Raw genomic sequence first — 144179 nt, forward strand, 5'->3', positions numbered from 1 at the left:
AGTTATACTGAACTTTTCACAGGTTATATCAATACTAACTCTCTAATAATAGAGACCACTTGTATGCACAGCAGAACAATAGATAAAAACCAAGAACAGATCAACAGACAAATGCAGATAATTCAAAACGTACTAATGAAATAAGCTTTGTAAGCTATATTTTTCTATAATGTCATAGCCCAAAAAATAAAACCAACCTCAAGCTCCAAGTAAACATTAAAAGTAGAATAATGTTTCAGCAGGTGTGCTTATATTGCTATTCAAACTGAAAACCACTCGGCATGTCTCAAAGCTTAGCCCTTTGAACAATTCATGGAAATGTTTTCTTTTCCAGATTTCTGTTGAAGTCTATTTTTTGGGTGGAAGGAGTATGGGGGACAGGAATATTATTAACCCATTCTACTAATCTGCAAAGTGTAACCTTCAGAGACTTTTATTTACCTTTCATTCACATCAGTTGAATGAAACATTCAATTTTTCTTAAATATTTTTGTTTGTTCTACAGAGAAACATATTGTATATGTTGTCCCCTGTATGATCCAGTCTTAGCCATTCCTCCTTCAGCTCATGCTTTTCCTTCTAGCCTCGCAAGTGCTGTTATAGTGTTGGGGGGGGTTGGAGGCTTTCTGCAGAATGCTGTCAGTTATACCAGACTTGCTTACGTATCTAGATAATTGTCTAGGCATGACACCAGTAATAAAATATCCACTAAATGTACAGAATTTACTACTTAAGACAGCATATTTTTAAGGAAATAGTTCCCCTTGGGGGACTATATAGATGGGGTGGGGGTTTAAGGCTAAAAAATTAATTACTCTCAGTCTCAGTTTATATATTCTCTAGTGAGTTTGATTTTTACATTTTTATCTTTGTGGCCAACAAAAGAAAAACAAAAAAACTTTCCACTAACCTTGCCTATCTGGAGGCAGATACCATATTATTGTAACCAAAGAGGGTTTCTCCAGATGAGTAAGAGTTACGTGTATAGTTGGAATGTTAGTGTTTGAACTATTGAACTAGGACATTTTAGAGTGACAGTTGCTCTTCCATTGTTTATTCATAACATTGTGCCTTGAAAACCAGATCCAGGACCTGAAATCGCTAGCCACTGTGAAGGCTCAGCACCTCTTGGGTTCAAGTCTTAGTATGCAATTCTGATTGTGTTCCTAGAGGACCCATGAGAGAGATTCATGACAGTATGAATACCGGGTTATAACAGCTAAGTAGGAATTGGTAGTAACTGTATTTGTATAGAGCACCCTACCCCTGCCAAAGTGCTTAGGGCACTGTACAACAGAATAAACACACACACAGTATAATGAAAATACCAGACTCAGAAAACAAAGTGGTAACCTTGACTCCAAATTCCCTTGTTTTGTAGCTGGAAGTCAGAACAGAAAACTATTTTATTTTTCAACAGCTTTTCTTATTTAAATTCATTTGCTTAAAGGAAGCATGACCTATATGGGAGGCAGGAAGTTGTAAAGGCATAAAGAGACCAGGCAGTCTGTGCAACCAGTGCTTATGGAAACACTTGTGTTGGCAGGATTGTGTGGTGATCTGATACGGTGCACCGGTATCTGCATTATTGATACCATGCACTACGTTTTCTCTGTGTTGTTACTACTATGCTTGTGTCAGGACTTTGCATTGTGTAAATGATACAAATTCAGTCTGTTGCCCAAATGCTCACAGGATAATGTACTTGTCACTTCAGATGCACCAGCAGCCATTTGAGAAACACAATTTCTTTCTACGCAATATCACACAGTGTTACCGCATATTGTGTCTTACTGTGCAGAGTCTCATTAATGCTATTAATTTCAGTAAAAACAATGCAGTAATATTACATAAAAAGATACTGTCCCTGATTTAATATCCGTTCCTATTCTCTCAAGCTGTGGGCAAGTTGGGACTGGGAACGTTATGGTGGGAGCCTACTCATCCCTTGAGGGGAGTGCCTTGTATCACTCAACTGGCTCCCCCAGGCTGAATTAGAGGTGGTGGTGTCAATTTCCAAAGGGGGTTATACCCATATCCTTCTGTCTACAAGGAAGGTGGCTGCAATTTTGGGGGCGTCAAGAAAGGGAGCAAAAAATGAAATGGTGGGATCCTTTCGGGGTGTGATAAGTTTGGGGGACAGGGAGTTCCTGAAGGAAAAACAAATGAGAAATGTTCCAGTGCAATTTGGAAGCCTTGCTTAGAAGGAATATTTAATTCCTTTAGTGTTAAGGACCAGCTCGCTCAGCTGAAAAATATTTAAAACTGAAAAAGTAAAGGGTGCTGTTGACATCTCCCAGGGCAGAGCCCATGACCAGGGGCACTGTCTAGAGGAAAACCTTCCTGCAGTCAACTTGCCCTACCTGCTCAATTCAATTGCACATCCCCTACTCTCCATGCTCCTTCCTTTGTCTTTCTGCTTAGCTAACCCCTCCCAACAAAACCCTATCCAAAACATGAAAACGACCAACCAAACAAGGTGGAACTAACACAATGCTTGTAGACAATTGTGTTTTTCACTCTACTTGTGTAAGGCCCTTCCTTCCCTCCAGTTGTCTTTCCTATCTATTTAGCTTCTGTCTTGAAGATCTTCCAGTCTATCTCTACACAGTACAGCATCTGGCATAACGGGGTCTCATCCTGATGTCAGCTGAGGCCTCTGGGTGCTACCATAATATAAATAATTTTAATAAAATGAAGAGGGGAACCACCAGGAAGTGAATGCTGCCACAATCTGCATTGACTTTTATACAGATTCCCCTCTGGGCTTTTGAAGGGATGAGACATGTCCCATCAACCAATCCGACTGCCCCCCTGCAGGCTCATCATAACCCTTTCTTCAGCTGTGAATTCTCAACCACACAGACGATTCTCCAGGGAGGGTTGGGAAGTGCTGAGGGTGGATGAAGCTTTCTCACCACTTCTGTGAGCAAGGGATAATATTCATTCACAGAGTCTCCCCTCTGGATCTTCGGAGGACAGTTAGGCCCTAAACCTTGTGCAGTCTGATGAGAGAAGCATCTGAAATCCTGAGAAATTTACATTTTTGTGGCTTTATAAATCCACAGCACTTAACAGATTCAAACCATGGGAGGGGAGGAGAGATGAGAAGACTGGAATTGGTAACCCATTCACCAGTTTGGAGCCTGGTATGATTAAAGGCCCGAGTACTGCAAAAAACATTGAAATTAGGGGGGCTCCTAGTGGGAGTTGAGGGAGCTCAACACATCTCAGAAGGCACAGTGCAGGATCATGCTTTTGGAGAGCCCTGTATTAAACCCTTCAAATTGGGGTTACCAATGCCCAGTGAAACACATGATGCAGTGAAACTGCATCGTATGTTTTATACATACACTCACACTAGCCATTTGCAAATGTCAGTGTAGCAGGATCATTTTAACTAATTTTCAGAACTTCAAAGGCACTATGTTCTACTTGTTGCAGGGCCGTTTGTGAAATAACATCCCAATCTTTTTCCTCCCATGGTGGCCTGTTCTGATGGCTTGGGGCCCATCTCCACCAATTCTACATCAGTAGTAATCCAAAGCTACTCACCATCAGGAGTCCCTGGGGTTTCAAGGTTTCAGGATGTCTTGTAGACAGTGGGGAGCTCTGAGGCTGAAGGGAATTGCTATACAGAAGCAGGTATGTGCTGACTACAGGGCCCCCAAAAGCTTATGATACTGGGATCGGGAGTCGTTATTACTTTTGCCCCTTCCTAGAGATGGCTTTGAAAGGTATCTGTCAACATAGAATCAGCACTATGTATATTGATGTTCATTTTTAAATATTGAGCCTCATTGTCTTCTCGCTTGCCCCAATGTAGATGAGGAGTGAAGAAAAGACAAAGCTAACACCAGTGCAAAACCAATTAGGAGAATCAAGCCCATTATTTATTTGGTAGCTAGACCTTGAGAATATTTTTTTTTACCTTAACAATTTGTTGAACACGGCTCCACGCTCACCTGCACAAGCTGCCACAGGTGGTGGCTCCAGCTTCTGTCTTTTCCAGGTCTTGTGAACCGTGCAGGGTTTGGTTATGAACTGATCCCTGCAGTTCACTTCAGGAAGCCAACCTCTGCATCTCCATCTGGAGATTTGCGTGTTCTTAACCCAAACCTCCCAAGGAAACACCCCTCATCCCTCACTGTCCAAACGTAGATGCTACCCTTCTATGAACTGCCAGCTATTGCCCCTCCAAGCCCCAGGACCCCTACTTTTATACCTTGGCAGCTGGATTTTCAAGGAATCAGTACCCAACAACTTCCATTTAGGTACTTTAAAAAGTGACCAGATCTAGCTATCAATGGCTTCAGTGCTGATTCACAGGACTTACTGGGGAAAGGTGCAACTGCTGGGTCACGGTAGAACAAGGATCCCCCACTGAGAGAAAGAGAAGCATCAGACGCAAGGCTCAGTGCAGCTGAGTCTGAGGTACAAAGTGAATGAATGCTTCACATTATCCCACTCCCTGTCTTGTCTCCAAATTTGGTTTGAAGTTTTGTTTTGCTTTATTTTTAAATCTCATGTTTAAACATATTCTTTTAAAAGGAAAATGCACTCTAACGACCTGAGAATGCCTTGCAGCATTCAGGGTTTATATTGTAATGTTTCAACAGTTTTCTTTTTTCACCAAATACTTTAAGGGACAGACCATTCTCAATTACGTTTCATGCTGTATCTTACTAGTACGTATTCTGTCTCTACTTTTATTAATATACCCATTAAAATATTTGAACACACCATTTTTTCTCCTTCTGAAAATAACAGATAGTTTGGCTGATTTATACCATATTGGAGGAGGGGATGAGACATAATTCTTATCTAGCTGACAATGTTATTCCAAGGTTCAGGCTAATATGTTTCTACATATAGTTTGTCCCTGCCCGTTCTAAAAATTATTTCTAGTGCTAACACTGAAAATCTTCCCATGTTTGAAGCGCTAGAAAACTAAGAACCGTTATAACTTGATGAATGTTTTGCAACAGATGCTGATTCCTTCGGTAAGCAAATCTATAGTTAGTGAGACACAATCTCTTGTTGTAATTTAAGATTGCTAAAATCAGATTGAGACTTTCCAGACTCAAGAGTGGTCACATTTTTCTTAGCTTAACTGTAAATCATCTTTCACTTAGAAGATTTAGAGACAGACTGAGGAGCTAAATCTTTTAGTTTGCCTTCCTAACTAGCTGAAGCCACTAGATGAGCCTCATTATGGTGTTTCCTAAAGGATTAGACAAAACAGTTTGGTAATGTTCAAAGTAGGACAAATACCATTACAAGTATAACAGCTTTATCCTTCTAATGATTTAAATGCAAAATTAGGTGTGATTACAAAACACTGGGAGGTTGTTTGGTTTGAAGTTTAGAATTGACAAAATGCTTTAGCTATGAAATGCATGAGAATGATTTCTTTGTGCTTGATGCCTATTCTGAAAGAAACCAAGTTTATTTAAGAAAACAGGAATCTTTGTATGTTTCCTTTTTTCTCCAGATATTGTATCGGTCAGGATATAGATTAAGCCTTTCTGATAGAAAATCCTGTTACCAATTTAGAATTCCATATGATCCCATTTTGCAATGCTTCCTTCTGGCAATTTTGCTGATCAAATGTTTTGGACTTTCTGTGAATTGAAATACTTGAGTTGTGACTCCAGTCCATGGCCATTAAGTGCTGCTTTCCAGCCTTAGGATTAGATCTTGCAAACCTTACTCATGTTAGTAGTGCTGCTCATGTCCATGAGACTGCTTGTGTGAGTAAAGTCTACTCACGTGGTTAAGGGTTTGCAGGAAAGGGCCCATATTTTGAACATTAGTTTTATCCCTGTGTTATGTTGACTGTCTACTTAAGTGGTTTGACATGTGTAATGTACAAGTGAAGACTGGGACTTCACATTGTGAAAAACACATTTGCCAAGTTAAGACTCAACAGCAATAACTAATTTTTGGGAGTTTTGCATGTGTATAAAGTAGAGGGTCCGACTCTAGATTTTCTCTGGATATGATGAAGTGAGCTGTAGCTCACGAAAGCTTATGGTCAAACAAATTGGTTAGTCTCTAAGGTGCCACAAGTACTCCTTTTCTTTTTGCGAATACAGACTAACACGGCTGTTACTCTGAAATGTCTCTGGATATGATGCATTTTGCTTAACTAATTTTTTTTTCTCATTCTTTTTGAAGCCCCACTATTAGAGCAGTATCACTCGGGTACTTTTATTACTGTCTTTCAGTGTTTCTTTACAGTGGTGGTACAAGGGGGATTCACCCAACTACATCAAAGTATTAGAATGGCTTTTGAATCTTAAGATTCAGTTATAATCCCAGCCTGTTGTTTTTCAAATGCCAGGGAAAGAAGGTGTTTGTTTTTTTGATTTAAAGAGAGGACCCTCTGAAAATGTTTATTTTCATTATTATGTCAGCTATTGATGCTCAATTTATGTTTACGATGGGATTAAATCAGTTTAACAAACTCTGATCTCAAGAAACACAAACATCACAGAATATTTAGAAAATAGATAGTATATCATCTACCTTCATGTTACAAACTCCAAAGAAGGATCCAAGGAAAAAAACAGGTTTTCTTGATTTAAACTTGTTTCCCTCTTCCCTCTTTTGGAACTAAAGATAACTTTGTGAAAATAAATAATTCTTACCTTCTTTTGTATTCCGCAATGAATAAAACTGAACGGAATATGGAATGGGACATTGCTCAGAGACTTTGTTTAAAAATAATGCTTCATAAATTAAATTCATAAGGTGGGAAATAAACTTGATCATATTGCATTAGAATCACATTATGCACCCTCTGTACCGAAACAAAGAGAAAGTAACTAACATATACCCTTGGTATTATCTTAATGTAGTTCGGGGGCATTGGTGATGTGGCTTTGACAGGCTTGTATCTTCCCAAAGAGGCATTATATTTGTTTCTATGCTATGTAATAATTTGCACTAAAAGGACTGGCCTTCTATCTATTGACTTTCTATCTGACTACACATTGTTTATAATAAGACTGCCACTTTATGTGCATTATACAGTGAACTCTAGCTGTAATAAACTCCAAATTCAACCACTCCAAGGAAATGAGCCTTTGTGAGTTTGATTTAGTGTTCAGACTGTAATTACTTTTTCAGGAAAATAGCAACCAAAGGATGCATGCTCATAGATTTTTTTCCCCCCTGTAAAATGGTAGTGTAATTTGTTTGAAAGCTGCTTTTGTTTTATTTTTGATAGGACAGAGAAGCTCTTAGTATTATGAGCTTTGTCTGATTAAGTGAGCAAAATGACAAACAAGGTTGTCCTGTGCTCATCTTCTTCCTTCTTTAGGCAGATAATCACCTTTAGAAGCCTGGATCCTATTCAGCTACTCTGTCAGTCAGCAATACCAAGAGCCTAGTAAGCCGCATTTATCAAATTAAACACTTGATCCATATCGGCACATCAGCTGGTGGCAAGGTCTAAGACGCAAGATGAAAGTTGCAATTAGGATTTAGGAGGACATTTTATTATCTGAGATTTGAATTGGTTTTCTTAGCTAATCCAAACATCTTTCCACTCAGATATGTTGACAGAGCCCTTCTGCAGATGTACTTACTTCAGTTTAAGTGGGAACTACAATGGATGTTGCCAAGATTTAATACCTCCAAAAGGAGCATACTGGTCAAGGGCAGGATATCTAGGCTGTGGCTAGGACAATGAATTTAATTTGTGATTGAACAGATATTAAAAAAACCTCAAAAGGAAAGTAACACTCCTATGGCAAAATTGTACCATTCACCTCTCTCCTGGCAAAATAACGGAACCATTTGGGAGCGAAGAGCAATTACTAGTCTAATGAAGATCATGATATCGCCTGGCAGCAGCTGTACATATGTAACACACACACCAGTGGGTTAGACAAGCACCCTCTGTATACAGTACACAGGTATTACAGTGATGGGGACTTTCAGAAAACCTAAGACAGAGAGTGCTTATACTACTCACGCTTCACCCAACTGCTTCCCTGCTTTTATACCATTACACATTTATTCCCTGTAACTATGTCTTGATTTGTATCATCCTTAGTGTATCCCACCTATGCGTGGAGGTGAGTGTTCCAGACTATGCACGGATACTGATAAGTATTCTCTGCTGTATCCACTCTTTCTCCTGGACATGCATGTGTGAGTCCCTGAGAGCTGACTAGCACTTTTGTAACTTTCTGGAAAGCTTCACACCAGGCAGGTGTTGCTTGTCTCAGGGGTGTTGTATGTGCTGCTAAAACATGCCTTTTTCCACAAAAGTGGGCACAGAACCTGTATTTGCTGCTCTATGCCTTGAAGACAGCCTTTTCTAAGAGCGGCCTTTTTTCTTTTCTTTTGCAGCATTTAGCCTTTGCATTGTATTAAACTACATAAGGAGTTAGCCAAGCTTTTCTTAATGCTTAGTCTGCATATAGTGTTGGATTAATTTAGATTTCCTGCAGGAGTAATAGTCTGGTGGTTAAGGCTCTGGACTTGGACTTAGATGTTTGGGTTCAGTTCTCAGCTCTGCCACAAAGAGTACTCTCTGACCTTTGGCAAATAACTTTGTTTGTCTGAGAACTGTGGCACTGTTTCCCAACCTCACAGGATGTGGAGAGGATAACTTCATGAATGTTTGTGATGCTCAAATATTATTGTATTGGAGGCCAGAAGTACCTAGATAGACAGATTATTAATTCCAGGCTATGACTAGCCTTCACATTTTGACATCTTTACTGTGACAGAGACAGTCCATTTGTAAATGCATTGCTATTCCAGCAGGCAGATGCTTTTAGCAACTGATGCTCATGACCAATGGACTGTCTACTTCAGAGATGATTATTTTAGCTTTTGTAATAAGGAGTGCTCAAGGATGTGGCTGTCAGCTATTGCGCTCCATATACATTTTAATTCCAGGGAAATGGAAATCCTGTAAGGCATCTAAGGGCCTGCTTTGGGTGGCATTTTGTTAATGCATTGGAGGTGAGGGACAGGAAGGTCATTTCTATCTTGGAATTAGTCTTTACTGCAAAATCATACCTAATAAGGTTGGAAATATAAAACCAGCAAATATAGAATTGCATAATAGAAGAAGAAAATGTATTTATATCTATCCGTATGGAATTACTAAACATTTTTTCTCAAAGCTCTAAATGGTACATAAAAGCAGATCAGATGTATATAAATGACTCCATTGTAAAGAGAAAATGTGCACAATAAATTGGTAGCTCAAGATCATGTTAAAAGGTTTGAGGTTCTCAGTATTATTTGCAGTACCAAGGACTCAATGGGGCAGCCTCCAAAGAAAATGATACAGATTTGTCTAACTGATCACCATATTTGGGGTCAGGAAGGAATTTTCCTCTGGGTCAGATTGGCAGAGGCCCTTGCCCTTCCTCTGCAGCATAGGGCACAGGTCAATTGCAGATTTAAACTAGTGTAAATGGTGGATGAATTCTCTGTAACTTGAAGCCTTTAAATCATGATTTGAGGACTTCTGTAACTCAGCCAGAGGTTAGGGCTCTATTATAGGAGTGGGTGGGTGAGGTTCTGTGGTCTGCAATGTGCAGGAGGTCAGACCAGATGATCATGATGGTCCCTTCTGACCTTAAAGTCTATGAACCAATCTTTGTCTTCAAGACACTTTGATTTACTGGGCAATGATCAGTCTGGCTAAATCATGAGTTAACAAATTTCTTAAATTGTTACAAGAGTGAATATGCCCAAACTTTCTTTGAGGGTTTCTACCAGCAGCATTAGCTACACACAATCGTTTTGAAGATGAGAACACTTGTGATTAGTGTTTTTACACTTTTAACAAAATTATTAAATGTGATTATTGAGTCTACTCAGATACTGCAGACATGTAACCAATGATGATTTGCACCATGAAATGTTTAGGAATGTCTTCTGCCCCAGTTTTGAGTTGGTCTCAATGTTTTCAATTAGATATTCCCCAGTTAGGTCTTTTGGGTTACACACAGAGTTAGCAGAGAAGAAAAATAGCGAGAGTGAGCCAGGCAAGAACTAAGTAGTAACTGAAAGTGTCAGCCAGGATTTACATCAGTTAGAGAAATCAGCCAATTCTTCGGCCCAGTCTTCGATTTTAATGACAGCAGGTTCACTTGTTTGCCACAAACGTGAGTAAGAAGGTACCAATTTACCAAGCAGACTTTCTCTTCAGGATGTGTCATTTATGTATGTCTGATTTGTTCCTAAACACCTTTTAGAGTTTTGAGAGAGAATCTTGTCAATTCATAAATTAATCTATTTTCAGTTTGGGTTTACCAATATATAGTGCATCAGACTGCAGAGCACGCCGTATCTGATCTCTCAGAAACTGGGCACCTCGACCCATCCTAGCATGTTCATCTGTTTTTCTTTCTTTTCCCTATCCCATTCCCTGAACAGGTAGAAAGTAAACAATTTGTTGCATTAGATGCAAAGCCAAAAATTTCATTGTAGGGAATAAATAAGTATGTGATCTACTTTAAAGTTGAATTGAAATATTGACCTTCGAATGAAGATTCTTAATTTATGATTCTGAAGTTTGCATGGCATTGTTTCCAAATTCATTGTTTCCAAAAAAAAACCTCTGCTAATAATTACAAATGAAATAACCACCTCCTCCTCTACACACACACACACACACACACACAAGAGGTGGTTATGCTGCTTTTCTCACAGGGGCCAGAATTTCACTCAGTGTTATTTCATTTGTAATTATTAGCAGAGGTTTTTTTTGAAACAATGAATCTGGAAACAATGCCATGCAAACTTCAGAATCATAAATTAAGAATCTCCATATATATATATATATACACACACAAAAAGCTGGCATCACTGGCAGAGATGAGAGTATAGGGGGTAGAGGTTAGATATGTAGGCAGGGACAAAGTGATGTAGGGTCTTGAAGGAAAAAGAATTTGGCATGATAGAATAACATCAGGCTCAGAAGACACATTTATTTGAGAAGTTATGGGAGTGTTTTCCTTTGGGTTTAGTCCATTCCCCATGAAAGAGTAAGGGAACAGAGTAACTGATATTACTGACACCAGGCAGCTAAATATTTAACCAGCTTCTATGCAGTGATTTTTATTCGCCTTTTCATTAACTAACAATTTGTGGGTTTGGAAAGTTTAAAATCATTTGGTAAAATAAATGTATTGTTGGAAAAAATCTGTTGGGAAAAGAGAACATTCTAAACATGTCATCACTACAGTACATTGTGTGAACAGTAGAGGTCCTCAAGCCCTAGCTTTTTAGCAAGGATGCTGAGCATGTCTTTAGTCTCAAACTTAATTTTTTAGAGTGGTTATGTTCACATACATCATTTTATAGAACAATTGCTCAGAGATTTTGCCATGTAATTAAACACGAAATCATCTGATTTTTTCTTTAAATGTTTCACAATAGTTAGAACATACCATATTTTTATTTTCTTTTTTAACAGATGAAATAATGCTATAGAAAAGACATAACCATGGAAGATCCGATAGGATTTAAAAGCTATTCTTTGAAACCTTTTGAAGAAAAATTATAAGCATTTTAGGAGAGCAATGTTCCATTGTTGTCTCTTGATATTAGGTAGAAATGCTGCTGTCTTAGGACAAAATTCTGCCCTCGCTTGCATCTGTGCAGCCTCATATGAGGGCAAAATTTAACTCAACTATTTAGAAACTATCAGTTTGTGTTCTATTCAGTGTGTAACTAATCTTTTACTTTCTCTCTTATGCCTCTCTGTTCCCTGAGGAACATAAGGCCTTCACCACTGTCTGCCATCTTTGCTGGTCGCCTGCTGATGTCTTAGCTTCTTCCCATGTCATTTATTTTGATAGCTTTCAATTCTGCTTCTATTGTGCATTTCCATGTAATTCTTGGTCTACCTTGTCACCTCTGATCTTTTATTTTAATGTACACATTGCTTGAATGTGTACAGCAAGTACAGAACTGGTATAATTTATTGAATTCATGGATTTGTCTGAATTTACGGAGCAGTACATGAATTTCATATCTATGCAATAATCTAAGTGTAACTCTTCTAACTATATTGCCAACTGCTCATGCATAGATTCACAGAAATTTGTTAACCAGTACAAAGACATGCACATGATAAGGATTTTTTTTTCCTATTCTAGGTCATATGAAAGGGTGCTGGGCTTCATAAGTAACTGGACTCTGCACTGGAGAGGTTAATGGGAACAAAGGCGGAAGGAATTTTCCTACTTCATCCATGACCACTTCTGCAGTTGTAAGAGCTTCCACAGCCTTCAGACCCCCTCCCCTGTCCAGAAGTGGAGAAATGATGGGTGGATTTCTAGTAATCATGGATTCATCGGCCTGGCCCCTGCTCCTTAATTGGTCTGCCCTGACCTAAGCATCCCTGCACCCACAGGGATGATTGTGTTTGTGTATATGATTTGCCCCTAAGCTTGAAACAAGATTGCCTTGCCATTGCTTAAACTTCCAAATAACTCAAACAGTTGGACTTTGACTAGAGAACAAAAATGTTAGCCATAACATTACTCATTAGAGCTGCAATTTATTAAAATTTTCCAAAATTAACCCTGATTTATTTGTATTGCACAGGAAACCCACAAATTCTGGCTTCATTCTTTAAATCTCCGAGCTGTGTTCATATGATAATGGTAGCTAACTTTGCATTTCAACTCAGTAGCATTTTTTAAACTGCTGCACTACCTAACCATGCTACCAATATCATTTTGATTTGTGATTCACAAAGGGCACAAAGTAACACTTCATTTCAAATTAATTAGTTGATGGTTTTAACCTGTAGTGTTTTCTGGACAATCTCATGACAGTCCCTTTTGCAGAAAGCTCTCTGAAGGATGGATTAAGAGCTGTCTTGCATTTTATGTGGATTAGGTTTTAAATTAACATAAAAGAATAACAATGTGAATCAATTTGATCAAAGAAAAAGTGTCACTAATTATTTAAACAGGACACTTACTACAGGGATTTAAAGGTAAAGAAGCGGATTTCCCTTGCATGTGGATCAAATCAGAAGTATCCCATAATTGACTCTTTACAAGACCTTGTTGCAGCGTAATGGACTAGATATTAAAGCCTTAAGTATTTAAAGCTAGTTTCTGTCTTTTTCTAAATGGAGGTCTACCACTAAGAGCTATTTTACAAGTCTGACACATTAGCTGCATCACTGTGAAATACACTGGCTCTGGCTTCTATGATCCGGAATTTCAAGAGCTTTCAATAGTTAAATGATGTGAAATGGGTAACATTGAAACTGTGAGAAGCAGTGAGCATCCTAAAAAAATAAATTCCAGATGGGGGTGTCTGTTGGGAAGTTATAGAGATAGTGCATGTTAGTTTTTATAAGCATTTAATTAATTTTGTTATCTTTGCCATCTATTGTCTTTCTATTTTGTTGGTGTGTTGGGAAAAAATATGTGTTTCAGTTCATAATAATTCCTTCTCATGGCACGTAAGTGACTTTTTTTCTTCATTCTGTGTTTTGTGGATTAGATTACTTCGATGTTTATTTCTGATTTGTAGGGGAAAATTGGATCAGGCAAGATAAACGCTATTGCAAAAAAAGATTGGTTGAATCAGGAAAAACGTCCCATTTTGTTACCTAGGGACTACACACTTTCTTGTGGAATGTGTGCATAAAAGTGTACTCCAAAAACAATGCTCTTGACTTTTGGTGCAAGTGAAATAGAATGGGCAAAGACAACATCATAAGACTGAGGCTGTAGAAGTATTATAGTCACTTTTGGCATTCAACTGAATGTTATTCAGTGTGCCCAATCTTGAACCCCTTAGTCCATGTCAGTAGTCCTTATTCATTGCCTTCAATGGGACTAACCACATGAGTAAGTGCTCGCAGAATCAAACCCATGATTTGTATTATTTCTAAATAACACACCATGGGCTGCTCCAGTTAAGGTTTCTGTCCATATAAACATTTGTTTTCATGGATTTATAGCTTGACTGCTGTAAACCGCAAGAATCAATGGACACCCCGTGTGTACTTAGTATTCAAGCTGTCTATTCAGATGAATTTTTAAAATTGGGCTCATGCTGTGTTCAGATTGAAGCTTCCTTAAAACAAAGCATTTGGGGTGGAGTTTTCTGAACTGCCTAAGAGACTTAGAAGCACAAGTGCCAGTGAGACTTATGCTCCTTAGTCACTTAAATACTTTTGAAAATCCCACCTTGGGACTTCATAGTGAAGAATTTAATTGTGAGCTTTATTGATCATGGTTAAGATTTTCAAACTTGACTAAGGGATTTCGACCCCGTTAGTTTTAATGAAAATTGTGCATTTAAGTCCCCCAGTTGGCTTTGAAAATCTCAACCTATATCTGCACTTCATTAGTGTCCACCCAGCATCTATTAAGCCCTGCGCCAGGAAATACTCGACTAGTGCCTTGGAGGCAATCTCCTTGGCTATTCAAATATCCTGATCAGAATCTGGAGGAGATGTCCCCAGAAGTGCTCAGATGCCATGATGATCCGATAAATAGTTAAGGCATTTCAGAGATCTTTTTTTTCCTTTAGGAAGCAGATATCATTTGAAGAGCAGATCAGAAAATTTGGGGGTTTTGTTTGTTTCATAGAACTCTCTTTAGCAGTGTTTTAAACAATTAATATATTGTAATTTTGCAAGCAGGTAGACAATCTTATGGACTGGTACCTTTTGATATTTTGGGTAAAATGAGGTTTAAAAAGTCTGGGATTTGGATTTGAAGAATCACTACTTGCAAAGGGGACTTTTATTCAGTTCTTGCACCATAGGAATTCTCCCCCAGCTAGATCCAGGCTGCAGCATAAAGGGAGGGAAAATCCCAGATAAGGCCCCTGCATCAAAGAGTTTACCATCTGATGTCAAGTGCTATACAGCGGTGGGAGGGGAGAGGGAGAGATGCCATCAAATATCTCAGATTTGGCCTTCATGTTACTTTTGCTGACTTACATTTTTAAGTATAGTTCTACTCTGCAAAGAGACTATGTAAAATTGTTAGCGTCTCGCTTAACATTTCTGCTCCTAGCATGTATTCAGCCATATCAGCTGACTCAGTGACAAAATTAAGGATTTTTTTTATTCACTTCTGCTAGCAGTGTGAGCATAGTGAGCAGAATATTTTTCTGGCTTGTGCCTAACCAACAGAACTGTTAACTAAGATCCAGTTGCATAACTAAATTCTGCCCTCTGCCACACCCGTGCAGCCCCATAGAACTCAATGGACTTGTACAGGGGTAGCTGACAGTAGAATTTGAGCCACAGAATCTTTCAGATGGGAGGATGTACTACTAAGAAGGAACCCAGCTTGACTCTCTGATCCCAGGTGAGATTTGTAGTGCTGGCAGTTTATACTAGTAAATTGGTCTGTAAATCATTTAGACATAATAAAAATGTAACCACATGATGGCATTTTTATAGAGCAGCTTTCCATGGTAGAAACACACTTGAAAGGCTGTATTTTCAGAACTTTAAGGGTGTAAGACATGTTGCCTAGACATTGAGCCAAATTGGGGTTTATGTGTAACAATACTTTATACGTATATAGCATAGGGTGTACGCTCCAAAGAGAAGTAACAATGATTGATGTTTTACAGGTGGGGAAACTGAGAGAGACTGTGACTTATCCTAAGACATACAGTAGGTCAGTGGCAAACTTGGGAACAGAAGTCAGTTCTCCTGACTTCCTTCTTGCTGTAACCCACTAACCCAGACTGGCTTCCAAGTATATCTTTTCCTCATAAAGGTTGTAATATTCCTGCTGTAGGTTTTGATGATACAACTATATGTCCCCACAAATTCTAAATATATGCTACATTAACTTTACATTGACTGTTAGAGGAAATTGGTGTGCAATGTTTAGTTCTGCTCTTGACTTTTAGTCAGATTTCTTTATATGGAAATCATTAGTATGTTAATACTTCCTTATTGTAGTGGTTTGCAATGTGTATTAATTGGATTGAGTTACTTTGCAAGTAAAATAATCCTGATTAGGAACCCAATTCAATGTTAGCCAGGTTCTGTCTTCAAATTTGTGGGACCTTCTGAGGGCTACATTAGCTTCTACAACCACTGTATTTCAACTTACTCAAGGTGTTTGGATGTTGTATTCATATGGGCCATTGGCCATGACCCCAAATTCTCCCTCTGCAGTAGCAAAATGGAGTCTCCTTGCCACATATCCTTTGCACTGAACGTTTAACTTGCCACATCTTGCATCCCACGCTGTAATGGAAATGCACCAACATTTTTGCCTTTCATGCTGTATGAGGCAATGGGGTTGCAAGACGGTATGGCAGGATTTTACCTTATAAGCCACTTATAAGCATGGTTAATTTAGCTTAGAGAATTTAAGTCCTCCTTCTCAATGGTAAAAGTTTCACATCTTTCTTTAAACCTAGTATTATTCTTAAATTAACAAGCCTGTACTTTGTAGAAACACCTGTAGACTTAAACCATGAGAGAGGGGGAAAATTAGGACACTCAAGATACCTGAACATCACCATTTCAAAGAGAGAGCTTGTTTGTTCTTCCAAGAGAATTTAAAAAGACCAGAATCCTCTTTATCTGTTAGTTTTGAATAAAAATCAGACCTGTCTAATTAGTCAACCATAAGATTACTACCTAAAATGCTTCTTCCGAGGAGATCTGTACTTTACCCCAAAATAGATACTTCATTTTTTAAAAAGTGAATCCAATTTCTGATTATTTTAACCCAGGAAAACAGCTAGGGTCTAATACAAGGTGAAAGGCTGGTCCAAGGAAAGCATTGTGACTGCTGTAGATTTGGAGGTTTGGTCTGGGGGAGAAATAGGAGCTGCCATCAGTCTCTGAAGTGAATTTGCCATTCTTCCCTTTGCTCAGATTGCAGGGCATGCAGCTGTCTTAAAAAAAAAAAAAAAAAAAAAAAAAAAAAAAAGCTGGGGACCTACCCAGATTGGGGAGCCTGTTCCAACCATAATCCAAATGGTCATTAAAATAGAAATGTTAATTTCTGTTTTAAAAAGTTACCCTTAGTAAACAAAAAGAAACATGCAAAACTAATCACCTCCATTTCTGCTCTCCACTGATATAGCCACCCGGCATAAGGTGCTCCCCCATAGACACTGATGTATTTCCCTCCAACCCATCATTGACCTTTCCCATCAGAACCTCTTTTTGCATGGACCTGATCATGCATCCCTTGAACACCCAGAACTCCCATTGAAATGACTCGACATAGCAGGGACCCACACTATGGATAAAGGGTCCGCAGTGAGGTTGCGAGAGGAGAATTTTTGCCTTGTGGATCTCTGAAATCTGGAATAATTTAGGTGGCAAAGGGCTACTTAAACTCAGTCTCTTTTTAACAGGGGGAAGGGCAAATTCCAAAATACTAAGAACACAGGATCCTCCACTTCCCATCTCTTTTCTTCAACAGACATTGCAGGGACTTTGGGCATTGGTGCACGTTGGTCCCTCTTATTCTTTGCCTGTGGCACATCATAGGCTAGTCTCCTATGAGTCACAATACTTTGGTCCAGTTTTGCTTGTTGGGTTTAGTGTGCGGGTGCTGGATGGGGTGGGTGGCCTGTGAGATACAGGAGGTCTGACTAGATGATCTGTCGGTCCCATATGGCCTTAAAATCTATATGAAAATAATGATTAACATGTATGATGTCAGTCTCTCAGCACTGTTTGAGAACTGATGATAGCATATCTTGAGGCCACATCTAAACACATTCTGGAGCAATTTTGCCAGTATTCATCATCATTTGCTGTGCACTGCCCTATACTGAACTATCTTGTTATCTCAAGGATTGGTAACATAAAAGTTCTTCATTAACAGTCAAGCTTGACCTCATTTCATTCACTTGTTTTTCACAGGCTGGTTTTTTCAGACAGGCTCCAAATTCCACTTTTTGCAGCAGATTTCTTGCTGTTCCCTCATTTCCTGAAATGACACGTGAGGCTTCAGTAGGGAACAAATGGCAACTTCATTGCTCCTCTCTATTTAAATTCTGTATTTCCAGTGATTTCTTGACAGCTGCTTTCCGTGAATGGGATGATGTCAGGGAACTGGAAGTATCCTGTTCACCATTTTACAGATTTCTTGTTTCTCTGACAGTCTCAAAAAACTCCCTCCCTCATCTGACGGTATTGCTCTAAAGGTCCTTTTGTCCTAGAGAGTTTGGGTAAACCCAGTACTAGTCTGAGCACCTGAAATGCTTGTAAAACTCTTACATACCAAGGGTCTGATCCTGAAAATGTGCTGAGCACCTACAATTTGCCCCTCGTATGCAAACCAAGAGGGGGAAATAAACAAATGTATTTACCTCACTAGGGCCATGATTGAAATCACAGCTGGGCACAAGGCAAAGAACCATCTCTAGGACTTTGGAGACCTGTAGGGGAAACATTAGTAAAATAACCAGAAGGAGGAACATTAGTAACAGCAAATTATATGTTGAAGCAATGATCAAGCTACCATTACTATTTATTTATTTCTGTTACAATAGCATCTAGATGCCCCATCCAGAGATCAGGACCCCACAGTGCTAGCTGTTATACAAGAGTAAACCAAAGGTAATCCCTAACCCAGAGAGCTCACAATCTAGGTTTATGACCATATGAAACAGGTGGTTTCGAATGCAGACGGGATAGACTGAGGATGGGTTACAGTAGCAAAGGGTATGTTTGCAGTATTCTCAATGTTCAGAGAAATCACAGGTGGCCTAGCAAGTGACACATTATCATGATTTTTTAGGCATCTTAAATGTGGAATTTACCATCTAATGGCTCATCTTATAAATGAGCCCTGGGTTCCTTAGCAATTATCATACAAAGTATGTAAATTTATCATTAATATCCTCATGATACAAGTAAAATTACATGTATCTTTAAAATGTTCGGTGCTCTTAAAGTGCAGCCAATTAGTGTGCTCCAGGATCTGCCTTCTCTCCATCATCACAGCCTTCCAAACACTAATTTAATCGTGCTAAATGAGAGGTGTCAATGGAAGAAGGTCTTGGAAGTCAAGGTATGGATCTTAATTAATAGACATGGTTATTTGACTTCCTCTCCAGACATACAGTTTAAAGTCTTCTACAATTTTATTGCCTTTGTTCCTGTCTTTATTCAGTGCACATTTTGCATAAAATAAGCCTGCTGCACTGTAATCTGCTGTTGTAGCTAATCTAATTGTGCCTCTAATTCTTCTGCACATTAAGAAGAGAGAGAGCTTAACTTTGCAACAGAGTAGATTAACATGCCACTTGGAAAGAACAATCCACAATCTTTTATCTATTTCTCATCTGTTCAGATTTTAAACGCTTTGGGACAAGAACCACGTTCTTTCATTTGTCTGCAAAGTGCCTAGCATGTTTTCAGTGCCATATAAATAATACTTGAAACCCTGGTGGTCATCCTCTACACTCATATTATTCACTCGTGTTACTAATGACCATTTGCCTTCCTGCTCCACTACTTTTCTTCCGCAACATTGACTACAAATCAAGGCTGTTATCTTTCACAGGGGCCGTTAGATCAGTGAAAGTCAATGGGAGTTGCGTGCCTAACTCCCCTATTTACCCCTTTGGAGACACCAGTCCTAATGTGTGCAAATGCAGACAGATAAGGCATAGAAGTGATCCCTATGGATTAGCTAGCCTGTCACTGTTGTAAACCCTCCCTCTTTCCCATATCTTTGATATGTTAACAAAAAATTGTCTTCTGCCTTTTTAACTCCAGACATGGACAGCTATGTGGCAGATTCTCTGGTGATGGCACGTTAAATCTGCCCATCAGACTCTTCGCACAATTATAAGTACACAATACTGGATGTATCTGTAGAAATGTCTTTGCTCAATTCTTTGCTCAATTATTTTCACCCACTTGCCTAGGGACAATTAATTTGCTTTCAAAGGTAAGTACACCACCATTTATTTTTTCAGCATTAAAAACAATAGTGGCAGGCAGGTAACGTTTGTGCCTTTGCTGGTAAATGTTCTTTTCTAGGCTGTTCTGTTTTTCCAGACGGTCTTCCTAATGCATCTTTCTTAAATCTTCTGTAGAACTAAACCACTTTGTGCTGACATCCCATCAGACTTCATAAGCTGATGAAGTTTGGCTTGATAATTTTTTGGAGGGGAAATCTTCAACACTCTGATATGAGATATGGTATTGTTGGTTCAATAGGTGGCATTCTTCCCTCTGAGTCGTCATTGAACCTATGGTCTACCATTGCTGTAGGGGGCAATGTGCTGCCAAAGGTTTTGGGTGAGATGGAAAATGGACATCCTGCCTACTTGTGGTCATTAGAGATCACGTGGCACTTAACATCCCTAATTTTATTTTATTAATTATTTTGTCTTGGCTAATTCATGTAATTCTCATTGTCAACGATCCATATACAGGTACAAGTTGATACAGCGTTCTTCTGCCCTTCCGAAGCAAACTGTTGTGATGCCCTGGTAAATAGCTGCTGTGTTCCACCCCAGAGATGGTTCTATTTCATTGATGGGTGAAATGAACCGTGTGTGAGAGAGACTTCAAAGTTGTAAAACCCTTTTAGATTAATGCAAGTTGTTCTTGTTTTTATTATTAATAAAATCTCTCTCTATGTAGTGAGTGCATTCTTGCCTGAAGCATGTCATGTCCACTGTGATAGCAGCCTATTGTGTTCAGCTTTATAAGGGTCCTCAGATTGATATGGTTAAGATTAATGAGATATTCACTTAATCATGAACTTATTTAAGGATCTACAAGTAAATCCAGTGAATTATGCAGATGAATAGTTACCACTTACCATTTAACCTCTAAAGGGATTTTGTAGATTTATGCTCTTTTATTCTTGAGTAAGATTTCTATATGGATATAAGAAATGACAGTGATGCTATGCCTCTAAATTAATATTAGTAGATAACAAGGATGGTTCCTTATATGCATTTGTTTCTGATATGTTTCTTTGAGAAAGCCGTATCTGAGCTGGCCCACAGGTTTAGTGTCAAGATGATTTCAAGGAAGGTTTCCAAGTTTGAGTTCAAGGTTGTGAGCACTTTGGACACGCTCAGCTACTGAAGAAAGTGCTCTTAACCTCTGGCTCTCCTCAGCCCCACTGCCTGATCACCACGTGAGAAGGGCGAGCACTACAAGGATGGAATAGGAAAGAAATGCTGAAGAAACACCCCATCTTCTGACCTGTGAGTGAAGGGAAAAAATTGTCCCATAGGCTGAGCTGCCCATTGGGATGACATGAGTCTGTGCTCTGGGTTGGGAGTATTGCAAAAGACACCGTATGGTGAACCCTGATTGGTACCTTGTGTCGCTTTCAAGCCATTGATGCTGGATAACCAGGAGTTAGTATTAGCAAGCTCCAAAAGAAACTCAAGTGGATGGCTGCATCAAACTGCTGCAGGACCAGTGAGCTGGAGCAGTGTGGGATAAGAGGGGGACCCCACCATCAGAAGACATTTGTCCATGTAATCCAGCTGACACAAGTGAGTGCCACAACTGTCAAAAACTCATTTGCCTCTGAGTAGTACTGATGCTTAAAATAGTGTCAAAATTTCCATTATAAACCACTAATTTCATGGGGTTACAGCTGAAGCCATAAAAATAGACCTCAGACTGAATTTTGGCATACAGCCTGTTAGCTGTTTCTAACACAATATTAACTCAGAACATCTTGGTGCTTTTGTAACAGCAATGTCTAAAAAATGTTGCTGCTTTTTCCTTCTTCTTTAAAGACAGGCTTTTTTAAGACCCTTCGTCTATTGGAGGCCAAGGATCCATGTGAAGTGTGGTGTGGAATATTTCAGATGTGCACATTATTTCATTTAGAAAAACAGGCCGTGTGTGCATACGAGAACTTCCGGTAGCTCAAACTGACCAGGATGTTTGGCCCACACAATTGTAGTTGTCTTGGTGAAGAATTAATTCAATACCAAGAGGCTGAAATGTGTAGAGGAAAGAGGCCGTTTGGCATTGCACCCATGAGCTAAGGGCCTGGCTGACTAACCACTTGCTGGAGAGCGCAAGCAACTGAAGCTTAGCAGATATTTTAAATTTCTTTTAATTGATTTTGATACTGTACTACAATAGCTAGAGAAAATGCTGTGAAAATCACAGATTTTGCTTGATGCCTATTGCAGGCAAGGAGCCGGCTTTTAAAGATATCAAATTTAAAACATAAATCCGTGTTTTCCAAAATGTTTCTTGCATCTTCCTACTTGACCAGCCAGTAGAATCATCATGCTAAATTTCCAATGTCACATTAACATCTACGGCAAAACCATGAGATCATAGATACAAGAGAAAGGACTATCTGGGTTGTAGTGACAAGCACTCTTATTTCCAGAGCCAGTATCTGAAGTATCCAGCAGCATTTATTTGTGTCAGCTTAGACTCAATATTTCATACATAAAATATAAAACAGGTTTTGCAGGATATAAACTGTTGACGTAATTATTGTATTGACCATAACAGTGCTGTAAACAGAGAAACAGTTCTTTTAAAAACAACTGCCACGATGCAATACTGCCTTTGAACCTGAAAGACCATTCCACCACAGGCTTGTGCATTGCCGATAATTCATCGATTCCGGTGAAAAGTAATTGTGCCTGACATTTGGTGTCTTTAATGCCATCATCCCAAGGTGCATTTGCCTGTAAATTAATGGATTCAACATTGTTTTAAACTGAAAAAGGGAAAATTAGTAAAAGACAATGAGATGGGAGAATAAAATACGTAAGGTAGCTAGGAAGGACAGTCATATCATTAAGAGACTGGACTGGGACTCAGGAAATCTGGATTCAGTCCCGATTACTTGCAGAGACTTGCCCTGTGACTTTGGTCAAGTGAATCTCATTCTGCATCAGTTCTCCATCTGTAAACTGAAGATAATACTTCCCTACCCTCATGAAGGTGTTTAGGATATTATTAGTATTGTCCTCAATAGGAACCATACAGACACCTAGAGAGAATTCAAAATGGTGAGCGGTACAGAATCGGTACCTGTGGATTCTGAGACTTTGGACAAGAAACTGTATCTCCTATTGATTGGTTTGGGTTCCTTTGATAGGTATCAGAGTCACAGGCGCGTTAGTCTGTATTCGCAAAAAGAAAAGGAGGACGTGTGGCACCTTAGAGACTAACCCATTTATTTGAGCATGAGCTGTCATCATCTCTAAGGTGCCACACGTCCTCCTTTTCTTTTTGCTAGGCATGAACTCACAATTATTCCCTACCCTCTCTTTCACCTTCAGTGTGCCTGCCCAGACAGTCAGTAGGGCAACTGCTCCTGGAGGGCTACACTGGGCTTCTCAAGTGTTAAATTCAATAGGACTTGTGCGAGCATGTGAGCCTGCCAAATACCTTACGGGAATTATTGGTAAAATTCTACGGCCAACATTATGCAGAAGGGCCAAACTCAGGGTATGTCTACACTTAAAACACTGCAGCTGCACAGCTGCAGGGCTGCACTGTAGACTCTCACTACAGCGACGGGGTTGTAGTTAATCCAATTCTCTGAGCGGGGGAATTCTTCCATCGACCTAGTGCTGTCTATACCCGGGGTTAGGTTGGGATAGCTACATCTCTCAGAGGTGTGGATGCCCCAGAGAGATGTAGCTATGCCAGTGTAAGTTCCCAGTGTAGACCAGACCTTAGCTGATCTCTTCTGGACCCCTTAAAATCTAGGAATGTATTAATCTTTGCAGGACTAAGGACTTACTGCCTATGGGTCCAAAATGCTGAGCACCCTGAACTCCTATTTACTTCAATAGGAGTGGAGGGTACACAGCACCTTGCAGGATGAGGTCTATGACTGAGAGTTAGGAGGAGGAGTATGGAGAGCTTTACTGCATGACACATTTAACCCACAGGAAAACCCACCCATTTTACTCATTTTAAGTGTATTTCACACTTTTTTGACTATTTGAAATTACCACACTTGTAAAAACGTCTTTTGATGAATAGAGCCATTTATGTACAAAGGCAAGTTTTTTTTCCCCCTAAGTGCAGTAATTTTACTATACTTTCTTTTGTAAGTCTGGCTCCTTCCATCATCTGTTCGTTATTGCTTACTGCTACAGATCCATCAAGAACTGAAAACAGGCTATTTGGAGAATAAGCTATCTTGAAAAATGTTGCTGACATATGCCACACAGTTACCAGGACTAATAAGACAGATAAGTAAAGGGTTTTATTCTTTTATGTCAACTCAGAGCTATTTTTCAGTGCAGTTGCAGAAGCAGTACTATCTTTGTACACATGTACAATGATTGGAAAGAATTATCGGGTTAAAAATCATGGGTGAGTCCTGGCCCTATTGAAATCAATGGAAGTTACACCCTGGATATCAACATAGCCAGGATTCCACCCCATATTTAAAAAGAAATCTTTAACTGGTATTAGCTGGAGGTGTTAGAAAAGCAGGTAAAAATTTTTTAAAAAAATCTGATTTCATTTTCATTTTCTGGCTGAGTATAAGATGTAAAGCAGCCTCCTCAATTTCAGTTTTCTAGTCAGTGTCAAGTTGGCTTCACTTTTTCTGGTTTTCATGAATTTGCAGCCCCCGCACTGCAGTATTTGGACTCCAAAGATTTTAAGGGAATATTTAAATCCTCACAATGCAAAATGTTTGAATTATTTTTTTAAAACAAAAATTATGAAAACATTAACATCTGTTTATGTAACTTTGATGTTTTTTTAAAAAATCCTATATTTGGCCCAAACTACCTGAGAATGTCCCTTTAATGAAAGCAAACCTCCAGTCCTTTTTGCAAACATACCGTAAATGGATATAGTAGAAATGACAGACACATATCAATTTCATTTTAGAGTATGTTTTTTTTAAAAAAACCCAAGCTATTTGTCTTAGGAAATATCAAACTTTTATTGGGAATTTGGAAAATATTTTTGGCTACCATGAAAAGTAAAATCTTGCACCACAATGTACAGGCGTGGGTACAGAGACTGAACAGATGGACTGCTGTAAAACAACCATTTAATAAGGCATTAAAATGCCATCGACGTGGACACATTTTAAAAAAAAAGCTAAGAAAATAAATGCCTTTCAAATAATTAGGATCTTATGCCTGAGACTAGCATTGATCTGTGTGCAAAGATTTTCCTGCTGAAATCAGACCAATCTAAGTCGGATTGTGTAAGGAAGGAATTAGTGTGTAAATCGTCTGCTCCTTGAGATTTTTAGTTCTGTTTCCGCTGTACATGACCGTTCATGTAAATGATCATTTTAGACTATCTCCCTCTCCCTGTTTGTTATGGTGTTTTAAAAGACTTTTGGTTTATTATGCCCAAAAAACATTGTTAATTGAATCCCAGATTTTTATCATGACTATGTGAAACAGTTAAATCACTAGCTTTTACTTCCAGTGAATGCGTGAGGATAACAGTCAGTCCAGCAGGCGCAGCCAGGAATAGGAGCGGAGCCTATTTCTGTTCCAGCTAGCGTAGTGTGACTTTACTTTCCCTCAGAGCCATGTACAAACATTGATTTTAAGTTTTAACAATAGTCTGCAAACAAGCTGCTGTGAAAAATAGATCATTCATTTGTACAAATCCACCCATTCAGTATAACAAAGCTTTCTAGGAGCAATTTTCAGCAACTATTAATGCTTGCAAATATGGAAGTATGGCTATAACTTCCCATTCGAGCCACAGTTATTGTTGTAAATATAACCCCAGTTGGCACAGTTCAAAAAGTCTCTGCTATTTAAAAAGAAAAAGATCTGGAAAACAATGAATCCATAATATTTAAATTTTTCAATATATAAAAAATGACCACAATATTTATGTTTAGATAATGACTATGATGCAAGAATATTCTGTAAAGCTGTATTTTGTTTATTGCCTCCAAGTAAGTATTTTTATAAATAATAGTAATAAGAAAGTTGAACCCAAAAAAGTGCATTTAAGTATGTTAAGGCTGTGGAAGAAGGTAATGCAAAAGTGCTTTAAGGAAAGAGCCTTGGATTATCAGCTTTCACTTTGAATTTCATAGGTTTTATCAGCTTTTATCACAAATGTAGTGTTGCATAAACATTGTTTTTGTTATGTAGTAACCTTGCAGTTCGTGTGTCCATTTTCCGACGTACTAACTTTAAGACTCTTGAAGAAATTAATTAACATAACTTTCATGTTGTAATTCTTACTTTGTGTTTGTCAGTATTCAATAATCAGCAACAAAATAAATGTTTTAAACTTCCGGTTCAGTGTGCTTCCTACTTTTTTAATAACTAAAAGCCATATTACATTCAGGTTCTCTTATATTTAACATATAGAATTGGGTCAGGTGATCGAAGTCCATGTGTAATTTAGTAACCAGTCAAAATAGAAGATGAAACTTGGTCTTTTAAGTTACAGTGTCTTTTATTAAATGACATGGTATGATATGCTTCTGGCACACTTTTTTTTTAAAGGTGTGAACAATTACGCTAAGGAAGAATTTCATAGATGGAAACCTTAATTTCTGGATAAGATTCTAAGTTTATCAATAATTGCTCTGGTTGTAAAGATTTGGGCAGAATTTTTAGGGTCCAATGAATTTGCTGTTAAAGTGTTGCTATTTGGCTAGGAGTACATCCCAATTAGTAACCCTTATATCCAAAGCAGTCGCAGTATGTATAGGGCAGTTTTTTCTGAGTCCGTTGTAAATGATTAGTCCAAAAGACTAGCATAAAACTTAGAACTAGTCCCCTGCAGGAGTCGGCTGGAGGAAATTAAAGGATCAACAACATAAGACAAGCACTGAGGTAGGATTGTTCCAGGCTACAGCCACAGGCTTTCACGTGCACTCAGGAAATTGACTTAATCCAAAACTGAGGATTCAGGCATAAGGATGAGAACGATAAGGAAGGTGATGATTCTAAATCATGTCTCAACATCACAAAATTGTGTAGGGTTTCCGCCCCCACACATTTCTAAAAAGCATGTTTCCTACAGAAAGGTTGAATCTCATCCTTATAAATTAGCAAAAGCTCCACATAAATGAGAGTTTAAACTCAATAGAGATTAATGAATAATGATGGTTCATTTTCTCCAAAAAGGCACCACTTAGACAGAACTTTGTGCTAATTAAAAAAAAATGAAGATTTTTGGATTATGTTGTTCTTTCCAAAATGCTGCTGGCAGCTGTGTGCGTGAACAAGATCTACTGGGGCTTGTGTCTTGGAATCAGGCAGGGTATTCACTTGAATGTTGTGAGTAAATTCAGATAGCATGAATCTGGCTGTCTTTGGGCCTTGAGTAAGGCTGAAGCTTTTCCAGGGGAGCTAGAAAGACTCACAAAAAGAGAAATGCACCAATCCAAGTTTGGGTTTCAAAATATCTGTTTGAAAGTTGGCATCTGGCATGCTGGTGAGGCACAAAAAGTTGGGAGAGTGAGAAGCCCATAGTGTGTAGAAGAAACCGCAAACCTTCGTTTCAGAAAAGAAGAGAGCAAGTAAATTAAAAAAGGAATCTATCAGGAATGAAGAGCTTATAACATTCAAAACCATCACTGGAAGGAAAACACACACATGCTGTGACCGAAACAAGGAGTTTAAAACAAAAATTAACAATATTCAACTGTTTAGATTACACAAGAAGCAGCACAATTAATGGTATTAGAAGTTACAGCCAGCAGGCAAATACTCAGCATGTCTTGAATAAATCAGCTTCTCTAAAGAGAATGGGTTCCTTCTCCAGGTAAGAAATACATGGCATCACTTACACTTGTAATTAACCACCACTGGTTATTCTGCATATGAAATGTTCAACACTTTAGACCTTTATTTTGGGATTTTACTGACCAGGCGTGTGTATTCTGAAGGCAAGATGATTGAATACTATAAAAAAAAAAAACCCAACCATTTCTTTTTAATTGCTAAACTTGTGTTTTTATGTCTTGAGCCCAATCCATCCCTGGTGTCGGTCAACTGTAGTCAGTCAGAATGGCCCATCCTTGCTGTCACCTTTCTTATATAATTAAATATGCTGCCTACTAAATGAAAGATATGGAAGTGAAACATCTTTGTCTGTAAAATGATATGCCATGATACCATCTTGCTAGTGTCAGGGCTGGTCTAGCAAATAAAACAAGGTTATATTTTGGTATAAAGGCAAGAGGGCTACAACTTTTTTATAGCAATTAAACATTACCAAGGCATTTGAACAAGAGAATAAATTAAGGAACATCTCCACAAATCTTTCTTAGTATTTTACCATAGTTGCCTGCACTTCTAAACATTTATTGAAAATATCTATAATACATGAGTATCAATGATAGTACAACTGGCTGGCATTAGCTGTTTGTTAGGCCAGACACAGGAAAAGGATCAGTCAGAGATGGAGATAGTCATAGGACAACAAAAACCATTTTTCCATAATCCTAATGATTATCCGAGTCTCATGTATAGAACTCTGTCTGCTGACATGCAATTCAGCTAGAGTTTGTTAGTAAAAATCTTGGTTAATTTGAGTTCTGCAATTCCAGCATCTATCAGTAAGGAAACTGAACAAGACACGAACTCCAACTGTTTTACTGTGGAAAAAAACAATACAAGGCAACATTTCAAAACAAAAGGAATCTCAAACTGCAGTAAAAGGCAGCAGTAGGGATGATATAACCCCCAAATGGAACATATGCCCACCATGTAATAGCAAAATGAAACCATTATAATATTAGTCTTGCAGGAAAGAGACATGGAAAATACATTGTGGACCAAGTCCTGTTCCCTTTGAAACCAGTTGGAGTTTTTTCATTAACTTCAGTGGGACTAGGGTTTGGCTGTTTATCTTTAAAATAGCAACTGAGAATTGGCTAATTGGGTAACAAAAGAGACCAGGAGGAAAGTTGTGTTTTCAACTAGGATTACAGTTACTTCACATTTTCAGAGGCCTATGCTTTTAAATGATCCAGTAGTAATGATTGGGCCTGTAGTTAACTTCTGTGCTTTGTAAGATATGTCATCCATAGTTCATTACATGTTAAAAGACCACTAAGGGTTAAAAGAAGGAAATTTGGAGGGCAGCCCGGAACTGTCAGTGCTGGACCCACAGTAGGTATTGTCTCGTATAGAATGGGGTTCATAAGACCACCTGGTGCTTGAAGACCCTTGCAATGTGTGAACACAACAGAGCAAACTAGGTCCCTGATCCTGCAAAGACTTATGCACACGCTTTTCACTTTACTTACTGTGTATAGTTCCATTTGATGCTTGACAAGTTTTTTCTTTTCCATTCTAGTTTGTTCCCTGTCATTTTCCTCCTAATTCATTGTCCATATTTTCCTTGATTTTGTTTTAAACAGATGACTCTCCTGCCAGTGGTCCTGATATCACTTTTCGTCTTCAAACAATCCTCACTCATATCTCTGAAGCAGGCATGACGGTATGATTTCCGTTTCACAGATGAGGAACATACGGCAGACCTTAAATGACTTCCTGAAGGCCACAGAAGGGATCCCTGTTAGGTCAGTGCTCAGAAGTTCCTGAATCCCAGTCTTCTGCTTAGACTGCTGGATCATCCCACTCGCTCTCTCTGAAGCCACAGGTCAGATGTACACAAACAGCCAGGTACACATTACTTGTTTCCTTACAGGCCTGGTCTAAACTATGATTTAAAGAGAGCTCCCCATAGGCTTTAACTCAGTCAGTTTAGTACATGTTAAAAAGTCAGTGTGTCTTGTCTCTGCTGGACCAGATGTATTGGTTAACATGGGCCAAGATCACACCTTTAAATCCTAGTCTACACAGGACCACGGAGGGATGGGATACGATATGTAGGATAACTACACTCTTAAGTGAATGCTCATCCCACAGGGAATCTTTGGACTCGAGGATATTCATGTACTGCATAGCACTCATGCTGGCAGCCATCTCTAGGTTCTTTATTTCACAAACTTCCAGCTTCCTCTCTAGTACATGGAGCTGCAGAAGATTCAAATTTTTCCCACTTAAAGAGACAGTACAGTACACTCTTCCATGATCATTAAACGTTCTTTCCATTTGTTGTGTGCACCAAACATCTCTGTTTTTTCTAAACAGATTTAAGTCAAATCCTAGCCCCACTCTACAACCTACACAACTGACCATGCTTAGGATAGCTCCCCTGGTGCAAGGAGGCGGGGGGAAAAGCTCCCTCTGTTTCCCAGATTGCAGAGCCACTCCAGGGCCACATTGCAGCAGCCTCTGCTGCTTCTGTGTCTCCACTCCACAGCTGGGGAGAACAGCCAGTTATCCTCACCTGCCCCTCCCCTAAATACTCCAGAGCACAGATCCATGGTGTGTGGATCCTCTGTGCAGTGGTTGGGAATTCTCTCCCCTTTCCTAAGCAGTGGAAACACATTGGTTCCACTGCCTTACAGAGACTCTGGCATAATAGGTACAGATACAGGATAACTAGGGTTTGCCCCGTCCCCCTCCCCCTTTTTTTTAAACACATACAATTGCGTACCCTGCTTTCACTGACTGCTTCTGACTCTTAAAATGCTTAGGAAATGTCTATGGTTAATCCCCCTCCCCCCTTCACATTACAAAGGGAGAAATGTAGAAAAAGTACAACTCACTCAAAGGTTTTTTGTAACTATCATGTGCTTTGTTTTAACTGTAAAATGTAAATCTGGTCCTCTTTAGTGATACTGTACAGAAATCTCAGTGGACGTTTTTCCTGCTTCTAACCGGTCTACTTTCTTTCATAATGATAAATGGTTGGGCAGGTGGGGAGGGGGAATCTATCTACTCTTCAAACTGGTTGCTTTTTAAAAGGACAGGAAGGAAGAATGGTGATGCATATAAAACAGAATCTCTGGGCTGCGGCACTGATACTTTTTAACTTCCTGACCTTTGATGGCTCTGGTGAGGAAGCCTTGGACAAAGATGTCTAATCAGCTAAGACAGACACTGTGGTACGTTGGTCTCCTGTTTAAATTGAATTGATTACCAATCCCCACTTCCATTTTCCTCTGTATCTAGTTGCTTAGTAGCTGTCACCTTTACCATTCCATGCTGACTGGTTCACATTACTTTAGATACACAGTGCAAGTTCATCACCTTTCCAGGATGTCTCCTGATTGATTCCTTATGTCTTGTGGAGATCTGCTCTATATTTTCAGGCTGAAATAAGTTGCTTGAGATGTTCTCAGATTTATTCTGGGTGTTCTCCATGAGTTGTAATATTTTGATCAAGGCTTGAGACTACTCTTTTTTGTGCATTGTGCACTTCTATTATTTTTATTTATATGCAGTAAAATGAGTTAAGTTCAGGGTTTTGCTGTGTGTGTAAACCCCATTAGCAAAAAGACAGATGCAATGAAAATGAGTTACCTGTAATTATACATTACAATGTGTGGTTTTGCCGTTCATCCAAGGCCTTATACCCTGTGCCTTGCATGTCAATGTCCTACTGCGCATCCAAGGGCTACTGCCTCCATGAAAGATATAGGCTTGGACTTGTTGATCAGGCTCTCCAGTATGGCGTGAACATAAAAATGAAGTCTATGGGAGCTTTCCCATTGACTTCAATGGAAGAAAGACTGGGCCCTAAGGCTTTTATATCTGCCAAGCGCTTAAAGGCGGGATACTCTCTGGCTGCAAGTTGAAGCTAGACACATTCAGACTGGAAATAAGATGTACATTTTTAAGCGACTAAACCTTGGAACAATTAACTAAGGGACAAGGTAGATTCTGTGTCAATGGCAACTTTTAAATTAACTTTTAAACTTTTTTTTCTTTCAGATACGCTCTCGTTCAAAAGGAACTATGGCCAGTCTTGAACTGGAAGACAGATAGGATGATCACAGTGGTCCCTTCTGGCAATGGACTCCATTAATGTAAGTAGAATTTATTTTTGTTTGGAATATCATATACACCAAAAAACTTGTTGTTCTTTGCCTGTTGTTCTCTATGAAGAGTTTTGTCCAAGGCTTCTTTAACTCCACAAGAGCAGTGTCTAAGGCTTTGTCTACACACAATCTTGGATTGGTTTAATTAAACCAGTTTAGTTAAGACAGTGCATACTCCTATATGGTCACTACAGCTGGTCAAATTCTTTCATTCAAAATGTTTTGACAAAAAATACTTTTTTTTTCAAAATGGAAATGTTGGGGGGAAATGTCTATTTTTTTATTAAATGTTTCAGGCTTTTTGCCAAATCAATTTTTAGCTAAAAATTGTCATTGCTGAACAGTTTTTTTAAAATGCTGTTTTTGTAGATCGATTTTTAGAAAAAAGATTTCATTGTTGTCAACTTTTGTCACTATCAGCTCTAGTGGATACTTGTTTTGATTTGAGTGGGTTATTTGGTTTATCTTAAACGGCTTCCTAATTGACTTAAACTAAACCAAAATAAGCCTGGTTTAAATCACAATAATGGTGTCAGGCTTTTGCATTAATTTAACTAAATAAAACAGTTTAAAAATCACACTTCAAGTTAAATGAGTGCAATTCTCTAGGTATACAATCCCTGAGGCTGAAGATAAATGGCAACCAGATTATGCTGACCCTTTATAGTTCCCACTTCTTAGTCACTTCAGTCCCTTTCCACTTACCTAGTACTCCTCTTATAGCTGGCTATTTGCTTACAATCTTAAAACAAAAAGCAGAACTAGGACGCAAAATCCACCACTAAGCATGAGAGGCGATCCCTAAAGCAGTCAGAAAGGTGGGTTTTAGACTCCCATTTAATTCTTATCTGACTCCACATCTTGATTCTAAAATTGTTCTTTCTAAGAGAGAGACAATGGCTCCTGACTCTCTCATGAGAGTGTCTTACTAAGATTAAAGAAAAGGAGTACTTGTGGCACCTTAGAGACTAATAAATTGGTTAGTCTCTAAGGTGCCATAAGTACTCCTTTTCTTTTTGCGAATACAGACTAACACGGCTGTTACTCTGAAACCTGTTACTAAGATTAATATACATTCTTTATTGAATGGGACCCTTTGTCTTAGGGTTCCCAATGTTTCCCCTTTTTAATAAAGTGACACTGTAGCTTGTTGAGGGGAGATAAATTTTAAATCCTTACTTTCTTCATCAGCAAGTTGGCCAGGTTGTGATTTCCCTGAAATCTTCAAGCACTCTTAGAGCTCCATCCAGCAAAGTCTGAGTACTTTCTTCCCACTGGGCATTCAAACTAATTCAGCATGTTATAGGAGGTACTGAGCACTTCCCTGGATCAGGCTCTTATTTTCTAAAATTGTCATCTCTTGCTGTTCAAAGACCAGTGGGGAATCTCGACTGGCTAATGAAGAGATGACTTTTTCTCCTAATGGAATGTTCCACTCTAACCATCCCACCAGGGGAGTTTTCGTCTTTAAAGAAATATTTTTTTCTATACAAGCTGCAAAAAGAATTATTTAATGACATCATAAATTAAGACAGAGAGGCCCAAATATTCCAAACTGTAGAGAGGCATTTGAGCCTGGAAAAAAACATTGTGTGTATATGCCAAAAACACCCAGTTATTCCAGCTTTAGGCCTCTGTCAAGTACGTGAGCTGCCAATGATCCCAGACTAGTGGTTTTTTTGGCATGAATTAATTTTAGCTTGTTTAATTTCTGGTGTTTGTATTAATCTGTAGACTAAGTAAGTAAGACTAATGTATTTAGAGTGAGGGCCAAATTCAGAGTTGGCATAAGTACTATTCAAGGCAGCGGAGCTCAGCCCAACTTGCTTCAGTGTCACATTTGGACCCCAACCTTTACAAAAATGTACTTCCACTGATGGTAATGGGAGTTATGCATAGGTTCTTAATGTCTCAATAGAAAACAGACATATCCAGCTTTTTCCCAACCCCTCTCAATGTTTGCTTTAATGGAAGCCCCCACACAAGAAGTCTGAAAGCATTACTTCCACATTGTGCTCATCTTCCAAATATTGCAGGACTTTTCAACCTTAGGTTAATCTTGTACCCCATTCCCCAGCAGAGTAGCACACTGATACGGCTGTGTATGCAAATCCCTTGCAACAAGCCACAGTGCATTGAATGTAACTGGTTTTAAAATGGAAAGGACAACTGTTCAGGGGAAGGGGTACTATTCCTACCAAAAGAAAAGGGGATTATTTATATATTTATATATATATAATATATTGGTAAAACAGGCAAAAGAATCCAGAGTAGCTGGTCACCGGGACTGTAGGCTCCTGGGCCCCATAAATTTTAGGAAGTGGTTGCAGCACCAGTCTCTTCTAGTGTTGACTCAGTGTCACTATGACAAATGAAAATGTGCACTTCAGCCTCTGTCCAGTGACACCTCCGTTACCGTTTTCCCCCTTAAGTCTTGGGATGTTGCTTTTAATTATAAATGCCCTTCAGACATGTAAAGATACACCATTTTGGTGCTTTCATTTTGCATGTAGGGTAAGGATTCTTCTCCTCCTCAACATGAGTGCTTTGCAGCATGGTCTATCACTGTCAACTTTTTGTTTCTAGAGCTTGAGTGTCTCAATTTAAAAAAAAAAACGACAAAAAACCTGGAAATAGGCATTTAAAATATAACTGAGAGGCTGAGAGCTGGTAAAGGTCAAGTATGCAGCCTGGGAAAGAGTAAGATTTATATTACGACAGAGGGAAAGATCAGATGTCCAATGACTTACCACAGCACATTTTATACCAATTATTGAAATGCACCCAGAGACAGTTTATAGTAATAAAATGGCTTTATGTTCTGATATGTAAAATTAAATGTCCATGCTATGTAACAAAACATTTAAAAATTCCACACCACCTGTATCTAATGTGGTTTCATCTGTGTTATATATGTCTTTTGTCTAACGAATTCTTAGTTTTTACAGCAAGTGTGTAATTAAAAAAATCTTAAATAGATGTCTTTCAAAAAAAAAAAAAACCCTCGCAACATTCATTTTTATTAAGTATTTCATTTGTAAAAAGCAAAGCTGAATTGGACAGGTGGCCTGCATTTGTGATATATATTTTTTTTATATATATATATATATATATAAATAGCTATTCAGCATGCAAAAATTGTAGTGATTTCCCAAATCTGATTACAAAGTCCACACATACTGTCTCTTGAATGGGATATGAATGTCCTGGCTAAAAATAACCTTCACTTCAGTGCCCTTGGGCTTGTCTAGCTTAAACATCATCTTCATCAATCTCTCCTCATTGGAATGGATTCAGCAAAGAGCAGAAATGACTTCAATTTTTTATATTTTTTTTTTTTTGCCCTCCACCTATTCATTGACTGCTTGGCAAACAGGACAAAATTATTAATGGCTAAAGGCCAAATTCTGTACTGTTTAATTGAACCAAACTCCCACTATTATTTCTATGTATCCTTCTATTTGTTCTACAGTAACAGCTGGTGGTCCTGCATTGGACTGGAGAATTAATGTGCTCTATGTACATAGGTTTCAGAGTAGCAGCTGTGTTAATCCGTATTCGCAAAAAGAAAAGGAGTACTTGTGGCACCTTAGAGACTAACAAATTTAACGAGTTTTTTCATGAAGTTGATAGATTTCTACTCCATACGGCTAAATTCAGTGCCTTGCATAATGACAGGTTTCAGAGTTGGTCTCTAAGGTGCCACAAGTACTCCTTTTCTTTCTATATACATAGAGGAAGATGCAATTCCTTCCCAACAAAACTATTCAATTGCAATTAGTGGGAGTTTTGTTTAATAAAGAATGCAGAATTTCCCCCCTAAGTGTCCATTTCTCATAATGGCTGGGTTTTTGTTCGTTTAGATGAATGGATGGATGAATTCTTGCAGGCCTTTGATCATTGAAGGCGGTATCCTTCTATTTGTCATCTGGAAATAATTCCACAGTAAAAATATTAGCAACAAATATATTGGTCACAGCTTTTCACACCTCCACTGATACTTTTGTCCATTGCAAAATCTGACAACTTTAATTAAAAAAGACACTAAGTGTTGGGAAAAAAAATTGGTCCACTGTCTCCATCATCCTTGAAACAACTCCCTTCAGTTCAGTGCAAAGAAAATGTGTATTTAGGGCCTATTACACTGTGAAATAGTATCCGCCATTTCTAGAGCCATTTAAAACTAGACAGGACAAATCTCAAGCCATTATACTGCAAGGAATCAGTATGGTGCAGTGTCTGGGAGAAACGGAACCAGGCATCAGATGACATGGGCAAGTCACTTCACTGAGATTCTGCTTGCCTGGCTATAAACTGGCTGATAATGCTTATCCACTGCTGAGGATAGAAAAAGAAACAATCCTAGATGAAAAGAGCTCTGACTTACAGACGTTGGACTATGTGCTCTTTTGTCTTAGTTTTTGTGGCTCATGAAGTCATAGAGCCATAACAATTAAAGGGTAATAATTTCCCCCAAAATCTGCTGTTTTAAACAAAGAAAAAGGACCAGCCATCACATTTTAGTCATTCGGATGGTTCTTAGGGGCCAGTAGGACTGAATTAATTTAGAAAAGATTGGTGAATCCAGGCCATTGATCCGAGAGTTACTTTGTACAGAATTGTTATTTCCATTGAATTGTATGTGTGTAAAGATACAAATGCCTCATACACACACTCACACACACACCCACCCTTTGGAAATGTACATGTGTGTAGGTTTCACTGAAGTGCAAGTTACCCACAGGAATTAACACTGAAGTAACATTGTTCAGGAGCAGTCAAACTAGCTGTTTTGTTCCTTAGAATCATCCATCAGTCCAGTTTTCCACAGTCCCCATTCCTGAATGGTATGGTAATGAAGATTCCCTCGAGAGTGAAAAGCTTTGTGAGTACAGAAATTCGTTTGCTGTGTTTAAGTGCGGAGATGGGGGCTTCCTCTCGCAAACAGATGGGTGCACTCTTTCCCTCGGGAAGGATGAGGGAGGAACTCGCTCCCGAACCTGAGACTGTGACAGTTGATTGTAGACACTGAAGGGACTATTACCTGGTGGTTGTGAGCTTTGACTTGTGATAGAGGGGAGTCTTGGCATCATGGTGGTGGTAGTAAAATGAGCAGGGAAAGGCTGATAAGGCACAGTTTCCATTGTCTGAACACTGTAGCTGGTGTAAGGTGCAACAGAAGTCCACATATTGCAGCTCAAAGGGGGAGGGGGAGGAGGTGGCAAGTCATCAACTGTTGAGACACCTGCAATTTCAGCCCCAGAACCTGAGTACATACAAGCTTCCCTAGGTGTCACCTCACTGCAATAGGAAGGGCTTAACATTTGCTGGTCATATGGAGGTGGCGAACGAAAATAATGATCTTCTCCTACAGAAGAGGAGGCTTCCAGATAGGAGCGTTTGCAGGGCAGGTCTAAATGCCGAGCACTTTCTGTGAACAAAGAAATAAGCATTTAGGGAAAGGGTGCCTGTGTAACAGCATTTAACATTACATTGTCAAGCCCTCGGAAAGCTTATGGATTCTCCTTAAAAGTATGTGAATCTTACAATCATTTTACTGGGTTACTTGCATTGTTATTCAGGCTAATCCAGTTAAGCTACTTCATTTTGAAAAACAATATTTAATATTAAAAAGGCATTACACTGTTAATGTTAGTCTAATCCAATCAGCCTTAAAGCATTTTTTGGCTACATTTATCAGCTTAAATAAATGACCTGGGCTACTACTTTTACAGCTAGAGATTACTTTTCATTCATCCAGATAACTGAGGACCACGACTCTTCTGACAAATTCAAGAAGTCTTTTAAAATGTCTTATCGCAACCTTTCTTCCTGTCCTCACAAAAATTACTATACATTTACCAGGTATTCATGACAAGGGCTGCAGAAATATTTCAAGATAAAACCAAGGGAGAGTGCTCTGGTAAGGATTTCTGCTATGTGCTGGAGAAGCTGTCTCCTTTCAATGGACTTTGAGTGCTGCGTATGTGGTTTACCAGCATTCTATCATTAGGAACTATTATTTACTGTAGGAGAAGCAGCAACTCTCCCAGCAGATATTAAAGTTTTGCATTGCAGTTCTTATTACCTGTGTCTTTAAATTTTCACCAAGGCTGAGATTAATTAGCAGCAAATGAGACATGGTAGTATAAGGATTTTTCTCTGCAAAGCCCTTCCATTTAGCTTAAAAACAAAAGAATCTGACATGATCCCATCTGATACTGGTCTGAAGGGAGCAGTGTGTACTTAAACGCTGGTTACAGTTAAAAGCTGGCTCAGCAGGCAAAGAAAATGTCTACAGCTAGCTCCTGTAATCAAAAATAGACCACCATTAACAAACTTACTAAAGGCTTGATTCTGAAAAGTGCCGAGCACTTACAACTCCCAGTAATCTCAATGGCAGTTGGAGGAGCTCAGCCCATTTCAGGATCAGGCCTCAGTTGAATAAACTTTCTGATTAAGAATATAAATAGACATCTGTAACTGTTGTTTAATTTACCAACATAATCTCACTCCTTTAGACACATGCCATGATGATCTGCTTTGCTTGCTTGCTCTATTTTAGGGCCTGAGTCTGTCTTTTTTTTTTTTTTTTTTTTGGACTACAGTAAGTAGAGTAATAAGCACTACTCTCAATAGCGTTTGCAGGATCAGGACTTAGAGCTAATCTCCAGCCCTCTGGAATCAGCAGAAAGACTTGCACTGATTCCAGTGGGCTTTGGATCAGGCCCTTCACCTGCTCTTCAAGGTGGCAAATGTGAGTTTGTAAAGCACCATAACCACTGTGGCACTATAGACATGGTACATAATAAATCACTGATGGCAATATCCTGTCACCTTTCTGATGACCTGAACTTTATTCCATGAGGAGTACTGGGTTTGTTTCAGTGAGACCATTCACACGTACTACTCAGTGTGAGTAAAGGTGGTAGAGTTGAGCCTCTAGTGTGTCATAAGAGTTGTTTCTAGAGTCTCCTTTCTTATAAAATTGATGCACTTCATTGAACACATTTAAAGTGCATAGACAAATGGCACAGAGTTAGAGTACAAATGGATTTGCTTGTAGGCTATATTTTGAGCTCCGATAATTTAGTACTTGAATTTCCTACATTAAAAAATTGCATCATGAATGTAGACTTCCAAAATATCACTTCCCTTAGCATCTTAACATTGTTTTCAGGGCCTGAATATTCTGGCAAACCACTGAGCATTCATAACTTGCAATGAAGGCGGCAGGTGCGGCGCACCTTGAAGGGTTGTGCTCAAAATACTATCCAATCAGAAGTGCTTTGCAATAGAGCAGCACAGCTCTCCTGGCCCTGGAGAGACAGGAAAAGGTGCCAAGTATATGGAGGAAGATCTGTAAAGGTCTGTTACCTCTTCTTTTCAGGCAGTGATAAAAGAGCCCTGAATCTCTCTGTGCTGTGAAGGTGTTGAGTGGTAGATCTTGAGTATCCGAAGCAGCAAACGGCATGTGAGCACCATTCTCATATTGATAATGCTGAAGGGTCTGGTGATTCCCATGGAGTGGGTTGACATCTGTTTTTGTTGAAAGCTGGCCATGAGTGGAAACCAACCTCTGCCTCATGATGCTTTTGGAAATCACTGGATATTCTTTGCTGCAGGAGAGAAAAGTTATTTACTAGTTAGACAGCAGTCAGCCCTTGCAGGACAAAACGCTACTACTTTAGCATTCCGATAGCACCTTGCAGCCAAGGATTTCAAGGCACTTTACTTAAAAAAAAGAATTAACTGAGTTTCACAACCACTCTGTGGTGGTAGGTGAGTATTATAACAACTGTATCACAGCTTGAGCCACAGAAAGGTTGAGAATTGTGCAAATGGGTGGCTGAGCTAGGCTTAGAACCCTGGAGCCCCTTGCTCCTAATCATAAGCCCACATTTGCTCTCCCAAAGTCCTGTTACCATATATTATTGGATTGGAACACACACACAAACCCCACTGAATGCAAACACATACTGCATTGAATACATACACACACATTGCATCAAAGCTCTCTGGCTGCAGCTCTTAGAACCATATACTGTATTCTAAACAGCTGCCATCTCATTGCTCTTTTTATCCACACCTTTGTAGCCGGGCCACACGCAAATCACTGTCATCACTTCCCCGGAATCCCTTGGCAAATGGGTTGTTTTCAATTTTCAGCTGGGTTATCTTTAAAAGAATGAAACGAAAAAGGAGTCAGTTAATAGTGTATCAGAACCACGTGTATGGTTGTGGGACTAGGTTTGTAGATCTGAAAAGATACGTGTAAAAAAGCAGCATCCAGTGGCGTTCAGCGGCTATTTCCTGCACCGCTTCAGTCACCTAAAGATGCTATGGCAGAAGAGGCTGGATTAGTTGAAAGTTAGAGGGGCCTGAGCTGCAAAGTTTGGTTCTGGAGCTGAACTTTCCCCAAAGGCCTTTCTCCCCACCCCCCTTCCCCAGGGTTGAAGGCAGATAGTTTGGGCTTGAGATTAGGGCACAGTTAGCACCTGACCTCAGTTAGGACTGACTGTTTTTATTCAGTGACCATCCCCCCTGCTCCCCACTCCCTGACCACCCCCAGGACCCCCACCCCATCCAATCTCCCCTGTTCCACACCCCCTGACTATCCAACCCTCCCTGCTCTCCCCACCCCACATTAGCTGTGGGGTGGGGGAAAGGAGGGCTCAGTCCTTTCCCTGCTCGTTTGGCTGCTCTCCCTGGCAGTCGGGCAGGGCTCGCTCCCTGTCTGGGTTTGGCTGCTGGGGACAGAGACCAAGCATGCTGGAGGTGGACGGGGGCCCTGGCTTGCTCTGCCCCTGTCCCCGGCAGCAGGGCCCAGGCCCCTTGACCGTCCCCGACCTCCCCCTGACCTTGCTGCCCTGGGCACCCAGTCTGGCCGCGCTGTAACCGTGCTGCCTGGCCGAAGCTGCAGCCACGCTGCCCAGGTGCTCGGGGACCTGTGACTGCGAGGGGCTAGTCTCCACCATGGTGCCGGGGAGTTGGGCTGGCTCCTCTGCAAGCCTGTCCTGACCCCGCTCCCTGGCAGGAGCTTGGGGGCCAGAGGGAAGGGTCCTGCGGGCTGGATGTGGCCCGCAGGTCGTAGTTTGCCCCCCTCTCTTCTAGCCATTTCCCTTATGGCTGAGAAGAATTACTACTGCTTTATAGTGGCTGTTATCCAGAAATAGGCTAGCCTTCTCCAGAGACTAAGTCCACCACAGTGATCCACACCCCTCAGCCTGAGATCCATTTCTATAACTTCATGAAAATTTTGCAAAAAATAAAAAACACAAACTAGAGGAAGTTATGGGGCCTGGTGTAAAATTTCATTTAAAAATATTCCACTCCAATAAAAACACAAGTAAACAAGCCACATCTCTCATCCCCCCCGCCCTCCGCAAACACACACATGAAATTAAAACCGCACCCAAGCAAAGTCATAGGAAAGAGTGTTGTGCTGCAGGGTCGTCTCTAAACTACGGTCTCTTTTAACACGTTTTTTATGAAGAGATGGCGGGAAGGGCTTCAGACGCTGGGAAATTTCACATTAACACTCAGAGCAAATCCATTAAATCCCCTTAAGCCCTTAGTAATCACTTAATTTAATGTGTCTCCTTTATAAACTATATGTACACAGAAATCACTTCACCCAACATGTTATGCAAATACGCAGCAACATACCCTGCTATCTAACAAGTGCACAGCACCGCTACCCAACCGCTGAGTGAAGAAGAGCTACATCAGGAAGAGTTTATGGAGACAGACTAGAGCTACCAAAGGTGCTCACTCTTTCCCTCTATCTTTGCAAACAGTGCTATGGAATCTTTAAGGCTCAGAAATGATCAGGCACTCAGTTTTACTGCTGAAGAAAGAGGGCATCTCCCCCAGCACAGGGCCGGGCCAAGCCAACCTCTGGGGAAAGGCACACAGACATCCACAGATGAAGGTCAGAAGGGACCATTATGGTCATCTCCGCTGCCATCACACAGGCCTTAAACGTTCACTTGGTAATTTCTGCATCAAGCAGACTATAGTTGCACTAGAGCCTATCTTTAAGCCAGACAGCTGAGTGAAAGACTTCAAGGGATTGCAGTTCCATCAGCTCTGTCTTCCCACGTAATTTGTTCTAATGGTGTTTCAGTAGCTATGGCATCACCAAACCTAATTCTTACAGCACCTGGCGTTTTCCTTGGTGACCCCTCAGGGCCCCATTCAGGCTTAAACTCACACTTGATGATGATAAACTCCGGGTGATACATCCAACCTTGTACACCGAAGCAGTTGCACGGTGGAGTCTTGTGTCTGATGGTAGTTGTTTGGCTCAGCGCCTCTATGAGTTACAGTGATTGCTTGGACTTTTAGAAAACCACCACAATCCACATCGTTCAGCTTTTTCAGGCAGGAGCACTAGAAATTCTACACAAGCTGTTTTTTGCTCTGGTTGCTAAAACCATAACCATGCGCAAGTAGATGGAGGCTTTTCAGTTCATGAAGGCATGCTTCTGCCCCCCCTGTATTTCAACTTAATTAAAAATGATCATAACCTGGATTTGCCGAAGATATTCGTGAAAACAAGGCTTTGATGAAAAAAACTCAGCCAGCCTTGGAGCTGTTAAACCCGGAATGACGCTATTGCCTTCCCCGGGTTTACACCATTGTAATGTAGGGAACACACAAAAAAAACCCTTAGCCTTATGGTGCAGAGCTAAAAATAGTAGTGTAGATGTTTGGGCTGATTTCGGAGACCCAGTGAGCAGGGAAGGGCTCAGAGCCTTGGCTCTAGCTCAAGCCCCAACACCTATACTGTTGTTGCAAGGGTGAATCAGTTGACCTGCCACGGGGGGGCGGGGGTTTGAAAATTTTACCCATAGTCTGAGCAGAGAGGAGTTTGCCCCAAAGTCATCTGGCAGTAACTTTCATGCCAGTACCTTAAATGTTTCCTCAAGGAACAATAAAACTCCTTACACAACACACAGCTAGCAGCCTTGTGTGCGCACGCCCGCATCTAGCAGGTCATGCGAAGAAGGATGCTTTGCATGGGAAAGAGCTTTTAATAACTTTCCTACTGATTTGAAGCAGTCCCTGGAGCAATGACACTCAAACCACTTTGGTTAATACCAACTTTAAGTGGCTCTGAAGACGTGGGGACAGCAAACATGTCAAAGAAATGTGTGTTTTAAAAACTGAAACCCATCCCTATAAAACAATGGTAAAGGGCCTGGGCCTGCTGCTGTGTCAATGGTGCAACTCCCAGTGACTTCAGCAGGAGTAAGGTAGAGCTCATCTCCAGGTTTACTGCACCATCCCCGGCCTCAGGAGCTCCTCTCTTGTGGATCACATGTAACATGATACCAAGGAAATAAAAATATTTAAGCAATAGAGACTGAATGCTAAACAACTGTGAATTACAAGGCTATAAAGCTTTCGTCAGTGATGTCCTCACTCGCATTAGGGCTTGCAGTTCACACTTGCTAGTTGGTCTTTCTATATTTCCTCCTCTTGCCTGCGCCCACACAGAACACTTGAATCTTATCAGGGTTTTTCCCACCCTCCTTTAATTTTTCTGCTTCCCGTCATCTATGTTCTTGGATTCTCTGGCTGTCTCCTAACTTTTCCCTCTTGTAATAAAGTTCAGTCTCCTCATCAAGTTTTCCCACAAATCTCTACATTCATTTACTCTCCCCGCCCCTGCTCTCTCAATTCTCTTGCTTTTGTGCACGCTTTGTTTCTTCCTGCTATTCACCCTGAAGCTCATAGGGGTGGCCTTCCAAGTCCCTCCTTAAGCCACACTGTTCTTGTGCCTGATCCTTCAGTTTTTGCCTTCTACTGGTTAACATTGTCAGCTCCATGGGGAAGAGACCCTGTTTACTGCTATTGTGTTTATCAAACCCAATGTACATCTCAAATGTTATGGCAACAATGGGCCACGGTGGTGGAATCTTTGCTCAGATGAAAGGCACCAACCTTTGGAAAATAACTATTCTCAAGGGTTGATTTCTCTGACGCAGCCTGCCTAGCCTCATCTCTTCCAAGCCCTTCCCCTCAGCTCCTCCAAACACATAGTAACAACTGTATGCTCTTCCTCTTCTTCCCACCCGCTGAAAACTGAGATTTAAAATAACTACCACCAGATTATTTATCAGAATACTGACGCAGGGGCTCTGGAAGTGGGCATAATGCATCTCTTCCCAAAGGGTATGTGCAGGCACCCCCAGAACACACATTACCCTCTCTTTGATGCCAACTTTATACAAGTCTAAGAAATACCCTAGACAGACAGATGGCCCTGAGTTAATTTGCTGTTATGGTAACACAAGACCAACACTCAACCTCTTGTCCCCATGCATTTGATTGGAAATGAACATATGAATAATTTCCAGGTGGAGGGAGTGACAATGTGCAAAGGCTATTGCTGGTGTGAAGGGAGCGTACACATATACCGCAGCCCTGAACTCCAGCCAGTCCTACCATGTACTCTCTCTCTCTGCCATGAGGCAGAATCCAGGTAGCCAGCTCCCACCCTGCTGTTGGCTGGCTAAGGGTTTTCTGGCAAGACCATCCAGCATTTGGCTCTTTCAAATAATTTCCAAAAATGTTACGCTAATTAGCATCTGTACTTTCAATAACAGTTTAAAAATTATCCCTTACCGAACAGAACGAAGATTATAAAAGAGCTTCTCTCCCCCAGCATAATGGATTGGCTGGTATTTGTAATCAAAGAAGGGATGTGTCAGTCCATGAATGTAGCCAGCATCGGATGCCACTTTCAATAGCTGTCAGGATCTGCTCTATGCAGACTGTAAACTGAGCCTAGCATGATATTATTGGCTCCATTTTGGCTCTCTTTTTCCCTGCTTTGATTCACTAGTAGATTCTGTAGTAGCCTAACAGCCATCTGAGGAACCACAAGACGCTTAGGGCCTTGCCTGCCTTCCCCCTCAACAGACCAACATGAAGCCACGTAAGGCTTAATTTAATTTCTTTGCTGCTGTAACATGCAGCCTGACTTGGTTCTGCTTCAGTCACAACACATTTTTAAACAAGCCCCTTTTGGCAGCAGAAATAATATTTTCCATTGTGTTCCTGTTATTCTTTTTCTTCAAAGTCATTTGAGACTACTGTTAGGTAGAGACACATGGGAGCTCACATATTAATGCTTTGGGGTTGAAAGTTCCCCCCACTTCAGTGCAAAACCTTTGGCACGTAGGGTGAAATCCTGGCCCCACTGAAGTGGACGGGAGTATTGCCACTGACTTCAACAGAACCAGGCTTTCACCCCTGCCTGCAGCTACCCCAAAAGGGAAGTTTGGGGTAAATATACCAAGAAAGCTCTACTGCCTAGACCTGTGTGTGGGCGGTGTGGAGCTGGGGATTTTACCCAGTGTTGTTATGCTCATTTCAACTGTGAAATCAAGTTCTTGATTCTCTTTCAGAGAAGCTGCCGTTATTAATAAGTGCACCTCAGGCTAGCTGAATATTTCTTAAGCCAAGGAGGTTGGCAATTGGCTGAAATCTGGAAAACAGACTTTTAAAAAGAGGATGTGCAATTCCTGTGGTTCCGGGGGTTTCATTATCTATACCAGAAAGGTTGCTTTTCTAATGAAGAATGTATTATTTAGTTAGCACGGTGGGGTTTTGCTCAAGGCCACACACTGAGTCCATGGCAGAGCGGAGATTAGATCCCAGGAGTCGCTGGCTCCTAGTCCTCTCATGCTGCTGTGCAGCAGGTCTGCACTACCTAGGCTCTGGGGGTCATCAGGTTAAAATCCAGGCAGTGCCAGGTAGCCCTTTATCCTTGTTGGAAGGCACATGGAGTTCTATTTGTTTTACTCTGTCATGACAGTCACTGGCATGGGCGGAGAAGGTCAGATTTTCAAAAGAGCTCAGCTCTCCGCAGCTGTGATAGTTCTCCATATAACTGCTACAGGCTGAGTTCTTTTGAAAATCTGGCCACAAAGATCCCTTGGCTCCTAACAGTTGGTCCTGGTGAATTTACCTCCAGCCACATCACTATGTTATGTGCTGTACAGCCGTTAGCTACCAGCCTTCCCCCCCAGAAGTGGCTGCATGTCAGTTATATTGTAAGTATCACATTTATGAAGCACATAGGGCTCCTTCAGGAGGAAAGGCGCTACTGATGTAAAATATTACGAGTAGCTATTAAACAAGCTCTTCAGTGTGTTTCTGGTTAACCGTGTTTGGGCTACTGGTCATTTCACATTTACAGTCACAGGTTTGGAGCTAGGATCCATATTAGCGTTCAGCCAAGGCTCTCTTTTGCCCGTTTTACTTTGACACACACAGCCATGTTTCCATTGTGATTCTTTGCCCTGGCTCAGTAACTGCATAGGAGTCCAGCCTTCAAATGCAAAATAAAACTGACTCCTACTCCTATGAGGAAAAGATTTAAACAGACCAAAGGGGAGGAGGCATGGTTGGGGCAATCTCCTTCTGTAGGAGGAGTCTGTATCTTGATGAACTGTGCAGATTTTACATTCACTGACACAGGCAGGCCTTTAACAAAACTCAGTTCAGCCTAATACATCCCTCTGGAGGGAGACAAGTATCCTCGTCTCTATTTTACAGATAGGAAAATTATAGCATAGAAGCAGCAAATCGCTAGCAGAGCTTGGAATAGAACCTAGGAGGCCCAATTCCCTAGCCCCGGCTCTTGCTCCTGCACGCACTGCTGAGAGCCGTGGGAAGGTGGCAGCTGACTGGCTGCGCCGTTGTCTAGCCGGCCTGGTGATTACAAAGTCTCAAAATCTGTTGCCTCCTCCCCCTTTGTTTTGGTGGCCTCGTCGGGAGAGGAGACCGCCTCAGATAACCAATCACGCGTCTGCCCCAGCGTTCTTTCCCCATTAGCACTGCCTCTGCCCAGGTTACAAACGCAACAAGCCCCCCTAGACGTGCATTCCTGGTGCTGCAGGAAAACCTGTTTGAACGAATGTGCTGGGAATGACAGGGCCGTTTGTGTAAGAATATGATCCCCCTGCTCCATCTCTGGACAGCTTCAGCTTACACTGACATGGTCTCCAAGGGCTAAATAATGGGGGGGAATAGAGTAAAAGAATGTGTATTAAGTAATTGGTCACATTCCTCTCTCTCTTCTCCAATCAGCTCACTCCTCTTCTCTTCATATGTTGTTGGGCACCTTCCACTTCTCCCCATTTCAGATGGGACCACACCAAATTTACTCACTCCCCTCCTGCTCCAACCCCTCCACTATATGATAATCCATTATGTGCAGCTGAAGTGAGCCCTTCGAGTTTTATATTCCCCAAAAAACAAAACATGCACACACAAACCCACCTTCCCTCATGTCCTAACCACAAGTCAGGCTCTGAGCTGCATTTTTATGGTCACATTCCTTATATGTCTCACTAAATATATATACTGTAATTACTTTTCACTGGAGATTTATGAGCCAGCTTTACTGGTCACTCTTAGATTTGCTTGCTGTTGTGAATGACATTTGAGCATTTATGAGCTCTCAGATTCATTAGTTACGATACTGGTGGAGATTGCCAAGATATTTTTACCCAATACATTTTTCATGCATCCTTTGCTTCACCAGTCTTGCTAACCAATCGCTGTGCTTGGCCATTTCCTGCTGCACAACTGCATCATTAAACACTGTTCCTCAGTGCCCATAACGGTAACACTGTGCTTGTTCCCATCAGTTCGTTTCAGTCTTCAGTGCAGGTCTGCAAAAATTACTCAAAGCTAAAGCACCTTTTGCTGCAAAGCACCGTACCTTGTGATTCTGATAGGAGGTCACCGATATAAAGGATGTCTCTGGAAACACATGTGTGCAGAACGCTGTGTTCTTAGACCCAAAGGCGTTGTTTTCATCTGCTTTCACAATGTGCAGTCTCGGCTGGTATTTATGCATCGAATTAAGAATAATCTGAAAAACAAATAAAAAAGTTTGTTAAAATAGTCATAACCATTCAGTTGGCATCAATAATGGAATAAGTGAATGCAGTAAAATATTACACAAACAGCTCCAGCTGTGTGCTTTGATTTCAGAGAGAAATAAATATAACAGATTGGTGTGCAATCCAGAAACAGGCTTTAGAAATACATTACTGTACTTAATAACACCCAGGACTGTGGTGCATCAGTGGATCTGCCTGTGGAGCTAAGGAGCAGGGAAACATGGGGGCTACAGATCAGGACCAAGGTGTATTTACAGAGCTGTATGGGGAATCCCTGGAGTGTCAAGATTTTCTGCAGATTGGGATTGAGCTGTATTGACAAACCTGTCTGGGGAAGCTAACTCAGCAGCTCGCCTTTATGCTTGTCTCAGTCCAGCAGCCCTTCACAAGCACTATATTTACTCATGTTACAAATAAGTGCCTATATTGGGTGCTGCCTTTAGTGCCAAAACATTACCCCCCCCCCCCGCCTGTCATCTTGGTGCAAGGCTTATTCTCTATCATTGTCCCAGGGGGCCCATTCATCTCTAATGGGAGAGTAAGTCCCCACCCCCACCCATCTTTTCAAAATCCTTATTCCTTGCCACAAACACTGCTGCCCAAAGCTGCCTGTGAATGGCAAGGAGCTGGCCTGTTCTATACAGAGAAGCAAAAGATGCTGGTTCCACTCCCTTTGGGATCTGCTGGTTTGGTTAGCAAAACTTTCAGACTTTGTGCTCTTCAGTACTGACATGAGCAGCAAAAAAACCAGAAGCAAATTTCAGACAAAACAGCAGGTACCACATGGGGCTTTAAAGTCTCCTCATCTGGTTGCACATAACTCTGCCCACAGTAGCTGGCTGCATCATATACCATTTAAATGTAATTTTTATTGTTGACATTTTCCAGACAACCTTCCCTCTCCCCCGTCGCAGAAGAATGAGGAATTTTTGGCATTTTATCAGCTTTGCGTCATTTCTCTTAACCGTTTTGCTGCTATGTTGCAGGGCTTAGAAGTGAGAGGCTCAGTTTATTGCTTGGTTTGTCGTCTTTGCTGTCCCTTCAGGAATCAACCACTGGAAGCACAAATTCATAGAGAAGCGTGGGCAGAGAGCTGAGACTTTTATAAAGAGAAGGTTTTTATTATTAGTCATCAGAGATGAGCCCAAGCTGCAAAATCCAGTTTAGATCTGAACTTTCCCCAAATCAAGAGTGTTCTAATTCAAAGGGTCAGTTCAGTTCAAGCTTCATTATCCTCATTTTACAGCTCCATAGAGCCCAAGGCCTGAAGGGACCATTATGATCATCTGGTCCAACCTCCTGGCTAACACAGGCCATAGAACGTCTGTGAAACAATTCCTGTTTCTGACGGCACAGAGAGGCGAAGTGACTTGCCCATATCCCACAGTACGTCAGTGGCAGAACCAGGAATAGAACTTGAAACTGGGATTTTTCAAAGGGGAAAAACTAGGGACCCAACTCACATTACATTTGGGGCTCCTTTGAAAAGCCAAGCCTAAAGCTCCTGACTCCCACTCCAGTGCCTTATCCACTAGGCCATGCTATCTCCCTTATGAGGCATGTTTCAATGCCATACTTCAACCCAACTAGAACAAAGCCAAGGCAACGTCTAAAGCCAGCATTACTCTGTTGAAGCATTCAGAGTCTCAAAAGAGAAGAATATTTTAGAGAGACTCTGAAGGATACTGTTGTATCCATAATCCTGTCTAGAGGTTCGCTTCCAAACACAAACTCCATTATTGCTTAAACTGCCCCATCTCACTTACGAGGTTTTGCATTTTTGTCCCTTGCTGCACCAATCTGAAAATGTACCACTGCTCAGGAAAATGCAGAGACCTTATAGTGCGCAGACCAGGAAAGAAAACAGCTTTAGATTTGCCAGCTCAAAGCAAAATGATGATCCCTTAACATAAAGTGTGCTGAATATACATGAGAAATGCAGAGGGTGGAGGTTAACTTGATTTAGTCAGTCTCCAAGGACATGAATGAGGAGCAGCTTTCAGCAGAGAGCACAAAATCCAACAGCACAGAAGGGAAATTTGCCATTTTCTTGATAAAAAAAAAAGTTTACAAATTTTTTTTTTTAAAAAGCAGTTTTTCATGGCCAAAGGACAAATTACACCTACAAAAACGGCCATTTGTGTTTGCCAAAAATCTGAGGCTAAAAAGAAATGCCTTTTCATTCTCTTTTTTCCGCTCACACTCTCTTTTTTTATGATTATGGCACCACTGAAAAATACATTCACTCATAACTCTAGCTGTAAACACATTTATTAAATACCATCTCATATGTTATTATGCAGCAAGGTATCCTATGTGATTACAGAGGTGCTTCACATTGAATTATAAAGGTACTGGTAGAGAAGCAGAAGTTTAAGTGAATGATTGTCTCACCAGAATGTGAATTCAGTGAACCCTCCCCCTTGAAAACATATTTTAAACCAGCCTATTACATCTTTACCATTCCTCCGTATCTACATGATGCTAGAATCTAACAAGAATTTACAAGGTGCTGAATGCTCAGCCAATTGAGAGGTCTGATTTGGCTTTATGCCCCTTATTCCTTTATAACACTCATGGTATCCCTGTCAGTCAAATGTTTTAAAGCCTGAGATTTTGTTCCGACATGCCAAATTACCAACTGATGCCTCTTGTGGTTACAGGAAGACAACCACAAACCGGATATGACACAGCGAGGTAGAATAGTCAGCAGTTCAAATTAGAGACCAAAAAAAGGAAAATCATCATTACACTTCTGACACTGCCAACATTTCCAGAGCCTCACCCGCTTCTCTGAAGCTGTGCATGCGTGAGGTTTGTATGCATCATTTTTTTCCTCATCAAAAAGTTTTGCGTGTACAAAAGCATGGAGTTGTGCATGCAGGTCGTATTTGCAAACACACAAATATTCCTTACTTGTATATGCATCATCCCCAGAAAAAACTTAAGCATGAAAAACTGTACACCTGAAAACTTAGGGCCTGCCTCTATAAGCAGTTAGCACGTGGCAAGCTGGGTATAAATCTACCTCGCACTAGCCTGCTGTGCGCCTACTGTCTGTGTGGACTCCGCTACTGTGCACTAAAAATGATGTAACGTGCTTTGATCTGTTCCCATTTCAAAGCTTGGCAGATCAAAGCACACTAAGGCACTTTTAGTGCATCGTAGCAGAGTCCACACAGACAGTTGGTGCACAGCAGGCTAGTGCGAGATAGTTCATGACAAGCTAGGGAGTAAATCTAACTGTTTGTATGGACAATCCCTTAGGTACCGAAAACTCAGACCATGATATTAGCAGCTGCTGTTGAAAATACAGTCTTGTGTCATTGTCTAAAAATGCTCAAAACAAATGTAAGAAAATGCTACTCCTATGCCCAATATCAGTAGAAATACTAATCTAAACAGTCCTATCACGAATAAGGAATAATTGAATTGATAAGATAGAGCAGATAGAGCAGATAACATATTATGGAGGATGCATATCTGAAGCATTGTCTAAGTTTTCAGTATTAGACAGAGTCAGGACTTTTACAGGCGGAATTCCAACTCACTGGATGAGCCTGGGCAATTCTCTTAAGAGCTTTTTGCCTTAGTTTTCCCAACAGGGGATGATAATACTGAAATGATCTCTTACTATTTTGTAAGTAGGTTGTGAGATTAAATGTTTGCAAAATGTAAAACATTATAATGTATATTTTTGAAAATTATCTTTGCAGATCATTACACATTATATCGTTAACTGAAATATTAGTTAGTTCCCAACAAAAAAAAAAAGTGTGTTTACATTACTGTCTGGAATTGTTAAAAATACACTGGCGAGAGAGAAATATTTATAAGTCTATATGAATAAACCATTAGTCCAACAAGTTGAAAAACAGCACTTCTTAACTAGCATTCCAACATGCTATGCTACTAACTGTAAATGTCTTGCTATACAAATACTGGATTTTACTCTTATATTGATTAGATTGGTTCCTATCAATTAATTTGAATTAAACGTGCCGTTGATCTTGTCTCACCCATTTGTCCACAAGGAAGCACAATCCAGCTTACATGGTATATAGTCACACTTAGAAGGTTCAGAGCTATGCTGTATTTATTGTACTATTATCTTATTTAAAAAAATTCAAACTCAGGTTAGCTAAAGTGAGATCACTAAAGCCATATTTGGATATCTGATATTAGCTTGATTATGTATCCACAGTGAGGTTAACGGGAGCCTCATTTGCTCAGCATCTGTGAAAAATCAAGTCATTTTTATTTGGGTGCCTAAATCTAGAAAATTTTGGGTGGGATTTTCAAAAAGATTTAAGTAAGTGAATAGGTGCTTTTTTCGACCTATTAAGAAAGAGTCACATAGGTGATCTTGAAAATCCTACTTACAGTTGCTGAACTTTAGCCACTTAAATTCTAAACATCGAGCTGTCAATTTGTACAATATAATATACTGTACAATACTGTATATATCGTACCAATATAATATACTGTCTATTTATTTAGGGACTTGTGTGGTCCCCATCACTACAACATCCATGGTTGCTTGGAAAATCAGGAAAAGGCAGATTGATGCACAGTCTCAGATACACCAGACTTTCAGAAAACAAAATGGCTGACTCAGCATGCACATGCTGGGCCATTAGTGAGACCAGGGGCAGGCCCTCTTATTCAGAGAGTTTTACAGGTACATATAATCACATTCATATCTTTTAATAAAGCATATAGGGACAATTACCTCCCTGGTATAAGTCCACTGCCATGGGGGGTGAACATGGTGTACAATGACTTGTGTTCTTCAGTATGAGAAATATTACCATTGGCAACAGAAAAACTTTCCTGAATTGTGGACTCATGCGCAAAGTTGGTCACAATCCCAATAACCTTTCTATCATTTCGGCAATATTTTACAGCCATTTTCTTCAAAGACAGTCTTTTTTTTCTCTTTTTACACACATAAGTAATGCTGTTGAGTCATACTCCCTCTGTTCCAGTGCTTAAAGTGGACATTTTACACACACATGTATCAAGAGTCATATCAATTTTATAGTCTCCCAGCCTGGCATTCAGTGAGCCTTTCATGACAAAGACTTATTTCGATTCCTGAAAACAATAGGAGCTTAAGCCAATGTCTTTTTTTCCCCCTCTCCCATGCACTGATCACATGGTTGGCAGCTGGAATTTAAACTTTAATGTGGCTTAATTAAATAATCTTTTTCTTGCATTCTCTAATCAAAAGCAACAAATGGCAAAAACCAAATGGCATCATTTGCTCCATTCAGTTTATTTTCTCTAGAAAAAACACCGCTTTGGGGCCTAACCCTGCAAGATGCTAAGTCGCATCAGCACCAAGACTTGACGGCGTTTGGCACTTTGTAGGGTTGGGCCCGTAGAGTGAGAGCTTGGGTATACATGGGGCCTGCTCGCTGTAACGCAAACTTTCCCTCAACTCATTGTAAAAAGTATTTAACTTTCACATGACATTTTGGGAGTTGATTTAACAGAGCCTGCTGTTTCTCCAAGGTATCAGGTATCATGTGATGCAGGGGTCGTCATGGCAATTGCCCTTTTTATATTGAATAGTAAATAGCTACGTAAAAACCACATAATTTTATGGTTGGTCCCTGGGGATCATGCAATTAATGTCAAATCTTTCATTTTAATGTAGTTTTTGTTTCTTTCTTCCTTCTATTCTCTTTGAGCATTAGAGCAAAGGAGGGACCATGTTCTTCAATGTTTGTCCAATTAAGTTGGGCCTATAATAGGTATGTAATAAAAATGACCCTTTTCGTTTGTGCATAAAGCAAAACGGTGTCTAAACAAATCAGAGAGGGTCCAGCACAGACCACAAAAAACGGGCCACAGCTCTGCACCAAACTTAGCATATCCCAAGAGAAAGTCAGTATTTTATGCCTCTCTCTCTTTTCCTAACCTGAGTGCCTCCCAGGAGTGATCAAAAGTTGGTGGCCCCCAGGTTTGGAAGTAACCGGGGCTGGTCTATGGGAAGCTCTCCAGGTGATAAACTTCAACTTAGGCCATCTTTCGCCTACATATTTGCTGGACAAACAGGGTGTTTGTCATCCTCTGCTGAATTACTTTTGCTGCACAAAGCGTGGCACGCTTGAGAATGGCTTTCCTGCTTTTTTTAATCACTCAATGCAAGTCATTTATGAATATTTATGGTGCAGGAAAGTGAAGTTGGTCACTTTGGGGAGCTGCTCATTTAAGTGAGCTTACCAGCATTTATTGAAAAAACGAACAAAGAAAACTAATCACCAAAATATCAAGCTGTCCTTGGTGTCTTTTGGGGCTGCCTTCTCAAGTCCTAATGTTACCTCTCAGCTACTAGTGCAGCTTTTACAACATCTGATTCCGCAGGGTGTCAAGAGCATCTTGAGAAATGCTGATTTGCTAGCTATTAATGGGTTCATGAGGGTGCTCATCTCACACCTCCTAGCATCCAGCCCATTGTGAATCTTGGTTCCCCCACGATACCCAGGTACGCCACTCAGAATATGAGCCAGATGCAGTTACTGTAAAAGCAATCTACTTCAACCCCCCACATAACCAACTGGAAATTAAATACCATTCACCTTGGGATAGGTGCAGTCTCTACTGATCTTGAGCCTGCAGACCTGAAATATGCCTAAGCAAAGTGTTTACAGAAAACTCTCTGTTCAGATTTTAACATAAATCAATAAAAACATCCCTAAAACAAACTAAACCAGCTCTCAATTCTACTCATTAAAGGAGCTTTTTAATTACGTGAAAAATCAAAACCGAATTCTTCAAAGGGGAAACCATGGACAAATTGCTAAGTTTAAAAAAATAGCACAAGCATGTAGGGACAAAATCAGAAAGGCAAAGGCACAAACTGAGGTACACCTAGCAAGGGACATAAAAGGCAATAAAGAAGAGGTTCTTTAAACATATTAGGAGCAAGAAGAAGATGAAGGAAAGTGTAAGTCCTCTACTTAGCTAGGAAGGAGAGCTAATAATTGATTACATCAATAAGGCTGAGGCACTTAATGCTTATTTTGCTTCAGTCTTCGCTAAAAAAGATAATGGAGACAGATACTCAGCACAATTAATATTAACCACAATGGAGAAGGAATGCACGCTAAAGTAGGGGAAGAACAGGTTACAGAATATTTAGAGATGTTATATGTAGTTAAGTCGGTAGGGCCTGATGAAATTCATCCTGGGGTACCTAAGGAACTAGCTGAAACAATCTTGAAAGTGTTAGCAATTATCTTTGAGAACTCATGAAGGATGGGTGTGGTCCCAGAGGCCTGCAGAAGGGCAAACGTAGCATCCATCTTTAAAAGGGGGAACAAAGAGGACCCTAGGAATTATGCACCACTCAGCCTAATTTTGATACCGGGAAAGATACTGGAACAAATTATTAAACAATCAGTTTGTAAGCACCTAGAGGATTATAGTGCTATAAGGAATAGCCAGCATATATTTGTCAAAAGAACTCATGCCATACCAAATTTTCTTCTTTGACAAAGTTTCAGGTCTAATGCATAGAGTGGAAGCATTTCTTTATATCTTTATAGGTGGATGCTCAAGTGGTTGAAAGAACGTACTCAAATAGATCTCTGCACCTTGAAGTCTTTAAACCATGATTTGAGGACTTCAGTGGCTCAGACATAGGTGAGAGGTTTCTTGCAGGAGTGGGTGGGTGAGATTCTGTGGCCTGCATTGTGCAGGAGGTCAGACAAATGATCATAATGGTCCTTTCTGACCTTACTGTCTATGAGTCAAAGTAGGAGGGTGTATCTACTGGGATCATATAGGGGTCAGTCCTGAGTCTGGTACTATTCAATATTTTCATTAATGACTTAGATTCTGGAGTGGAGAATACACTTATGAAATGTGCAGATGACACCAAACTGAGAGGGGTTGCAAACACTTAAGAGGACAGGATTAGAATTCAAAAAGACCTTGAGAAAATAGAGAATTGGTCTGAAATCAACAAGATGAAATTCAATAAAAATAAGTGCAAAGTACTTCATTTAGAAAGGAAAAAAAATCAATGCACAAATACTAAATGGGGAATAACTGGCTAGGGGGTAGTACTACTGAAAAGGATCTGGGGACTATAGCAGATCACAAATTGAATACGAGTCAACAACGTGATGCAGTTGCAAAAAAGCCTAATATGATTCTGGGGTGTATTAGCAGGAGTATTGTACAAGACACAGGAGATCATTGTCCCACTCTACTTGGCACTGATGAGCCCTCAGCTGAAATATTTGGTCCAATTGCGTGCACCACACTTTAGGAGAGATGTGGACAAATTGGAGAGAGTCCAGAGGAGAGCAACAAAAAATAATAAAAGGTGTAGGAAAGCTGACCTCTGAGGAAAGGTTAAAAAAAAATCAGCACATTTAATTTTGGGAAGAGATGACTGAGGAAGAACCTGATAACAGTCTTCAAACATGTTAAAGGCTGTTATAAAAAGGTCAGTGATCAGTTGTTCTCCATGTCCACTGAAGGTAGAACAAGAAGTGATGGGCTTAATTTGCAACAAGGGAGATTTAGGTTAATTATCAGGAAAAGCTTTCTAAGTATAAGGGTCGTTAAGCTCTGAAACAGTTTTCCAAGGGAGGTTATGGAATCCCTGTCATTGGAGGTTTTTAAGAACAGGTTGGACAAATGCTGCTCAGGGATGAGCTAGGTTTATTTGGTCCTGCCTTCAGCACAAGGCTCTGGACTGAATGACCTCTCGAGGTCCCTTTCAGCCCTACATTTCTATGAGTCTATGATTTTTGTGAAGGTTCTAGTTTCAGTGAATTCACCCTGATCCGAACCCTCATGCCCCAAATAACAGCACAGGGCATTGTTGCCATTGCACATAAACTACACATTTCCACTCAAGGTTTTTATAGTCCATACTTAAGTGCTACAAAAAAACCCATCACCTATTGCCTGCTTTACTTCTTAAACATGTGTGTGCCCCCAACAACTCTTTTTCTTTTGTTCAGCTCTTTCAAAGGCCTCTTTGCTTCCCTGGCCTGCTGTAGACCTCACAGTTATTTTTAAATGTCCCTGAAAGGTGAGCTGGGATAAAATAAACTCCAGCATAAAAAGCAAGTGTCTTATGGGCACCATATGCTCAGAGAGTAGAGCCCTAATGCAAGGGCTAAATCATGAGCATTCTCTCTATTCCACATGGCCCAAGCCCTGAATCCTTCAGGGCTGTTTCCTTGCACACTACCACTGAAGCAAGCAGAAAAGGAGGAGTCAGCCGCAAATGATATACGTGACCTGACAATTTACAGAGAGAGAAACAGAAAGTGGAGAACCTTGAGAAAAGATTCAACAGGAAAGCAAACATATTGTTCCTTCTGGAGGGCCAAAGCCAGAGATCCTCATTCAGTCCTAATTCCATCTAACTTCCATTGCAGTCCCCGGGAATTTTGCATGAGTAAAAACTGAATGAAAACCACAAGTCGTGGCCTTGGTGGTGGCGTCTGTGGGAGGAGACAGGTCTTTAACTTTTACAACAACTCAAGTCTTTTTTTTCGGAACGGTAACAAACAGAGCAAATGCTGCAGACCATATGCAGGCAAAATTCCCATTAAAAGTACAGTACATGACTAGAATTTGGCCTTATGTCACCAAAAGGAACAAAGGTACTATGCAAATCTTGACATCTTTCACTGATTGCTTATTTAGGCAAACTTCCCACTGAAGAGTGAATGAAGGCTTCAGGCTTTGATTCTATGTTAAGAAAAAAAATCTGAACTTCCTTAGATTGATTTAAACCAACAGTGTGACCACAAAAACACCTAATACATCACATATAAATTCTCATCCCAGGCTATATAATTTAAACTCAACCAGGAATCACACCAGCCATTTCTAATCCATGTAAATAAATGTCATGTTATCATCTACTCATCCCGATCGGTCCCAGACAGACAATCTAGCAGTACAAGGCCTGGTTCTTTTTCATAGGCACAAAGCCTATAAAAGACCATATAAAAGTTCAACTTGGCCTTTATAATTCAATCTCTATGCATCCCTGGGGTCAGGTCAGTTTCAATACAAAAAAACGAGATTCAAAATAAAATCCATCGCATAGGTATCTCTACTGGCAGAACCAACCTAATAAGCAACCCAAAAGACTGAACTGGGCAGCCAAACACAGTGCTAGACAGAAATATATTCACATCAGAAACAACAGATCATGGAAAAGCGAATCTAAGTGAAGAATAAACTACCAGAGAACAAGGACATCGAGCGAGTCTATTGCTAAGGATGTCAGGACACATTCAGCATTGGTGTAAGTGGGTACAACAAATCTATGGAGCTCTGCCCTTTTATGCAAGCAGTGAACTTGGCCCAAAGTTTTCACAGCTTTATCACTGAGCCCAAAATAAATGCTGAATGGTGCACCTGCAAAATTTCTCCATAAAGGGGCATATGAATGTTGTTGGTAAAGCACGCACCTAAATTTCCATACTAGGTCCCAGACAGGAAGCATTTCTTGTCCCACAAGTCAACATAGAACTGCAAAAATTAACTATCTAACTTTATAAGAGTCAGACTTTTATGAAATTAATAGGATGTTGACATGGTTAAATGTGCTGAGTGCACCGGACAACAAAGAGACAGAAAATGCAAAAATCAATTTAATAGAAAAATGAGAGAAGCGCCCCAAAGGTAAGAAAAAGCAACGAAAGAGTCCAATAAAAACAGGTGGTGAGAAATAAGTGTGGGGAGAAATGACAGACCTGACCAGAACCAAACAGCAAAGCAAGTTAAAGAGGTCCAAGAAGATGCAGATCAAGAAAACCAAAAGCAACACTGCAACTGATAACCCATCTAGAATGTCCCATAACATCAAGCTGCAGCAGTCCTCTTCTCACAAAATAAAATGCATTTAAAATAAGACAAAGTCAAGGGAATTGAAGAGCAATAAACCACCAGCAATGAAATGAACAACAGAGGTATGTACAAAGATCCTGGCAGTCAGAAGACACAGGAGAGAAAAATACAGTAAAGAAACTAAATTCCAAACAGCGTGAAGAATAAATGCACCTCCAAAACGCTGAGCTTCCAGGGGGTTAAGATACATCTCCAATTATTTAATTTCAGGAGCACTTTTTATTTAAAAAACAACAGCCCACTCTGTTGTGATGCATTTGCCCCCTTCCCGTTTTCAGATGTCACTACATCCTATGAAAGAGAGCCCGCCATGATGCTGTTTGTTCAGCACCAGTTTGAGGTTGGTGAAAAACTCTGAGAAAGCCTGAGATATTCTGTGCCTTTGCATCCAAGCTAACCTCAGTGTGTCTCTGTAGCAAAGCCTGTTTAATGTGGCAGTTCCCCCAGAACGGTCTGGTTTCAGTAGAAGTCTTCTTATTAACACAACCACTTCTTAAAGGGCTCATCAGTCTAGTTCCTGTGTGCTGAGAGGCACGGGCAGAAAACACTCCACAATAAACCAGGATAATCACCTGAGTTCACACTGGCTTTTCCTGGAGATAAGTATTCCACTGAGATCAAGGAAAATGAACCCTTGATAGGTCAAAAACCACCAAGAAAAGAAGTAGTTTAAAAGAGTAGGATGTCCCTTTAAGAATGTGAATATCCCTACTGTATGGAAGCGATTCTGCCCACTCCACCCCCCATGTATCAAAAGGCTAATTGCACAGATTAAAATAAAATAATAATAATAGGCACATTGTGGTTGAATGAATACTCTCAATGTCTTGTATTTAAACTGACCCTCACCCTGAGAAAAATGCTTAGCACGCCTCTGCAAACTGCTATCCAAATTGTTAACACTTAGTCCTGCCAACACCCTGGAGGAGTACTATGGCATTACCATCCACCCATTTTACAGATGGGTAAACTGAAGCTTGAGGTCAGGTGACTTTCCCAAGTCTTAGAGGAAGCCGGAGCTAGGATTAGAACTCAGGAGATCCAGGCTCCCAGTTCTGTTATTTGTTATTGCCCCTCTCCATAGATTAATAGCTTCAACAGAAGCCACTTTCAGAGGGTAGATCCAAGCCGCACCTCAGCAGGCAGAAATGGACCTGCCTGCAGTAGAGCAGTTCTACTGCCTGGACATGGGGATGATTTGCAGAGCCTAAACGTGGGTTGCACACGTGGTGAGAGCACTGCAGACTAGTTCTGCCGACATAACTGTGCAGGGCAGTTATGGAGACATTATCACCCTGCCATAAAAGGATATGGGTGGAAATGGTGGCTTGATAGCCTAGGGGGAGGATTTGTTTCCCCTTAGGGCCTCATCCAAAGCCTATTAAAGTAAATGAAGAGACTTGCATGGATTTCAGCGGCCTTTGGACTCGGGACCAGACTCAGTTTCACAGCCCGTCTTCTGGGGTTGGGCTTTGTGAGCTGGTATTATGATTATGTATGTGGTAGCAGCTAGGATCCCCAGTCACGGACCAGGACCCCTACTAGGCTAGGTGCTGTATAAACACAGACCAGACAGATGGTCCCGGGCCCAAAGACCTCGCAATCTAAATATCATTGTGGACTGTGACGTGGGGAAACACCCAAGTAGAATGAAAATCAGTGCCCTGCAAATTTCAGTTCTGGTTGGAGTGAATCCTCAGCTTAGAAATAAACTGGTCTCTCAGGGAAAAAATAATTCACTGTGGGCCTGATCCAAAACCCAGTGAAATCAATGAGAATGAGAACCTGTAGGAGAATTCCTTTGTAACAATCTGTAAGCACTCTCTCACCCAGACCTGGACACAGAGAACTCATATACATACTTTAAACCTTTAAAAGACAATGGAGTTCCATTCATAAGGATCTAAACTAATAGAAATATTTGTCAGGTCTCCTTTAATGCTCTGTACTAACCTTCTTCAAGAAATATTAATATGTAATCCTTTTTAGTAAAGACATTTTTGTAGAGTTACCAGGAGACTACAGATAATAGTCACTAAACGAATTAACAGATCCACTAAAGCTTGTGGTTAGTGTTCTGAAGGAGTAATTCTCATTTTTCATCTGGAACCAGTAGCTGGATGGGTATTGTAGCCTGAATAAATCAGTAATTTTAGTGGATACATAACTGTTGTGTCAGCATTCTGACTCTCAAGTTTAGAAAATATTTTCCACTTTCAAAGAAAGTGTACGTTGCTACCAATCATTTACATGGCATTAGGAAGGAAAGCCCCAAATCTGTCAAAATAATGAGCTTGTTATATCACACACCAGCCTCAGGACACACATAAATCAGAGGTTCTGTTGGGCTGATTATCTGTGCATGTAAAGTTTTGAAATACATAAATTAAAGGTCTCACTCTACGAGGAGGGCTTTTACCTTTCAACATAAGTGGCTTAAAATGATTTCTTTAGGATCTGATCAACTCTGTAGGGGAATATCACAGACACTTGCTCACTTCTCATAGACTCACAGACTAAGGTCAGAAGGAACCATCATGATCATCTAGTCTGACCTCCTGCACGTTGCAGGCCCCAGAACCTGACCCACCCCCACGCCCATAATAGACCCCTAATCTCTGGCTAAGCTACTGAAGTCCTCTGAATCCATATTCAACAAGAGTATTTTTCAGTTGAAAAGCCTGATGTAAAACACAGGCATTTCCTGATTAAAAATTGCTCAGAGAGAAAAAAGTATAGCATTAAGGGCTTCCCTGCACTGGGGACTTCTGTACCAATGCAGACACCTAGTGTAGACATGCTGCACTGATGTACAAGGTCACTTGCACCGGTGCAGTTTATCCTGTGCAAGTCACTTTTTATACTTGTGCAGTGTGTATCAATACAAGGGGCTTTACATTGGTGTAGCTGCACCACCACAAAAGTCCCCGATACAGACAAGATCCACAACTTGTGAATTGACTGAAGTCTACACTGAAGCACAGGGCAGGGAAGCAGTTCACCCAAGGTCACTCAAGAAATCCGTGGCAGAGCTTGCGACGGAACCCAACTCTGCAGACTCCTAGCCCTATGCCTCAGCCACAAGACCTTCCTACCTACCTACCCTGGTTCTTGACTAAATAAAATAAAAGTATGAATCTTCCTAATTGTTTGCTCTAAACTGGCAAGGCTGAACTCGCACATCCTCAGTGAAAAGCTGCAGAGCGGCACGCTTAGCTGCACGCTGGTTCCCATCCAAAATAAACATTTGCAAATGCCCAAGTGCAGCACACTCCTTCCTCACCCATCTGCAAAGCTCCTGAACAAGGGTCTCGGCAGCGCCTTCTGACACGCACCTCAACCCGAGACCTCCCCTGGTCGTTGAATAAAGATTTCAGTGTCCAAAGAGGCAAAACACAGGTAGGAGGCTAAAGGGGATAGTTAAAACATATTTAATTAACTCACTCTCTCTCCCCCACCCCTTCCCCACAGATATCTCAGGGCTCATCCACATGAGAGAGGCACGCTGACTTAACTAAAGGTGCAATTTTAAATTGCTTCGAACTGGTGCAAACTCCTGTGCGGATACCTATTTCGACTCAAAGCAGGCTTATTTTTGGTTTAGATTAGGAGTCAGTTTAAACTAAACTGAAGTAAACCACTCAAAATTAAATAAGTCTCCCCACACAGGGGTTTTCAGCAGTTTAAGTTATATCAGCGCAACTTTCTCATTCAGACAAGCCCTTAGACTGTGAATTCTTTCAGACAGGCACTGCCCCTTGTTATGCCTGGACAGTATACTGCGGCCGCTGTTCATAATCCAAAGAATTGACAACAGCAGATAATTTACCAGTGAAAAATTTAGGGACTTGATTATGAGTCTTCCCCCCCTAGTGACAGCAGTGAATGTTTTAGGTGATAAGTTGTTCAATCTGTTAATAGCTCATGGTCAGAATCTGAGCATTTTCAGAGCATACTCTAAGGGCCTGATCCCACAAACCCTGACTACCGCAAGCAATCCTCAGTCATACTTCACTGAGTTCAGTGAGCGAGCTCAATTCTGCAAAGCCTCCAAGTCTTTTTATTACAATTAATCAGTTTACCTAATTAGGCCTCAGGCCTGCACACTCTTCGCTTTATGAACTCAGTGGGACTACTCCTGGCATAAGTTATTTGCAAGATCAAGGCCTTAATCAGTTACTGGAGTGCAGAGAATCAGGGCCTGGATTTACTTCCTAAGGAATTCATTGAGGGGACTGTAAAGGATTTGCCTACTCATTCATGTATTTATAAAGATAGCAGATGTGTGGCTGCCAAGGCCTAGCCGTGCTCAAAGTAAATGATCAGATATGCACTGCACGCCGAACTCCCAACGATGGAAGTCTCCGACGGAGGCTGCAGATGGGAGCAGGGAGCCCAACTATTTTGGAAGGCATCCGATTTAGTGAGCTGTAGCTCACGAAAGCTTATGCTCAAACAAATCTGTTAGTCTCTAAGGTGCCACAAGTCCTCCTTTTCTTTCAACAATTTTTTGTGCTTCACAAGTGTCTGTGATAAGCACTCCTAGAACAGGCTTGTAGGGTTGCCAGTTTTGGTTGGACGTAATCCTGGAGGTTTCATCACATGACATAATCTTTCATGAAAGGTTAATCTTTAATTCCTGGAGACTCCAGGACAATCATGGAGGGTTGGCAACACTATGTGCTTGTGAGAGCCATACACTGGTATACGTGATCTAAGCCTGAAAAAAAAACAAACACCCCCCAAAACTTAGCTGTGACGTGCATAGACAGGGGAGTTGTAAAGACATTTTTTCCAAAGAATGCGTTTGCCAAAAAAAGGTGAATGCAGAAATGGAGTAGTTAAAAGCAGAGCTATTTTGCAGTAACTTCCTGCCTCCCCCTCAGACAGCCGTCGTTGTCTGCAAGGAGTCTAGAAGAGTTCTGCATGTCAAAGCATGTTATAAAGGGATTACTTACACACATAAAAAAGCTGCAGTTTAGAGCGGGGTACAATAGCCCTGTAACAGAGATTCTGCAGCAAACCGTGCAGGGCCTTTAGGATTGCTCACTTAACAGTTCACTCTCCATGTGCGGAGATTTGGTGGGACGGTAAGAAACCCTATGTTTACACACCTGGTTGGCACTAGCCGTTTCCCTTGAACTAACAGTGCCAAAGTGGGCTGCTGTTGAGGCCTCTTCCTGGGTCACTCTCTGTGCACCAAAAAGGAAAGTAACTGCAGCATGAGGAAAAAGGCCCGCAGTGGTTTTGAGGTTTTCGGAAAATCAAAAGGAAATGGCAGCTAGCCTTATACAGCAGGAATAGAAGGCAAACAAGCAGTGTGGGTTTTATGACCTGTTTTTAGGGAGCATAAAGAGAGAGTTTGCGAATACTTAGAGAGCAAAGTCCTAGAAATTAAAAGTGATTATTATTAATTTATACATAGCAGTAGTATCCCTTGACCCTAGTCAAAACTGGTGCCTATGTTGTGCTAGGGACTGTACAAACACACACAAAGTCACTGCCTCTGCCCTGAAGAGCTTATACTCTAAAGGTTGGTCTGTAACGGTACCAATTAATCTGGGATAAAATAGGGTGTGAATTCAAAGCAGATTAACCCGAGTACGTTAATTTGGAATACAGCACTTTTATTCTGGAATAGGAGCGCGCGCACATGGAGTTAATCAGGAATCACTATTTCAGAATAGCCCTGTGAAGTGTCAGTGATGGTGTAACAAATGCAATGAAATATCCTGCATTGCTAGGAAAAGTCTGACTAGCCCAGTACATGGTCCTGCCTTCCTTCATATGCATATAAAAAACAATTAAAAATCTCTAAAGCACCTAAATCCTATTTTCAAAAGTGATTTAAAGTTCTTAAGTGCCTAAGTCCCACTGGGATTTAGAGGCTTTTGAAAATGGGACCTAGGCACCTTTGAAAATTTTACTCCTGGCATTTTTCTTGAGCGTACACTGTACTAAAGTCGTAGATAAAAGGGCAGTCTTAGAGGACAGATTACACGAGGCGAGAGGGCCAAATCCTGAGCTGGTGTGGATTGTGATTGTAGTCAATGGCACTATGCCAACATACACTAGCTGAGGATCTGACCCAGAGTCCCCTTCCTATTATGAACGTGTCCTCAGAGTGACAAACAAAATGTTTAATAAATGGGTGAAAAAATTTAAAAAAAAAATCACCAACTCAGTCTGTTAAATAAATTGCACAGTTAAAAATGACCAAAAAAAAAAAAAAAAAAAGGTCAGGAAAAACAGATGCTGAACGTTCCAACAGTAACACTAGATATCCTGGGGGGTTTTTTTATGACCACAGTGAACGTCCTGTAAGTTTGACAGTATGCATTTTACAACATAAACAGTAATACATTAAAATACACAGTTAACCGGGGGGGCGGGATAAAAAATGTGATGTGTGCAAAGCTGTCAAGTTACTGCTGCCACTGAGATCTTAATTTTGGCATTTTCCAAAGATGACATTTTTAGCCATGCAATCTTTAGCATAGTTGCTTGCATTTAATTTCCATGGTGTTTTTTTCCCTAAAAAAAAAAAAAAAAAAAAAAAAAAAGAGTGGGGGGGGGGAAGCCTGCGCTTAATAATGTAAGCATTTAAATGGTCCTGATTAGTCTTTGAAGTTCACACACATTTCATTGGGGTCAATAGGTTGGAGAAGGGGGTCAAGTTCCCAACTTTGCTTGACTGTTTTCTGTAAAGCTGGGTTATCAAGGCATCACATTGTGATGGCTGGGATCTTTGCAGCATTGAAATTTAGAAATGGGAAGATAGTTCGAATTTGCATAAAGTCATAAAAGGCATCAAAAATTCTGGACAGACCCTAAAATTACTGGATCTGCACTATTTTGGGGACTTACAGCATTCTGCTTTCCCTATGTTAATGCAAAGTGGATTTGCTTATTCAGGGTTTTGTTTTGTTTTAGAATTTTATTGTGTTTCTATTTGACTTATACAATCTCCCTGTGCAGAGTGTCCCATCAGCAACCCTTATTTCTGCTCAAGCCAGTCAGGGAAATGTGCAAAATTTGACTGCACAAAGAGCTTCGTTAGGTTCTGTTGAAATCTTGCATGCCATAGATCTGATCCAAATGCACTTAAGTCATTGGAAAGGCTGCTGTTGACTTCAACGGGCTTTGGGAAAGACCCCCAGATCAGTATGTTTAAAAGTTATTTCTCTCTCCAAGTGAGTTGTAACTTTTGTATATTTCAGGACAACTGTATTAATAAGAGCACTTGATTTTGGGGTGGGGGCTGGTTGTTTGTTTTTTTTCTCACCATAGGATGCTCTGAAATGCAAAGCATTAGTCTCTGCACCCATTGGAGTTAATGGCAAAACTCTTATTGACTTAAATGGGAACAGAGTTATGCCTTGGGGCCAGGATTTAACCCTTCGGGGCAGATCCTTGTGTGATGTAGTTTGTACAATTAACACTGTGCATAGCTTATGATTGTGACGCTATGACCATTTACCCCAGCTGAAGCTCTGCCATTTAGCATATGGCTACATGCTCAGTTTGAGCAAGACAGGTCCACTTCCCCTTCACTTTGCAAATCTATCGGCATCCCCCACACTGCCCCTCCCAACACCACCAGTATTTCAAGGAGCAGCAGGTAAAAATCATGTGTTGTTATGCAAAGCAAATGCTCGGACCTGCATTGCTAAGTGCCTGAGACCACTGAAATTAAAAGAATTCTACAAATCCTAAAAATCTAACCTTACTAGTTCGAGTCAATGTTGTTTATTTGTACGTGTCCTTCAACTTGCAAAGTGAAAACCAGACTAGTCAGTATGTTGTATTTACCTACGCGGGCGCACACATGGCTGGCAGTCTGGAAAGGCCAGTGTTCTAAGCTATTAAATGTATTGTGGTCGATAACAGTGTACTTCCCAGTCCGACATCTGCAATACACAGGAATTAAGAGTTTCCAAATAAACTACTCCATCTTTTATAGGAGTGCCGAAGCCAGCTTGGAAAATGACGATCTTATGTAACCTGTTTCTGAGTGCTCTGCATACCGTACGCATCAAAGGCTTTGGCTGAAACATCTGAAACCACTGACTTGAAAATTCCATAGCGGAGAGTAGAAGCCCAATAGCGCTACGCAAATGAATAACTGAACAAGTCACACACGGCACTTCAAGAGGCCAGTGCAAGGCACTAAAGCAGTTAGTGGGGAGTGCTTGATCTGGTATCATTACAACATCCTCATTCTCAGTTACCTAATAGAATAAAGGAAATGCTACTAATAATTATAAAAAAATTAATGAATTAGAGGCCACTCCTAAGTGGAGCCCCAGAGCCAAGCCTGCTTGAAATCTGAGGAAGTTCAGACTCTCATGCAAACTGGGGCTTGCGCCCACCTCTGGCAATAACATTTCCAGAACTTACGTGTCCGAACGGATCGAGGTGATTGTTAGTGAGCTTTAGCTTCTGAAACGACACCAGCTGCCGCATCCAGTGAGCTCCCGTGGCAGGCGAGTCCGGATGAACGTATAACCGCCCGGGCATTGCGGGCTCTGCTTTCCCGGCCACCATCCTGTGAACAAGGCACTCATGGGTTACGTCTTCCTGGCCAATTAGCACTTCAGAGCAATTCATTACCTAACTGAACATGGTAACCGTCTTACAAATCCTGAGCTACCGTCTGTATTCTAAGATGGATTTGGCCCAGACCGGGTGGCCAGCTGGAGAAACGCAAGAAATTTAGGATGCTGTTGCTGTTTCATGGGTCTGGGAAGGATGAAGCAAAAAGTGGGGCAAGGAACACAGACCTCTTTTCTCATTTTTCAGTTCTCATTGCCTGGCCAGGGTTTTACCTGGACACATAGTATTGTAGGAGTGATACGACACGGCAGCCGTATGAGAACTGGCTACGGGCAAGTCCTGTCTTTGCCACTCAGAGGTCTCCGCATGGCTCCACTGTGCAGAGAGGCAGGATCCAGCATCACTCTGGGGTGGAAGGCATTTGGGGAAAGAGTGAAGGGGGCAAATCCAAGGCTGGATCCAGGTAGCAGGGCTACAACAAGTGCAGAGGCTACTGTAGCTCCTAAGGCTGGAATGCCAGCTTGGTAGAAGCTCTTGGGAAGTGACTCCTTCCCCTCCAGCCCCTGTGGAAGCCCAGTTCTCAGGCTGCGGCTGGGACGCGGATTTGTGCTCCCATCCGCCCCCGCCAGCCACCTTTGTTCACACATCAAAAGCTCCATTAGTTTTCATGGATTTAATGCTCTAATACAGCATGTCACAGCAACTCTCCCCTTGCTGTGTATTGTTCTTATGCTATAAAACACCAGTAAGAGGAGTATTACCAAAAACAGCAGAGCCTTTCCAACAGCAATAACAGATGGAAAGGGAAAACAGTTCTAGTGACGGCCAAAGTTAAATTAAGAGAGTTAACATCATCTAGGACTTAATGGCTAAAGCAAAGAATTTGCCCTGGGTTGCGTAAGGTTCCTGGTGAATACCGCTCCCATTCTACAAGGACTCCAGAAACAAGCATTAGCTCAGAGACAATTAAAAAAACTAGAACAATGCCCTAAAATGTGCATGTAGATTACATTTGTATGGGATATCACTATGAAGAGGTCAATTCCGTTCCCTTCAAAGTCAATGGGAGTTTTGCCATTGACTTAGAAGCAATGTTGACACTTAGTGGAACAGATGAAGTTCCACACAGAGAAAGCAGGAGGGTCCTGGGAAGGGCACAGCATATTTTCAGCAAGGAGAGATTTTCAGGTGACAAGATGCACGAGATTCCCATGGGCAGGAAAGTCGATACTAAACCTGCCTTTCCTGCTGAGTAATCTTGCTCATTGAGAGAGGGTGAGAGGAGAGAGAGAAAGCAAAAAAAAAAAAAAAAAAAAAAAGGGGAGGAGGGGGGAATAAAAATGGCTCCAGAACTGGGCTACACTGGATGACCAATTCCGCTTGTCCTCCCTCTTTCTGAGACCACAAAGTCGTCCCATATTTTAACTATCCAACCTCTAGGGGCTGTGACTTCCAACCTGGGGTAGGCCTCAATTCCCACGGGACCTTACCACCACAAGAACTGCAAGATCCCTACTGCTCCTGTGTTTCAAAAATGGCAACAGGAAAGGAGAGCGGGCACTTCAAGAACACTCTGGTGGTGGTGGGTTTGTTATCAATTTATTTATTTTAAAACACATATGATATTTCCAACAGACAATGACATCTCGAGAGTGACAAGAAGTATTTTTGCTCAAAAGACATAAATCCAAGATGGCCACCATCAACCGCCAGCATCAACCTATTGGAACTAGTAGGTGAGGTCAAGAAAAGTCGCACCAGTTTGGATAAATGAGAGAGATTCATCTGGTCTGCCCACAGATCTTCACCTGGTGGCTTTGTGGCTCTTTCCCACAGAACAAATATAATTAGAGAAGAAATGGTCAACACTCAACCCACTGCAAATCTAAGGCCTCATAGATACATAATTTTTTAAGGCCAGAAGGACCACTACATCGTCTAGTCTAAACTGTGTATGACAGGCTGTAGACTTTCATGCCGTTACCCCTGGATTGGCCCCATTGTGTCTGACTAAAGCATATCCTCTAGAAAAGCATCCAGGCTTAATATGAAAATATTAAGTGATAGAGACTCCACCATTTCCCTTAGTAGTTTGTTCGCTGGTTAATTGCCCTCGCTATTAAAAAACTTGTACCTTGTTTCTAATTTGAATTTGTCTGGCTTTAAGTTCCAGCCATTGATTCTTGTTCTGCCTTTCCTGGCTAGGTTAAATAGCACTTTGGTATCTGGTATTTTGTCCCCATGAAGGTCCTTATCGACCATCTCCTCAGTGCTTATTGCAAACAGTTGACACAGATATGAATACTTCTCTTTTGGTAACCCAAGGAAAAAAAACCGAATAGTCTCTTACCATTTGTTGTCACAAAATTTGTACCGGTGATCATCAGCTGGGACAATGTCGATCAACAGGATGTACTTGGTCTTGGGGTTCATCCCGGTTACCTTAATTTTGTAGCTAGGAAACATCCTCCTTATGAAAAGCAAAGGGTTAATACGTTAGTGCGTAACTTAACACATAGTACAAAATAACGGAACAGCAGAGAGGAGCCCCAAAAGGAGGTTCCAGTGAAAGTCTAAAGTGAAATTCACCCTAAAGACTACGTACCACTTAAGTGTCACTTAAGGCATTTGAATGACATTCATCCCTGTGGAGAGCGAACACGAGGTCTGTGCGCCACTTAAGTTCCCCTTCCTCATAACAGAGCAAAAGGGGGACTTACATGGGGTGCAGGCCTTGCATTGACCATTTTTCAGAATTTAATCCCTCATGCATGCTCAGGGCAGTGAGTAGGCCTTTATTAATCGGTGCATTGGGCCTTGTACAGGCCCTCTGCCTGAAGGTGATTTTCATCCTAAAAAACTGGGGTATTCGCTGATTTGATTTAAAAGCTACTCAGGATCATCTGGGAATGACTCTGGTTGGCCTAGCGCCTTCCAGAGGGAACACAAAGCATGAGTGCTGGTGACTATGGGTCTGAAAGAGGTAAAGGAACTATCTTACACTGCACACTACACTCCCCCAGTGAAGGAATCTCTGCCTCCCACGGTCAGGTTAACAACATAAAGGAGACAAGTTCTCTTGGGAAAACTCCTACACACACAGTTCTGAACTTTGATCAGAAATTATGAACATCCAGTCATTAGACAGCGAGAGTATGTTTGTGCAGCACCTAGTACAATGGGGTCATGTTCCATGACAGGGCTCCTAGGTGTGATGGTAATACAAATAATAAATACGACGACTATGGTGAAAAACTTACCTGAGATGGCAGGGGGGGAAAAAGTGTTACTAATCGATATTGACCCAATATAGAGCCCTGCCTCAGAGACCCCAGGTTTCCTCTCTCCAACGGAGGGGAGCAGATTAAGGGTCAAAGTCTATGCTGATGTAAACAGATGCAGCTCCATTGACTTTACTGTGCATTAACTGAATACGGCAAATACTGTTCAAGAATGGAGCGTCTGACTCAAATTCTCTGCTAGGGTCAGTTGGCGCAGCACCGTTGTAGCCAGTGGAGTTGTGCCAGTTTACACAAGCAGAAAAATCTCTCCCTAAGACGTTACATTACTGAGCAGTATTTACAGTGTGAAAACAAACAACAGCTAGATGTGACAGGGAAATTACTTCATACAGTCACAGTGTAAGCGCTTGCAACCCTTGCTGGTGTGGGTAGCTTTGATCCATGCGAGTACTTCCACTGGTTTCCAGGGCACTAAACACCAAGTAAGCAGTACGGGTTTGCAGGACCATGCATCTTCAATCTTATGAGTAGCTTTTCTGTTGGCTCCATATTACCAAGCCTCTCCCCAGCCAATAAAAACAAGTTACTTGCGCAAACTGGCTCATCACGGTCTTTAAGCAAGAAGACGGAACAATCCAATACATCAACATGCCGGGACGGCTCATTTGTACTAGGAAAAAAACGGGCAAAGCAGATGAAAATATCTATATCCTGAGGCAGCATTGTCACAACCATCGTTAGCAACAACGGGGCAAATCCTGACATCATTACTCTGTCAAAATGTCTAGCAATTTAAATGAGAGTTTAATCTGGATTAATAGCTTGGCCTGGCAGAAAGAGCCCTCCCCCACACTCGGATAGACCCGAGATTTTAAACTCTTTTCTCCCCCTTTTCTCTTTTTAATGAACACGTTTCTTCCCGCCACTAAAAGGGATCGCTGTATGTGTGGCCAAGGAAAGTGACGAGTGCTAGGGACCGCTGAACAATCTGGGCCTGTCAGATGAACGGTAGTTACTGTCTTTGCCACCATTTTGTAACTGCTCCAGGAGAAGGCAACAAAATGGACCCTGTTAGGATTCATTTGAATTGACTCTTTTAACACCCTGCATAAATTCCAGATATTTATGATGTATTTAGCTGGGACTAAACAGGGGTGGTTTACCAATGTCCATATTTGATTTTCATTCATAAACTCTGCACTCCTCTTAACTTTGTCCTCACACAGGTAAGCACCTGTATAAATACAGTAGGACGTTTCAGGTTGTGAACACACAGCCCAATTCACACCGTAAAAAAATTACACAAGGAATCCAAGCCGAATGCCAAGATTTTTTTTTTTAAAATTAGGTCTTAAAATTGCATTTAAAAATGAAATGAAAGAAAAAATGGACGTTAAGAAAAAAATTAGAAAATAGGATTTTGGACAGTTATTGAGATGTACCAGTAAAGGATTCTGTAGAAGTCGGGGTGGTTGTTTTTTTTTAAAATAACCTGTAGCTTCTGAAGTTCTTTCTTCCCCAATCATTTCACATACTGTACTACAGCCAAGCTGCTAAAGTAGCCAGACTGATCTACTGTAAATGTTAAGTGCTTTTTTAATGGCATTTAAAATTAAGCTTCAGCATATGGAGTTCATATAGCGTAGACATGCCGGAGTTTATAATGTTCTTTAGTATAGCCCTCTAAAATAAATACAAAGAGGCGAAGTACTTCTATAATATACACAGCTGAAATTCCTGAAGGATAACAAATGGGAACGCACATCTGATTGAAGGTGTTGCTTAACTTGCAAACCGTTCAGTATCTAGCAGTGGTAGCATTACACTTGGCAAGTCAACAGATTGAGCCACGGTGGCATCTGCCAACTCTCAGCGTTTGTTTCCAGGGAAAGCATTGAGGCTCAGTGCTTAGTTCTGGCCCTGCATGGGCATTTCATCCTCATTATTAGCTGCTGCATTTTGGCATTAAAAAAATATGCAACTAACATGCTGTCCAGGGACGTGTCGCTTTAATTTTCTTAATGAAAACTCTCTCAACCCCTTGGCAAAGTCCAGCTAGTAAACGTCTCTGTGCAATAGGATACAAGCATGGGTCATGTGTTTCTGGTGAGGATACCCGACAAATGGGGGAGCTGGGCCCGAAACTGCAATCGTCTTTTGGTTCCGGAGTTAAAGAGAGAGTGTGTCCTTGCTGTGTGGTGTTGCCCAGGCTCTTACCTGGATGGTCAATTTGAGCGAAAACGAAGGGGAAGCACGTCGAGAGGGCTGTGTGCAGAGCACACGCTCTCCCAGTGAGGCTATGTAGTCCACTAGCAAGTCTTGGTAAGCATCCAAAAGTCTGCATGCATAGCCGAGATTTCTGCCCGGCGAGATTTGGTTGAGGGCTTGATCCTGCAAACAGTTATGGCTGAACACTGAGCTTATTACTGAGAGTAGCTCCGTTGACGCGTAGCAAGTCTGGCGTTGTCGAGAGATTCTTTTCTGGAACTCTTCCATGTTGCCTGGGCGAGGAATCGCTCGCTGTACATTACTTTCAGCTCCTGTCCCATCTGAAACCAGGAGCTGCTCAACAGGTGCACGTAGTACATAGACAGACAGACAGACACACACAACGTTGATCACACTTTTCCCAACTGCTGAAAAAGACTCAGGCTGGATTTGGTTTGAGATCTGGATGAAGATACAGACAGATTATTATTTTAACCCATACTGGACCCCTCAATCATACTGAACTTCGCACTCCGGAAGCGCTTCCGAGTTTGAAAACCATTTACAAACAGGAGCCCAATGGGCAATGCATATACAGGATCCTTGTCTTCACTGGGACCTCTTCCTAGCTCAGTCTGCAGATGAGATGCAGTAATTAATCCTCAGGAACACCTTCGTTGCAGAAGGGAGTTCTATTCCTGCTCATTATGTAGTTATTAAGTAGTTCTATTCCTGCTTATTATGCATATTACTGAAGCCCTGTGGGCCAGGAACGCATTGTACTCTGTGCTGAGCAAACACAGAACAGAAGGTCGGTTTCTGCCCCACACAGCGTACAGATGGGGGACCTGAGAGAGAGAGGTGAAATGCTTTGTGAATTTACAGCACTGCATAAACTGGCTATTTATAATTCGCCTGAGGCCACAGAATGAATCAGCATCAGACTTGGGATTAGTAGTCCCTGTCCTCACAGTCTTGTGCACAGACCAACTCAATCACGCCTATCTGCCCTAAACACAGATGATTTTTGCTCCATACGACAGTCTGTAGCTGGGAAGCGGTGGAGGGAATCACCAAAGGAAGCCGGATGGGCAGAACTGCCAAGCTGCTGCACTTCACAAAGATCTGGGCAGGAGCCTCAGCCCCAGTGCATTGAAGGAAGTGCAGTTCAAATGTCTCTTTCCGTCTGTGAGCCTTCATGTCCTTTTTAAAAGCTATTAACCGAGCGGCTTCCAGCCATTGTTGCAGGCTGCCTGTTCAGTACAAGGCTAATTACTTTGGTTTGTCTTTTAAGCTAGTGCTTCCTCGAACAGGCGCCCCGGTAAAAGGGAGATCCCAGGGCATTGCATGACCAGGGCCAGGGCATTTGTCAATATCATTGCTCCAGAAACAGAAGCAACTGCAGGGCTACCTCCCAAGCCCGTCCCAAACGTCAGGCATCTTGCACCGTGTCGCACGTGGGCCCCCCCCGCGACTTCCAGAGCCCAAGACCCTTCTTCACTGGCGTAGGAAGAGAGCGCATGCCGGTTTGCTGCTGTTACGAAGCAGCTCCTTGAAAAGTTGGCATAGAGAGAATGGTCACGTTCGAAGCTTTCCAGCTGCCCCGGCTTTCACCATGCTCCTGGGCCTCAAAAAGCCCCAACTTTCCACTGCTCTTGTCTCCAAATACGAGGGAGAGAAAGAGATACAGAAAAGTTCGGAGTGAGATGGGTAAGGAAGGGAAGCAGACACCAAATACCGTGTATGTTGCAAAACAGGTAAAGTGGAATGGACACTGCAAGGGCTTGAGAGTCTCATTCACCTCGCGTGATTCAAGAGGTTGCTCTTGCTGTGAGAATACCTCATTTACTACCCTCAGAGATGACTGCTGGGACCGCACCGTCACTTAGAAATCTACCGGCCCTTTTCCACACAGCCACCAAATGGCCCTCTGCACAATATCCACATAGGCAACAAGGTGGGGCCAGCAATGTGTCAGGGATTGGCCATGATAAATAGCATGTACCACCGTGGAAACCACAGAGCCCAGGCAAGAAACATAGCAGAAAGTTAGTGCTGCTTTAAGCAGCTTTGCCCTAGCTGTGAACTCCCTGACCGCCCTAGGAGGGGTCACAGTCTAACTGTAGTCTGGGAAGCCAGTGGTGGGGCTACAGGGACGAAGGAGGAGACTCCTTCCACGCATCTAGCTCCCTAGGGATGGCTTCCGGCTTTCTCATGGGTCTGTTACTTTTTCTTAGCTCTGCTCCCTTCCCACACCGCATCCCCTCCTGTCTGCTGGGTAGGAGAAGGAAGAGCAGTAGAGAAAGCCAAGCCCCTACCCCAAGGCCGTGTGCTATAGGAGTCCTGGATTTCTTGACCTGATTTGTTCCCCTTTATACTTTTTAAAGAAAGCAAAACATGCAATGGGTGTAACCCACTGGTCGGTGTTTGCTATGCATCTCCCTTTGTTTAGGATCCCCAGAGGACATGATCTGTTACAGCCCCGAGCTACAAAACATGGCTTTTTAGTTCAAGCTGTAAAGACTCACATGTTTAGCTGTAGACGTCCCCAGTTCAAGTCCTGCTGTGTCAGCCAGAATGACAACCAACACAAAAGCACATTCGGGCCTAAGGGATCTACCCACGGCCCTGAACCAAAACCCCAGAGCCAACACCTCTGAACTTTGGGATCTCAGCTACCTCCCTACTGCCGTCCTCCTTCTCTATATTGGCAGAATAAAGTCCCAGATCCCAACAGCTCCAGGCTTCGGGAATGTTCACACCCTGTTTGTATCTCAGGTGCATTCTTACCCCACACGCATTGAGAAGGGACAGTCTAGTCTTCCTGGTGCAGTAGTGATTGTTCTTCCTCTCTATCCCTCCAAAACTCTCCCCAGCTCTAGGAACGGATTTTAAAGGCACATTCCTATTTCCCTCCACAAATTTTGCAGTAGTGGCAGATGTGCAGAAGTGCCCGCTTTGAAAGGACTGTCGCTGTCATTAGAGCTTGGTGATGAAGAATTAAAGTTGTTTTTATGTTCACATAACATAGGCATCCTCCACGGAAAAGATGAAGAAAGATGAAGAAAGATAATGTTCTGCCTTATCCCTGGGGGAGTCCAGCACCTTATGTTAAAATACTGTCTTTTTTTATCTTAATTGCCATCAAGTAATCTGCAGATCGATGTTCTTTGGAGAGGCCTGCAGACAGCAAAAATAGAGTGTGCATTGCTTTGGGGAGTTAAATATGGGGCGGGAGGCTGGAGGGGGGCGCAAAACCCACATGAAAAGGTTGGCAGGGCAATAGTACGGCCCCAGCTAAATTCTTCCCTGTGCCACTCTACAGATGAAATGTAACAAAAACAGTAAGAGCAAGAAAAATAATCAAGCAGCACAATTCTGTAGCCCGCGCAAGCTTTAGAGCTGACGTGCTAGTGAATTATGTGCTCTGATAACGAAGCAGCCTTTGCTTAGCTAAGTTTGTGCTATGCACGTTTTATCTCTACATGATACTCACAAATTGTTTTAAAATGAGCTGTTAGAATAAGCGTCCTTTGTTTATTTATTTATTCTTTTACAGTCCAATCCCTTTTACTAGGCAGCAGTTACTGACGTGAAGCCAAAACTTCTGAGGTTCATACAAAACTTTAATTGGTGTTTAATTGTGTGGTTGGTTGGTTGGTTATGCAGCAGAATGATGAGAGAGACAGACTCATTCCTCTAAGGCAGGACGTCCCAGCCTTTAAGGCAGCTGTACTAGTTTAAAAGTTCGGTGGGACCAAACAGTGACCCCGGCATCTATTCAGCTGTGCGGGCCCTATCCCAAAAGGATACGTGTTTGGAAGATGGGGCTTTGGGGACTGGAGCGTATGTATGTTAAAATGGGAGGGGCACAGTTGCAGCAGACCAGTATCTTACTGGTGAGGTAGAAAAGAGGAACCTCGCGTGCCAGTCACACAGGCCTAAAGCAGCAGTCCTGCTACAAGAACTAGTCATCTGGAAACACTGATGCGAGGCCTGGCTGTCCTTTGCACACTCGCTCCCGAGGCTGGACATGCCAAGAAGCTGCATGTGTCTCTCGGCCAGGGACTTCAGACGATGGTTTGGGCTGGACCGGCTCATGAAGTGGCTTCTATGCCACCCTCCCTTCTTAATGACCTTTTTACTCACTAAGAGGCTTGATCTAACCTTCCTTTTCAGGGCAGAGTGTCACCTCAGTGACGCTGCTCGCCTGCTCTTGAGCAAAGATGTCCTCCTTTTCTAACCTCCTGCAGGGACCTGGTGAACAGGAAGTTGTAGTACAATTAGGGAGTGCCGTCACCTCTCACCGCCGCTGAGAAGATGGAATGGAAGCAAGAGACCTGAAGCCTGCAGATGAAGTCTAACCCTGACTGCGTGATGTTCTGGTAGCACCAATTTTTTCTTTGCAGTTTTGCAAGGAACTAATTTGTTCGCCAAAGGCCTGATCCAAAGCCCACTGACGTTAATGGGAGTCTTACACCATTGATTCCAGTGGGGTTAGGATTAGGCCCTACCACCATTAGAGGCTGGTTCACAAGACAGCCCAGTTGCCATTAAACATTTAAATCAGTCTTTGCATTTGGGTAAAATGTTCAAAAGCACCTAAGTGCCATTTTCAAAAGGATTCTCACTAAGATTTAGGAGTCTAAAGTGCCAGATTTTCAAATGTATTTAGACCAGATGGGTACTTAGTGGGGTCTTCAAAAGCACCCATGCGGGAAAAGCACCTAACTCCCATTGATGGGAAAATCTGGACCCACATGCCTTTTGAAAAAATAGGACTTAGACACTTGTGAAAATTTTACACTTAGTCTTTATTGTCCAGAAGACAAACTAATGGTGGATAGATACTTCAAGAACCTTAAAAGAAGATCTTTTAATAATCTTTCCTTATTCTTCTATTTTCCCCTCCTTTGTGACAAATATTTCCCATATCAACATAAAGCATCTTTAAAAATGTTTTCCACGGGTAAATTAATACAAATTTGGTCATGTCAACTATTTCTTTAAGGTTTTTTTTTTATATGGCATTTCCTTTTTGATAGATTCTTGCTTTCAGAAAATACTTTGAAGAGATCAAAGAGTTTTTCAACAGGGTCCCATTTTCCCAGTGAATCCTAACCCTCCAGTCCCTTATTTCTCTTATCACCCACGCCACTCCGCAATGACGCTCTGTATACAAAGTAAGAGCAGTTAGCTTTGAAGTGCTGGATTAGCCCATGCCAGATCCTTGCCTCAGAATAACAAACAATACAGGTTCAACAGGAGTTCTCATCAGTAGTTCATTTTTCAGCCCCAAATTCACTGTCACTAACACAAGCAACATTGAACTCACAGTCTATGGACAGATAGGAGAGATTTATCTGGTGGCAGGACCATGACCCAACGACGAGGGGGTCAGACAGTTAGGGAATTTTTCTAGTTTGGCAAAGGGAGGTTATATTTAAATTTTTCTGGCTAACTCATCTAAGTTTTAAATAAAACATTGTTTCTCACACTCCTGAGAACTTGGTTAACTATGCAGTTGCTTTAATGATCTAGTATCATTTCCTCTTCTTGCCCCATAGCAAATTAAAACGGAGACAAACTTCTTGCAAGAAGATGCTTTACCTCCAGTTTGATTTTCCCCCATGAAAGCTTAAACGCTTCCAGCATTCCTTTATAAAGGTCCAAACCATAATGGAGGATGGATGAGCTAAAATTAGATTAAGTTTTCTGAAGCATAAAGAGCAAAGTACAAAGGTAACTCAAAGAAATTGCACAAGAATGAGGGCAGTTAACAACTCTGTGCTGGTTCCTAATGATTTTAACTGTTCTTCTAAAGAAAGCCAACTTTCTGCTTGGTAGAACTCCATTAGCGTTACACCCTCTGTAGGAGCCATTAGGAGGAGGAAAAATGGATCTGGTCCATAATGTTAACTACTCTGATGGCTTACAGTATTTGATTTAGTTCCTCAACATGGATTGGATCCTCATGGGTCCAGCATGAGAGGATCTGTAGCTTCTGTGCCATTCAAGGCAAAGGCAAACACGCAGTCCAGGTACTGGAGACCGGCCCTGCCAGGGATTATTAACATGAGAATGATCTAAAAGTGAACGGAAAATGCTTTGGAAACATATTTAACTATTAACATCCCAAATCATTAAGAGAAAATAGAAGGGAGACTCAAATATATTAGTCCCTCACTTCCCTGACTTGTTCCAAGTTCAAGAAACTCTATGTTCCCTGCTGGAGTTGTTGACATCTCTAACAACAGAGCCAAAAGCGATTGGATCCTGCTTTCGTTCCCACTGATTTCACTGGGAGCAAGCTCTTACCTACAAAGTATTTGCAGAACCCTGAATTTACGGCTCGGTAGGTCAAAATTCTTTGAATTACTAATTTATTTCCAAGTTCTAAATGGATGGTTCCCGTTCCATACCTGATCTGGTTTGCTTTTTTAAACATAAAGCTTTGGGCTGAACTTTTCAAAAGTGCCTGAAGTGATTCTGGACACACAATTCCCTTTCATTTTAATGGGAACTGGGCATCCATATCTCCTAGCTGAAAATCTTAACAAAAATTCACCAGCTTAATCTAAAGTGTGAATTTAAACCAATTTAGTTAAACTGGTGCAAACCTTAAACCAGGGGTATTTCAGTTTACCTTAAATCGATTGTGAACACGTTTAAGCTAAACTGAAATAAGCCACTCAAACCAAAATCTAAAAAAAAAAAAAAAATCACACAGAGGTTTGCAAGTTTTCCACGTACACAGGGGTGAAAGTTGTTCTGTGCAGTATATTGTAAGAAGGTTCTTAGAGGACCTTAAAACAAATGTCCCTCAATCCACATGCAGTTTTTAAGAGATGTTACAGTAAAGATTGAGGCTGGCTCTGTATCCATTTATACACGGTGTTGTGGTCTGAACCCCACCCCATGGTTACAAACCCATCATAATCATTTGGATGTTCGTCACTGTAGAGAAATTGACATATTAATTTAGAGTTAGGTCTCCACAGGAAGGGGGTCAGATGCTCTGCGGATTGGCATTCCCTGCTGATTAGTAATAAACCTGTCTTAACACTGCCTATGGAGTGATGGTGTGCCCATTCACTTGGGCCATGGAATGGTACCGGGAAGAACTGTAAAGATCAGTGCCTCAGGGGGATAAAAAACCCTAAAATTAGAGGACAGACAGATCTGGAAAAGGGTGAAAGGGGAGAAGAAATCCTGAAACCAATGGGACTACTCACACGAATAAAGACTACTTGAACGAATGAGGGTTTGGAGGGTCAAACCCATTGGAGAATTGAGACAGAAACCGATTTGAGCCACAAAGATAGCTACAACTACAGGACTAGCCTAATTCAGGACAGAGCCTGGGGACAGAAAAGAAAAGAAAAGCAACTTATAATTAAGTTGTACAATTTGCTTTGGGTATAAATTGCTCCCTCATATTAAATTTGTGACTATTACATGCCTTAAATACAAACGAAGAGAGTGTAAGTGCCTTAAGAGATGAGTGTATTAATCTGCAGCACCCTTTAAAAATGTACATACGGTGATACATATTGTAGAGCAAGTGTATATAAGAAAGAGGAACACACACACACTTATTTTCAAGGCAACAATGTTTGGGATTATCTTTCTGTTGGGAAAAGTGCTTTTATCTTTCTGAAAAATTGTATTGTATCAATACATCTGAACATCTAAAGCTATCATTTAGAGTTGAATACCTGGTTTAAATCATTTCACGCACAATAATAGGCCATAATGCTGCAAAAAGAACCACCTTGGCAGATTGCTCCACATCCCCTTTGACTTCCCTGGGTCTCCGTGCAAGTACAGTGTTCCACTTCAGTGCTCCTCTTTGCAGGATCAGGACTGTGGTGAAAGCCATTGAAGGCAGTGGGCTTGTGTGTATGTCAGGGCAGCATTTGACCCACTGCAGTCAAACATACTAATTTTACATTGAATAAAATGCAAATCTTGAATTTTTTACATTAAAAAAAAGGACAATGAATTTTACTTTAAATTTCTGTCATTTCTTTAGGCCTAATCATAAATTTGTACACACCCAAAATGCCTGGGAATTGCAAGTGTGCAAGGAATGCAGGGCAGGCTTCTTAATTGTTGTGTTATGTTTAATGTGTTCCTTTAAGACAATACAAATTACGTAGAAGAACAAACCTTTCATGACAAAAGTTATTGATTTGCATACCCCGCAAAACACGAAACATGAAAAGTTGTGCTATTTTATATACAAAGGAGGCGAATGGTTTTGCACAAAGTTCAGGGAACTTTGCTCACAAACTTTTTATCTTTTGATGATCCTTTTAATATAAAGGAATCTCCTTTCCCCCCCCCTCACAATAAAAGAGTCAAACATTAAAAAGATAGTGAGTGCATTTTAAAGATGTTTACACTTTATAAATCAAGCTTTCTTGGCAACATCATCATTCCTATTTCAGTACTGAGCTCGCTGTGTCCTCCAAGTCTCTCCTACGTCCTAAGAGGGAGTAATAATCCCCCAAAGTAATTCTTAGTCCTGAATTCCTGGTAATTTATAGTTGACTTGGCCTGTGGAGTTATACAGATTGACAACAAATGAAATAAACACACTCCTCTTGAGTTATCGGGGTCTGGATTATAATTAGAGAATGCCTATTTTACACCATCACCCTAGAACAAGATCTCCCTTTGATCTTATTTTTTACCCGCTTTTAAAATAACTGGTCATTAAAGTTAGATTTGCAATTTAGAATTTAAAAAACAGACTCCTTTTTTTCCTTTTGAAATTAAGTAATTAGACATTTAAGTGACCTGATCCTTCAGTTGAGTGCACATGGGTGCATCCCTGGGCCTGCGTAGAACTCCACCTCCCTTCACGCACACACAGTCTGTTGCAGGATCAGGACCATAATTTGTGTCTGCACTCAACTGGCCCTATATTTTTTGCAGACAGACAGAGAGCCTGGTATAAGGCCCCTTTTAAGAGATGATACAGACTCTGATATTGAAAGTAGGGCATTGGGGGAGGGTGGGTGGGTTTATTATCACTATGTATTTAAATGGTTTGGGTGAAGTACGATTTTCAATAAGAATTGAACTGAAGTCTACTCTTGTGCTGCTGGGCGGTTCTGTTTCTAGAAGGTTTTGGACACTGATCAGTTGTGAACTGTGCAACTAAATCAGACTGATCGTCACATGGCTTAACTTCATGTTTAGTTGTTGTAAGACGAGTTATTCTGTGAACCGTTACAGGTATTTTTATTTTCAGCGCTGGTGAGAGCTGTCGGAGTAACAGGCCTAGAGGATACTGATGGCCACTCTTACTGCAGAAGAGTCACACGCACTGGTAGAGGAAGCTCACACACACACGCAATCCCTCCCCCCCCACACACACACACTCACCCCCATCTCCCAACTAACATGCCTCGTCCTTGACATGGAGGGATCACCTTTTGAAGTCAGTGCCTCAATGGGTGCATTATTCTTCGGTGTATTAGACAGAAGTCAAGTAATAAGGCCTATTCAGTCCTTGGCCTCACTGCTGAGAGTTAAAGTTGCCATTTGGGCTGAAGTTCAAGTTCTGTCCACTCAGAACAGAATTTCATGTGGTTTGTTAATGAATCATCAGTCACTACTGACACAGGCCCTGGTTCAGGCTGAGGGCCAAATTCTCTGCTGGCATAAATTGGCAGTGTTCCATTGACTTTGATGGAGTTGCACTGATTTTCCACCAGCAGAGAATTTGGCCTTGGTCTTCTATAAGTGAAAGGCTCCACATCCCTGGGACAATTACCAGAGCCACCCTGTCCCCTCTGAGCAGCTGTGAAGCATGAATATCATTTCACTGGGAGTTTTAAGCACCCAAAGAATGCAAGACTTGGTCCTGGACATATGGATTTGTTTAAACAATCTAAGTTAAGACTGACACAGAGATAACCTACACATTTGGGATGTTTAGTTTCTAGAATTTGGTAAAATTTCTCTCTCCATTTACAGGCCCAGTATTTGCAGTCCTGATCCTTCAGCCGTTTCTAATGCGAGTAGCAACCCCATTGAAATTAATAGAAGTATGAATGTGAATAAAGGCTTCAAGATCCAGCCCTAAGACTTTATATAGCAAATTACAATCCCGGGGGGAGGAGATCTTATCTACATAAGAACTGCAGGACCGAGTCATAGAGCTGACCCACTCTATATGCGTCAGCTTCTTTGAAGTGATTTACGAACCCAATTTCACCTTGTCTCCCTGGTGGGATAGGTTCCGTTACCCCAAGGATAGAGTCTAGTGTATCTTGCAACACTGCCAATAGAGAGAGCGCAGCACTTTTTCTGGGGGGGGGGGGAGGGGGGGGAAGATATGAGGAAGAGTGGGCAACCCTTTAAGTGCTTCGAGAGCAGTAAGGCAGAAAGGCTGCCTACAAGGACGTATTCAGTGCACGTTTCCGGAGGGGCTGAGAGCAGAACACTAGTACCCTGCAGAGCTCTGGAGTCTGGATCTCACAGCCAGATTTAGCCCGAGTGAACCATGGACCTGATCTAGCATTCACTGAAGTCAAGAGAAAGCCTCCCACTGAATTCAGTGGGCTATAGATCAGGCTTCATAGAAGAAACGTTACCACTAGAAAGGCATTTTTCCTGGTGATTTCACACTATTTCCGTTGCTCTTCTTTACATCTTTATGATTCTCTAATGTGCGGTCATATGAAATCACCAGTTGCTACAGAAGGGTGGCACTAAAGAAAATTAAAGGGGTTTTAAAAACATCTTGATGGTAATCCTTCACAAGAACCTGATCCAATTCCCCAGATGTCAAGGGCAACCTTTCCATTGACTTCACAGGGCATCTCACTTTAGTGGAACAGTTTGTTTGAGGGGCTGCAAGGCCCCAGTCTCACATTCACGGCTGTGAGATTCCATTATGACAACACAATGGGAACCACCTTCCTCAAATCCCACTGATTTCACTGAGAGTTGAAAGCACTCCACAGGACTAAGCCCTCTCTCACCATTATGACGATGATGGTAGCAAAAATAAAACAGGAATCGAGCTTACTGACACATGAATAGCATTTCATGCAAAGGAATGGCAGGCAATCTAAAGCAGACCCATACTTACTCACACCTGGCCAATCCCCACACACAGGGCCATCCCTAAGGGGGTGCAGGGCCCAGGGAGGGAAGTGACAGATTCATCTCTTCCAGGACTGACCGTGCTTGCCAATCGCTTCACCCTACGGGGCCAGGAGCAGTGGCCCCAATTCGCCCTACCCAAGGGACGGCTCTGCCCATACACACAAAATGGCAGCTTCAACCCTCCACTCAACCAAGGTTTGATACCAGTGGTTTATAACAAGGTCTCAGTTTGCAAAGGCTTTATTACTTCCACAAGTGTACCACAGAGCATTACTACTATTCTATACAGAGTAGGTAATCTCTTGCTCAGGAAAGAATTACTGTCACGTCTAGAACTGGCATCACTCTGGTCCTGAAGGTCTTAGAAACACGAATAATCAAAAGAAATATTAGCATAGAGAATTAAAACTAACCTAGACTTATCAGAGGACCAGAGTATATAGTCTAAGACAATATACTCGCTTTTCTTAAATTGCGTGCTCACTTCTGACCATATTCAGCAAAGTACCAACATGGGCGCATAACTTTGAGTATGTGAGTAATCCTACAGAAGTCTTAAATCAAGGCCTACTTTCTGAAAATTCAATCATTTGCAATAGGTCTCCCCCCTTAGAAAGATTCTGCTGTGGGCAAATTGTGACATTCAATACAGAATAGAGACTTTAAGGGTGTGAAATGCATTTTCACCAACCTGCCTGCTTTTGTTATTATCATTTCGGTGCCAGCTTCATGAAACTTCTTCCATAGTTCCTTCTCGTGGAGATAGACTTTGATGTTTTCTATTGTCTAAAAAGAATCAAAACAACAAAAACAAAACCACCATCATCAAAAGTATTCTCAATCTAGGATTCCTCCCCTCAGAGCAAAGCTGCGAGCTGATGATCTTTGGAAAGGAAAAGCAAAGCCAGGCGCAGGAGTAGGCCCTAAAGATTTCACTGTCTATTTCCAAAAAGTGAGAGGAACAAACTGAATCCATTTTAATTGCAGAATGCTTCACATCCAGCGAGGATACTGCAGCCAAGTAGATTAAAAAAAACCAAAAACCAAAGACTTCTGAGTACCGGTCTAAGAGTTGTTGATATTATCAAATAGAACTGTATATCAGTAGGTAAAGCTCAACCTTTTCAGATGAGGGACAGGTCAAAACAAAACAAAAAATCCAACCTTTTATCGGTCCGCTCGGTTCAAGGTGAGAAAGATATTTGTCCTCAAAAAATAAAATGAAATGCAGAACCATACTTTGCTATAGGATGTTCCGGCAACGTGGTGGGTGTGTGTGGAAGCAGCACCAAAGGGTAGAATTCTGTCGGAAAATGTTAATCTGTTAAGTGCATATTTTAAATTAGCTGATAAAAAGCCAGCAATTGCCAGGGTGGCAACTCACTTTTAGATGAGCAGAACGCATAACTTTCAGGTCAAAAGGAATCAATTCCTCCTCCCGCGAGTTATTCAGAATAGACAGTTTTAAAATTAGTAGAAACAGTTAAATGGATTGTCCTTTACGCCACCGCTCCACTAGCCTAGTGGCAAGTTATTTAATAGATCGCGATTTTTATAACAAGATCAATAATAAATGACATGATGGCTATACATAATATATTATCCTCCGGCAATGTCCTTGGCTTTCTCATTGCATGCTATGGGCCTCGGCCTGATCCTGCAAATACTTACACAATTAACAATACTCAGGGCTTGTCTATACATGAAAATTAATCCATAACAAAGGAAAGTGTGAACGGAAAACAGATTAATTATTCCAGATTAACTCCATGTGCGGAATCCATTTCCAAAGTGGACTGAGAATTTGGAATAAGGGACTAACTCCACCTGTAGATGCTCTTCTTCCCGAATACAATCAGGAGTTAGCGATTCTGGAATAACTCCCCATGTAGACAAACTCTCATATGATCAGTCCCATGTAAAAACACTTTGGATAATCCAGTTTTATCAGGGGTTAGGTTATTTTTACATTACTCCTACATGGCTTCATTCAGTATTTCCTTGAAAGTAGAGATTACAGAATGACCGATAAAAAAGTGTTTTACAAATATGAATTATCCAAGTAATGAACTGTAAAAGGAGGTTCTAATACAACTAAAGATAAATGCATCCACCAGAAAAAGAATAATATATAATGTAAGAATAGAATAATTGTGTTGCTGAAACATATTTCCAGTATCATATTTATATTCATTTTTATTTCAATTTTTTAAAAGTTAATGTTTTTCTCCTAAACGCTGACTCAAAAAATTATCCCAATATAGTAAAAACCGTGCACTTCAAACCAGCTGCAAACCAAATATTATAACTTTATTTTGTTTTGCCATTGACTTCAGTGGAAGCAGGATCAGGCCCAGAATGCAAGAAAAAATTAAGGTAGGGTATGTGCTATTCAGGTTAGTCAAAGCCTTGTAAACAGCAAGAAAAATTGAAAGTAAAACCGCCTGGACTGGAAAATGTTTTGTCCTGTTCGGTTACAAATAGGGGGACCCAGCCTGCTCCTAATGCAATCAATAGCAAAACCCCCACTGATGTCAGGTGGGGCAGTAGATGAAAACCCTTATTTTTATTATATTATATAGACACACGCACTTTTAGTGGACATAATTTCTCAGCAGGAAACTCCTGTCTGGTGTTTATTCAGCTGCCTATTTAGGAAGTTTGGAAAGCTGTATACCTACATATGTGGACTATATACAAGATAGGGCTGGGTGTTTGTTCCCTGTTTAAGAGAGTTAATGGAAATCTTTTGATAGCCGGTTGAAGTAGCAGGAACTCAACATTAGGTGCCTCGTCCTGCCTCATTTAAGTCAGTGGGAGCTTTCACCCCTTGATTTGGACGGGTGCAGGATCAAGCCCTAGATGTTCATATTCTTCCTTGGAATCCCACGGTTATTTGCTAACCCCGCTAAGCTTCATCCTTGGTGGGTGAAACCTAAAGGCGAGAAACCTAGGATGGAATCAACGGTGCATCTGACACACACTCACTTTTTCAGCTCTTAGCAAACCCACGTCTGTGCTTGGCTCGTGTTGCGAAGGAGACGCCGAGCATCTTGAGAGGTTCAGATTTTTCCTGTTACAAATGAGAGTATTCTCGAACCTATCACTAATTGCCAACATTCCCTTTCTTTTCACGGGCCTATTTTCCCTTTCCAACACCTGGCTGGAGATCAGAGATTGGAAGGAAAACCAGAGGTAAATTGAGCTAAAAAGCCCCGAGGCATAATTACTATTACTTGATGCATTTATGATTATATAGCAAAGGGGTGGGTTGTTTTTTTTTAAATAGCTTAAACATGTAGCTAAAACGACATCGTTTTACATTTCTGCTTCCTCCTCGCCCCCTTGACAGGTTATAATTCTGATATGGGAAAGTTGTCAACACTTTATAAAAAGCACACTAAATACCCCGAGTCAATCAGAAGGCATGATTGAATGCCATCTAATTTACAGTCAGGCCTTTTTGGCAGGAGGAGCTTAATTGTATTTAATTATTGTACAAAAATCTCAAGCCGCATAACGGTTTTGGAGTGGCGTTACAAAAAGGTACCCGGGCACTCAATAATCTGGCATTTGAAATCAGCGTGGTCGTAATTATGTTTCTGTAGCAATGCAGATGGATAAGGGGCACGGGTCAAAAAGGTAGGAGCTAAAGGTAGACAAAAATTAAAGCCCTTCCAAAGGAAACCCTGTTGCTGAAAACTCTGGATAACCGGGGTGGTTCTGATTCGCTCTTGACCTTGAATTTTGATTGCAAATAGCAACTGCAGGCTTGGGTAGATTGTGCAAAGACGGACTCTTCAGAGTGGCCGTCTTTAAACACGTCCTTCCAAGAAAACCAGAGCAGGCGGGGAGAGCTTGCAAGTTAAAAGGGGAGAAAATAATAATATTAAAAAAAAAAAAAGGAGAAAAACATTTTTAAACCCTGCCATCTGTGGCAGAGACAGTAAATTCTGTCTGTTATGGCTTCTTTCACATAAAGCGCGTGTAGAGTACTCGGGTAACAGCCCTAGAAGTTTAGAGCAAAGAATTTCATAAAAACCCTCAATCCCTGGGTGCAAGAAGATATCGGGGGAACAGGGAATTTATTCCCTTGGGGATGACGAGCTGCTCGGGATGCTGGTGCTATCTGCAGATGTTAAGGGAGTGGGAAGGAAGCCCGGCAAGCAGGGGCGGGGTGCAATTCACAGCGCGGACAGACAGGAAGATACCGGTTGTTGTGTAAACGGGGGTGCGTACCTGCTCCGGATCCTGGCCCTGCGGGCTGCTCAGCGGCGTGCTGCTGACTCCTGCCACGCCAAGAACCGGGGAGCCCGCTGCGGATTCTGCATGACCAGCTGTCTGGGCTGCTGGAAACCCTTCTTCCGTTTCAGACAGGCCTTTCTCCTGGAGCATTTCCTTTTCGACAGGGACACACATGGTTAGTGCCAAGCCGGCTTGCGTGGGAGAAAAGCGAACGGGCTCAGTGTAAACAGACGGGGCGGGCAGCGCTGGGTTTCAGCGGACCAGCCCGCATGACCGATGCCTACATTGCTCAAAGACTGTGTTCCCGTCCACTCTGCCTGCAGGATCCGGCCCTTCAAGCACGTGGACACACAGACCGGTCTCACCAGCGTGTATCGGGACCAAGCTCCCGTTGATTTAAACTGGGGGGAAGAGGGGGTTGCCCGAGCACGGAATCGGGCCTACCCCCGACATGCCCTGGCTCAAAGCGCGACTGCAGCGGATTTCCTACCGGCCCTGCAGCCTGTCCCGGCTGGAGCGCTCGGTTCCTCGCAACCCAGCGATCGACCCCGGCCCCAACCTCGCTGTCTGAACGCGCGGCTTTGCTTCGGCTTAACCTGAGCGGCCCTGCCTAGCACGACTCCCGCCTGCGCCCCCCAGCCCCCTTCCTTGCCCGAAACGCTGGGCCCTGGTGCGCCCAGGTGCCAAATTGAAATCGCTGAGAACCCGGGGGCCGAGTCAAGGGCAGCGCTAATTTGCAGCTGGGAAATCACGAGTATCCGCAGCTGGCCCAGGCCAGAGCTTTGGCCCAGTCCCACAAACAGCCCCATCGAGCCGCGGGAGCCCAGAGCGGCCGGTCGCTGCTTTCTACCGCTGGCTCAGCTGTGGTTCTGCTCGGTGACTGCGGAGGGGGCATTTTCTAAACCTGCCCTTTGGTTTCCCACCCCGGGAAAACGTTACTGTTCCCTTTAGCCCAGGTACGACTTGAAGAAACAACCCCCCAGCCCGCAACGCTGAACTCCCCTGTGATTTCCATTGCCACTGGAACGGGTCCCTGGGTTTGAGCCCCATTCTGTTAATTCGTTTCCTGATCTGGATTATAAGGGATCAGGGCCCGGGGTTTCCCAGTCTGGTAACACAGCATAACTCAGCAGAAATCTGGAAGGAATTATATGTCTACGCATGGGCGGGTGACAAAACAGCAGCGCTGGGACGGACTCGTCCACTTCGCCATGAACGAACCGTCCTTGGGATTCAAAAATCAGCTGAGCGGTTGCAAAGCGAGGGGCTCTATAGTCCGCCCCTCGCCCACCTTTGAAATATGGCGGAGTTTTGCCCGAGTAAAGACGGCACAATCGGCCCAGGGCCTACAATGGCAGCTGCGCTCCCGTCTGTTTGTTCTGCTCCGATGGGACAATGGGTTGTTGTTTACCAGGGAGAACGCTCGTTTTCCCTTCGCTTTTTATTTCTAACTTTAAGCAGGGCAACAGCTTGCTATTAAACTGATGGATCCCAAAAGCAAACGTTTCCCCGTCCGATCGGTACAAATAGCGGTATTTTAGCTGCTGATCAAAAGCTTTACATACCAAAAAACTTAGTTAGTTCTCACGTGTCCTTTCAACAAAAAAACCCACCACCCCAAACAATTGCATTCGCTTTTCTCCACCAAATAAAGAAGTCACTGGTCAGTTGCATTTACTTTGTAGGAAAGTATCGAGGCTAAATCTTGGTCCCAGTTGAGTACATGGGATCAGGACTTGAGCCTAGATATTTTCTCTCTCTCTTAACAAGTCAATTAGAGCTTGACAAACGCTTTCACTTAGCTAGAGTGAACGTATTGCGTTATTGTCTTTCAGTTCTCTTCTAGTTTTATATATCTTCCAAAAAACATTTTTCAAGCTTTACACTTCATTCTTATTGGATGGATGCAGGGATCTGTTACAGGGAAATTATTCGCAATATCTGCCGGGGAATTCGCCTTCATTTTCAGTTGGTTTGGAAAACACCTCTAAGAGGGTTGGTTTTATTTTATTTTGGTTTTATTTTGCTCCGTGATCCGGGCAGCTGCTGCACCGGGTCCCGTCCTGAGAGCAATATTACCCACTTATCTCCGGGCTCAAGTCAGGTTTTTAACCTTGGTAATAATGCTAAAACAAAAAGTTGCCCTGTGTAAACATTCTCAGTGCAAGCTCGCTAAGATAAAAGGAGACCTCTTTTCAACTCGGACAGAGGCTGGGAAAAGCCAATAAAGATAAGACCTGACAGCTCCACCGAGGCTGCGGCGCATCAAGCCGGACTTTCACTGTGCAAATGTCCTTTTCATTTACAGTGCTGCACTAAGCACAGCGAGCAAAGAGCGTGTTTACACCTCGGTCTTGTCCATACGGTGCCGAGCCGGTACCTGATTTGTAAATGAATCCTGCGGGGGAGTAACATTAGCTCTTTGGGATGAGATGTTTTACTAGGCGATGAGAATTTACTCACAGTAGAAAGCTTTAAAGATTTCTGCTGTTTGCCTCTTTCGAGCGGTTGTAGGACTCTCAAACCCCAATAACTCCAGCGGCCTGGTGAGTGAGTGTTTTGAACAGTACAGTTTTATCCTGTTAGGATTTGCAGTTACAGTTGAACGGAGAGCAGGGGTCCATGCAGATCCAGCAGGCATAGAACACCGCTCGGAATCGCGTTTCAGATCGTCAGAAGTTTTTGTGGGTAATATTTCCGTCGATCCAGCCAAAGGGTATATTTAAAATTTATCTTGTGTAGCCTATAAGTACAGGTTAATATTACTATATTATTAATTAAAATAGCCAATACACAATTTATAGATCAGGCAACACTTGGAACAAGCCAGTTCTTTAAACCTAATGTCTGTAATTAAATACGTAAGATGCGAGCTCGCATTTTAAACATAGTTTGGTCTCGACTTCAGAAAGCAAGCAAAGCAAACCCGTTCCATAAGCCAATCTAGTCCTTGCATTGATCATTGAAACTTTCCCCCAGCTGAACGCTTTATTTCCCATTGCTGTCTTGGGTCTCGGTTTTGCCCGGTGGGAAATCAATCTGATCCATTCCTTTATTATTGCCAGTAACGGCATCAAGCTAGTCCTCATCTGCTCTGTTTTACGCCTCACCAATCTGCAAACGTTTAACACCGTCCCATTGATTTCAAGTGCTGCTGAGACACAAACTTGTATCAAAAAGTAGAAATTCCCAACCGAGGGACACAGAAGCAGGAGGGATCCTAGTAGGCATTTGTGCTACTCTCCAAATTAGAGAATCCAGCGAGTTGGGGGTTATGAACTCCCTTCAAATATCGGGGGACGGGGGAGGAATTAATGCACCCATAGCTTCATAAGTAAATATATCTCCCCTATACACAAAACCTAGGGATGGAAAGGAGTGGGGTGGGGATTATATTCCTCTTGCCCCGAAGCATTCTAAATGTGGAACTTGTACGAATTACAGCGAAACAGCGGCTATTTTCGTAGGCAAGAAATCCTGCGATTTTTAACGGCGAAAATTAGCGCTTTGTCGACAACCGGTTTATAGCTTTTTGGAGAGCAAGACACGAATGGAAGCAAACTGGGGATTCCGCTAAAGGAGAAGAGTTGAGTCGAGACAATTGCGGGGCACCCAGGCCAAGTTAAATCAATGCGCACTCCAGAGCCAAACGCGCCTACCAGACAGTCCCGGCTACCAAGTTACTTCTTGCGCGTCTGTCAATAAGAAGATCCCCAAGGACGTATATTGGGAGGGGGAAAGGACATTTTCTCACCCCAGAACCAGCTTCTAAGCAGCTATTAATTCTAAATGCTGGGATTTGTCTCCATCGAGTTGTGCAACGTTTGTATTAAAATGACACAGGCTCGTTTTTCTATTCCAATCGGGCTGGGGCAGTTTCCCAAATTCCAGTCTGACCCCCCTTCACCCCCGCCCGGTGGGCAAAAGTACCAGTCCCTCTATCTCCCTCCAGCAAATCACCTGGGGATACTTTAAAGCTCTCAACTCAGCAGGAGCGCAGGCTGGCAACAAACCCTACTTGTGCGTCCCGCCAGTCACATGCCTGCCCCGCTTGTCTTGCCGCAGGGGACTTGTACCTGTTTCGGGCACCCCACCCCCGCACTGACTGAGTTTACACCACGCTGGCCCAACGACTGCGCCAGATTGCGGATCCTGCGGGCACACACGCAAATACAGCGCTTTGTACCCGTGCCAGCGAGCCCCGTCCCCTGGCCAGGGGGCCAGGCAAAAGCCCCCACCGCTATGAAAATGCCTCTTCACGAGCAGCTGTAGGGTTGAGTTAGGGGCGCGTTGCAAGCCTCGGGGGGAAGTCGGCGGTCATCAGACGCCTGCTGGTGCCGGGACTGTATTCCCCACCACAACTCTCCTTCTCGGTGTAATTATTTTTTTCTGTGCGGAGATGATTAGAGGTAAATAATCACCCGATTACTACGCATTAGAAAAGCGCACACGCCTCACGGTAGGTCCAAGAAACACCAGCCCTCAGCCCTCCCTGAGGACCAGCATCTGCGCCGACAACAATCCTCGGGGCTGGATCGCCGCTGGGGGCTTTGCTCTTGCCAGCTATCGATGGACACGTACAGCTAGAGAGGGGCTGGGGGGGGGGGCAATTCTAGCCCCAAACCCCGCAGCAACGGAGACCCCATGGCCCCAGGCGGCCCTAGAGAAACCCTGCTCGCTCGCTCTTTTATCACGCCGGCCAAACAAACAGCCCCCCCCCCCCGCTCCAATTAACCTGTCCAGCCACTTTTGTTCCCTTCCGCAGAGAAAATCAACCCAGGGGCCGCCTGGGAAGGGTCCAGCGAGCTCTGCTCCTCTGTAGCCAGGGCCAAGATCTATCGGTAAAAGGGCCCCAGACGCTCAGACCAGTGCGCAGCAGGGAAAGCGGCGCAGAAACCGGCCTCCCAGCCCTGGCTGCAAGGGGCCCTCGCCTCGCAGCTCAGGGGAGCCCCACGGTGGACTGGGGGGGGGGGGGGGACGTATCCAGCCGGACACGAATGGGTGCAAAGGGGAGCTCGGTGTTTAAAGGAGACCCAAGAGGACAAGACTAAAGACGCCCCCCCTTCCCCCCGGGCTGGCCAAGGTGGTGTCGCGCAGTGCGGATCCGTTCGTGGTTTGAGCAGGGTCCCCTGGCTGGGGTGCCCTAGGGCGGCTTACAAGCAACCTGCGCCTAAGGCCCTTTCTACCACCCCCGCCCCAGGGCTTAGGCGACCGCCTCTCTCCCTGCGGCACGGAAGGGCCTGGAGCAGCTGCTGGGGGCGGGGGATTTGAACACCTCCCGCGTGTCCCGCTGCTCCCTGGCCCCGGCCCAGCTGGGATCTCTGCAGGGAGAGTCCGGGGCACTTACACTGATCGCCGCGGGGCAGGAGGCTGAGGCTCAGGCTGCGGCTGGGGGCGGGAGGGGGGGAAATCTTCACACTTCGCCTGAATTTGGCTGCTGCTGCCTTAAAAGCATCCAAAGGGGGTGCGCATCCTGCAGCCCCCCCCCGGCCCCGGGGCTCGGTTCGGGCTCCGCTCCGCTTCGGCGGCTCAGGGGCGCTCGGGCTCGCTGGCCGGGGCCGGCGGGACAGTCCCCATTCCGCGGATTCACTTGCCCTTGATCTTCTCGAAAAAAAATGTTCCATCAAGATCCAGTTTGGGGCCTTTCGCCTCCCTCCCTCTCCCCCCCGCTTCCCCTTCCCCTGCGGTGCTGACGTTGCTGCTGTCAATCAGCCCTGAAGAGATCAGCTCCAGCCAGTTCCTGCGGGGGAAAATCCCAAACCGCTGCCCCCCACCCAGCCCCTTCCTCGCCTCCCCCGCCCTGCCCGGGGCCCCTCGGAAGCCAGCTGGGACAGGGCCCCTGCCGCCCCGGCTCGCAGCCTGCTCCCCGGCTCTCGGGGCGCGTCCCGTTTTAGATCCGTGCCTCTGGGAAACCCCCCGGGCCGCGGTGCAAACAGCGGGGGGGCCCCCACCAGCACACGCTGCAGGCGGCTGAGCAGACGGACGGGCCTTCGGCCCGCATGCACAGGGGCGGGAGGAACAGGGCGAGTTTAAATGGGGGCGAGCTGAGCCTCTCGCCCCTTTCCAGTCACAAGTCCAGCAACCCCTGAAACATCCCGACCTGCTCCCCAACAACCCCTCCCTCACAGGAGTTGGCCCTGGGGTTTAAATCCAAGTGTATTTCCAGCTCTCTGCTGCAGATCACTCCTAGAACAGGCTACACTTTTCTTTCTTATGAATTTCCCCCTCCCCATTCCAGTCTGACCCCAAAAGGGCCCCATTGCCTTGACCCTGAGCTCTGTGGACTTTTCACTCACATTGTCCAGGTACAGACCGGGGGGGAGGGGGGGGCTGGGAGATTCATGCCGCTCTCCACCGGTCCCTCACTTCCTCGCATTGTCCAGGGCGGAGCGCTCCCCTGCAAAGGGACTCTGGCTTCATTGCCTTTCAACGCCGAGCCAGCGGAAGCGTCAGGAAACCAGGCAGCGCCGAGCCTGCCTCAGTGGGCAACTTTCTAAAGACACCCAGCCCGCCCCCGGGCAGAGGCCAGGCTGACATGGAGCCCAAACCCAGGGGGGCGTCTAGAAGGCTGGGGATGGGTCGTTGGCGCATGGTGGGGATGGATAACACACAAGGCTAGAGGGGGGATTTTAATTGTTTTTAAAGTACCCTTTTTAACTAGGCCAGGCTGCAAAAAGTAAAATCGACCCTTTGAATCTGATCGTCCCTGTCTCCGAGCTGTTTCTCGAGGACTGGGTTGATTTCCTAGACAATTCAAAATAAAACCCAAGCCAGGCCGGCCTCCGCTCACTGGATCAATGCGCTCCCTAGCATTAGTGCAGAGATTTCTTCCCCCTTAGCCCAGTCTGTGTTCCCCTAGTTACTGGGGCTTGCTTGCGGGGGATCTGGGTTCCCTTGACTGAGCGCTGGTTTTCAAAATCCCACGCAGGAATTGGACGCAGCTCTGGTGAAGAGCAGGAGAGCCCTCCCCACCTTGCAAAAACGTGAAATATGGGTGGTTAGCGAGCGGTGTGGGTTTAGGTTTATTTTAATATAACGGTCGACTGAGAGGGTTAGGAATCGATTCAATCTGGGATTAAAGGGTCAATCTGAAAATTACAGTGGTTAAGGGAACCCTGTGATTTACTGCACGTGCTGGCAAGCTCACAAAATTAATCTCCTCTCCCCCCCCCTCCGCCTTTGCAATAAAATGGCGGTTTTCTGCTATTAACAAACACGGTTGCAGGTTGATGCGTAGTATTTAAATATCCAAAATGGGCCTAGACAGGTTGTAAGAAGCAACAGCAGACCTCGTGGGCCGCACTCCAAGTTTACAATCGTTTAACGGCGGCGACCCTTGAAACAAGAGTGACAAACAGGCCCAAGGAGGTATTTTTGATTCCCCCCCAACTATAAATTGAGGGGGGACGAGGGTTAATGCCAACATTAAAAAAATATTGGAAATACGCTTTGCGATTCAAGTCTGAACAATGGCGGGGTTCTTGAGTGCCAAGAGGCCATATATCAGGACACAAAGAAAACTATTCAGTTCGTGCCAAACGTCATTAAACGGCCCAGCATCGAGCCTGCAATAAATACATATGGGGGAAAGACGGCAGAATGCCCTCCGAGGATGGATTCTGCCCCGGGGCCAATATTGGCAACTTCAAAGGACCCAGGGTGCCAGGAACGGTGGATTCCCCCCCTGGGGACCCAGGCATGCGACTGACAGCTCTGGTGACCCCGCGGAGTTTAGCTCTAACTGCTGCAGGGACAAAAGGGTCTTTCCCTTTAAACCCGACCCGGGAGGGGAGATAGTTGCAGCGAGATTTTACACGCCAGGTTCCTTCCTCACAACCCATTCCCGCCCCCCCAGCCCCGTCTCGTTTTAAATAATTTAAATAGCCAGCTCAGAATTTCTTGCAGCCTGGATTGGGCTTTCCAAAGAGTTCAGTGCTCAGATTGTACTCCCAAGAACTCGGCTACAAACCGCTTCTACCCCAAGGTACAGACAAGCCCAGCTCCCGGGAGCTGCCCTCTGCCTAAAAATTAAAACACGGAGCCCTGAACTCTTCATTGACCCTCAAGCGATCAGACCTTAGGAGCAATATTGAAGCAGAAATCCTGTTTGTGCCTACAAATCGGTGGCACAGTAAGCCCCCCCCTCCATATTCGCTACAGAGCATGAGAATTTGCTTATTTGAACTCATTGAGTCAAATTTCTGACGTCTATAGAGTGAAAGGAGAGATTAAAACATTTTAAAGCATGGTAATCTGGACAATCCTTGATTTTTCATCCAAATTCGTATTTCCTTCACTCCCTCAATCTCGCCAGACTGTGTTATAATAATTCAGTCTGTTTATTTGAGTGATTATTTTTAACAGGGCATGGTCCACAGTTGTGCATCGGGCCCCGGATATCCCAGAAAGGAAGGGGAAGCACTTAGATGAGAAAAATAAATTCATGTTTAATACATTCTCGTGCAAAAAAATCCTGTTCTAGTTTTATCAGATGAGCCGGATAATGAGCTAAAAAAATCCCGCATGTCTCTTAAGCGAAGGGGAAATTCAACAAGGGTCCTTATAGAGACCATTTACACCCACCCCCCATCCATCTGCCTTTCGACCCTTCCTCTCCCTTCCCAGCAGAGTTTATAAAAGAGAACAGATCATTTAAAAGGTAAAAATGCGGACTCCAAGCCCCAAACCCTTGCCTTGCAAGCGTGTGTGTGTGGTGGGGAGGCTGGACACTGGGACTTAAGAAAAGGGGCAAATACAGATCTAGTGGCAGGTAGAGGAGCGATTATTTGTTTTGAAAAATATATATATATACCACCCCCCTTTCATGCAATCAGCGGAGTATGTTACAATTTTAGAAGGGGGGGGGAGAGAAAAATAAGCGTTGGGGCTTTATCCGAACGGCAGTTGGATTATCATAATAAAACCCACTGTGTTTAAAGAGTTTTCTAACGCCTTGTCTGCGACGGAGAGCCCAGGCTGCGGGTTAAGCGGGGACGTGCTGTGTATTCGAATTAAGACACATGGACCGTCAAATCCCAGACTCCGGCTTGCACGGTGCTGCTGGGTGGTTAAAAAAAAATCACTATGAATTTTCTCTGGCAAAGGGCTTCTTAATTGTTTGTTTTTATTTTCTGACAACTAACACCTCACCTGGCTTGTTTTTTCCTTTCCTTCCCAAAAAACACCCAGGCACAGTTTGCTCTTTATTTTCCATCACAAATTAAATCCAGCGGAGAAGAGAGACTTCAGGAGAATCAACTGCTGTGTAGTTAGAGATAGCCACTTTGATCCTGGCTTGGTTTTTAGATAGCTGGGGTTTGCGGTTTAATTAAAATAAATCCGTCTTCTGAGTTTGTAAAACAAAACGACCCCCCCCCATTTATAAATTGATCGGTTAACGGAATATATATAAAGTGCAATAGACAGATGCATATTTCCCCCCATACGCGATATACAGGATATATACACACAAAACCATGTGTATATTATAACTCCATGGGCACAGGTAATATATTTATATAAATAGGTCTCGATAGCTCCTTGGGTCTGTCTGTATATAACATACACACAACCCCACCACAGACCCTATTATACACAACTGAGATCAAATTCTAAAGTTGTAGGGACATAGAGAAGTCGCACAACGACGACGTAAATTCGTACTAAATTCGCCACAAAACCGATGCATTTATCATGCGAAGTGAGCTGTAGCTCAGGAAAGCTTATGCTCAAATAAATTGGTTAGTCTCTAAGGTGCCACAAGTCCTCCTGTTCTTTTTGCGGATACAGACTAACACGGCTGCTGCTCTGAAAAGTAAAGAGAGCAGATTTCATGCAGTTATTGAATTATTTGGTAAAACACACACACACCCCTCCTCATCTTCTCAGTGCCTGTTCGTTCATCAATAAAGTCAATTACTGCAGAATAAAGAATAAGAACTCTCTTACCAGCCGCCTTTGCTTGTCCTAGCTGGACTCCAAGTTCTCCCTTTTTTTCCTTCCTCCCCCCCACAAAAAATCTTAATTTGCAGAATGGACTCTATGCCCGAGTACTCAGGGTTTTAAAAAGACAGTGTCATAAAACTACTGATTCTTTATGGGGCAAGATTTTTATCAGGGTTTTCTTGAAAGTGAATTTAAACCCAAACTCACTCCCACCGTCACGTGGTGCAGGAATTGGGAACAGGAGTCAACCTCTTAATGAACCATTTTCCCACTCCTAAAAAAAAAAAAAAAAAAAAAAAAAAAAGGCCAGGGCAGGCCAGTGTGATGGTAAACCAGGCATAAGAAGAAGCTTTCCCATGTCTGGTAAGAATCCCCGGGAGACAAATGCAGAAAACCAACCGGAATGGAAGCTAGAGAGACCTTCTCTGCTTTATTACCTGTTAATGTCCGAGAGAGGGGGCGAAATGCAGGAGAGGATCAGGCTGACCTAGGAATCTGGGCGCGAACAGGTGATCGTTCTGCAGCTCAAGCGAAGGGGTTGTGGCCTATTTGGTATCACAGAGACGCAAAAATTAAAAAAAAAAAAAAAAAAAAACAAAGCAAAAGCCACAGAGACCCAGCTCCCTGAAGCCGTGCGAACACGTGGGCTGCTTTCTGTAATTTACACACGAACTTTACGGCAACACAATCGTTCTCCACCACTTAGATCTCTCAATCGGGCAAGTTGCAGATATTTTGGGAAGAAGGAAGACTGTAGATGTCAGTTTAAGGTGCCCCTTCTCCCCCCCAAAGGGTGTCGATTAACGTTTTGCTCCGTTTTTATTAGTTGAATAAAGGATTTTGATTTTTAGATGAGTATTTTGGAAATATTCGGTTCTAAAGTCTAGCTAGAAGAGAGGGGGACCTGCGTGTTTTGTTGCTGGGGGTCTCCTCGCGATTAAAGAACAAAGGAATAGTGTGCAAAACCCTGCCAGTCTAGAGTTTAATGTTTACTTTTGGGAGCTGTCCCGGGTATTTTTTTTTTTTTTTTTTTTTTTTGGCCAGCGATCAGACTTGTGTCGATAACGTTGGATTTTGGATGGGCCGAGATGGACTCCCCCCCCCGGCCCCGAGCTATCTGTTTATATCTGTGCGCGCCTTGATGCCGTGGCTGAAAGTGGGGTCTTCACACCAGAAACCGCTAGGCTAACGCAGACCCCGTTACAATCCCCTCTCCGAAGGGGCCAAGCCCGAGATCTCCGAAAGGAGAACTGACTTCGCTTTGTTAACGCTCCGTGCTTTTACTCGCGGCCGGTTATTTACTCCGGGCTGCTGTGGGCGCGCACACACGTGTGTGTACGTGTATTGCTTTGACATACACAATGCACACGTATCCTGGCTTCTCGCCGTGGGTGAGACAGCGGCTGGCTGCTGCGTTTTAGCATTTCGCCTCCTTACACTGTAGGAACGGGCAGGATTCGATTTACCTGCCGGAGAGAGACACGGCACGTCCCTTATGGGCCCAAACCGTTTCTATAACCCTTATTCAAGCCGATTGGGCGGGGGGGGGAGGCGGGGAAATAACCTGGCCCAGACCTGTGGATTGTGTCTGGAAAGTTCTGGGATCAAGGAGGGCAAAACCCACCAGCACCTCTGCGGCTCTGCTCTGCTTTCACCACGAAGGAAGAATTCCCCCAACTTCCACTTGCGCATTTTTGTCCCCTTTCCAGACTTCACACCCTCCAAGGCTGAGGTTACCAGCTTCTCCCGCGGGCCGGGCCGGGCCGGGCCAGGCCAGGGCGAGACCCCGCCGGCGGAACGGGGCTAGGGCTGAGGGCTGGAGCCGCACGACTCAACGTCAAGGTGACTCGACCATTGCTTTTCTTTTCTTTTTTTAAATAAAAGGCTTCACCGAATTTGGGGCCCCTTTTGTTTGTGGTTGTTGCCAGCGCTGGAGAGACCCCAATGGGGCAGCTCATATTTTCTCTGCTCTCCGGACAGGTCATTAACTGTATTTTGGAAAGGATCCGAATCAAACGGGAGACACTGGGGGCGCGGGGGGGGGGAAGGGGGGAACAAACATCCAACCGACCCACCGCACCCGGTTCTAGGAAAGGGAAAGCAAAGGACTCCGGCTCCAGGCCGCGGGAAGGAAAAGCCCAAAGGACCCAGCCCCGTCCGCTTAACGCGATTTTTATGTGTGTGTCAACGTACATTTGACGGCAAAAGAGTTTGCAGAATTCAGAGCAGATCTGGTGCTCGCGGCCCGTCCTCACCGCTAGTCAATGTACCCAAGGGGGGGAGGTCGGTAAGAAGCAACGTTTTGTCTTCTCTTCGCGCACCCCCCTTCAATAATTAGCCCCATTGCTCATGGGGAAGGGGGGAAATGACTTGAATACGAACGGGGCTGTTTCCTGCCTGTTGGCTTCGTTCCCTGTGCGCATTTAAGTAACACTTTGCAAAGCTGGCCTCGGCCAGAGAAGAACGGTACCTGCTCCTGCCCCGCTCTGGTTCCCACGGCTGCAGCGAGCCGGGGTTTACCGAGGGGGCGTTTTACTTTTCGGTGTTAGAGCCCGTTTTCCTATTGCATCGTCACCTGTAGTCTGCAACCCGAGTGCAAGACTGCTGCTAATGTTACAAATTAGGGCGACACCAACATTCAAATCAGGGCTCCCCCCTGCACACCCGAGGGAACAAAAATCGAGGTGCCGTAAGCCTCTTCTGGAGCCGGGAGACATCAGAAGAGACTAAACTCTGCAATCCAAGCTTTTACATTTTGCAATGCAATAGAATTCCTTCTGGATTTCTTTGATGGTCCGCTAAGGACACCTCTAAGGCAGCAGGAAGATATACAATCATCTTGGAGCAATTAACATCATTTAGCATTAGGAAGGCATTGTCATGACTCTGAACTCTGCTGTACAGTGATTTTGTACGGTATAAATCTTGGCTTTACAATAAATCTGAGCGCGCTCCTTGGAGCACGTGTGAGAGGGTCTCACAACCTGGGGGAAACCTTCCCGCCTGCAACTGACACGGAGGGTGAAAACACTTCGACCCTTCGAATCGCCCTTGATTTAGAAAAATCTAATGACCCCCGAGCAAAGATGCCCTGACATCTCCCTCTAGATCCGCTAACTGCCTCTCCGTCTGATCCTAATAAAATCAAATCATTTAAAAGAAGGGAGACACATTCGTCTCTAATTTCATGGTGGTTGATTTATTGTATTTTTCTCTTCTATTTTTAACAGGATATTTAAATTTTGATTTTATTTTTATAGTAATACATGGCTACAAAATATCTTCATATTGATTAATCGGACTGGAATTCCTCCTTTCTCCTTTGTTTTAGGCTCCGGCAGGAGCAGACGGGCTTCAAGCAGTTAAAATACTAGCCTAAGGGCTTTTTTTTAAAAAAGTATTTTTAAAAAGTGAAACCATGCATGCTATGTAAACACAGAAAGTGAGCGCGTACAAAAACTGTCAGCCGTCACCCCTTTGAACTTTCCGCTTCAGATTTCGAGGGAAGGATTTGGAAAATTAGCTGAAAATAATTCTTTGAGAGGCCTGCCAAAGAACCATTGACGATATGGGCCTCAGAGTTATCGATACCATGTTGGTCAGTGATTTCCCTCCCTCCACCCCCAGACTCTCTCTTGTAAAGACTGGTGGAAGGGAGGGAAAAAGATCAGAACGTGATCCTTAATTTTAGCGTCCCGTTTTGATCTTCGCTACACCCAATCCGGAGTGACTCCAGTTAAGGAGATGGGGTTCACAGCAGCGTACCCGAGTTCAAGGATTTGGCTGAAAATCTTTGGACTGGTCAATACGGCATCTGGAAAGAAATTGACTTGTGCCTTTGCGTGCTCTCAGCCGCAGGAAAGCGGACTTTCCCATTGTAACTAAACTCTGGCATCTAGTTATTTCAATGGGTAAAGAGAAGTGACCCAAAAGAGATGTCGGTTCTTTAAAAAAAACAAAAACAAAAACAAAAAAAACGGTTGCAGTTATAGCCGGGGTATTAATGAACTTCCCTATGGGAATTTTATTTAGGCTTCAAAATACATTTGATTAAGTGATACTTAAGTTATAGATAGAAAACTCGGTATTCCTAGAGGGTGGGGGCCTCTTTAAAAGAGTTTCCAGGACATTTTTGTAATAATTACGAGGGATGGGAAATGGAACAAATCCCTAATTTCACATGATGGGGGTTTGTTGACATTTTATATTCCAGACACACAACTCCATTTCGCTGCTGCCTATCGATCCGAAAACACAGACTAGCTCTTTGAAATGACAAAGCGAGTCAAGTACCTAACGTATCCTGCAGCTACACCGTGTACATGATCTGATCTTTGTCAAATTATTCAGTCAAGGGAAAGTTACTCTTCATTATGCTTTTGAATCGCGGGTTAAAACAGCGCAAGGGATTGTGAAACACATTAGGATTTAATTGTTTTCAAACACACACACACCCGCCCTATCATGTCTGAAGTGTTAACAGAACCTCGGTAGGTTTTAGAAGGGTCCAGCAATTTATTCTGAGATTCTGAAACACCCGGACTGTCATCGCTCGTTAGATAAAGTGTTAGATACACAAAGCTAGCGTGGATCTTTCATTGCTCATCATCACGGAGTTAAAGGAGCAGAGAAGGTGGAGGGTAAGTCATTCTTCCAGGGACAGACATCCAAAATCACTCATCACTCTGCCTGATCTTATTCATCTTTGGCCCTAAAAACTGGCGATTAATAAAAAGCGTAGTATTCCCTTTCTTTAATAGCTACATTTAGACTTAGTCTTTGGGAATGGAAAAATAAATAGGATCAAGTCTGCCAGTTACCTGCTGTGAGGGTTTTAATATTTTTCAAGATGTGGCATTTGGAATTTGCATTGAGAACTGTGACACACAGCCCCCCTTGCTTGCGTCTTTCCCCCTACAATCCTCTACAAATTCCCTCCAGATTACGGAACTACAAAGCACTGTGTACAACAGAAATTCCTGCTTAAAGATCTCACTGGTTTCTAAAGTGAGACAGTATCTCTCAATAGCTGCTGCCCACGCTGGATCAAATCCTGCCCTGGCTAAACTCAGTGGCAAAACTCCCATTGTTCACAGACTCTAAAGCCACAAGGGACCACTGCTCATTCAGTCGGACCTCTGCAAACCAAACCACATGCCAGCGAACTGCCCTGAAATCACTGGGGCAAATCTACCCTGAAATCACTGAAGGTGCACACAGGTAAACAGAGTTTACTCACGTATCCTTTGGGGAAATATGGAGTTTAGTACAGGTTAGTTTATCCACTTCTTCCCCACCCCCCGAAATAATTCCGGTTTGAACTAGAGCAAAGCTTGTAGAAAACATCCAATCTTAGTTGAAAAATTGTCAGTGAGGGAGAATCCACCACAACCCTGGGGTCACCCTTGTCGTCAGAAAAACCAGGATTTGGTCCATTGTCTAAAGTAACGGGAATATTTGGGTAAAATCCTGCCATTCTTACTCAGACAAAACTCTCCAGTCTCCCCTCATCTCACACCAGTTTTACATGAGTGTAACTCCATTGACTTCCAATTTACACCCCTGTCAGTGAGAAGAGGATCAGGGTTTACTGGGGGCTCTATAATCCCAACTGAAATAAAGGGACCAGAGCCTCCAGTGGTGTAAATTAGCATCATTGGCCTTAATGGAACTTCACCAATTTATACCACTGAGATTCTGGCCCAGTGGGAGTTTGGAATGGGTAAGAATTGAACGAAGGCTGCAGATTTTGGTTGGTAGCAGAGAGCCAAAAACAGAGTGGGGGTGCAGGATTATTCATTTATTCAGCGTGAATAACAGGGGATTAAATTTGAGATTCCAATCAGGGACAGTGCCAAATTACTAATAACTTTGTAACATGCTTATTTATACCTACAAGGGCTTCCATACCTTGCTGTGCATTGTAGCTGGGGCATATTTCTTTACTCGTCTGTTCCTCAGCTAGTTTTGCCAGCAGTAGGTACCAGACATTTCCAGGCTGAAATGAAAAAAAATAAAAAAAAACAAACACAAAAACAAATCAGAAAGAAAGAACAACCTGAAGCATAGATAAATCATATCCGATAAGCAGCTCTTTTTAATTTCTAGGGAGCATTCATGTGTATATAAAATATACTCCCTACGGCTGTGACCCTGCAAACACTTATATGAGTAACTTTGTGCACAATGGAACTATTTACACATGTAAAAGTTTCACATGGGAGCAAATCTTTGCAGGATCGGAGCCTTTTTTGTACACAGCTAAGGGAATATTTAAATAAATGACTTAGACCGATTATATACTGACATGTTATTCCATGCAACAATTGCAGCCTTGTAACAGTGTGCTCTATAACAGGATAATCAAATTAACAAGGATGTTTCTAATTGCTATTGTATGATCTTGAGGATATTTTATAATCTGATCCATACATATTAAATGTACCACTTTCTTCAAGTACAATTATTTAGCTCCTTATTTGAGGGTGTTAATTTTTGTAGCTTAGCAAATATTTCTCATAAAAATATGCATGAAAATTAACCGGTCTAGATATTAAAAGATGAATCCAAGGTTTGGCAAATAATAATGATTTACATCAGAATTTATTTTAATTTTTGAAATGAACAATAGTTTCCCCCTGACCACTCTGGAGTTATATTCTGGTCCTCACTGAATTATGATTTTTAAATCACTGGTGAGAAAACATTTACATTAAATATTGTGAGTAAACTGGGCATTTTCAAAATAAAAGAGCTCAGGGAGAATTTTGAAACAATTTATTCAGGAAGGAAAAGCCAAGCAGTCATTACACTGGTGAATATTAGAAATATGTAATCATTATTATTAGCCATAGGCCTGATTCACTAAAATATGCACCAGAAAAATCTTGTAATCTGCCAGATATTTACAATTGCATTTTTACAGTGCAAATAAACTGAAAACTGCAGTTTATTGGGATGTGAGACTGGACCGATGGAAATAGACAAACACTGGGAATGTCTTTTAGTAGCCTTAAAAAACCCTCTAGGCACTTGATAATCTTCATGTGACTTATCCACAAACATTAAATGACCACAGATTCGCAACACTCCTGAAATGAAATCAAAATGATGGTGCTGTCCAGAAACATCACACCCAGACCCTGACATTGATGCAACTCATGGTCAGCATCCTCTGATGCTGCTACAGCTTAAGGCAGGTCAATGGGTCAATGTTACAGCTCCCTCTTCCCTGGGCAGGGGAGAAATCATAGGCTGAGGTATGCTGTAGGCTCAAGCATTGTGGAGTTAGCGGTTCCTGAATGGAGCAGCCCTTAAGGGATCTACAGCTAGTGCAGGGACTTCCGGAGTCATTAAGAAGAAAAAGCTTGACGCTCAACAAGGTTGATTGCTGCACATGGAGGAAAAGGGGAGTGGATATAGCAAATCACTCAACTCCAGGGTAGTGGAGTGGCTTATAGAGGCCATCATGTGACAGGAGGAAGACTCAGAAAACCTTTAGGTTAAGCTTCTCCTGGGTGTGGGGGGAAATGGGAAGACACAGGAATTGCGTACACCCAACGAGTGACAACTTGCAAGTCACTCCTCAAACCGCATAATTTTTGCATTGGTTCCAGAAACAGTCCTTTGGAACACCACTTCCACAATGCAGATATCTCACAAACTGGGCCATTCCGGGTCAACAACTCGACTGGCCTGACAAGACACAGGAGTGTCGCCAGCCTCTATTACAAAACAAAACAAGAAACTTCCAAACTTTGTGCTGTTCACCCCGCTCAAGAAATCTGTTTCAAGCTTTGGAGAAACAGAACCAAGGTTATTTTAAGCTTCACTGCCTGGAAGAAAATGCACATTTTACAGTATTGTAACCTTACTACTTTTGCACAACAATGAGGTGCCAACAATGCAAGATAACAGGACTATGGGCCAGTTTATAACCTCACTTATTACTTTATGGTGTGTTACAATAGCACCATGAGGCCCCTAACTGAGTAAGAGACCGTCCCTGCCCTGAAGAATTTACAATCTAAATACACAAGACAGGCTATAGGGTGGGAGGGGAAACACAGACACAGTGAGACGAAGTGACGCGCCCAAGGTCACACAGCAGATCAGTAGCAGAAGGAGGAATAGACCCAGAGTCAGAGTCCCAGTCCAGGGTCTTATTTTACTGGACGACATTGTCTCAGTTCTACTTGCCCAGTCTCAGGAGAGTTGCATTGTGTAACCCAGAGCAGAATTCAGCCCTGACTTTCAGCCAATGGCCTAAAGGTAATGCTCTGGCCAAACGTGAAAGCCAGACAGGCTTTAGAGTCACTATTTTATGTTAATCAAAAGTACAGTTAAAAAAATCCCTGCTCTTGCTATTGTTTGCTCCCACGCCTTCAGGACAGACACTTCTGGACGTCCCACCATGTGCTCTGGTATCCCACCCTCGCTCAGGCTCTTGCCATTTGAACAAGTGCCCAGCCTTCAGACCTACTCAAAGAGAAACATCTCCCAAAAGTAGCCTCTTGCCAGTGACATGGGTTTGTTAATCTGCAGCTCGTGGGCTCTTTCCAGATTCTTTGCTCTCCAGCTTTGACCACTCTACAGAGAAATGGCCTTCTTCTCCCAACTGGTGAGCCGGACAGAGACCTCAACTTATCCTTTTTGACAGGACCAATCTCCTTGCACACTGCAGGCTGACAGAGCTGGTCTCAGTCTCATCCCAAAGAAAAGCTGGAGGGTCTCACTCCAACTTAGTGATGAGCAGCACATGACAGACAAAAATATTGTCCTTTCTACCAGTTACCCTGGCATGTATTCTCGTCCCCTGTTTGCCAGCATTAGGATAGATTCTTCACTTCATTCTGGAGGTGCAAACGGGAGGGAAGGGGGAAGACTGTAAACAAATAGGAAGCATCATCCAGGCGCACTGGATTTAAAACAATAGATGCTGCCCAGAATGGACACGTAACATCGTTATATGGAACATAAAGAGGAAAGCCCTGTCCGGCCTTCAGTTATTGCTCACAAATCTCCAAGTACAAAATAAACATTTGATGTCAAAAAACTTTCATAGCGTGGGTCTTATGGACTCAAGGATAATCTAAAATGAGTTGGATTTTAAAAGGAAGGAGGGAGAGAGAGGAACAGGTGCAGTTGTGTAATGAAAACTGCTCCAGTTGCTGACCTCAGACATGCCTTCCCGCTCTTGAAGATGGAGAGGGAGGTACAAAGCCTCTTCCAGATACCAAGAGCTACAGCGGAGTTGGTCCTCACACCCTCAGTGGCCAAGTTCAGTGAAGGGATAGAGAAGAGGCCAGAGGTTGATTGGTGGGAGGAACAGGCAGAGAAACAGAAATCCCTGGAGAGGTTTAGAAGCAAGGGCAATTTTGAAGGGGACCCTGAAATGAATGAAGTCCAAGAGAGTTGTCTGAAGATGGGGCGCTGCCATCGTGTTTCTTTGTTCATCTGACAAAGCAGGAAGCAGCTTTCGGTACACACAGGAGCCGTACAGAGACGGATGGGGCAGTAGGTAAGATGTGAGAAGATAAGGGGCATGGATGACAATACCTGCCTCAGGGGGTCTGAAATGCAGTTCACTCTGCCAAGCCACCCTGCCAGTAATCTCTTCTGAAGTTAAAGGTGGTTGAGCTAAAATCCCATCCGGGTTGCTTGATCAAATCAAGTCACATTCGATATGGTGTTGATTTTCCAGATGTCAGGACGAAAGCAAGCGTCACTGTGTTTTGGGTGGGCTTTCTGAGGACTTCACACTTCCTTCACTTCCCCTTTAGGATCTCTCTCCCTCGCTCTGTTAGCGCCTCGAATCCCAGTATAATTCGGGACTCCATGTGGACGCTCACGGGCAGGAGTTGACATTTCCAGTTGTATTGCACGCTCTGTCAACAAGGCCTTTCCTGGTTCCACATCCACGGGTTCTCAGGATGAAGGTCCCCCTCCCCGCCCCCCCAAAGCCAAGTACAAAGAGAGGCGAGGTGCAAATCCAGCCAGATATAAGCAGTTTTCACCAGGGCTGAAACGCAAGTCCAAAAGGAAACGAGCCCGGATCTCGAGCTATACCAGAGCTGAACCAAGGCTGGTGCTGTCATGGAGCTGGACCCTTATTTGTACAGGTTCCAGCCCTTTCCCCTTATTAATGGAACACCCACAGCCTCCCATCCTGTCCCAGCGAAGTCAACAGTAATTTAAATCCCTATTGATTTCAGTGGTGCAGGGCCGGGTCTTGGAAAGAAGAGCTATTCTCCATCTTGAATGTCTTCCTCCGCAGTCATAGCTGCTGCAGATCAGAGACTAGAGAGCGAATGCTAATTTTTGGGACCAAGTTTCCGATGATTGTCTCTCTTGGGAAAGGCAAGACACAGGTGTTGCCACTCCAAATTCCTGTTTTATGCCAGCGGAAGCCTGGGATGCTTATCAAATGGTAGGATCAGACCCACAGGCTGGGAATTTTCTCCCAGCCATAGAGCACTTTGTTTTGTGTTGGGATCCAAAACTCCCTGTCAGTAACAGGAGGGGAAGGAATGGGAAAAACAGAGGAAGGGGAGTGAGGTAAGTGCTGGAACAGAGGGTTCTTCCTCTCTCACACCTGCACTTGGTTTTAACAAGAGAAGAAAAGGTGGATGAGATAAATGGAAGAGGGGTACCTGGAAAGGGGGCTGGAGATTTCAGTTCAGAATAGAAACAAGCTGACTATTCCTTAGGCCGGAGCTCTGCAGGGAACGGTTCTCTAACCTCCATTGAGATAAAGCATCAGCGGCCACAATGGCTTTTCTGCCTGGGACTGGAAACCAAATAAACTCCACAATGAGAAAAGCAGAAGGAAAGGCTAGGCGAGCAGCCTTGCTAGCTGCCACTGACGACACTCGTGTGGGTACAAACCAACAGGGTGATGTTTGTGGAGGAGTCAGAGCAACTCCTCAGACGCAGAATACCACAGGGGAGGCTGCTCTTGAGTAACGAACCCGTAGTGGTATCAGCAGCTGCATCATTAAATGTAACAGCAACGAGACGATGCGCACTCATTTCACAGTGATGCAGCCGGGTTCCTTGCTACCCAGCATGTCCGACTAGTGACTTTCCCCCGACCTCACAATGTGCAAGATCTGAAAATAAATAAAGCATTCCAGATAAAGCAGCTTCCCTTCTTTTTGAAAGTCTATTGCACTGGTCTTTGTTAAAGCCATCAAACAGTTCATTGGAGATTTGCAGCCCCTCAGACTAATCCCTAAAAGTTGGACCATGGCACTGGAAATCAACAGCCTTGGGATCTAGTCTTCGTTTTGCCCCGGCTCCTGGGGCACCCGTGGACAAGTCACTTCACCCCTCTGTGCTTCAATTTCCCTGTCGGTGAAGAAGTGGAAATAACATTCACTGACCCAACATAAATACTGTTATCACCAGCATCTATTTAGCACTGTGCAAAACTTTACCAAAACTTTCTTCCCAGGAACTGAGGTCCTGATTTTTCTATCCTTGCACCAACAAACTCCCAGTGAAATCAATGGGATATTGCAGCTTTAGGACCTTCCGGAGGAAAAGGGCAAGGCTTTCGTTGCAGTAGGCTCAAATCTGGCTAACGATGTGTACACTTGATACCTATTACTGCAGAGTTACCGTAAAGGCTGGGAAACTAAATAAGTGCTTCACTGACACCTTGGCAGCAAATCAAACAAAAGGACGTTAATTAGGGCACATTAGGAATAGGAAATTAAATTAACGTTTTGTCTATGGAGTCTTCCTTGGGCATTTTCGAAAGGGTCTAAGTTGACTGGGTAGAAGGAGAAACGAGGCGGCTGGTGCAGAGGAGAGACTTGTGAAAAGTTAAAAGAATTCGAGCTCTAAAAGCTTTAGGTTACAAGCTCAGGGGCCTGCTCATTTCATGAACGATCTTTTCATTGCAGGAGAATTTGGTGCTCACGGAAGGGAAGGACTTAAGGGTTGGTTTGGCACCAGGCGGAGTTGGGGGCCAGCGCTGCAAATTTGCACGGACAGCTTTGCTGGCGTAACCCCACCCCACACGGACAACCTGCCCTCTTCTTCCACTCCAGGCAAGTCTCCGGCCTGCCTCCATGTTGTGGAGAGCATTGAGATAGATAGAACAGGAACCTTTGGCCCCACCTCCTGCCATCATGGCACCTCAGCCCCTCACAGACGTTTATACACTTATCCTAACCCCTGTGAGGGAACAAAGCACGGCTATCCCCATTTTACAGACAGGGGAACTAAGCGACTAGCCCAACTCATGCAGGAAAGCCAAGACAGAGCAGGAATGGAAGCTAGGACTCTCAAGCCCCAGGACAGCAGCCTAACACCAGATCAGGCTTCCTCTCCGTTCACTAAGGACTAGGCCAAGGCACCCAAACCTCAAACAAATAAATGTATTTACTCGATTCGATTGCCTTTCTTACCACAGTCAGCAACCGCGCAAAGCTGTCTCTCCTCCCAGTCAGCTCTGGGAAGCGAGGACAAGGGCTTGTGAGGAATTCTTGGGTTTGCTGCCCTCATCTTTGCTGACTATTTCATGAAGCGTCTGATCGCATTTCTCTGCGGAGGCTGCAGAAAGAAAGAGATTCTGACCCTGAGTGGGGACACGCCTGGCTGCTGTGAACACTAGAACAGATCAGCATCAATGGAACCATCCAAACAATGAAGCTAAGTGAGTTAGACCAGGAATGTCTTTGGCCTTTAGCATGTTGCCTTATACAACCCAATGGAAGTATCTAGATAAAATGTGTTGTGTGTATAGGATTTTGTGCATCATAAAAACGGGCTTCCCCCAGCCATAGCCCCCGGGGTCATCCTTAGACCATGCGGCGGGAACATCACTAGGATGCTCTGGTGCAGAACAAGAGCAGTGTGTTCTTGTCCTGGCCTGATCCTCTAGTGCAAGGGCACGTGTGTGACATCTTTCCATTCTTCTCCCTGATCTTGGTGCTGTCCAGAGGCTGGTTGGGCCCTCAGGGCGGCTCTGAACTACATCCCAACAGCAATGGTCCCCCAGGGGCCACCTGTCTCTTGGTCACACTCCCCCCACACTAGAGAAACCACAAGTCCCTGGTTTGCCTCCAGGAGCAACGCAAAGCAGCTGGTGGGGTGATAAGATCTGGCCCATGATATCTTACAATCACATAAAGCCAGTCATCCTCCAAGTTCCCAAATCACAGTATAAGTTACATACCCAGCCATGGCTTCATCCACCCCTGTGGTGCAGCCTCCTCTGGGACGGGATTCAGCCCGTATTTAACACGGCACAGTGACACACGAGGATTGGCTGGGAACTTGAGCCCACCCCAGGCAGGCAGAAGGGAATCCCAACCCAAGTGGGAGCTTGCCTAGGACGGTGGAGTTCACTTCCTGAGTCATTCAGAGAGTGCCATGGGATCTTTAATGAATGCAAGGGGTCAGGGCCAGAACGCCGTAGGTTGTCCCCCGCCCCCTTGAAACACTGCCCATGGTGTGAACCCTGCACGGTCCTTCCAGAAAACGAAGGATTGAAAGAGCGGGCGGCAGCTTGCCCTGCTCCTTGGAGGCAGCGGTGAATGGGTCTTGCTTGTTGATGGGGTTGCTATGGTGCAAAGCGACTGCTTGGGTAATGAGCTTTGCAGGGAGATAAAATGGGAAACAGGCCTGCCCTGGGCAGGCGCCGCTCCGAAATGCTCTCTCTTTGAGACCAAGAGCCATAAATTGTGTGCGGGAACCAGCAGCGTCTCTCGCTCGGCTCACTGCACGTTTCCCTTCACTTGGAGTGTCCCGCGGATGAGTTACGAGGAGTTCGGCACTAGAATGGGAGGTTTACTCAACTGCAACAACAAGAAAGAAGGCTGTCTCTCCCCCGCAAACACTGCACAAAGCTTTCCCCAGCCAGCTGATTTTCTCTCCTCTTTTTCTCCACTAGTGGTTGCCCAGCCTCGGCGGCTGTGTCTGCAGTTGTCACAGGGCATTGCGTCGTGTACACCAGAACTCCCCTTGACAAGGGTAGCTTGGGGCCCGTTTGGTCGTGTGGGCTCCTCTCACCTCAGCCAAGGCCCCTTTATGTATTTCTAACGAGTGTCAGTCATTGCATCCTATTACGCGGCTATTTACCTATGGCAAGCAGGCAGATGGCTTGATGACAGCTTCAGGAACACCTTGTAGCAGTTGTGGTGATTCTTTAGATCCATTGCTTCCCATTTCATTTCACACATCATGATTTCTAGCCTGTACCTTCTCAGCACGGCTTCCTACCTCAGCTCTAGCCATGTGCATTACTCGACCGGCCTGAGAGCAATGTATGGTCTATGGGTCTGACCACAGGACTGCAAAGTGGGAACCACTGAGCTCCTAGCCCATCTCTGACACCGACTTCCCTCTGTGGCCTGGGGAAAGTCGTTCGACCTGTCTGGGTCTCAGTTTCTTCATCTGCAAAAGAGAACTACCAGCTATGTCCTCCTCCTCCCTGGATTCAGGAGGTTACCCCTTAGAAAGCATTTTAAAGAGGTCAAGAGCTAGATAAGTGCCTTTCAGATGGTGTTATTAGTAATCTTCTTCCACCCTATTTAACTGAATTTTATATGTATACAAAAATTATACGTCCATTAATCAGCTAGTGTTACACACACACACTATCCTCTACTACATGGGAGCAGAACTGTTCAGCTGTGTGTCATAGGACCTTTCCGCTTACTTGCTAAGATGGATTCTCCTGCTCAGCTGTTTGGACCCTGGGACTTTAGAACAGGAAGATACGAGTTCTTCCCCTGTGGTCACATTGTGGCTGGGGATGTGCAAGACCGTGACAGTTAGGAAGTTCATGATCTAGGCCCGGTCATGTCAGCAGCTGCAAGCCTGACAAAGCCACAAGTGGCAGAGCACTCCGAGGCCTGTGCAATCTATTTAGCTGCAGAGGGTCCTGATGTCCAAGGAGCCCCACACCACAGACACACACTTGACCTCCCCAGCCGGAGTGCCATCCCCATTTCCCGTCGGACTTCAGGACCGTCCCTCCCTAGTTCTCTTCCGGAAAGCTGCCCTTTGGCTCCATCCTGGATTTCTGTTCCAGACATGGGCAAAGGGCAGCTGGACCAAAACAGACAAGGGACCAGAGCTGCAGCCGCCAGAAGAGTGAGGGGGAAATTATCTCTCCCCCGCTGCCTTTTGCTGTGTTGTTGACATTTCTCACAAGAAAACTGCATTGTCCCCCTGGGTTCCCCCAGCTTTTCTCACATGGCTACCCCTCTGTTTGGGAAGGGAGGGTTTGAAGGTGGCTGCTTAAAGGGAGCGCTGTGGGCCTGCAGAGGCCGATGTCCCCAGTCTCAGACACTAGCGGGGAGCCGAGTGGCTCCTTGCACATATTACTCGACAAAGCCCCCCTCCATGGAACATAGGCCTGGGTGCTCCGTCAGATTCACTCCAAGGGGTAAGCACAGAAAATGCTAACGGAGGGCATGGCATGGCTTCCACCCTTCAACTCTGAACCCACTCACTTGTGTGTTTACATCAAACCCTTACTGGTGTTCGAACCAGAGCATCGAGCACGCTTTACTTCCTGGAATGCACTACATTGTTGTGCTACGGAATCCAGGCCCCAGGGTGATAAAAGCAAGGAGTATGTTTTTCCAATTAAAACACCAAATGTGTTTCCCTGCCAGTATTTAGCCCAGCCTCATGTAGGATGTCTACATTTTAACCCAGAAGCCGCCACAGGAGGCATTGCAAAATAAGTTAATATTCTGCACAGTGGAAAACAGACCCAGATAAAAAAATGGAATAGCCGAGATTATCTGTCTACTGTATGAAGCCTCCACTATTAGCTCACTCTTAAAAGCACAGTCTCTAAAAAGCAAACCCAAACTTTTCAGTTAGTGACACAGCACGAAGTCTCGTGCGCTAGGCAGAACTGATTTCAGAATGCAGGTGTTGACCAGTTCTCCCTTGACCTCAGAGGTGGGATTTGGGAGAGAGTTTACATGCGAGATGTAAACAACCCACCCCAGCAAAACATGCAGTGTCTCCAAGAACACGTAGAGTAGTGGGCAAGGTTTATCAAGCAGAGGAGGTGCGGCCTGCAGCACTTGCATTTACGCTCTGATGCAAGTTCTCCTCTTACAAAGAGCAATCGTATGGCCCCAGATAGACTAAACAAGGATCTCAGGTAAGATGGTCATGGAACCACTGAGTAAAGACTTCAAGATCTGGGTCCCAGAGTCCTTACTCAAATGAAGTCCCCCACACAAATCCTGAGAGTTACTTGGCAGTTCCCCAGAGCAGAGAATGGGGAAGGTGGTTCATGGACAACAATGGGTGATTTGCTCCGTTAAGGACTGCAGAATCTAACTCTATATTAGCAGCCCCCATTTTACTGCCTGAAGTAGATCCCATGTTGTCTGAAGTTGCTGTCTTGCTCCCAGACCAGGAGTGGCACAGAAAGGAGCTACCATCATGCACTGTCCATCTGCCATTATACTCCTTGTTCTTTGTATCAGATTGCATTTTTTTCAAGAACAAAAAAAAAAAAAGCTGAGGAAATTACTTTAACTAATTGCACTAGTGGTTTTCTGCAAACACTTGTTCAGAACTGAATATATCACAGTGTATAATGGGAATCACCGATGACCCAAGCCTGAAAAACCCCATGCCCCTGATGGCTTTACATCCTGCAGATAGTCCCAGGTAAATCGGTGAGACTGATCATTTGAGAGTTAAATTACTCACAAATGGGACTGCATGCAGAATTAGGCCCTGGGAGTGGAACTAGACTGTGATGTGGCTCACCAATGTGGACTCTTCCAAGAATTTTGTCAAGCAATGTATCCTATCACCTGTAAATATTTCATATTTCTTAGGCTTTAACATAAAATATGACTAACTCTCAGCTTTACAGGAGCCGTTTACGTCAAGAGTAAAAAACAAGGGATTTTCTACATTTTCCCTTACAAAGCTCTCACGTGAGTGTTCACATGCTTGGATTAACTTGCATGTCTGTGGGTGTTCGTAACATAGGAACATGTGCATGTGGGTGGCATGAGAACGTAGGCGCATGGCTGCGTGTTCTATACAAGCATGTGTAGGTTTGCATGGTATACACAGGTACAAGTTTACATGTTTGTGAGGGAGGGCTACAAAAAAAAAACCCCACAAGGAACCAGCGTTAAAACTAAAAACTAGCACTAGTAACCTGACTAAGCGAGCACGTGGATGCGCACGGATCAAGTACATTGGCAAAAATTTCTTTCCTATTGCCTAACACTTACACTGTGTTCAGAATAGGAAATGGAACAAGGCTTCCTCCGCTAAGGGCCAGTCTACACACAGAGTTACACCACTTTGACAAAGCCATGTGTGGACACTCTGAATTCAATTTAAACCTGGCTTCCATATATTTTGGTCCAACTCACCCAGGAGTTTGCTCCAACTTAACCAAATAAAGTTTAGTTCAACCAGGGCAACACGGTGTGCTAAGACAAACCCTAAAGTCCAGGGCCTGATCCCACCACATTTAATGGCAAAAAACACTCATTCGATTCAGTAGGATCAGGCTTGGCCCTAAGATGACATTTTCTCAGAGTAGAAATAACCAGCATTGCAGCTACTGGATCTTTGACCCTTCCGAAATCTCTTCACAGCTGTGCAGCCCCTTCTGCTATTTGACCAAGAATTGGTCACTTACATTAGATGGAGTGAAAGAGCCCAAACACCAAGTCCCACACAAAGGCCAAAATGCCAAGAAACTGGCTGCTAATGTTGGGACACACTGGTAAGTCAAAGAAAAGTATCTTTTCTAGTAAAAGCAGCATACAAATAAACACAATTAGAGTAGGAAAGGGCTCTGTATCTTAGGGGCAGCATGTGTCCAAAACCACCCCCACTGAAGTCAGTGGTAAAACTCATTGACTTCAATGGGAGCTGGATCAGTCTCAGATGAGCACGGAGAGCTTGAAGCTGTCTAAGAAATCTCTCCCCTAAGAGCATAGCAGGGCAGTTTCCCTTCTTCTTGGAACTGGCTGCACACTTCTGGGAGTCAGGCCAAAAAATGGTGACCCTTCCCATGTACCACTTTAGCGTCCCAAAGGTAAAGAGGGTATTCAACACAGGAGGAGGGGAGGAAGAAAATACCCATGGATGTTCACGTGAGACGCTGGGAAATGCCTTTTTTGTGAAAGATCAATCCCCAAGAATCTTAATTAAACGATGCACCGCTAGCCTAGATATAGGCTGGAGCAGATCCCAAGTCTGGAATACCCAACGTGGCTGCATGAGGTGGAAAACATGGACTCACCGCACAGTTCAACTCATTATTGCCCAGCAGTCTCCGGGTTTGTGTTAGTCCCCTAGGCCCTTTTAATTTGTTTTCCATTATGTCAGATCTATTCGGTTTTCTCCAAACAGCTGGTGTGTTGCAGACGATGCCAAAGCTGGGGAGCTGGTTCAGGAATACAGAAGGAGGCTGTGTATTTGTTTCCCATGCCATGTGGATCTGGTGCTCATGAAAGTGAGGGACTAATACAACTGGATAAAGCCAGCTCTGGTTGGGGGCAGATGCTGCTCCATGCAGGTGCTTCCCCACACAGCTCTGGTAATGCACCTCAGTCTGACCTGGAATACCTCCTGTTATTCCCATTAGGGGCCTCTCCCAGCGGAGGCTGCTAATCATGATGAATTGTGCCAGAATGAGTGCTGGTCCTATGACGCGCACAAACATCTACTACCAGGGCTCGCAGAAGACCTCTCAGTCATAGAGAGGCAGCCTAGAGAGGCAGATTGGAGACCAGGATTATGCAGCATAAAATCTTGTTGTGTGGCTACTAGGGGACAGCAATCAATTTAACTTAAGGGGGACAAGAAAGGATCCAAGGAAGGGAAGGGAGTTTGAACCTGCCTATGTTAATTGTGTCACGGTTCACGTTTCTGACTTGCCTGTCATATTTAGCACCATGAGCTGTTGTGTGCGCCTGTCATTGGCTTATGAAAAATTGCCGGATTGACAAACTTGCACAGGGAGGCCTTCTATTAATCCACAGAACAAGTAGCACATAGGCAGTGCCAGGTTTCCTCTCACAGGCCTTCATTCTGACTACGCAAGAGCTCAGTGGATCAGAGGTCGCTTCATTCACCACGGCCCATTCAGTCTTTAGCCTCTCTGTGGAGGTTGCAAATCAGGAGGCCAGTTCACACCAACTGCAATGTGAACAGCTGAACCCATTTCACAGAGGCCACCAAACACCTACCAGATGGTATCAGATTTTGGTCATTGCTGACCTGGGCTAGATTCATGCCAACAAGTTAGATATCACAGAATTTAAAATATCAGGGTTGGAAGGGACCTCAGGAGGTCATCTAGTCCAACGCCCTGCTCAAAGCAGGACCAATCCCCAATTTTTGCCCCTGATCCCTAAATGGCCCCCTCAAGGGCTCTAGATATCCCTTTTCCAGTAAGTGCCATCTAGTGCCCCATTAGTGAGTCATGGAACTATCTTCTCTTCTAATCTAACCAAATTTAAGGTTTTCAATTGCAGGAGCGATAATTTTACACGGTAACCCAGTAACACAAAACAAACAATGACTATGCTAGAATCTTTGTGTATTTTCCAAAAGTTGAGCAAAAACAGATGGAGTTGTGGGCTTTTGTTTTGGACTTTAAACAATCCCCCTGCAGACTCTGCGGCCCACAAGCACTATTAGAAGGCTTGCGAAGGGCTACTACCCGGTTCAGATATCCTCACACCTAGTACCAGCTCTTCCAACTCCAAGCTGATGCTGGGCAGGCAGAGGAGAGGCCTAACAAATCATAAAAAAGCCTAGAACTAAGTCTGGGGTACTACATATATCCTGCTGTTCAAAAAAGCAGGCAATTGGTATAAACTGGACAGATTTAGTGATCATGGAGGCTGCTGTTAGGCCTTACATCTCTGGACTGTTCCCTGCCCCCTCCAAATACTTTACATTATTTATGATGTTTCATTTAACCTCAGCCGTGTCCTCCAAATAAAATTTATTTTGCAGCTGTCATTCAGGTTTACTCCAGCCCTAACCTCATAATCCTATTGATTCCCTCATTATTCTAGTAGGGCAGGATTTATTTCATGCCTTCTGCATTATGGAGAAGACTTTGCACATTAATCTAGGGCATGTTTAGAAATAGTCAATCCAGGTAATTCATTATTTTCTCATTTTTCTTCCAGTTGGGCTCTGCAAACTCTCCTAGCTTAGCTGGCCTGGCTTTTTACTGTACAAATTCATATTTTGGACACAGAACATCTCATCAGCATCAGATCCTCCTTTCCCGGCTGTTTACAGGGGGTCTACTATGGGGACTGCTACTACCGCTGCTAATTTCTTCCCTTGGGGCCTGATCCTTGGGTCCTCAAGACTTCTTCAGGAAAGTCAATGAGAGTTTGCAGAAACAGCCTTTTGACTTGTACCCTGCATCTCATTTCAAGGTCTTGAATCGGCCTTCCTTCAGCGAAGGCAGGCTGGAGGGAGCTCCCTCCAGAGGCTAGCTGCGTGGAACACAGTCGGACACACGTTGCTGCAGTCTGCTGGGGTGGGCAAATGTGAGAATGGATCTGGAAACTGATCCCAGGCCTTGCAGACTGTACCACAGAACATTAAAACCTCGGGTCACCAGACAGGAGGCAAGGACTCCGTTCGGAGTGAAGCAAAGTCAGATCACTGGGCTCAAACACGGTTCTAATGTTCACTGATGACATTTTTTGCCTCATATGAAATATCAAATGTTTACATTTCCCACCCCCCATTTATACGGAGGGGCTATTGAGTTATATAAATAGGTGGTTATGAGCCTATAAGCACGCTATTGAGTTATTGGACTCTAATTGATTTACCATTTATTAAAACATCACTTATTAACCCTTTATAAATGGATCCTTAATAGAAAGCGTGAGCCAGTTTCCCATAAAATACCTGTGCAATCAAGTAAAGTGTACAATCAAGCTGCACTTTAAAAGTCTTTCATTCACTCACCCAGGACCCAGGCCACAGCTGACTGGTTTTTAAACCTTTCCAACCTCACTTACTGTCCCACTTTCTCCCTAGGCTCTCCTTACTCCCTCTGCTTGGCTCGCAATGGCTCGCTCTCCATCCCTCCACATGCGCTCACTGCCCCTTGGCACAAGAGCCTTCCCAGTTGCCGTACCCATCATCTGAAAGAGACTCCTGTGTGTGTCCCTCTCCTGCAGCAACCTGTTGCATTTCCAGCTAGGGTTTGCTGAAAAATGGCCCTCAAGACAGTTTTCAGTGGAAAAGGGGGAGTGGGGGTCGGTTGTGCAAAATTTTCTTTCCCGATTGAAGAACTGAAAGAAAGTTTGGGTTAATTTTGTCAAGACAATTTTTTTTGTTTGTTTGTTTCAATCAAAATTTTTCAGTGGGGAAAAACCAGATTGAATCCAACACCCATTTTCCAGCTAGCTGTGTTCCAGACACCAGCTGAAAAGTTCTTTCCCTCCTAGCCCTCTGGAGTGCGTTTCATTATTGAACTCTGCAATTGGTTTTTTTTTTTTTTTTTTTTTGAAGCAGTAACTCCAAAGCCTTTTGGAATGTGGTGTGTCTGAAGGGCGTTACACGGAATAAGGGCTTAATGCAGCTTACGCTGAAATTGATGGGAGTTTTGCCATTTGTAACAGAGAGGTAGGATCCACAGGCTTGCTGGAGTAGGTGGGATTCATTAGACTGCACCCGCAATCTAAGGGGGGTGAAAGTAGCTTTCTAAAGAGGGAAGCTAAGTCCTGTGACAGATAGGCCCTGAAGGAAGGAATCTTAAATGCAGCTTAGCCTGGAGAGAAGGTGACTTTTTGACTGTGTGAGCATGCGGTGTTTTGATTGGGATCCCACCTGCTTACATCATTGGTTTCAACAGGAGCAGGATCGAGCCCTAAGGTTGTATGGTTGTACCTGTTTTATAGCTCTCTAATCAAAACGGCAATGCGTACTTATTTATCCATTGCTATCAATCATTTTTAGTATTTAATATAGCCCCATCTGCACGCTCAGTAGTGTATGGTATATAGAAGAGGAAGACATGACCCCTGTCATAGGGGCGTAGAATTTAAAAAAAAAAAAAAAAAAGTAGACAATATAAGTCAGACACACCATAAATCCAGCAGAAGGCCCAGCCTCAAAACATTTCAGCTCTTCCCCCCCCACGTATAGAATTGTCTTTGTTGTCTCAATACAGAGAGGCTTTATGGAGGGAGCAGGTTTTAAGGGAAGATTAATGGAGTGAATTACACATGCAGGGAGGAAGAATTCTAACACTTAACCTGCAGGAGGAGGAGAAATGTTTGTGTTGCTTGAAACTTCTTTTCAGAGCAGAACTTTAATTATTTTATTATTAAACTTTTATTATTAACACCAGCAGCATCCTCAGTGCGGCCCAAGACATGGAAGGGGCAGGCAGCCCCTGCCCCACGACTTGTCAGGACTTTCTTCCAGCAAAACAGGACAAGAATCTCACACAACTAGCTATTGCCCTATATCCTAACAGGACTTAATTAACTAAGAATTACAGGTGGGTTCCGACAGCCGTGTGTTCCCGACTCCGTTCGTCATGAGACCGAGGAAACAACGGAAAAGCCACCTCTTTATATAGGAAGAAACAGCTTCTCATCACAGAGCCAACAAAGAGCGCAGAAGGAGAGAGAGTGCAGTATATAGGGTTACCATATTTGAACATTCAAAAAAAGAGGACACTCCATGGGGGGACGGGGGGGGAATTTGCTTGTGCCCCCCTAGCCCTGCCCCAACTCCACCCCTTCTCTGCCCCCATTCCCCAAAGTCCCCACCCCAACTCTGCCCCCTCCCTGCCCCATTGGACCCCTTCCCCAAATCCCCACCCCGGCCCCGCCTCCTCCCCTGAGTGTCCCACGTTCCCCCTCCTCCCCCTCCCTCGCAGCCACGCAAAACAGCTGTTTCACAGCGCAAGTGCTGGGGGGGAAAAGCGGGCACTCTCTCGAGTGATCAACATTCACTTTCTTTCTCAAATGATCAACATTCACTCTCTTTCTTGAATGATCAACTCTTCTTTCGGGAAAAATAATAATGGCAAAATCCCGGACGCTTTTAGATATTTAAAAATTCCTCCCCAACGACGATTTAAAAACCAAAAAGCCGGACATGTCCGGGAAAATACGGACGTATGGTAACCCTAGCAATACATTACTTCAGGATGTACCAAGAGAAGAAACAGGGGAAGGCACAGAACATGCATCCTGAGACAGACCTGGATCAAAGCTCTGCAGCCAACCACCGCCAGACTTTGGGTCTAGACTGGCTCCTTTCTGTGCAGTGGGTCCAACCAAGCACCCCAGTTCTGAACATATTCTCCCCTTCTTCCCACCTCTGAACTTCGGAGCCAGAGCCAAACGTATGTCTTAGGCCCACCTCAATGTCAAGAAGGTGCTAGAATACACTCAGGACATCAGACTCTGTTCTTCTCTGACTCTGCAATGCTGCGAGTCCGGTGTAAGACCATGGGAGACTCGAGGAGCTTGCCTAGGGGATGCAGGGACTCCTGGGAGGCACTTGAGCCCAAGATTCAATTAGCACAGACAAGCACACAAGTTGCATAGAGGCCTTTCTGAGGGCAATGGTAATTGAGGCCTGGGTCAGAAGGATTCTGTCGGAACCGTCAGGCTTGCGGGAGAAAGTTCAGGCTGAAATTTATATGATCTTGCTATTGTTCGAGCATAAAATCCATATTGCAATGAAGCCAAGAGTCTGGACTATGAGCAAAGGTATGCACTGTGTAAACAGATCCCCAAAAGGATTTACAATTTTAAACCTCTGTCTTACAACTGGACCCACTCAACGAGAGCCCTGGACCTGTTGATTTCAGTGGCAATCTGGGCTGTTCATGGGAACTTGATTACTGGGTGAAGGGCTCAGGGTGAAATTCTCCCCTGTGCAGACAGCCAAGCAAGAAGCCTCTGCCCCGCTTTAAATCCTACTTAAGCCCTCAAAACAGGACTTCCCGTGGGACTGAAACCGGTGCCTGAGTGCTGTGCTGCTTTTCTGCACAGAGAATTTCACTTTCAATGCAAAACACCAAATAAAATCCATGCAGAGTGGCGGATGGTCTAGATTATGTATTAACCATACATCATCCCTAGACAGTAAATATCCCCTAGGACGTACACACTGTGCTCATAACAGTATATGCAAATTAGCACCACTCATCTGGTTAATGTGTAACACCACAAAATTTGAACCTTCCCCTCTGCTTAAAAGCCAAATATTTACTGAGCCTCCCCACTGGCTTGAACTAGGAATTGATCATGGGAACTGCATGGCTATCATATGGAAGAAATTTAACTGAATCAAGTTTTGATTAAATGCAATAAATATGATTGACTCAGTTATGTACACTCTTTATGACAGTCTGTGCAATTTATTTTTTCATTCTGAAAAGGGATGTTGCCGTGATCCAACACATTAGCTGCGATTACCACAAAAATTCTAATTTTAGAAAAAACTGCAGCAGCCTTATGACTATTTTTACACTCATCTGACAGTTACTTGGGTTAACAGTCCGGGCTCGGGAAGTAAGTTGGCTTAGCATATGGAGCCAGCAGAGGAAGGTTAGTGTCTTTTTCTGAAACCACTTGTAAAACCATCAGCTCTGGGAATGCTTGCCAGATTTGGATATCTTTCAGGAGTTCTTGCTGCGCGACTCCTACTTTCACCCAGGGTGACCTTGCTTTCCTTTGTGAGACACCAAGTATATAAAAGGAAGAATAGTGCATTGATTAGGCTGCTAGACTGGACCTGCAACAGACTTTGGGATCCTTTAGACAAGTCACCTTGTCTCTCTTTACCTCAGCTTCCTATTTGTAAAATGGGGATAATAATACTGTCCTATTCCATATAGGTGTTGCAAAGCACTCAAATACGATGGGAATAAGGTACCCAAGTAAGATAGATATGGGGAAGGCTTGACAGTCTGTTCCAATTTTACTTTTAAATTGCTGGATAAATCAGTTTTGTTGAAACCCTTATCTGCTTTTTTTTTTAAAAAAAAAGTATTGACCTACAGCCATGGTAAAGTAAGAATATGAATAAAGTACAGTAAGCAGCACCTGTTCTGAGAGGATCTCAGAGCACTTTATTGTGCTGGATGAGAGAGAAAAAAACGGAGATAAAGCGTGGTTAAGGAACCTGTCCAATATCATGTGTTGCAGTCAGGGCCAGAGAGTCAGTCTTCCTGACTTCCCCTACTCCGATCTTTGGATTCTGCCACCACCAGGAAAATCATACTTTTGATTTCGGCTTAGTCTTATGAAAGCGTGCAGGGTGATTAAAAAGAGGAGAAAAGAACTGAGTTCAAGACAATTCAAATAATTGGACAAGCCAAGATGTGGAGCAGAAGGAATGCTGGGAAGAAAACAGAGGGAAAGCAGTGGTGTCACGAAAGGAATGGACAATGGCAGAACAGATTTTGAGAAGGGGCATTAGAAACATCCCTCTGTATAGCACAAAGCTTTCAAGCAGGATGCAACATACTAAACTATGAACACTGGTGCTGTCAGTGAGTTAAATCTTAAGGAAGGCTAGGTACTAGTCATGGGGGAACCTCAGAAGGATTGGAGTAAGGAGAACTGCAAATTGGAACCTGTTTACATCTTTAAAAAAAACAGGTTCACTTAGACCTAGCAGTTCCCAGTACACTGGGCAGGTTTACAAACTGCTGGTGAGAACACAAGGACAACAAGAAGATTCCAGATATTGCTCCAAGAAAAAAAACGATTAAAAAAAGCTTAATTCTGTCTCTTCAATACCATCGAGATTGAGGAGAATAAAGAGACTAGCTCACGCCAAATTAAACCAAGGCCAAAGCGGAGAGAATTTTTGGTGAGTGTCATACAAGATGTTAGTATCATTGACTTTAACTGGAGTTATATTGCGGTGACCAGATGTCCTAATTTTATAGGGACAGTCCCGATTTTGGGGTCTTTTTCTTATATAGTCTCCTATTACTCCCCCACCCCCATCCTGATTTTTCACACTTGCTGTCTGGTCACCCTAAATTATACAGATAAAAACCTCTGTTCAGATTATTTCAGTGAAAGCAATCATTAGTGGTTAAGATAGGGGTATTCACTTTTAAAGGGGAGTACATGTAAATCATCCAAACGGACCCAGGATGCTTCTTTTGAACCTAAGTGATACCCTTTGTCACACTTAATTCTAATGACTAAAGCTAATTACAGTGCAACTTGCAAATCCAGCATCCAGAGGACCTGTACAAGACCCAAGCATCACTTAAGATTGAAGCAGGGTTTAAGAGGGTTCACACATAAATCCATCTGCACAGGGAGGAATTTCCCGCAGCATTCTCAAGTTTAGACACGTCTTTGAAGACAAAGGACCAAGATAAGACATGCAATATGATCTGGAGTCAATTTCTATGGGGGACACACACATTCTCCACAATTTCATGTTCTTCAGAAGCTTGTTTGCCAATAATTTACAAAATTAATAAAGTAAAACTAGATCTATGCAAGACAAAAGTAAACATGGTTCTCATGGAACAGTCTCTCTTCAGCGTAGATTACGGAGGTTAACAGTGGTTCAGACCCCACTGAAATACCCCCACTGATTCCAGTGGGCTTTGAATGAGGTCCTGTCTGAGCACCATATACCATGGATCAACTTCTTAGCATATTGTAACCAGACTCTTTCTGTGGTTTTAAAGTCTATCGAACAGTGAACGCTACTTGCTCTCTGAACAGACACTGAAATTTGGATCAACAATACTGTAGATTTTAGCTTCCACATCTTCCTTCTTCACGAGACAAATATCAAAGTTTTATATTATCAATAAATTGAAAAAAATGCTTTCAATATATTTTCAGATCACGGTTTTGATCAGTATCTATGCATGTGTTTATAAGCACATGCATAGATTATAAGATCCCTATAAGCAACTTCAATGACCATCAGATTTGGCTGTGTATTTCTCCATAAATAGTAAGTGTATTATCCACCAAAAGTAATCTTTGGGAACACAGTAACTCATTAAAAATAATGCTGAAAATACCACTGAAATTCCTAAGTGAAAAGAATATATGGCTTCCATGCACACCTTTGAGACATTGAAATTTCAGGCTTTTTACTTTGGAGCGGAGTATAAAATCATTTTCCTTTTTAATATACATTTTAGAGAGATTTTGTAAATGGGAGATCCACATAGTTCTGTACAAATGTATTATGTCATTTTATGGCCCCACTTCTATCAAGAAGGCTTGTTTAAAGTTCTCAATGCAAGTTCTTTAAAGACATTGTATTGAATCTACATGCAGCATTGTGTCCATTGAGAGTTGTGGGATTACAGCTCTGGCTTTGGCAGATCATTGGTAAAAAGCCACGGAGCTCTGAGCTGTTCCATATCTCATGTTTTGTTTAGCCACAGAATTATAGGATTTTCTCTTTTGAGCATAGCACGGTGATGCATTTCCTTCGGCTATTGTTAATATTCGGAATAAACACAGTTTTGCAGATTGGTCACCCAGATAGACCAGACTGGGATTTTAACAAAAATGGCTCTCAAAGGTTTTCTGTAAAATGTTATGTATATGTGACCAAAAATCTTAGGCTCTGTGGGCAGTCCCAGTGTCGTGGCCTATTCACTCACAACTACCCCAACCTTTGTTGGATAGGACAAGTTCATTTTGTCCACAATTATGTTGCTTTCTATTGGAATTCTAACCTAGACACAAGGGTCCCATCTTCCGCAGCACCATAACAGAGTCAAAAAGCTTAAGAGTTTCTGCTTATCTGGAGTTCATTACAGTGTTAAAGGGCCAGATTTAGTGGTTTAGATCCTAGTGATTGACTTCAATGGAATTTGGATCTGGACCAAAGCGTAAATACGATGTGTGTTGTTTCTCTATATACAAGGTAACATTTAGAATAGACATTTGCATCTCTTCCATTGTCTAATGTCTGCCTTGCTCAGCACATAACTGTTACAACATAGTGGAGAAATTCTTCACACTATATTATTGTATATACATGTTTAACTGTGAAGTGAAATTTTATTATTTTATTTCATTGTAAGACTCAGGCCTTGATTCTGCAGTACTCACTGTGATAAAACTCTTGTCAGATTCAATGGGAGTTTTGCCGGAGGTAATTAATTATGTCATTCATGGGGCCTTATAAAGTACAAGATCATAGAAGAGTACATTTGGTTGTGAACCACCATTCAATTCAGCATTTCTGGTAATACATGTGTTCAACTGCAGCTCTCTTATTACCAGATAGCAGTACATTTTCTCTGATCCTTTGGTTTTCAAGGTGTTTCCTACCTTACGCAGCCCAAGAATGAGACAGAAGATGACGTTCACATTCCCTGCTTGAACATCTGTTGAAAGCAAGAGCTGGTCATCCCACTTACAAAAACACTTCTTCCATGTCGCCTATTTCATGCAACGGTATATGTAGGGATTCATCATCAAAATGTGCGTTTACCGTAACCAACCAAGGACCCAATGCTGTAGCCATTATCCTTCCCCAGCCCAGTCCCCACTCTTCCCATTGTTTGCTTCAATTGCTCATTGTCTCATCTCTAAACTTAAGCCCTGATCATGCAGCCATGACATCAGTGAGACATAAGGGTCTGCATAAACACACACACACACACGCCTACTGAAGTCAGGGGGGCTCCCAACAGGTGCTGGAACGTGTCTACTTGGATAAAACTGCAAGACTGGGGCCTTAGATAGTAAATTCTTCAAGGCAGGGACTGTGTCTTGCTCCTTGTTCTCTAAGGCACCTAGCACACATTTAGGTGCTATATAAAGAAAATATCCATTCCTTTCAAAGAAGAAAGATGACATTCTTTTTGAGCCCCACAGTATAAAGAGGGCCCAACTCAAGATTATTAGTTTGCATAAAAGTCTATGGTTCAACAGTCCTCAACAAAAACTTGAGCCAGGATAATTGCATTAATTCACTAATACACTGAGCTAGAACAAGGCTGCATTGTTTAGACTGGGGGCTTTGCATAAGAGAAACATGATTTGTTTCTCTATCCAAGAGTCCATACCTTACTGGCTTCGAGAGGCAAATGGTACAATTTCATCACCGCATCCAAATGGCACAGGCTTAATGTTCCCTCTTGTGCAGACTTTAGAGTTGTCACAGGCAGAAGATATTTCACTCACCATGGCTATCTTTTATGAGCTGGACAGTTTGTCCTCATTAAAATCATGTACATCTTTTATAGTGGGACTCAATAATCAGGGTGATCAAAGGAAGGCGTCCAAATTACTTGGCAAAGAAGCCGGCGCAGCCTGAAATACCATATAGTTTTAAATCACAAACAGTTCTCAACTCTCTGGAAACCAGAGTTAAGAGCAGAATTTGGCAAAGAGTCCTCTGCTTCCTGGCCAGGAAGCGATCCCCAGAGGGAAATGCCTATTACTATTAATTCCAAAAAGAGGACATTGAAAGCTAATAGAATCTCAAACTTCAAAGTAACATGCAAACTTGATACAGAAGAATATAAGACATTGAGATGCTAACCTCCTATCTGGGGGTGGGGGGAAAAGAGAAGGGGGGCGGAAAAATCGCATGTGTGTTTATTCACTGAGACTGGGGAGCTGTACCTAGCAAACCTTTCAAAACCTCTTGCAAAAAGTCCTCCAAGCAGTTACTTCTACAAACAAAGAAAGTGTAGAGTGAACGCATTACATCACTCACGCAAGCAGCAGCCCGGATTTCAGGGTGTTTGGGGTACTGATAGCATTTGGGAGCTACAAAAACAATCACTTTTTTCTTTTTTTTTTTACGTTCTTTAGAAAAAGCTTGTGTAGGTTTTTAAAACTCTTCTCTCCTAGCCAAGCCAGAGTCACTGGAGATGGGTTGACACTGCTCTGAGCTCTCCCCCTGCTGGCTGATCCACAAAGCAACACCAGCATGGGACTGACCTGCGGCTTACCCTCTCCTCCAGGAAAAAAAAAAGAGCTCCAGGCCCTCCCCAGAGTCAGGAAATCACCCCCTTTGCATAATCTAGTGTCTGGAGCACAGAGTTGTCATCCCCCTGCTTAATTCAATGATGCGACACCATGCAGTGCGGAAAAATGTCCTCCAATCCTGGAGTGCTAGTGGTTAAATCAGGCCCCTTGGATGAAGCAGCATCTGGGTGCTCTAAGAAAGGAAGAGACGGTCCCTGCCCGGACGAGTGGACAACCTAAACCTGCTCAGCAAGGAGGGTAACAAAAGCAGCAAGAGTTATGCCGACAGCTCCCTTCCCAGCACAGTGCTTCTAGTGCTGCTGCTCTAGCCAGCAACGATGGTCAACGTTGGAAGAAGGCTGGAAAATTGAATACGCAGAAGGGGGTTGAGTCAGTCCTGGCCCAGGCTTGGTTAGTCGGGCGGGAGAGAGAAATCGTCTAGGGCATAAGAGAAAGTGACTCATGTAAAAGGGCTCTCCTGGATTATCCTTCCTGACTGGAACAGAAAGAGCATCTACGTTGGGCCCTGGGGAGGCTTTCCATGGTTGTGATTGGGAGGATCCAGCCCATACCACATATTGCGGTGGGGTACACCCCATCAAAGCCATGGTCACCTGGGAATGATGATGAAGAGAAGAGGCGAACTGCAGCCAGGGAGTTTCTTGGGGAGGCAGGTATAAAATACACTGCTGGACTCAGAAGCCTTCCCCCAGGCTAGGCAATTGGGCTGGGTGCTGGGGAACACCGCTGAGAATGGAGCGAGGGGAGAGAAACCTCCCATTCCAGGCTGCACAGCTGATATAGGCCCCCTCCACCCGAGGGTGGCTGTGGTAAGGAGGGGAAAGAGGAATTGCGAGTGAATCCAGGGATGGGCTGTGGATACACTGGATGTAGGTACTGGAACCACCTAGCCTGCCCCTGCCAATCTCTGCTTCAGCACATGCAGGAAGCCACCCCCCGCCCCCAGAGGAGAGGAACACAGAACACACACAGTCCCCTGTGCACAGGCTCCTGAAATCCAGTCCTCTCCTCCCCATCCACATGGGGATTGCACCAGTTCTGCTCTGGTCCATCCGCAGAGAGGGGCCCCAGCATGCCTCCAATACAGGTTTCACTTCACTCATGGAAACGATACAAAGGGGGAAGGAAAAATAGTTTGCAGGTTAAAGCACAGGACTGGGAGCCCAAGGATCTAAGTTCAATTTCCAATTCTGCCACAATTCCCTGTGTGACTCTACTCACTGCAGGCCCCACCTGTGAAACAGGGATAATCCTTCCACAGTACACTCACGAATGTTTGTCCTGAGCTTTTCGATCCTCGGCTGGAAGGCACACTACAAAGGCAGAGTATTTTCCCCGGCCACACAAACGCTCTTCTTTAACAATGTAACAGAGTCCTTCCTCAGCTAGACATTTAATTTGCACGACATTTACATATTTAATTTCTTTCTAACTAAGCTGGCCACATTCATATGAGAGAAGATTGTTTATAGTAATTATACTCATGGTGGCACTGGTTTAATTTGCCAGAAAAAGGTTTGTTAAAATACGTTATTTGACAGCGAAGCCCAGTTACATCTGTTAAGGGGAGAGCCTTGTTCCACACACATGGTTTCTTTGCACCTCAATGGACCACGCACACCAAAATCATACCGCCAGCCTACTTATATATATATATATATTCCTCTACCCACCCCTTTAAAAAAAAAAAGTAAACACCATTTTCTGTTAGATGCTTTGCGGGATTAGACAGGAAGGTTGGTTTTTATGATCAAGGTTCTGGACTGGGACTAGATTCAGTTTCCATCTTTGCCACAGCCATCCTGTGTGACCGTGGGCAAGTCAGTTAATCTCTCTGTGCCCCAGTTCTTCATCTGCAGCTGGGGTAATAATGCTTTCTTCCTCACACGCCATTTTTTCTATTTAGATGCAAAAACTCTTTTACATATGTCCATCCAGCACCTTGCACAATGGGGTTCTGATCTCTGGTGGGGCCTCTGGGTGCTACTGTAATACAAATAATAATGGGATCCCATTGTTCTGGACCAAGAGATGTTTAAGGGACATAGGATATAAAATGCTGGAAATAGATATCAAGCCACAGGCACACCGGGCCACGTTCTACCACTGTTCAAGCTACTCCCAACGCAAGTTCACCGCTGGCTGGAATGGGAGTTACTCCAGCAGGATCTGGCCCATTGCACACTCACCTTAAAGAGGTTAAAAGAGCTCTGCCCATTAACATGCCCCAAGTTTGACCTCAGAGAAGTGAGCTTAACCAATCAGGGGTGTGACTTTCCTCACCTTTACACTGATTGGTGTAACACCTGAAATCCATGGATTTCCTCCCAATTCCTACTGGTGTAAGCGGAAAGAGAATCAAGCCCAAGATCTCAAATCTTTAAGGGACAAAGTTTTACCTAGGTAACAGAGTAGCAGCCGTGTTAGTCTGTATCCACAAAAAGAAAAGGAGTACTTGTGGCACCTTAGAAACTAACACATTTATTTGAGCATAAGCTTTTGTGAGCTACAGATCACTTCATTGGATGCATGCAGTGGAAAATATAGTGGGGAGATTCTATGTATATAAATGAGCCACACCACAAAGAGTTGGCCCCACTTCGTTCGAAAGCACAGTATTTTAAAGTCATTTCCTCCTTCCCTTACCTGACAGGAGAGAAATGGGGGTTCTGTTTCCCCTGCTGCAGTGGATGTCATCACCAACACCTCAAGCAGTTTAAGGACTGCAGCTCTCCGCTCTGCTGCGGGCGTTAGTGACAGCATCGACTCCCGCAGGAGAGAAACAGAACCCCAAACCCAGGTCTTGGCAGGTAAAAGCTTTACAGTTAATCTTTAAGAGGGTTAGAACATGGATGGGGAATGCTCTCCAGCGTCTCTCTCTCTGTCTCATGTGCGTAATCCGTCACCCTGCTGCTGAGGAAATAATAAAATCCAGTAGCCAGATTACCCACCCCCTGTTCCCAAAGGAAAGGTATTGTTTAAAACAAAAAGAAAAACAAAAACACGCCACCACCTTGTGCTCCCCCTACAGGCTGAGCAGCAGACTTGTCTCCAGCTGGGGATGCTTTAATGTGATTGACATCAGAGTGCCCTGGATGGAAATACTGAAAATGCAGGAGGAAGTGGGAAGAAAACACACCCGTACCTGACAAATGTAAAAACAGACTAAATTAACAGTAGGAAATGATTCTACAAATGATGCATGGACCTACTTTGGGAGCAAAGATAGATACCGCATCAACTGGAAGCGTGTGTACGAAGAGAACTAACAGATGCAAAAAACGATATGTACATTAATTAACTCAGAACCCATGTATTACGTGCTGGGGTTTGTAAAATTCCTGTGATCAAGATGTTTATGGCCCACTGAAGGGGGGGAAAAGAAGGGAAGAGGCGCATGCCCTATACCCGATCTAGGCAAAATCCACCAAGGCAGAATGATATTGTCTAGTTAATTTGAAATTGCAAGAAGGTAGTTAAACCTGCAGGGCAGATGATTCAGCTCGGATTTCCACATCTATGGAAACATTCCAAGTCATACCGTTAAAATTAGAAATGTTACGCAAAGTTCCTTTTCCAGTGAAGTATCATGTTTTCCGTGAAGAGAGCTTTTTCCATCTCCAGGTGCTTTCTATCATTGACTAATAAGCACGCTTACCATTAATTTCTGAAGCAATAGCTCTTGAAATAATAGCAGTCACATTTGTGCATTAAACAAAACCAAATCATGAAGAGAGTCTAGGTGCCAAACTCCAGGCTCTGGACAAATATATGTCCAATTTCTAAGTCTTTGATCTTCAATACTAATGCTTTGTATGCTTCACCTGGGGACCAATCCAACGAGGTGACCAGGACTCTCAACCCCCATTGACTTCTGGGGCTTAAATCCCAACAGGTTTGGTCCCATAGATTTCAAGGGCATTTGAAGATTTGGAGGGTATTTGTCTACTATGATCAGGCTTGTGGAGTGGGAAGTTCTTCCCAGCAGGAAGACGATGGCACTTTGGTCATAAGTGGGCCTAGGCATCTGGTACTCCTCACTTGGACCAGATCGTTAACATCCTGATCCAAAACCCACTGTCAATGTAACTCACTCTTGCCTCCAGGCTAGAAGACTCAAATCCTTGGGCTCACACTACAAAAGCAATGCGTGGAGAAGGGCTATCCTCTGGAAGGCATGTTAGACTGAAGTCACTCGTGGATATCCCATTATAAGAAAAAGATCCCATGGCATTTTACATAAAGACTACGGGACAACCCTAGTATCCTGGACAATATTCCCCTTCTCAATAGAAATGGTTCTAGACTCCACTGCTGAAGTAGGAGCTATTGGGTGTGTAACAGCTGTTCTGTGTGGCTGCAAAGTCATTGCACTACTGGTATTTTTCATTATTAGTAGCCTAGCATGATGGGTCCTGGTGATCTGTACTTCCATCATGCACAGGCATTGCTGCCTGGTCCTGCCTAATACTTCTGGAACCTGTCTAGAGTTTTTAATCTAGGTTGAATCAATTGGTAGCTAACAGGAGTTAACTGTCATCTTCAGACGTGCTAGCCTGGACAGCCCACAGACATTTGCTCCTGGCAATGTTCTGAAGTTCTACCATGGAGCTGACAAAACCCAAATAACTGTATACTTAAAATCCACTGGCTGGTGGGGGCAAAAAAAGTGGATTTCACGACTACTCCCGTCAATGTCAGAGGTTAGATCGGCGCCAGAGCCACAGAAAGAGTTAGGAAAAAAATACCCATCTAGTAAAGACAACACCCAACATACTATGAGAGTCACACACACCCTACAGGCTGCTTCCACGAGAGGAGAGCTGGGTTATTCAGAGCTCCTTTAAGCTATGCCACCTCCCATTCCGACACTTTGTCCCCAGTGAGGCTTCCACTCCAACGCTCCATCAGCTTTGCTATTCCCGAGAGCATGTTTGGGACCCTGGGATAATTTCTGGAGGAAAAAGACTGGCCAGGGAGGTGAGCGTCTAGGACCGGATTCAGTTTCACTGGGAACTTCCTGGTTCTGCTTAGACACAAGACGACTCCTCCTGCCTGCTGACTCTCCCTTCAGTAACTGCTTGGGGAAGTTCCTGCTTTGAAGCCGGAATGGCTTTTGTAGCCCAAGCAGGATGAAAAGAAGCTGGAAACACATCGAACGGGTGACTGAGGGCGAAGCCTGCTTGTCTCATGTGTGTTCATGCTGGGCTTCTTCACCAGAGCCCAGATTCCCAGGGGACCAGCTTTCTCAATCTCTTCTTCATACACTATTCCTCTGCTGCTCTTGATAAAAGCTGTGACAAGCTTTCAGTGGAGATGTATAACCAAGGACCTGAGCACTTTTTGTCATTAACGATCCAGGATGTTTCCCTCCCATGCCCAAAATGTGAGGATGATAACCCAAGTGGCCTGGCAAAATTCCACCTTGAGTAATTACAGTCTGCCTACCTAAAATCCTCATTGTCATTGGAAATGGATAGGCTGTTCTTCTCCAGGATATTCCTAAACAGTCATGGGCAGTGTTCCACCACAGAAGTGGCTGCATTTCAGTGATGGGGGAAGCCATTCCTATAAGGGCTATGGATTGAGAAGTGCTCTGAATGTAAAAGATTAATGTCCATCTGGACAACAACACTATCTGGCAGCTGTCACTATGCACGGCACAGTACAGAAGAGGAAAGAACTGAAGTATAGGAACTTCACATAGAAGAAGCTGAGATCCAGGGCCAAGGATTAGACTCAGCAGCATCTTGTGGTCTTAATCTCAGCAACCTTGCAAGGTTTACAGCTGATGTTCCCCAGTTCATCCTAAATCAGCGTACAATTTGCACAACATGGGTATCTCAGAACCAGGTTAAGTGGCCTGACTGCTGCCCGCAAACAAATTGCCTGGTCTATCCTGCCTTTTTTTCAAACAGGAGAAGTATCACCTTCAGCAAGGATGGCAACCGTCATTTCTTTCTTTCCTTCCCGCAACTCAGCCTTGTGCGTTGATCTTCCCAAACCAATTTCCTCCCCAGGAAAACAAAAAGAGAAAGAATGAACCGCCTGTGGCAGACATCAGTCAGGTCACTTAACACACCCTTGAAAACCCTCAGATACTATTGTGAGGAGGGCAGTATAAGAACCTATACAGAATGCCGGTGAAGGGACAACTCCTTCGCTGCTGTAAATGGGTGTAGCCCAACTGACTTCAACAGAGCAAGGATCATTTATACCAGCTCAGGACCTGGCCTCCACAGTGTGAGAGTTGAACCTCTTGCTGTGGATCTATTTTTTAATTATAGTGGAATTCTGTCCTTCCTCCTGTAAGCATAAAGGAGCAACTCAGACAGAATTAGTGGGTTTGCGGAGAAGGCTCGGGTGATAAAGGTTCAATATTTGTTCTCCAATAATACAAATTATGTTTGGAGAGACTTCTTTACCAAAGATGAAGAATGTATGGGTCCCCCTCATCATGTCTCCACCTCCTATTTGGAGGTGCTTACTTTATCAGAAGCAGAGTCCAGAAGAAACCCTCACCTAATGAGATTTGTACTAATTCACGTTATCACTTATAAGAACCACTCTGCACTAAGCCTGGTAAAGCCCCTAAAGCTTGTCAGTGCGATCTGCTGCCTCTGAGCAGGGTGAAGCTGCAGAAGTACAGACCAGCTGAGATGCTCTGAAAGATGCTCAGGGGAGGCCTGCCACATATTTTATCCAGGAGAAAACCATGTACGGTGATAAAATACATGGTCCTTCGATAGATCTTCCATGCCAGGAGCTCAATGCACTCGACTAACTGTGTCCCTGTCAGGTTTATACAGGGGTCATTTCGCTCCACACCGACAAGTGCTTTGAGGTCCACAGATGAAGAGAGCTGTCTATGGCACGAACATGTTAATTCTATGTGCTGTATGAACAAGTGTCATGAACCATGCAGACAGATACCCCGGCCAACAGCAAGGATAAAAATAGGGACCCTCAAGCCCCCCCACCCCAAATCACAAGTTCCTAACAGTGAGCCAAACAGTAACCCTGTGATCTGTTCTTCTCCCCTGGGGTAGCATTAGAGGGAGACAGTCCCACACACTAAGCTAGGTAGTGTATTTGCATGACATGTGTCTACAGCCCCTAGCACAATGGGGTCTTGATCACTAACTGGGGCCATGAGGTACTATAAATAAGAATTATATGCTCTATTAGGTAAGCTCATCCTGAATATCTACAGTCCACGATCAATCTAAGATCAATGTCTCATCTGGGGACGAGGGGGCATTTTGTAATGAACCATAGCTGCAAACATACAGCTTTTATCGTCCTCACTGGGATTTGAACACAGGATCCACAGCACCAAAAAGTGACTTCCACAGTTCAAGTAGCAGGGGGGTAGGGCGGCTGAAGACCCAACGTCCAAATCCCACTGACAACATGTGGTGTGTGTACATATGCAGTTCATTACACTGGGAGATTACGTTCTTCAGGAATTGGTTGCTATTTACATTTTTTCCACTCTGAAATACAGAGACATTGACAAAATACTACATTGACCTATTATTACTGCACGGCCCCCAGTGTGTCGGGCAGAATCGGTTACTCTTTCATTGTGGCAGCAGTCGGCCTAGAGTTCAGAGTTGCGCCTCAATTTTCCCCCTGCAGCCTTGATGAGGAAAAGCGTGTGTGTGTATTTTTTAAAAGCACACAGAAAGCCTTCCAAAACCTCCTCAACCAGCTACCAGAAAGGGAAAAGGTTACCCAAGTAATCAGCACTTGGTGCCAAGGAGTCTGCATCAAATTCAACTCAGAACTCTCTCTCTCTCTCTTTCCAGGAGAAACAGACATAAATATGGGTCTCTAATCTTGAAAGTGCTTGCTGATAATCTGCGCCAGTTTGCAGATAGCGCACTCCTAGGCTCCAGAGGAGCTCCTTGGAGGGATGGGGGTGGGGAGGGCAGCGGTAGGGCAGGGAAGAGAAAAGCTCCTTCCCAGCCCCGCTGAAGAACTCACACCACCTCTGTGTAAAGTCACTGTAAGTAATTTACAATGTGGCATTTCTTCTACCTTTTAGGACTATGGTTTAGGGCCCAATCTCGCTCCCATAGAAGCTGATGGAAGCTTTCCATCTACTTCAGTCGGGACAGGATCAGGATCTTAGCTGGCAATTACAAACAGTCCTTTTCATCTTCAAAGAGCTTTACAATCCTCATAACGTCCCTGGAAGGTATGTGAGTAAATATCCTCGTTTCACAGATGGGGAAACTGAGGGAGAGGAGGAATGAGACTCCCCCTAGATCACAAATCAGTGACAGAACTGGGATTAGATCACATGCAGTCTTTGCTCTCAGACCTCTAGACACAGTCTAGATATTTCCTTGACAGTCATTGGATTGTTTGGCGCGATCACTGATAAGCCCACTGACGAAGTTTCTGCGGTGGCAAGCGCACAGGATCGATGCCTGGAAAACCTGATGCCTGAGCTGCTTCGAGACCCAAGCAGAGTCCCCTACCTCCCTGCTTCATTTGATACATTCTTCCTCACAATGGATGTTTCAGACCTATCAATCAATAGGCCAGATTCTGCTCTCTCCTGCTCCCCTGGTGAAGTTGATGGAGCTTGGGGGGTACTACAGGACATAACCCTGACCTCGCTCATGTAATAGGCTTCAGATGACGAAGCGCGAAGGTGAAGCTATTTGTGACCCGGAGTAGCTTTCGATTACTACAAGGAGCTGATTTCTATTCAGCAATTGTTATCCGCCCTATTCAGCGTACGTTACATAGGAAGGCGTCCCGTGACCCATGTGAAACGAGCGGACGTGCAGATCTGCCATCAGCAACAACAAGCATCCGCATCGCAAAGTTCACCATCCCCATGGATCCTCATTGAGCCATTGCCGGTATTCTCTGCAACGGAGCCAGGGCCTGAATGAAAATGGCACACTACTGACCCCAGTCCGTTCAGAGCAAGGTGGGAATCCCATGCCAATACAGTCAAAAACCCAACACTGAGAACTAGTGTCTCCAAGGACAGTACAAACCTGACACGGCGCAGGGCAACACAAACACATGGATTTTGTTTGGGGGGTTGATTTACTGGTGATTCGCTACCACGGATATCCATTCTCAATACATTTCCCTTGATTTAAGGATTCAAAGCAGGTTGTTTCCATTTCAGCGGTTTGCAGAATACTTCACCGAACGTAGCGCATGCTTTACTTACAGACCGGCCTCTCATGACCTCCCGGCTACAGTCCAAATTCAGATGGAGGAGGATTTGGGTAGGTAAGAGCCTGTGCTCAAGCATTCCTAAAGGTTACAAAACACGCACCTGTCTCTAAACCATCTTTCACTCCCAGGGTTTTATTAGTTCCTGGAGTCCATCCCCCAGGAGCAAGGGCAAGATTGTTCCTAATGCATGTTTATGGAGGTTTTGTCCAGTCTAGTTTTAAAATATCCCAAGTGGTGATGCTCCCACCACTTCCCTTAGGGACAATTTCAGAGACTAAGGCATCTCATGGTCAGGAAGGCTTCTCCAGGTATTTGACCTCTCAGTCTTATTCCATTGCTCCTAGTTGTACAGCCTTTTGTACCAGATTAAATAATTCCTCTCCCTCCTTGGTGTTTGCATCCTGGAGATACCCATTGGCTTATCATGCTCCACGTCCCTTCCCTCTCAATCACCTCCTAGCCAAGCTCCAAGTACAAGCTTCTCTATTCTTTCACTCTCTTCTAGAGAGTCCGGACTCTTCATTCTCCTCATCTCTAAGCTCTCCCATAGTTCTGGGGACATGGATTCCAGAACTAAATGCAACATTTGCAAGTGTGGTTCCCCCCAGGCCATCAGACAAAATGACAGTGAGCAGTGGAGATACGGGGTCTGCAAACTGGTATTTAGGCAGAAGTGCAAATAAATTGATGATTTCAGACGTGTCCCTCCTGAGGGTCATTTAAAAATACAAGCATAGGAGATCTACTTTGCTAGGATTATCAAAATGATTCCCATGTGCCAGAACAAGGAACGCCCATTCCCTTCGTCCTGATCGAGAAGAGCAATGTCTCTGAAAATGGAAGGCAGTTAATAGCCTCACTCAGGGCCTTCTAGGCTATTTCTCAGTCACGCTGAGAGCAGTCCCTCCATTTCCTTCCCATTCTCTCCCCTTCCACATAGAAAGGTCCCCAAAATGCACATGATACCAGCTGCAGTTTGCTATATTCCCCCTGCAACAGCACCTGTAACCTTCAGTTTATTCCAGCCAACCCTTGCATAGCAGCAGAGCTGGGGTCTGGCCTGTCACCTTCGAGACATCTCTGCAGTTTCACACCAGGGCTTGAACTGGGCCACTCTCAATGTCTTGCTGAACTGGACTTTTTTTTTTTTTTTTTTGGGGGGGGGGGGGGGGAGGCTACAGGCATTTTGATTTTGCTCTTGAGCCACATGGCAGGCCATTTGATGTTGTCAGCTGAGGTCACCCCAAAAAGAGTGTCTGAGGAGAGGGCAGGGGGCACTGCCTCCCTTTGACAGGACCCACCACCAGCCACAACTTGCAGCCCCTTCGGGGTGGGGGGGTCCATTTGCTGCTGCCAGTCATTGCTGGTTGCTTAGCAACACAGCACTAACCATTTTCTTCTGTCTCTGAGGGGAGCCCCAACAGTGCTAATGCCCCCACCGGCACAAGAGAAGCAAACGCACAGGCAGCCAGCCAGAGGCCCACCGAGAAAGAGCCAGGCCCAGCTGGCATCTCTCTCCTATGGGCAGACAGCCGTTTGCAAGCGGAGCTCAGGAGGGTACCACTATTTCCTCCTCCATCCCAAATTCACGCTCCGCTTTAGTTATTATGTGAATACATCCTCAGGAGGGGACGGGTAGCTCTGCAGTTTGCAGTATTGCCAGTCCCAAACATTCAACAATTTCCCCTCTGTTGAAACTCACACCCTCCTGTCAACTGTTGAGAATAGGCCATATCCACCCTGATTGAATTGGCCTCATTGGCATTGAATTGGCCCCGCACTTGGCAAGGCAGCTCCCATCTTTTCATGGGCTGTATATTTATACCTGCCTACTGTATTTTCCACTGCATGCATCTGATGAAGTGGATTCTAGCCCACAAAAGCTGATGCCCAAATAAATGTGTTAGTCTCTAAGGTGCCGCAAGGACGACGCCTTGTTTTTCTCGTAGAAATGCATCCATAATGCAAAAGTACCATGACAATCGTCATCCCCTTGCTGTAGCTCAGAAGGAATAAGCGGGGTGAGTAGGCCAGAAAGACTAAACTACCTTCTGCTGCTTAGAGATGGGCTGTTCAGGTCATGACAGGCACGCAGCAAGTGTCCCTGTACGGTACCTGACTTGTAGAAAAGGCCAGGGGCAGGTCAGGCGATCTGGCACTATTTTCAAGTGGTAAATCATGGAAAAAATAAGAGGTTATTCCAGCGATCTTTCATGCATGTTGGATTTCTGTACAATTCATCCTCCTTCCCAGGCAAATGGAAAGAGGAACTTATTTTCATACAAACACACCTAGTAAACTCAGGTGGGCCTGTTACTAACTATCTGCTTCGTTGCATCGGGACCCTGTGCAAACAGAAAGGTTCTCTTTTCAGATATATGTAGGCCACCGTATGCATGCACATTTGGCTACCAACTGGGAGGCATTTTTCTCTACCAGAAAATAATGGAGAAAAACACAAATTTGCAAGAAACTGGGCCTACACACGCTCCATCTAGTGGTCGCATTTGCTCAATCTAACAGAGGCTTTCGACGGCTTATTGTACTTCCAGTCCATGGGATCAAATCCTGCCGTAAGCCTCATCCGAGAAACCTCCTTGAAATCAGCGGAATTCCTCAGCTGTAATTGCAAGGCAGAACCTGACTCTGAAACACTTCCTGTCTGTAGAAGTTAAATATATATAAAAAAGGGGGGGGGGGGGCATCTGGAAGGTTGAGCGGAGGGAATCCATATTTAACTAAACAGTACTTTAAAAAAAAAAAAATCTAGTGGATCTTTCTCTTTGCCCTTTATTTTTAGTTTAAAGTATGACAAGCTAGAGAGAGAGAGAAAGAAATGGACTGCCAGGTAATTCAGAAGCGTCAATACCAGATAACCCAGCCAGGACACTGCAATAGGGTAGAGGACCCTTGCTTAAAATATTGTTTTCCAAATGCTGGGTTGCAAGAAGGTTGTAGACGGGTCATAGACCTGGTGCACAGGGGAAGTCCGAGCCGCAGGGGTAGAGAGCGAGCCCACCCCTGCATTCATCATGCAGTGGCAATTCCCTGTATCACAGGGCTGGGCCCAGCTCCTCACTGTGGCCATTACAACCCAGTGCACAGCACTGCTCAGGTTTGGCCTGATTGCCCCTCCAGACAGGCAAAAATAGAAAAACAGTGGCAATGCTAGGTTTCGCTACCCGGTATATAGGAAGACTTACGGAAATTAGATGGGCATTAGACAGTCACATGGTCAGAGTTTTGGAAAGCAAGGGGATCCTAGAGTTAGTTCCCAATCTCTGAAAGTTTTACAATGGCATACAGCGTGGCCCTCAGTTAGCCCGTACTACCGAGCTACTTTGGCACCATTGTGGTGGGTGAATTCTAGAAACGTGAACATTCCTGAGTGTGGAGTGTAAGCACGAAACAAGGATGATCGGTTTTGCTCTGGTGGATGGATCCTGATGGATCTCATTCTTTGTTTGCAAGTAAATGAGGCGAGGAGCCCACACCTGGGAAGACGTGAGACAGATGAGGAACTGGAGGACGGAGAAAACATCTCCAGAAAGTTCTGTTACAAATGTAGTTAAACAGAGTTTAGAATAGTTAAAAACCCATGGTCAAAAAGCCACAGACCCTATCTCTGCATCCTGGGCAGAAACAGTAGGGACAATGCGGGGGTCTTTCAGAATGGGATTCCAGCCTTAGCTTTAAACTCTGCTCATACTTTTGATTTATGAAACAATTATTTATTTCCCATCTTAAGCCATTGCATAGTTTTATCGTCATGCACTGATAATAATCAAGCAGCTCATCACATTCCACCCGAAAGGTGGGAGCTTTTCAATGGTCCACCCAATTCCACATGCACCTCAATAGCGCTTTCAGGGTTATACAGAGTGGGTCGCAAGTGTGATATTCCAACCCATCACGGCATCATAATTAAATGCCTACACCACCAATTTATTCACTTTAATCTTATTCACTGAATAAAACCACTTGGGTTTGGATACATAGGGTTATTACCTTGGCTGAACTGCATTACAGACACGATTTGTCTCTCATTATTCCTGAAGTCATTTCATAGTGACTCTCCTGTTCCTGAACAGTGCTGGATTGATAGCGATGGAAACTAAAGCTCCCTATTCTTCCATAGAAGAGATACAGCAAGGACAACAGCATTTCAAAATCCTCAAATGCTGTCCCCTAGCCACCATGTCCCTCCCTGAACTGGAGGGACAATATCCAAGGTCTGTTTTCCTGAGACATGCAGTTGAACTCTCTGCTGAGCCTGCCAACCAGAGGGCCGAGTTGTGAAGGTGGGCTTTTGATATGTGGAACTGGGCTGAGACCCAACAAACTCAGTTCACAAAGGCCGAGTACTCGGATGACAGGAATACCTTTTGCTTTTATAAAAAAAAGCTCTTAGAGTAACTCTCAAACAAAATAAACATTATATAACATGCCAGTCAGACCAGGAATGAAAGCTAATGTTTTTAACTCAAGGTCTTGATCATTTAATAAAGTAATCGTGTTCTAAAATTATCTACAATCCAACATGTAGCAAGCCTATTTAGTTATCGCTCTGTTTCTTCACGCATCCTTAGCAAATATTTGGTCTTGAGACAATATTTCAGTTTTGGGTTGATGTGATCATTGTTAGAAGGTGCAGTTCTTGGCTATAGCAGGAGAAAACACAAGGACAGAGTGAGCTGTGCATTAATCATAGTGAAATTCTACAACCAAACCCATTAGCATTGGGCTGAGTCAGAGACCGGGATAATGCCGCATAGCAGGCACTTGATTCCGCTGCTAACTTGTCCAGGGTGGAGTAAATCGGAGATTAAATCATGTAATTAGATTATTACAATAGAAGTAGGAGAGGTCTGGCTCCTGAGTGTAGCGAGCAGATTGCGTGTCAGCCAGCATGTGTGGCCTTGAGAGCACGCGTATCGAGAAAATAAGGGTGTATAGACAGGAGGGGGTTTAGGCCAAGATTCTGAAAGACAGAGCCTCCGATCAGCTCCTAAATAAAAGTGGGCTGATTTTTAAAAATGCCTTTCTCCTAACAGCTCCCCTTACATCAGCAGAGTGCACAGACCTTTGGAAAATTTGCCTGCTGACTTAGGAGCCTAAATCAGGATTTAGGAACGGAGTTGCAGATTATTGTTTTAATCTCATTGTGTGTGTGTGTTGGTGTTGGAGGGTGATGGTGTATGTGTACAGACAGGGGGGTGACCATTGTTTGAAGGAAGTCCAGTGTGTTTGCTGCATTTCTCTCTTCCCTACCTGATGAGGTCTGTTTTTAGGAAGTGTTCACATAACCCGGCTCTTCATTGGGATACAGAATAGACCAGTTCTCAAGAATCCCTCTGGCTTCACTGGTTTGGTATCAAGATGCTGAAGAATCTGGCTTAGGATTTCAGGGCTAGGGCTCTTTAAATGGAATTAAAGAAGTCTAAGACAGTCAAGTGTTAAAACTATTGATTGATAACAGCTGTAAAAAGGCGGGCACACACACACACAGAGTATCCTGTTGTACGTTCAGTGAACTAAACATGTTTCTGTGCAGACAGTGAACAATAAATTGCAGGTGTTCCAAAAGACAGTCCTGCCATTTCGGACTTTGACGTCGGGTGACATCTGGTGGGGAAATGTGGAATTGTTTTCTGCAGAAAATTTCCTTCTTGGGCTATCTATATATCATCTGCAGCGGTACAAGGGGCCAAAAACCCCCCCACCGAGCTAAAAATGCTTAATGACAACGAGGTTCCCTGCGCAGATTTGACTTCCAATGGTACCTGCAGCTGTCAAACCAGGATGATGTCTGTTGTTACTATCAGTGGTTAAGACCATATGGGTAAAGGGGCTAAATACTCAAAACCGAGATGGGATGTGTAAAATTCTGCTTCCTAAACCAGGGAGGGCTGCAAAACCGGTTTCTTCCCCGTCAACCCAGAGCGGGTTCGGTTTCCACAGGGAGGACTGCTAGGAAGAAAGCGACTCGTTGTGGATTAGGTGTGGGGTCTAAACAGTACCGGTTTAAAAGCAGATGGTTCAAGGCAGAAAGGAGAGAGGGATCTAGTTTCTGCAAGTGTCTTTCTTGTGAAAGAAGGGTAGATCCCGGGTTTTAGGATCTAAAGGCTAGATCTTAATGTCAAGACTAAATTATCGCCCCCTTTTCTGAATCAGAATCAGCCTGTCCCGTCTGGAGCTGAAAAGGTCTGTTCCCTGATTCTTGTTTCACGTCGGGGGGGGGGGGAGCACTAAAGACCTTTGCAGTTCCAGGTTAGAAGCTTAGGGTTCATCCCGACAGACGTCAGTCGGGGGGTGGGTGGGTGTGGGTGTGAAAAAAAAACCTCTTGGGGCATATTCGCTCATCATGTTGGAACATGAAGTCTTAGTTTTCTAAATAACATGTCCCAGCAGCGTCTCTCCCTGGGAAAGTTCATAGGAATTCCTGTTTAATTTGGAGATATACAGTATATATAAGTTGAGACCTAAAAAGATACAGATCTCATTCACTGCCACCAGCATTTATAAATCATTTAAATAAACTGAGAGACTCCCCTTTCCCCTCAAACATCCTGTTCTTAGAGCAAATGTTGCTTTTTGCTAAGAATAAGCTTTACGTTTAAGTAAACAGTGTTCCCCCCCTCCCCCCAACCCAAGTCATTAGCACAAGATCAAAGCTTAGATTCATGCTACCTCTACTGTAGCCCAGACCCTACTTACAAACTGGGACTCGAAACTTAGGTTTTGCCACACAGTAGATTCAGCCACTTACACTGGGGTCTCGAGTCCTCTTCGATCTGCAAACAGACGTCGCTGTGTTATTCAAAGACCCGGCCCCCGGGTAATGGGCTACCAGCCTGCATAGGATTACCGTTGTTTTCGTGCCCCGTGGTTTACATGCTAAAAGCCTATGTCCAGAGGATTAAGCTCCCATCGACTACAGCGGGAGCTTTGGGTGCTGAGCTGGTTGGAAAGCCAGGTGCTTCGAGACCCCAAACAGGGGCTCTTGCTAGCGAA

At 43.4% G+C, this 144179-nt stretch overlaps 1 protein-coding gene across 1 annotated transcript; it reads right to left on the reverse strand.

Annotated features, from left to right (window-relative positions):
- Positions 1-36634: 36634 nt before the first annotated feature.
- Positions 36635-88182, reverse strand: TBX4 (T-box transcription factor 4). The gene is made up of 8 exons (XM_077836660.1): positions 88027-88182; positions 84479-84573; positions 69561-69680; positions 67055-67202; positions 47575-47727; positions 39919-40007; positions 39207-39448; positions 36635-37260 (listed from the first exon to the last, which is right to left on the reverse strand). The coding sequence occupies exons 1-8, from the start codon at positions 88180-88182 to the stop codon at positions 36635-36637; spliced, it is 1629 nt and encodes a 542-aa protein (XP_077692786.1).
- Between the last annotated feature and the right edge of the window lie 55997 nt (positions 88183-144179).

This window comes from Eretmochelys imbricata, chromosome 17, assembly GCF_965152235.1.
Source record: "Eretmochelys imbricata isolate rEreImb1 chromosome 17, rEreImb1.hap1, whole genome shotgun sequence".
NCBI lineage: Eukaryota > Metazoa > Chordata > Testudines > Cheloniidae > Eretmochelys > Eretmochelys imbricata.

Excerpts from the sequence above, each read along its gene's own strand:
- TBX4 (XM_077836660.1), bottom strand. The coding sequence starts at position 88,182 with ATGCTCCAGGAGAAAGGCCTGTCTGAAACGGAAGAAGGGTTTCCAGCA. Across the intron at positions 69,681-84,478 it reads ATAATAACAAAAGCAGGCAG|GAGGATGTTTCCTAGCTACA; the intron begins GTTGGTGAAAAT and ends GCTTTTCATAAG. Across the intron at positions 40,008-47,574 it reads CCTCCTATCAGAATCACAAG|ATAACCCAGCTGAAAATTGA; the intron begins GTACGGTGCTTT and ends ATTCTTTTAAAG.